At 42.4% G+C, this 144,179-nt stretch overlaps 6 protein-coding genes across 12 annotated transcripts; 5 read left to right on the top strand and 1 right to left on the bottom strand.

The window, feature by feature from the left end:
- Nucleotides 1-10,536: 10,536 nt before the first annotated feature.
- LOC118399101 (pre-B-cell leukemia transcription factor-interacting protein 1-like) lies at nucleotides 10,537-25,944 on the top strand. 4 transcript variants are annotated; one of them, XM_035794889.2, is made up of 10 exons: nucleotides 10,537-10,825; nucleotides 11,789-11,904; nucleotides 12,272-12,353; nucleotides 12,528-12,601; nucleotides 12,785-13,346; nucleotides 14,593-14,817; nucleotides 15,597-15,634; nucleotides 18,962-19,054; nucleotides 19,808-19,988; nucleotides 23,282-25,944. In XM_035794889.2, the coding sequence occupies exons 2-10, from the start codon at nucleotides 11,827-11,829 to the stop codon at nucleotides 24,316-24,318; spliced, it is 2,370 nt and encodes a 789-aa protein (XP_035650782.1). In that variant the 5' UTR covers nucleotides 10,537-10,825; nucleotides 11,789-11,826; the 3' UTR covers nucleotides 24,319-25,944. The 4 variants fall into 4 exon arrangements, with proteins under 4 accessions (XP_035650782.1, XP_035650783.1, XP_035650786.1 ...); XM_035794890.2 differs by lacking the exon at nucleotides 10,537-10,825 and adding an exon at nucleotides 11,142-11,287; XM_035794893.2 differs by lacking the exon at nucleotides 10,537-10,825 and adding an exon at nucleotides 12,090-12,153.
- Nucleotides 25,945-29,855: 3,911 nt separating this feature from the next.
- LOC118399100 (protein S100-A16-like) lies at nucleotides 29,856-50,332 on the top strand. The gene is made up of 4 exons (XM_035794887.2): nucleotides 29,856-30,023; nucleotides 40,860-40,990; nucleotides 46,264-49,848; nucleotides 50,281-50,332. The coding sequence occupies exons 2-3, from the start codon at nucleotides 40,871-40,873 to the stop codon at nucleotides 46,609-46,611; spliced, it is 468 nt and encodes a 155-aa protein (XP_035650780.1). The 5' UTR covers nucleotides 29,856-30,023; nucleotides 40,860-40,870; the 3' UTR covers nucleotides 46,612-49,848; nucleotides 50,281-50,332.
- Nucleotides 50,333-52,946: 2,614 nt separating this feature from the next.
- LOC118399099 (protein S100-A1-like) lies at nucleotides 52,947-57,666 on the top strand. 2 transcript variants are annotated; one of them, XM_035794884.2, is made up of 4 exons: nucleotides 55,045-55,226; nucleotides 56,334-56,382; nucleotides 56,725-56,878; nucleotides 56,967-57,666. In XM_035794884.2, the coding sequence occupies exons 2-4, from the start codon at nucleotides 56,369-56,371 to the stop codon at nucleotides 57,168-57,170; spliced, it is 372 nt and encodes a 123-aa protein (XP_035650777.1). In that variant the 5' UTR covers nucleotides 55,045-55,226; nucleotides 56,334-56,368; the 3' UTR covers nucleotides 57,171-57,666. The 2 variants fall into 2 exon arrangements, with proteins under 2 accessions (XP_035650779.1, XP_035650777.1); XM_035794886.2 differs by lacking the exon at nucleotides 56,334-56,382 and having other exon boundaries at nucleotides 52,947-55,226.
- Nucleotides 57,667-73,193: 15,527 nt separating this feature from the next.
- LOC118399098 (SH2 domain-containing adapter protein E-like) lies at nucleotides 73,194-86,301 on the bottom strand. Its single transcript, XM_035794883.2, has 6 exons — nucleotides 85,148-86,301; nucleotides 79,951-80,074; nucleotides 78,282-78,530; nucleotides 77,759-77,999; nucleotides 75,627-75,746; nucleotides 73,194-75,401 (listed from the first exon to the last, which is right to left on the bottom strand). Exons 1-6 carry the CDS (start codon nucleotides 85,634-85,636, stop codon nucleotides 75,218-75,220), a joined length of 1,407 nt encoding a protein of 468 aa, XP_035650776.1. The 5' UTR covers nucleotides 85,637-86,301; the 3' UTR covers nucleotides 73,194-75,217.
- A 1,515-nt stretch (nucleotides 86,302-87,816) lies between these two features.
- On the top strand, nucleotides 87,817-93,280 carry LOC118399097 (pygopus homolog 2-like). The gene is made up of 4 exons (XM_035794882.2): nucleotides 87,817-88,029; nucleotides 88,632-88,706; nucleotides 89,564-89,613; nucleotides 89,955-93,280. The coding sequence occupies exons 2-4, from the start codon at nucleotides 88,649-88,651 to the stop codon at nucleotides 91,575-91,577; spliced, it is 1,731 nt and encodes a 576-aa protein (XP_035650775.1). The 5' UTR covers nucleotides 87,817-88,029; nucleotides 88,632-88,648; the 3' UTR covers nucleotides 91,578-93,280.
- A 2,862-nt stretch (nucleotides 93,281-96,142) lies between these two features.
- Nucleotides 96,143-143,595, top strand: cgnb (cingulin b). 3 transcript variants are annotated; one of them, XM_035794881.2, is made up of 20 exons: nucleotides 96,143-96,269; nucleotides 117,493-118,630; nucleotides 118,713-118,807; nucleotides 119,333-119,402; nucleotides 129,979-130,103; nucleotides 130,436-130,574; nucleotides 130,971-131,183; nucleotides 133,391-133,539; nucleotides 135,746-135,866; nucleotides 137,358-137,570; nucleotides 137,673-137,759; nucleotides 138,008-138,256; nucleotides 138,418-138,588; nucleotides 139,049-139,210; nucleotides 139,453-139,542; nucleotides 139,663-139,746; nucleotides 139,862-139,980; nucleotides 140,156-140,264; nucleotides 141,194-141,354; nucleotides 141,887-143,595. In XM_035794881.2, the coding sequence occupies exons 2-20, from the start codon at nucleotides 117,521-117,523 to the stop codon at nucleotides 142,017-142,019; spliced, it is 3,600 nt and encodes a 1,199-aa protein (XP_035650774.1). In that variant the 5' UTR covers nucleotides 96,143-96,269; nucleotides 117,493-117,520; the 3' UTR covers nucleotides 142,020-143,595. The 3 variants fall into 3 exon arrangements, with proteins under 3 accessions (XP_035650774.1, XP_035650773.1, XP_035650771.1); XM_035794880.2 differs by having other exon boundaries at nucleotides 96,151-96,354; nucleotides 117,503-118,630; XM_035794878.2 differs by having other exon boundaries at nucleotides 96,151-96,354.
- The last annotated feature ends 584 nt before the right edge of the window (nucleotides 143,596-144,179 follow it).

Here is a 144,179-nt window from a genome sequence, read left to right as displayed (position 1 = left end):
GAGTGGCAGATAGGCTCGTGGTCAAGGCAGGCAGAATGGTCAGGCATGCGGGTACAAAGTCCAGAAACAGGCAAGAGTCAAAAGCGGGAGGACTAAAAAAAGGAGATTGCAAAAAGCAGGAGAAGAGGAAAAACGCTTGTTGACTTGGAAACATACAAGACAAACTGACACAGAGAGACAGGAAACACAGGGATAAATACACTGGGAAAACAAGATAAACTGACACAGAAAGACAGGAAACACAGGGATAAATACACTGGGGAAAACAAGTGACACCTGGAGGGGGTGGAGACAATAACAATGGCAGGTGAAACAGATCAGGGTGTGACAAAAAGGAATTCATGTTAGCAGGCAATATTAACTAGGGATATTGTGTCACTTCTCTTGCGTTCTGTGCAAGCAGTCAGGGTATATGCAGCAGTTTGGGCCGCCTGGCACATTGCGAACTGTGTAAAGACCATGTCTTCCTAACAAAGACCATAATTAATTTGCCAGAATTTTACATAATTGTGTCATAACATTGAAGGTTGTGCAATGTAACAGCAATATTTAGACTTATGGATGCCGGTTCCATATTTCACTGAAATAATAAACGTTTTGTTTCAAATTATAGTTTCCGAATTTGACCATATTAATGACCTATGGCTCGTATTTCTGTGTGTTTATTATATTATAATTAAGTCTATGATATGATAATTGATAGAACAGTCTGACTGAGCGGTAGGCAGCAACAGGCTCGTAAACATTCAGTCAAACAGCACTTTCCAGGAGCTCTTCGCAATGCTTGAAGCACAGCTCTGTTTATGACTTCAAGCCTGTCAACTCCCGAGATTAGGCTGGCAATACTATAGTGCCTATACGAACATCCAATAGTCAAAGGTATATGAAATACAAATGGTAAAGAGAGAAATAGTCCTATAATTACTATAATAACTACAACCTAAAACTTCTTAACTGGGAATATTGAAGACTCGTGTTAAAATGAACCACCAGCTTTCATATGTTCTCATGTTCTGAGCAAGGAATTTAAACGTTTTCTTTTTTTACATGGCACATAGTGCACTTTTACTTTCTTCTCCAACACATTTACTTTCTTCTCCAACACTGTGTTTTTGCATTATTTTAACCAAATTGAACATGTTTCATTATTTATTCGAGACTAAATGGATTTTTATTTATGTATTATAATAACTTATAATAAAAGAATAACAATTCATTCAGTACTGTAATTGTAATTATTACAAATATACAGTGGATGCTTATATTAGCAGCTGAAAAACATATTTAACCACATGGTAAATAGTTAAGTAATTAGCAACTAGTTTATAGATGCAAAGTGTCATGTTGATATAGGTTATGAGACATTAGTATACTGTCTTCCCTTTCCAGTTAATGCAGGAATGATTTACCAAGCTAGCTAATGTTAGCTAACAAAATTAGACTATCACCACCAGTATATCACTAACATTGACGTTAATTACTTTAAACCAAAAGATAGCTTGCACAAATGAAACTAACATTAATGTCTAATTGTCACCCATATTAAAAATCTTAGTTACATTAATCTTTGCTTGACTAGATACGGTCATTTAGCTTCGCCGTTTTTGGCGCCCTTTCTATTTATTTTCTATTGTCAACAGAAAGGGCGCCATAGACGGGGAAGCTAAATAATCGACGGTGTCAGTCATTAGGGCACATTTACACCTTAACACTATTTCTGACAATAAAGCATTGTCAATCTAACCAAAGTTCAAGTGTTTTCAACGAATGTCCATTCTTGCAGTTATTAACTGCTAACAGTCAATGTTTCCTAGTTAAAATCAGCATGCTAACTTGGTTTGCCAACATTCCAATGCAAATTAACGTTTACATTTTGTATTTATTTCACCTTTATTTAACCAGGTAGGCTAGTTGAGAACAAGTTCTCATTTGCAACTGCGACCTGGTCCAGATAAAACAAAGTACTTCGACACATACAACACAGTTACACATGGAATAAACTAACATACAATCAATAATACAGTAGAAAAATCTATATACAGCATGTGCAAATGAGGTAGGATAAGAGAGGTAAAGGCAATAAATAGGCCATGGTGGTTTGTAATTACAATATAGCAATAAAACACTGGAATGGTAGGATGTGCACAAGATGTGCAAGTTGAGATACTGGGGTGCAAATGAGCAAGATAAATAAATACAGTATGGGGATGAGGTAGATTGGATGGGCTATTTACAGATGAGCTATGTACAGGTGGAGTGATCTGTGAGCTGCTCTGACAGCTGGTACTTAAAGCTAGTGAGGGAGGTAAGAATGTCCAACTTCAGATATTTTTGCAGTTTGTTCCAGTCATTGGCAGCAGAGAACTGGAAGGAGAAGCGGCCAAAGAAAGAATTGGTTTTGGGGGTGACTAGAGAGATATACCTGCTGGAGCGTGTGCTACAGGTGGGAGATGCTATGGTGACCAGCGAGCTGAGATAAGGGGGGACTTTACCTAGCAGGGTCTTGTAGATGACATGGAGCCAGTGGGTTTGGCGACGAGTATGAAGCGAGGGCCAGCCAACGAGAGCGTACAGGTCGCAATGGTGGGTAGTATATGGGGCTTTGGTGACAAAACGGATTGCACTGTGATAGACTGCATCCAATTTGTTGAGTAGGGTATTGGAGGCTATTTTGTAAATGACATCGCCAAAGTCGAGGATTGGTAGGATGGTCAGTTTTACAAGGGTATGTTTGGCAGCATGAGTGAAGGATGCTTTGTTGCGAAATAGGAAGCCAATTCTAGATTTAACTTTGGATTGGAGATGTTTGATATGGGTCTGGAAGGAGAGTTTACAGTCTAACCAGACACCTAAGTATTTGGAGAGGAGATGTCCACGTATTCTAAGTCAGAGCCGTCCAGAGTAGTGATGTTGGACAGGCGGGTAGGTGCAGGTAGCGATCGGTTGAAGAGCATGCATTTAGTTTTACTTGTATTTAAGAGCAATTTGAGGCCACGGAAGGAGAGTTGTATGGCATTGAAGCTTGCCTGGAGGGTTGTTAACACAGTGTCCAAAGAAGGGCCGGAAGTATACAGAATGGTGTCATCTGCGTAGAGGTGGATCAGGGACTCACTAGCAGCAAGAGCGACCTCATTGATATATACAGAGAAGAGAGTCGGTCCAATAATTGAACCCTGTGGCACCCCCATAGAGACTGCCAGAGGTCCGGACAGCAGACCCTCCGATTTGACACACTGAACTCTATCAGAGAAGTAGTTGGTGAACCAGGCCAGGCAATCATTTGAGAAACCAAGGCTGTCGAGTCTGCCGATGAGGATGTGGTGGTTGACAGAGTCGAAAGCCTTGGCCAGATCAATGAATAAGGCTGCACAGTAATGTTTCTTATCGATGGCGGTTAAGATATCGTTTAGGACCTTGAGCGTGGCTGAGGTGCACCCATGACCAGCTCTGAAACCAGATTGCATAGCAGAGAAGTTATGGTGAGATTCGAAATGGTAGGTAATCTGTTTGTTGACTTGGCTTTCGAAGAAAGGCATGGTAGGATAGATATAGGTCTGTAGCAGTTTGGGTCAAGAGTGCCCCCCCCCCCCCTTTGAAGAGGGGGATGACCGCAGCTGCTTTCGAAACTTTGGGAATCTCAGACGACACGAAAGAGAGGTTGAACAGGCTAGTAATAGGGGTGGCAACAATTTCGGCAGATAATTTTAGAAAGAAAGGGTCCAGATTGTCTAGCCCGGCTTATTTGTAGGGGTCCAGATTTTTCAGCTCTTTCAGAACATCAGCTGAATGGATTTGGGAGAAGGAGAAATGGGGAAGGCTTGGGCGAGTTGCTGTTGGGGGTGCAGTGCTGTTGACCGGGGTAGGAGTAGCCAGGTGGAAAGCATGGCCAGCCGTAGAAAAATGCTTATTGAAATTCTCAATTATGGTGGATTTATCAGTGGTGACAGTGTTTCCTATCTTCAGTGCAGTGGGCAGCTGGGAGGAGGTGTTCTTATTCTCCATGGACTTTACAGTGTCCCAGAACTTTTTGAGTTAGTGTTGCAGGAAGCAAATTTCTGCTTGAAAAAGCTAGCCTTGGCTTTTCTAACTGCCTGTGTATAGGATAAGAGCTCTGGATAAGAGCGTCTGCTAAATGACTTAAATGTAAATGTAAATGTATAACGGTTTCTAGCTTCCCTGAACAGCTGCATATCACGGGGGCTGTTCGATGCTAATGCAGAACGCCATAGGATGTTTTTGTGTTGGTTAAGGTCAGGTCTGGGGAGAACCAAGGGCTGTATCTGTTCCTGGTTCTAAATTTCTTGAATGGGGCATGTTTATTTAAAACAAATATCCAGGCATCCTCTACTGACGGGATGAGATCAATATCCTTCCAGGATACCCCGGCCAGGTCGATTAGAAAGGCCTGCTCGCTGAAGTGTTTCAGGGAGCGTTTTACAGTGATGAGTGGAGGTCGTTTGACCGCTGACCCATTACGGATGCAGGCAATGAGGCAGTGATCGCTGAGATCTTGGTTGAAGACAGCAGAGGTGTATTTAGAGGGGAAGTTGGTTAGGATGATACCTGGTAGGTTCATTGATAATTTGTGTGAGATTGAGGGCATCAAGTTTAGATTGTAGGATAGCTGGGGTGTTAAGCATGTTCCAGTTTAGGTCGCCGAGTAGCACGAGCTCTGAAGATAGATGGGGGCAATCAGTTCACATATGGTGTCCAGAGCACAGCTGGGGGCAGAGGGTGGTCTATAGCAGGCGGCAACGGTGAGAGACTTGTTTTTAGAGAGGTGGATTTTTAAAAGTAGAAGTTCAAATTGTTTGGGTACAGACCTGGTTAGTAGGACAGAACTCTGCAGGCTATCTTTGCAGTAGATTGCAACACCGCCCCCTTTGGCAGTTCTATCTTGTCTGAAAATGTTGTAATTTGGAATTAAAATGTCAGAATTTTTGGTGGTCTTCCTAAGCCAGGATTCAGACACAGCTAGAACATCCGGGTTGGCAGAGTGTGCTAAAGCAGTGAATAGAACAAACTTAGGGAGGAGGCTTCTAACATGCATGAAACCAAGGCTATTACGGTTACAGAAGTCATCAAAAGATAGCGCCTGGGGAATAGGAGTGGAGCTAGGCACTGCAGGGCCTAGATTCACCTCTACATCGCCAGAGGAACATAGGAGGAGAAGAATAAGGGTACGGCTAAAAGCAATAAGAATTGGTTGTCTAGAACGTCTGGAACAGAGAGTAAAAGGAGGTTTCTGGGGACGATAAAATAGCATCAAGGTATAATGTACAGACAAAGGTATGGTAGGATGTGAATACAGTGGAGGTAAACCTAGGTATTGAGTGATGAAGAGAGAGAGATTGTCTCTAGAAACATCATTGAAACCAGGAGATGTCATTGCATGTGTGGGTGGTGGAACTAATAAATTGGATAAGGTATAGTGAGCAGGACTAGAGGCTCTACAGTGAAATAAGCCAATAAACACTAACCAGAACAGCAATGGACAAGACATATTGACATTAAGGAGAGGCATCCTTAGTCGAGTGATCAAAAGGGTCCAGTGAGTGGAGTGGTTGGTTTGGGGGTCACGGCGATTTAGACAGCTAGCCAGGACATCGGTAGCAAGCTAGCATAGGATGGAGGTCTGTTGTTAGCCACCTCTTGCGTTCCGTCAGTAGATTAGTGGGGTTCCGTGTGGTAAAGGGGATTAGTCCAAATCACACAACAACAACAAAAATAAAAACAATAGATATAGTTATAGAGGCCCAAGAAGAAACATAATAATAATAAAAATAAATAAATTGTCCGATTGTCTATTCTGAGAGCAGCCGGTAAGACAGCTAACGGTTAGCAGGCCGCAGATGGGCATTCAGGTAACGTCGCGACGGAGGAGCCAGCCGGATCTCCTTCGGGTAGATAACGTCGGCAGTCCAGTTGTGAAGGCCCGGTGGGGCTCCGCGTAGCCAGTAAAACGGGTCCGGATAGGTGACGGAGCTCAGGAGTGATGTTTGCTCCGGAATCGACGAGAGCAGATAGACACACGGATAGCAGCTAGCTAGCTGTGAGATCCGGGAATGAATGTCCAGAGAGCAGTTGAAATCCAAGGACATGGAGAGAAAAATTGGTCCGGTATGTTCCGTTCTGAGCCGCGCTGCGCCGTACAAAACTGGCGATAGATTTTTGAGCTAAAGGATAGCTGATGACCACAAACCGTGGTTAGCTGAATACTAACGATTTGCCAGTAAAGAAGCGAACTAGCTTCTGAACTAGCTTCTGAACTAGCTTCTGATTAGCTTCTGGCTAGCTCCTGGCTAGCTTCTGGTTAGTTTCTGGCTAGCTTCTTGGAGTTTCTCGCTAGCTTCTGGCTAGCTTCTATTAACGGAGAGAAAACGATATATCTCTCTCTCTGGAGACACCCTGAAACAACATGAACTAGCAGGGTTCAAAGAGGGTGTGAGCTTTGCATACAGTAATTGCAGACACTGTGAGTGTTCTTTTAGGGACATGAAGTCACACTTAAATGAGGATGCATATACTAAAAGGACATTGGAGAAGCATGTCAGACAGTGTCATGAAATAGAAAAAGCAAAGACGGACTTGCTTCGCAGTAATCTGAGAACAACCTATGGGATCAATAGAAGGAGCAAGTTAGTTTAATTCCCAGGCGTTGATATTATACAACAAACTGCGCAAGACATTGCATGTAATTCTGGAGGGCGTAACCCCATTGGAATCAAATGTGTTTTGAATCATCTTGTTGTGTCAGGACAGATTGATTTGGACTCAGTGAATTCTGTTATTCTTGGTTTCCCTTATTCCCCTCTAGATGTTAGAGATCGGCCACCCCCTATTTCTGTTAGTACATTAACATCAAGTGATGGTAAACTAAAACAATAATCTGGGCAAATGCTTGTCCTGCTAAGGATATTGCCATTTGTTTTGGAGAGTTTGGAAGTCAATGCATATACGGGTATACAACTGATAATTGAGCTAATAGAGATTGTACAGATAGTATTTGCACCTGTTCTTCCCATTGCGACTGGGTCTAGGTTGAAGTTACTAATTGAAAGTCATTTGAAGCATTGGAAGGTGCTTTTTTCCATACACCAAACAGCATTACATTACACATTATACATTATATGACACGAGAGGTCTGTGGCAGGGTCTACAGTCAATCACGGACTACAAAATAAAAACCAGCACCGTCACGGATCACGATGTCTTGCTCCTAGACAGACTAAACAACTTCTTTGCTCGCTTTGAGGACAATACAGTGCAACTGACACGGCCCGCTACCAAAACCTGCGAGCTCTCCTTCACCGCATCCAATGTGAGTAAAGCATTTAAACGTGTTAACCCTCGCAAGGCTGCCGGCCCAGACGGCATCCCTAGCCGCGACCTCAGAGCATGCGCAGACCAGCTGGCTGGTGTGTTAACGGACATATTCAATCAATCTTTATCTCAGTCTGCTGTTCCCACATGCTTCAAGAGGGCCACCATTGTTCCTGTTCCCAATAAACCTCCACCCTACCTGACACCCTAGACCCACTCCAATTTGCTTACCGCCCCAATAGGTCCACAGACGACGCAATCGCAATCACACTGCACACTGCCCTAACCCATCTGGATGAGAGGAATACCTATGTAAGAATGCTGTTCATCGACTACAGCTCAGCATTTCACACCATAGTACCTTCCAAACTGGTCATTAACTTCACTAGGGTAGGGGGCAGCATTCGGAATTTTGGATGAAAAGCGTGCCCAAATTAAACTGCCTGCTACTGAGGCCCAGAAGATAGGATATGCATATAATTAGTAGATTTGGATAGAAAACACTCTACATTTTCCAAAAATGTTAAAATGTCTGCATGTATAACAGAACTGATATGGCAGGCGAAAAACCGAGAAATCAAACCAGGAAGTACTATTATTTTGAAAGGCTGTTTTTCCATTGAAAGCCTATCCCCACCATACAAAGACTTAGGACCCAGTTCACAGTCTCTATGGCTTCCTCTGCATGTGGCCAGTCTTTAGGCATTGTTTCAGGCCTTTACTCTGAAAAATGAGGGAGATACAGCACTTTCAATCAGTGGCCAGTGGACATTTCCATCCATCAGCCATGCACCTGATCGGGAACGCGCCTTTCTTGTTTCTCCTTTCCTATTGACAAAGCTTTTGAACAGTTGAAATATTGATTATTTATGACAAAAACAACCGGAGGATTGATTTTAAACATAATTTGGCATGTTTCTACTAACTTTTATTGTACTTTAAAAAATTTGGATAACTGGACAAACCGTGCAAACAAAAAGGAGATATTTGGTCATGAAGAGGGACATTATCGAACAAAACAAACATTTATTGTCTAACATGGAGGCCTGGGAGTGCCACCAGATGAAGATCGTCAAAGGTAAGTGATTAATTTGAATGCTATTTCTGACTTTTGTGACACTCTCCTTGGCTGGAAAAATGGCTGTATGGTTTTCTGTGGTTAGGTGCTGACCTAACATAATCGCATGGTGTGCTTTCACAGTAAAGCCTTTTTGAAATCGGACACTGTGGATGGATTTACAAGAAGTGTATCTTTAAAATGGTGGATGATACTTGTATATTTGAGGAATTTTAATAATGGGATTTCTGTTGTTTTGAATTTGGTGCCCTGCAATTTCACTGGCTGTTGTCGAGGTGGGACGCTAGTGTCGAACCCCGCTCTGTGCAACTGGGCCCTGGAGTTCCTGACGGGCCGCCCCCAGGTGGTGAGGGTAGGTAACAACATCTCCACCCCGCTGATCCTCAACACTGGGGCCCCACAAGGGTGCATTCTCAGCCCTCTCCTATACTCCCTGTTCACCCACGACTGCGTGGCCATGCATGCCTCCATCCGATATGTCCTGTGCCTGCTCCTCACACTCGCCCTGAAGTGCGAGTCACCAGTCCGGTGCCACCTGTGCCGGCTCCACGCTCTAGGCCTCCAGTGCACCTTCCCAGTCCGGTACGTCCTGTGCCTGCTCCTCACACTCGCCCTGAAATGCGTGTCACCAGTCCGGTGCCACCTGTGCTGGCTCCACACTCTAGGCCTCCAGTGCGCCTTCCCAGTCCAGTACGTCCTGTGCCTGCTCCTCACACTCGCCCTGAAGTGCGTGTCACCAGTCCGGTGCCACCTGTGACGGCTCCATGCACCAGGCTTCCGGCAACGGTTCACAGTTCAGAGCTTCTGGCGACCGTCCCCAGTCCAGAGCTTCCAGTGACCGTCCCCAGTCCAGAGCTTCCGGTGACAGTCCCCAGTCCAGAGCTTCCAGTGACGGTTCACAGTCCAGAACCTCCTGCGACGGTCCACGGTCCGGAACCTCCCGCGACGGTCCACAGTCCGGAACCTCCTGCAACGGTCCACAGTCCGGAACCTCCTATGACGGTCCACAGTCCGGAGCTTCCAGGCAAGGCGTCCATTCCAGCTCCATGGCCGGGGCCATCCTCTGTGCCGAGGCCCAGTCCAGGCACGCCGTTCTACCCGGCTCCATGGCTGGACCCGTGGTCTGTTTTACTCCACTCAAAATCTGTCCACAAAAAATAAGCCCACGTAGTAATGCATTTTAGTATGGGTATGTCAAATTTGATCAACAAAAAATGTCATTACTCATTTCCTAAGAGAAGTTTCTTAATGGTTAGGTTGTTACGAATGCACTGGTAAAAGTGGACACACGTGGCATTTTGGCAACTTAAAAAAAACAACTTTACATTGGAGTTGTGCCTGTTGTCATAGAGATAGGACTCATCGTGGCTTATAACCTGTTTTAACATAGACATTGTCGTTGAGGGGATTCAATCATTTTAAAGTAGTCAACTTTAACACTTTATGTGTTGGGAGCAATCATCCAATGCAAAAAAAAGATAATTGACCACTTAAAAATGGAGATGTCCTCAATGACGCTGCCATGCTGTCATCCTCTATTTTTCTATATGGCTTGCTGTTAAAATTGTATCTGCCCTCTTATTGGCTAGAATGGTCCCACCTGGTCTCTCTTCCTCCCGCATGCCTTCCATCTTTAAGGACATGTATTTCCATTTTTAGAGCGCTCAATCGACTATCTTGTCAATATAATAGACAATCTTTGACTGTAGTAATGTATGGTATAAATTGATGCCATTTAGTGCCCCTTCAGAAAGTATCAGATGCATAACTTCTGTGTTAAAAAAAAGACAATTACATACTAGCATAATATAGGTTTTCTTACTTTTGTAAATGTGTATTCAATATTTAAGGTTTTATTAAAGTGGTCAAATGTGGTTCAGGATGAAGATTTAAGGGTTACAATAAATTACAATAGGCCTACAGGTGTCCAACACAGACAGAGACAAAACTGTACAGTTTATTTTAGAATCTGACGAAAGTGGGAAGCAATGGTGGAACAGATGGGCAATCCCCCGCAACAGGGTTGAAGTCAGGCGGGAAGTCCGGACAAATATAGCTTAGTACAGACGTGTCAATGTACGGCTGGTTGAAGATGCCTCCCCTCCGGTATATAATGTGCACATGCAAGCATCTTATCATCAGTGAAAGAAGGGGTCTGTATCCATTACCTGACACCAATTTCACCTGCGCGCGTCAATCAAGCCGTTTTCGTTACACAACACATCACTTTGGTTGGTTGTTCTTTTTAAGGGAGGTAACGCAAACGGCCATATTGACATCCCATTGGAAAACACTGTGCAGCATCGGAGTGACGCAGCTTGGAATTCCCAAATATCCGATTATCACGACCGGAATGCTGCCTGTAAAATAAAATTACGAGGACTATCGGAGCTAAAACGGTGAAATTGAAGTGAAATAAGCGGGGTAAGAATATGCTATTTACATGTATTTTATTATTTAGGGGAAAGTATTGTGTGTGGTCAACGCGTGGCTATTGTACGCGGAAGCGAGTGCTTAAATGTGGGAGTGATTGCAATGCAGCCTTCGTTTACCATTGGAAGTTGAACAAAGTAGGCTATATAGTGTCTACAAACATTTTGTTTCCAGTGAATTTGGCGTCATGACTTCTACTCTTACTTTACTTCTCACAGGAGCAAACTGATAATTCACACGACGGAAATGTAAGACTCGGGCAAAAAAAGATAACATGTAGCCTGGGTTTGTCAAAGATTAACCCACAGTTCTGAATTTGTCAGCTACCTTTAACAACTAGCCTCCAGCCTCATTACCATCTGGATCTGACATTTTTTGGTCGCATCTGAGCGGCACAGAAGTATAGAAACAATTGAGTCTACAGTGTGAGGCCCTAACCAAGCAATAATGAGGGTCCGTCTTTCTTTAAAATAGCCACTTACTCTATCGCGATTCCTTCAATGTTTGTCACTTATCAGTTGTCTCAATTTAAGTTGCAATAATGTAGTTTATCTTAATGTTAGGGTTTATATGCTGTTGCGTATGCTACAAATTACATTGATTGCAACTGGAGCTAGAATGTAGGCTATGCAGTATTTCTCAGTTGTTCTATTAATGTCAGATTCTTCACTGTAGGTGAACAATTTAGTGTAATATGATCTCTGATACAATGTTGGTTTGAAAAGCACTTTTCCAATACACTGGCATGATATTTTTTTTTTCCTCTTACTGATACTTTATTAGGCCTATATGAATTTAATTTGTGCAAATGCATGATGGGAACCCAGTGCAAGTAGATCACAGTCCTCCTGGCCTATATGTAGATACTGCAGACATTGTGAAACCACGGAGTTATTATTGGGTCATTCATAATTACATATTTGTTACAAGTGAGTGAATCTCTGTTCTCTGCAGAATACGTTGTAGTTTCTGTGCTGAGCCTCAAGGGGGCGATGTCTGACAACAGCAGCAGCACAGGTAGCAGCCGCAGCGGATCCTTGACCACCAGTTGGACCATGCTGTCCCCAGAGGTAAGATAGGTTGGTACAGGGTGTCTATGGTGTGCCAACCAGACCCATGTTTCAAATACTTAAATCAATTAAAATACTTTATGTGCCTGTTTGAGCTTGCCTGGCAAAAGTCCTAAAACTGCAAACACTGCCCATCTGGCACTCCAGGCAGATTCAAACAAATGCTGAAAGTAATTAAAATCCAGGTCTGGTGCCAACTGTAATGACAAGAGAATAGTCTGATCACCTCAACACAGTATTGGATGTCAGGTTAGTATTTTCAATGAGTTTTATATTACATTTCCATTAGACAAATAGATAACGGTTTAGTTGAGAATGATATGCCCTCTAATGAGATCATAATAACCTACTGCCTTCTACATTTCAGGAAGCTGCTGAAATTGTTGATCCTGTGGATGGTGGGACTGAGTGTCTTTGTGATGTCCCTAGTCTGTCAGAGGAGGTCACAGGTACCTGGGCTCTCACCAATACGGTTTCGTTATGCTTTCTGTGTGGAGTATTGTGTTATTGTCCTAATGTATGGCTGTTGCATAATGAAGTCGTGTGTGTGTGTGGATTGAATAATAAATTACATGTTATGTCAATGTTATTATCGTTTTAATATTATGTTAATTCTGTTCCAGGGGCCACTGAAGAGTCTAAGCCGAGTGACCAGGAGACTCCAATAGAAACAGTGTTGTCAGAGGAGGGCCAACAGGTCTGTACTGTGAATCCCTAATGAACACACTTCTTTCTGAGGGCATCATTCTCACCACATAATCTTTCATAATACAAAGTAAAAAATGGTGTCTTATGTTATATGCCATATGTCTATGGTTATAACTCATTATTACCAATGACTATTAAGGTTTGTGCTTTTATATTCTCCTCTGATTGCCAGGAAATGGCTCCTGATACCTGTGAGGGCCCTGTCCCCTCCAGACCTACCCTGTTAAGCCCATCCCCGACTAGCGGTGTGCCCCTTGACCATGACCTGGAGAGTCAACCTGAACCCCCCATCATCCATTCTATGGTAACCAGCTCCCCCACTGACAATGAGCAACTCGCTGCCATGCCCTTTGTCACTCATTTCGACCTGGTTGTACCATTGGATGCATCCTTCACAGAACCACCCCCCTCAGAGGTTGAGCCTGAGTTAAGCCCCATCCCTGAGAACTCTCCTCTTGATACCCACACTGATACAGGCCCTGTACCTGAGAGTATTGCCCTAGAGACTAGTGCCCCTAGTGCCAAACACGACCTAAGCATTCACACAGAGACTCCCACCCCAACGGGCCCCCCATCTGACACTGTCACTGATATTGGTCCTGCCTCAGAAAGCCCAGCCCCTGATAGTCCTCCTCCAGATACCATTGGTTCAGAGAATGCAGAACAAGAGCCATCACTGGAAACGGGGGAGACAGAATTACCTGAAAAAGTGACCGATATACCAAAGGAAAAAGGTATGGATGTGTACACTAGGTTGGAAATCAGGAAACATTTTCTGAGATGACATACAATTAACACTAGAACTGCTGGCTTTCTCAGCCTGCAAGTACCCGCTAGAGAACGCAGTCTGGAGTCCCTTTAAGCCTACACATCAGATTCACCTACTGTGCTGTAATCAACCTAAATATCTACCTTTGTATAAAAATATAATAATTTGTTTGATTGAATGTAGTCATGTCTTAAGAATATTTTATTTAGATTATTTGTATATTTTGAAGTACATAACATGTGCATACACATGTAAAGTACCAGTCAACAGTTTGGACACCTACTCATTCAAGGGTTTTTCTACATTGTAGAATAATAGTGAAGACCTCAACTATGAAATTACACATGATATCGTGTAGTAACCAAAAGTGTTAAACACTTTTTTTGGTTACTACATGATTCCATATGTGTTACTTCATGGTTTTGATGCCTTCACTATTATTCTACAATGTAGAAAATAGTAAAAAATAAAGAAAAACCCTTGAATGAGTAGGTGTGTCAACTTTGACTGGTACTGTATGTATTATTCTACAAAGGCCTACTTCAACACTTGCTTGCAATAAAAAAAGACTACAAATTGTATCCATTTTATTTGTACATTTGATGAGTAATGTTAGGTAATATAATCCAGTCAAATAAATTATAAAATATGAATTCTTACAAATGCATAATAATACATGAATTGCTTACAAGTGTTTAAAAAAAAAAAAAAAAAAAATTAAATTATAAAAGAAATGGAAAGGCATTTGTGTCGACTGGTTTCCACGTTAGGAGTAACGTGAAGCATTTTTTCTTCTTTTGGCTCTGTACTCCCAAGTTTGGATTTGAATTCACATCCAGTCAAAATAATTTGCCAACACTTGAAAAATGTTGCAAACAGAAATGTAAAAGAAAGCCAACATCAGATAAAGACCCCACATTGTCATCACCATAGTGGATTTCGGGCTCAATATCCGCCATCCGACTCCAGTTCATCCAAATTCAAATGTCAGTGACCGTTGGACTATGGCGGTTCTATTGTTAACGCACCTCAACGCACAGCTACAAAAACAACATTTGCGTTAGAATTCCTCAGACAAATCTACATTCAGAGCATTCTCTACAATCTAATACTTTTGCATAAATAGTTTCAATACCTTTTAGTGCATGATTAAAAAAATATTCTCTGCATATTATCAATATTTCTGCTCTTATTCTCTCTCCCTCTGCTAGAATCTCCCAGTAGCTTTGACTTTGGAAGAGCTGACACGAGTGCCGAGGAAGGAAATGGTCTGAGGAGGAGAAATGTGGCACCAACAATGACATCGGAGGAGGAAGATGGTGAGGAGGTGGAATTCAAACTGGCAGAGGGGAAAGGGGGGAAGAAGGGCTTCTCTATGAACACCTGCATTGTGGCAGCCCTGGTCCTGCTCTGTCTAGGGTCCCTCTTCCTCTCTGGTAAGTTCAGCCTGAACCAGATTGTTTAATTTTTCAAATGTAATTCCTTGTGGAATGGACAGTTGAATACACAGTGGCTCAAAAATGCTTCATTATTTTGATCTATAGAAAGTCTACAGCCCCCTTGGATTTCTTCACATTTTATTGTCTTACTAATTGGGATTAAAATAGATTTGTCATTTTTTTTGTCAACAAAATACTTGAAGGAAAAACGATATAATTATAAACTATATTTAAACGATTAATTGAAAAATAAAACTCTAATATACCTTGATTAGATAAGTATTCACCCCCTCCCCCCCTGAATCAATACATGTTAGAAATAACTTTTGGCAGTGATTACAGCTGTGAGTCTTGGGTAAGTAATAAGAGCTTTGCACACCTGTTTTGTGCAGTATTTGCCCATTTTAAGAAAAAAAAATGTAAAAATAATTCTTCAAGCTTTGTCAAGGTGTTGGGGATCATGCAAGTCTTGCCATAGATTTTCAAGCAAATTTAAGTCAAAACTGTTACTTGGGTGTAGTCTTTCTATTGGCTTTGTATCTAGTAATCATCAGCAGTCGTCATTGCAGCAGGGAGTTCTTGAGGTGTAACAAGTGTTAATGATTTGAAAACTGAAATTAGACCAGTTGAGAGAGCTAACAAATTACACTTCAAGGTCATTGATACAATGGACTGCAATGGCATCAGTGTTTTTATTTTGGAAATAAACTATTTAGTCATGTGCCTTTTTAATATATGTTACAAAAGTTTGGAAAATGTTTTTTCTTTTTTGACAGATGACTCGGATGAGCTGAGTGGGGCAGAACAAAACCAGGTCTGTTCCTCTATCCTACTTCCTACCTTTCAACAATGTTGTATTGGGGTGGAAGTTAAAGGAATTGGACAAACTTAGAGAAGAATGTGTAATAGAATGATATTAAAGGGGCAATCTGCTGTTCAAACAACGACGAAGCGACCACGCTGCCACTGTTTTGGTAAACGGCTGAGGGATGGGGCTGGAGAAATGTAACTTTTAAATTCATACACAAAGCTATGGACTCGAGGACTGACCATCCATGAGATCCAAATGATAGTTTTACCCATCTTTTAAGGCTATACAGTATTTACAATTTTACATGGGTGTATAACAAGCTTATATTTTGGGTTCTGATGGGTATTTGTTATATATATATATATATATTATTTATTTTTTTAAATCTAGGGGTGTATTTCATTTAAAAGTCAAGAAATTGATGTACCAATGGCAGATTGACCCTTTAAATCAGTAATTAACATCTTCCTTATTAGACTAAACTTTTATAAGATATTTATTGTTCCAATCTTTACTTTACGCTGTTTGGCCATACACAGTTGAGGTCGGAAGTTTACATACACCTTAGCCAAATACATTTTAAACTCAGTTTCACAATTCCTGACAATTAATCCTAGTAAAAATTCCCTGTTTTAGGTCAGTTAGGATCACCACTTTATTTTAAGAAGGTGATATGTCAGAATAATATATTTATTTGAGCTTTTATTTCTTTCATCACATTCCCAGTGGGTCAGAAGTTGACATACTAATTGAGTGTATTTGGTAGCATTGCTTTTCAATTGTTTAGCTTGGGTCAAATGTGTCAGGTAGCCTTCCACAAGCTTCCCTCATGATTCCATCTATTTTCTGAAGTGCCCCAGTCCCTCCTGCAGCAAAGCACCCCCACAGGGGCTGCCACCCCTGTGCTTCACTGTTGGGATGGTGTTCTTCGAGCTCGCCAGCCTCCCCCCTTTTCCTCCAAACATAAGGATGGTCATTATGGCCAAACAGTTCTATTTTTGTTTCATCAGACCAGAGGACATTTCTCCCATGTGAAGTTGCAAACTGCAGTCTAGCTTTTTTATGGAGGTTTTGGAGCAGTGACTTCTTCCTTGCTGAGCGGCCTTTCAGGTTATGTCGATATAGGACTCGTATTACTGTGGATATAGATAATTTTGTATCCGTTTCCTCCAGCATTTTCACAAGGTCCTTTGCTGTTGCTGAGCGATATGACATACTATTGTTTGTATAGATGAACATGGTACCTTCAGGCGTTTGGAAATTGCTCCCAAGGATGAACCAGACTTGTGGAGGTCTACAATTTTTTTTGATGTCTTCCCTGATTTACTTTAGATTTTTCCCATGATGCCAAGGAAAGAGGCACTGAATTTGAAGGTAGACCTTGAAATACATCCACAGGTACACCTCCAATTGACTCAAATGATGTCAATTAGTCTATCAGAAGCTTCTAAAGCCATGATATCATTTTCTTTAAAGACAGTCAACTTAGTGTATGTCAACTTCTGACCCACTGGAATTGTGATACAGTGAATTTATAAGTGAAATAATCTGTCTGTAAACAATTGTTGGAAAAATTACTTGTCATGCACAAAGTAGATGTCTGAACTGACTTTCCAAAACTAGTTTGTTAAGAAGAAATTTGTGGAGTGGTTGGAAAAACTAGTTTTAATGATTCAAGTGTATGTAAACTTCTGACTTCAACTGTACATAACTACTGTGTTGATTGTATATAATGCTGATTTATTGATTATATTGTGTTGTGGATTTACAAGATAGGTACAATGTAGGATACTTCCATTCCAAGGGTTTTTAATATTTTCTGCATTGTGGAGGAATAGTGAAGACATCAAAACTATGAAGTAACACATGGAATAATCTAGTAACCAAATAAGTGTTAAACAAATCAGTGTCCACCCTTTGCAGCAATGACAGCTTTGCACACTCTTGGCATTCTCTCAATCAGCTTCACCTGGAATGGTCTAACAGTGTTGAAGGAGTTCCCACATATGCTGAGCGCTTGTTGGCTGCTTTTCCTTCACTCTGCAGTGCAACTCATCCCGAACCATCTCAATTGGGTTGGTGGTTGTGGAGGCCAGGTCATCTGCCTTGAATTCTAAATAAATCACACATGCAAAACCTTACATGCATCATCTGTTCACCTACTCTGCGTCTCACAAAGACATGGAGGTTGGAACCCAACTCTCAAATTTGGAGTCATCAGACCAAAGGACAGATTTCCACTGGTCTAGTGTCCATTGCCCATTTTTCTTAGCCTAAACAAAGTCTTCTTATTGGTGTCCTTTAGTAGTGGTTTCTTTGCAGCAATCTGAACTGTTGATGTCTGTTATTTGAACTCTGAAGCAATTTCTGAGGCTGGTAACTAAACTTCTCCTCTGCAGCATAGGTAACTCTGGGGCTTCCTTTCCTGTGGCGGTCCTCATGAGAGCCAGTTTCATCATAGCACATGATGGTTTTTGCGACTGCACTTGAAGAAACTTTCAAAGCGTAGCCTAGTGGTAGCCTAGTGGTTAGAGCGTTGGACTAGTAACCGGAAGGTTGCGAGTTCAAACCCCCGAGCTGACAAGGTACAAATCTGTCGTTCTGCCCCTGAACAGGCAGTTAACCCACTGTTCCCAGGCTGTCATTGAAAATAAGAATGTGTTCTTAACTGACTTGCCTGGTTAAATAAAGGTAAAATAAAAATAAAATAAATACATTTTCCGAATTCCCTGAACTTCATGTCTTGAAGTAATGGACTGTCGTTTCTCTTTGCTTATTTGAGCTGTTCTTGCCATAACATTTTTCATTTTACCTTTATTTAACCAGGCAAGTCAGTTAAGAACAAATTCTTATTTTCAATGACTGCCTGGGAACAGTGGGTTAACTGCCTGTTCAGGGGCAGAATATGGACATGGACGTTTGACCAAATAGAGCTTTCTGCTGTATACCACCCCTACCTTGTCACAACTGATTGGCTCAAATGCATTAAGAAGGAAAGAAATTCCTCAAATGAACTTTTAACAAGGCACACCTGTTAATTGAAATGCATTCCGGGTGACTACCTCATGAAGCTGGTTGAGAGAATGTCAAGCTATCAAGGCAAAGGGTGGCTACTTTGAAGAATATCAAATATATTTAGACTAGTTTAACACTTTTTTTTTGGTTACTATATGATTTCGTAGTTTTGATGTCGTCACTATTATTCTACAATTTAGAAAATAGTAAAAATAAAGAGAAACCCATGAATGAATAGGTGTGTCCAAACTTTTGACTGGTACTGTATATAGTGCTGTGTTGTTGATTGTCTGTGATTTGTATTCTGCTGGACAGGACTGGCTAAACGATCCTCAGAAGATGAAGGAGCTTTTGGACAAACTGACACAAGAAAATCATCAAATCTCCCAGTTAGAAACACAGCTCCAGGTCAGACCATGAACCATATTATTATTTTGGAGTGGCTGCGGATCCAACTTTATCGTGATCTTCAGTCAACTGGACTAAAAGATCCATTGCTTCCCGACGCCTCTGCGTATGTGTGGATCACAATCTGAGCATGTGTATATTCTCTACTGTAAGCACCGAGAACGGGCTACTCAAGCGAATGTTGCTTGTTTAATGAAGTTAGATCAAAGCTGAATTAATGTCTGCAATATCACAATGATCACAGTATTCTACGTTTCATAATTTATATTTGGTTCTGTTATGTACTTCCTATGATCATTATGTGATCTTGTAGACAATAATTCAGTTTTGATCTAACTTTTATTAAACAAGCACCATTCGCCTGAGTACTCTGTTTTCTGCGCGTAAAGGAGAGAATATACATGTGCAGAACTTTGAGCCGCACAAATCAAATTTTATTGGTCACATTCACATATTTAGCAGATGTTATTGCAGGTGTAGGAACACAAGCATTTTGCTAGCTCCAACAGTGCAGTAGTAGCTAACAATTCACATCAATACGCTTAAATCTAAAAGTAAAAGAATTGGAATAAAGAAATATATAAATATTAGGACGAGCAATGTCTGAGTGGCACGAGCATACTCAGAAGCTACGGATCTTTGGACTTAAAGATCCCAAAGAAGTCGGAGCCACGGCCTAATTATTTTTAAGAAATATTTTTAGAATCATTATGTCCTACCTGTCTAAGAACGTTTTTCCCCTCTCTGTTATAGGCCCATAAAGAAGAACTTGACTCAGCACTAAATGCAGGATCAGCAACGGGTAATGAAAACAGAAAAGGAGATCTGGAGCAAGAAAATACTATGAAAGAAGAGCTGTCATCCCTGCCTGGCCTGAAGGAGGAGCTGGAGTCGCTGAGGGCCAGAGTGACCGAACTGTCCCAACTCACTGCAGGTACAGTATTTTCATCTCACTGTGAATTCCTTAATGAATCATTAGTGCCTTTCTTCCACTGCTCATATTCATTTGTTTGGTAATGTACAGTCGTGGCCAAAAGTTGGGAATGACACATTATTTTTCAGTCTTCTGCCTCAATTTGTATGATGGCAATTTGCATTATACTCCAGAATATTATGAAGAGTGATCAGATTAATTGCGAAGTCCCTTTTTGCCAAATGAACTGAATCTCCAAAAAACAATTCCACTGCATTTCAGCCCTGCCACAAAAGGACCAGCTGACATGTCAGTGATCCTCTCGTTAACACAGGTGTGAGTGTTGAGGAGGACAAGGCTGGAGATTACTCCGTCATGCTGATTTGAGTTTGAATAACAGACTGGAAGCTTCAAAAGGATGGTGGTGCTTGGAATCATTGTTCTTCCTCTGTCAACCATGGTTACCTGCAAGGAAACACGTGCCGTTATTATTGCTTTGCACAAAAATGGCTTCACGGGCAAGGTTATTGCTGCCAGTAAGATTGCACCTAAATCAACCATTTGTTGGCTCATCAAGAACTTCAAGGAGAGCGGTTCAATTGTTGCCAAGAAGGCTCCAGGGCGCCCAAGAAAGTCCAGCAAGCACCAGGACCATCTCCTAAAGTTGATTCACCTGCGGGATCGGCAGGTGTGAATGCATCTGCACGCACAGTAAGGCGAAGACTTTGGAGGATGGCCTGGTGTCAAGAAGGGCAGCAAAGAAGCCACTTCTCTTCAGGAAAAACATCAGGGACAGACTGATATTCTGCAAAAGGTATAGGGATCGGACTGCTGAGGACTGGGGTTAGGTTTTCTCTGATTCCCCTTTCAGATTGTTTGGGGCATCCGGAAAAAAGCTTGTCCGGAGAAGACAAGGTGAGCGCTACAATCAGTCCTGTGTCGTGCCAATGCATCCTGAGACCATTCATGTGTGGGATTGCTTCACAGCCAAGGGAGTGGGCTCACTCACAATTTTGCCTAAGAACACAGCCATGAATAAAGAATGGTACCAACACATCCTGAGAGCAACTTCTCCCAACCATCCAGGAACAGTTTGGTGATGAACATTGCTTTTTCCAGCATGATGGAGCACCTTGCCATAAGACAAAAGTGATAACTAAGTGGCTCGGGAACAAAACATCGATATTTTGGGTCCATGGCCAGGAAACTCCCCAGAACTTAATCCCAATGAGAACTTGTGGTCAATCCTCAAGAGACCGGTGGACAAACAAAAACCCACAAATTGTGACAAACTCCAAGCTTTGATTATGCAAGAATGGGCTGCCATCAGTCAGGATGTGACAGCATGCCAGGGTGGATTGCAGAGGTCTTGAAAAAGAAGAGTCAACACTGCAAATGATGACTCTGCATCAACTTCATGTAATTGTCAATAAAAGCCTTTGACACCTTATGAAATGCTTGTAATTATACCTCAGTATTCTGTAGTAACATCTGCTGCTTCAATGTCTTTAGATATTTTTGTCAAACTTTGAAATTTATATTTGTGTCATTCTCAACTTTTGGCATTGACATTCATAAGTCAATTTTGGTAAATTTGAATAATAAATCACCCGGAGCTCCTGAGTGGCGCTGTGGTCTAAGGCACTGCGTCTCGGTGCTAGCGTCGTCACTACAGACCCTGGTTCAATTCCAGGCTGTATCACAACCGGACGTGATTGGGAGTCCCATAGGCCGGCGCACAATTGGCCCCGCACCGTTAGGGTTTGGCTGGGGTGGGCGTCATTGTAAATAAGAGTTTGTTCTTAACTGACTTGCCTTGTTAAAAGTTAAATGTAAGGAAGAAAACAACTGAAATTCCAATAACTTCTCAATAAGCTAAAAACTCGAAGCTTTTTATTTCAAGTTGTTCCTTTTTATTTTTTTTATTCAAATCAAATAATTAATTGAATGCCTTCAATTTGAGTTTACCCTCACCCTGATCAAAGTGAACTGTATGGTTCAGTGGAGGTTTTATTACTGCTGTAAGTCTCTGCTTCAACATGCATGTGACAATCATACAATAATACTCCATACTAACTGTACTATTTGTGACTTGAGTGTATATAGTATGGATGTAGTTAGTATGCCGAAAGTTTGGATGTCGTACTAAATTTGCCAAAATATGAAGTATACACGCAGTGTACTTTACGGCCCATAATGCAATTCTTCAGGAAATGGGCATGCTTCACATCGTTTTCAGATTTGAATAGAATGGCGGAAAATATGCAGCCGAAGTACAACGAGAGCGGATAGAAATTCATTGCTTTAACTAATTATGACATGTTGATCAATGTAATGACTTTTCAAATAAGTTACGTTTCACATTATGTTGGCTGACAATTTGTTAGCTATGCTGTCCTTACGAACCACATAGCATACCATTACACTATGTATCGGTATGTTACCTAGCTAACGTTACCTAACATTAGTTTGCTACTTATACATCAAACTTGCCAGTATATTAACTATATGCTATCTAACTACCCAACGTTTATTGCCTTGATTATTCCCGTCATTCTTCGCTTAGCTAAATGGTATTGTCGGTGTGCGTTCTCAATGGGCATTCATTCGGATGCTTTTGTAAGTTCGCTTTGGATATCTACTCAGATTTGAGCACTCGTCTGTGTGTACCAGAGCACAGAATAATGCATTTACGAGAGCTCAACACCCGTTGAATATGGCCAGTGTCAGTAACCGTTGGCAACAATTTAATTACGCTTTTTTGCCAACAGCACAGTTAGTCTCCAATGCTCTGGATAACATAAACGGCCAAACCAGCTCTGTTAGGGAGAGTAAAATGGTCCTAGTGGTCTCATTTTGTCTGGAAGTAGCTGGCAAGCTAGCCAATGTTCGCTTAGGTGCTTGACAGTTGTAAGGTCAGAACGGCTCACATCAACCCTACTCCTCAGCCCGAGCGTCCAGTGTGCGCTCCGAGAGCGACACGCTCTGGGTCTACGAGCAGACTTTAGCACTCCAGATTGAATTTAAGGACAGTAGTTCAAATGTCTAACAAGTAATTTGTTATGCTAACTAGCTAGCAGGAGGTTACATTGCAACAGCATTAACTTCCGGTAGCCAGGCGAAGAGCTAGTACACTCAACTGAAAGGTTACCGTTTGTTTACAGTATACTAAAAGTATACTGTAAACAAAGTAGTGTGTGTGTATATGCTCATTAAGTATACAGTATGTTAGTATGGGTATTCAATCACAGCTCTGGTTTGGTAGCTGAATGTCCATGCACTCACTGATTTTGTTCTGATAATGTCTACCTCAGCCAACCAGGATACAGCCCCACTGCCCTCAAGCCCAACTCCACCACCTACTGGCCAACCTGGAATTAGCAACCAGAGTAGCACCACAGTAGTGCCCGAAAGGAGGAGTGACCTGAGAGAGGGTGCCAGGGTGAAGGAAGAGCTTCAGAGGCAGAAGGTGCTGTTGGAGGAAAGCAGGAAGAGACTGGAGGGGAGGAAGAAGGATGAAGGATACCAGAAGAGGGTAAGGGAGAGCCTGGCTGATATCCAGAGGAGGCTCAGTGAGCAGGTGGAGAAGATGGGGAGGAGTGAGGGCAAGAAAAAGCCATGGGAAAGCAGGAACAAGGATGGGAAAAAAGGCAAGGACCACAGCAAAGGCCACTGGAAAAAGGAAGAGAAGGAGTGGAAGGGAGAGAAGTACTGGAAGCACTGCATGGAGGGCAGATGGAAGGAGAAAGATGAGAGGGACTGGAAGACTAACAAAGATAACTCTCATAAAGAGGCCTGCAAGAAATCCCAGGATAAATGGGAGAGGGAGAAGAACGAGCGCAGGCTGGACAGGGATAAAAGAAAGCAGGAGAGGCTCTTGCAGTCCAGGAAAGACTACAAGAAAGAGTCCAATCACCATCAACAAGACTCCAACTATCAGGAGCAACATCAGCCCCACCAATATGAACACACCAGCTTCTGGAAGCACCAGGAAGAGAAACTTGGACGCAACGTACGCCCCCTGGCGGGCTGCAGCAGTGTTGAGGACTGCGCTAGCCAGGAAGGGCTCGTTCCCGTGGAACTGTCTGAATTTGAGGAGTTGTTAGATGGCTACCTGAGCAAGCTGGAGGGGGCTACGTCGGACAGCAAGGCCGAGATCCAGAAGCTGGCCGCCATGTTTTTCCGAGACGGTGTGTTCGTCCATGACAAAGTTCTCTTCAGTGACTTCGTTGAAGATGTGGCGGACATTTTAGAGGACATGGTGGACATTTTGGAGGATGATGACTCCCTGGAGGAGGCGATGGAGGAGTTTGAGCGAGAAGCTTTGTGGAAGTTTGCAGCCACTACATAGATAGAAATAAACCAGAAGAAGATGCAACATCAAAATACAGCACTGGTATTCCATGGTGGTATACAGCAGGTGTTTTAAAGCTTCCGAAACAAGGAGTGATCTTGCATTTCGTAAACATGTCCCTATCTCTGCATCTATAATTAGCTGAAATCGTTCTTGTCTTTTGGGACTCGGTCGTTACCTCCTTATGTCAGTTCATGTCATGTTTTCAATTCCAAGCCCTACATGTTGACAGTTGTGTGGAGTTGATTTGCATAAAGTGTTTGGCACTTGTAATGTCGCAGTTCAAGATTAGAACAGGATAAGATTCACAGCAATGTGAACTCGATGTTCCCACAACAACCGATTGCCAATCAGTCTCTCATCTGTTGTCATCGTCAGGATCAGATCTAGTTGAACCGGTTCTGTATCAGCTCTGATAGCTTCTGTTGTATCAGCTCTATACAGTGCTGTGTAGGCGCTAGGCCCTTAGTGGCTGGTTTCTGTTTTTTGCTAATTGTCTTACCATTTGAGTATAATGGTCGGTGAAAGCAGAACATTCTGGAACATTTTAATGAAAGCAGAAGGTGCCCTGCCAAGCCAGGACGGGGGCCCAGCTCTGCTGCCTCAATCGCTTTGGCACAAGCAGGAGTTCTTACTACTTATTCACACTGAGCTCATGTGGTGTCCTAACGTGGCAGGAATCAATTCTAATATAGCTCAGTGTACTATGCTGAGTTAGACATTGATAAAGGAGTGCAAAACCACATTTGCAATTTGACACATCTGAACTATTGTTTTTGACACATTTTGATCAGTCAATGGTATTTTCAATAAGCACTCTTATTGGTTGCATTTTCCTTTTTATAGTTATTTTGATTACGGTGATATAACCTGGAAAATATGTCTATGAGATCGGTTTAACTGATGTTTTGTCACGTAATGCCATTTACCTTGAGTTCATGCAAGATTTCAGTCAAACTAAGTACAAGGTTATGACATTAGTACATATTAAAAGAAATGGATGGTACTTTACAAGAGTTGAACCTGTATACATTTCTAGATGACTGTTTTTATTTTTATCTGTTGTCACACTCACTGTATCAATTACATTAGGCTTTCAGGTTTTAATAGCTTTTTTTTTTTTAAGTACGATAAGACTCGTCCCTAATTTAACTTAGCATTTTAACATCAAACCAACACTAGCTGTTCAAATGTCATGTCCTTTAAAGTATATAATGTGAAAGAAATTGCTTAAGTTTTATTTTGAAGATTTTGTTCCTTCCAACGATGTGCCTTTATTTATTTATAAGTCAATTTTCACACTTGGATTGACAGTGTTTGACAGACAACTAAATTGGTTTGCTTCTGTAAGCTGAAGAATTCAAACTATTTGTTAACTTGATTGGTTATGGTCTGGTTATTTTTTTTGGTCTTTTGTGAAGAGAAAAAATGTAGGAGGTTACTCCTTTTTGTGAATTTAATAAGATATAGTAAGTAATATTTGAATGTTTTTGGTTGAATTTAAAACCTGTAAATGTAAATTCATTGTTCAAGCTTTTTGACCAAAGAAGTGTAGCGATGATGTGGATAAATACTTAAAATAATAAGCAACTTGAGTGATTATAAACAAACTGCATAAAATGAGGGAATTTCTTATTCTTTTTTAACTCTCCAAAATGCACATGATTACATGTGGAACAATGTTATTTTACAATGGACATATCCTTTAGATAACTTAGGAGTCAGGGCAGTCCCAGTTTAGCATTTAATAAAATTGAGTTAAGTTGAATGAGTAGTCTAGTCTCGGCAGCCGTCTCTTAGTGGGTTTGTGTTGGACTTTTAAATTAAGATTACAATAAAAATCTTCATCTTGAAAGATAATGTATTTTTATTTGTTTTACAAATATATATTTCCCTCTGTCTAAAGGCTTGTTCACACTTGCAGTTTGTAGCTTGCTACATAACTTTTGAGTGACAGGTATCACGAGCACCACCGCCAATCAGCCTGCACCAATGTGCTCACACCTGTCGTTACTATGACAAATAGCCATATCAGCAAATAACTGCTGTCTGAACACGCATATATACAATTTGGTCACTTAACTTGCTGTTTGGACAATCAGTATTCTAAAATGAATTTGATTAACAACTGATTTGAGAATTTAGGCAGTGTGAACAAGGCTTAGCTGTACGTCACTTACGCTACTGGCGGAGGAGGGGGAAGTACATAAATGTGTGGAATTAATCTTTTGTCTCCACATTACTAGACGTTTATGATGCAGACTAATCCCTTGTAAGTAATAATGAAACTAAGAACCTCAAAGAAACATGCACGTGACGACACGTTCATGTCCACACGTAACACACCCCCTTAGCACTCTATGTGCGTCCCAAATGACACCCTATTCCCTTTATAGTCCACTACTTTTGACCAGGGTCCTATACAAATGGCCTAAACGGGGAATAGGGTGCCGTTGGGGACGTAACCTATGAGTGACTGGACAGATCCTGACCAGATGAACTGATTAGTAAAACAGTCAGTAATGATGGATGTTTTCTGTCCAACACTTTAAACCCGCAGAAGCTGTCATACCTATCATTCTACATCCCACAAACACCTGGTCAGGCAGAGGCTCTAATACTGGGCCTCCGCACTAGGCCGAGCTACATAGTGAACAGGATGGAGAGAAAAAGGGAAAGAGTGGAGAGACGATTCTCCACACCTGCTGGCTGCTGCAACCAGACCATACTTCACGAGGTGGGATGAAATATGACTGGTTTTCATTTAGTCTTTCCTCTCTCAATCTGATTTTATGTTGTTTTCTGGATTACCATGATTTAGTTGCTGGCTTTATTTCAGTATCTCTACAATGGATATAAATGTAACATGTATAGACTTTATAAGCAGACTTGTTTATTTCTCGTGTATTTGCAGTCACTCCATGTTGAATCAATACAATGGACTTTGTCATCAACGTAGTTGTCTCCCAGTTCAAGACCTTTGTCCTCGGAATGATGGATCCTCAAACACCCTGAACAAAGAGGAGTTCAACATCCTGGTGGCCTCTCAACTACCTGCTTTTGTTAAGGTAAATGGTCATAAGTAGTGCACTACATCGGGCATAGTGTACCATTTGGGATGTAGGCTTAGGGCATCGGGCATAGTGTACCATTTGGGATGTAGGCTTAGCCCTCTTTAGCACCCACTTAATACTTGGCATCCATTTCGCAGTACATTATTATCTAGAGCAGTGAGTGAGTGGCTGAATGACAGCCTGATAACAAGCATCCTATATGTGGGTGATTGCAGGTCTAATCCTTGTCTGTGCAATTTCTATTGCTCTCGGATGAGCTTGCATACCCAAACACACACTCATGCACCCAAAGTAGTGCACTATATAGGGAATAGGATGCTTTTTGGGATGCAGTCACTGATATTTGCTCTGGCATAAACCTTCCATTTTATTCTGCAAAATTACACTAACCAAAGTTTGTCGAACTCCGACTCAGTGCCATATGATCTGTAGTATTCTTGACGATTAGATGGCAGAGTAGCCTTTCCATGCAGCTCATTGCTAATCCAGTCTGGGCCTGAATGGGTCACTGTCCCCTCTTTCCTCTCTGATTGCCTGCAGAATACCAGCGATACAGGCGTCATCGAGCAGCTCATAGGTTCGTTGGATGAAAACAACGCAGCAGCTGATTGGAAAACTTACCAACAAGCAAGTGGGCTTTTAGCCAATAAAAACAATGTGTTGGATTCCGTTGGATGTGTATCAATGTGCAATTAAATGATCCTCTATGTAGCTGTGTGGCAAGCTTTTAATCTGAATTGACATGCACAATTATTCAGTTGATCATTTTCTAAAGCAGGAGACTTTCAACAAAAGGATCCATTGTCTTAACTCTCCTTCTGTCTATTTTTGGTTCATTGACATCTATTACTCAGAGATGCACTGGCCATAGGGCAATTCTGGAAAATGCCAGATTAGCTGGTCCATCTTTAGCTCAATGGGCCTGTCTAAATGGTGGATTGGAGGCCTAGAGGGGAGAAAATGGGCCTGCTCATTGGAAATGCCGGGGGGGAGATTTCTGGACTGTCCACCACCCTTTTGTACATCCTCTCATTTAGTGTGGGTGTATCACAACCTTTATTTAATAGCATAATTGGATAGTAACACTATACTGCTCCCACAATTACATGAGTTACAGTGATCCTATAGGGGTTCATAATGCCTGTACAAAGCAGCCTTTCCAATTGTTACAGTGATGTAAGTGCAGTCTACATCCCTGCTGCTAACTACCATCTGTGTCTCCATTACCAGTCTACATTTTATCCTAGGTCAACAACAATACATTGGATACAGGAAAGTTGCTTGCCTGTCCATGTACTCTATTGTTTAATTACATGTACATTTTGCTTGTTTAGTGAATGGTCAAAAATAGTGCACTATATGGGGAAGTAGATGTTTCCATTGCAATTTTGATACTGGGCATCAGACTTTGGACTTTATATCCTAATTAAACACAAGGTGCCAGTGTGGGCGTGATGGCTGACAAATCATTGTCAGCAATGAGAAACAGCGTGACACCCCCCCGGGGCGGGAGATTGGGCAGGACTAGACTTCTAAGTGGGATCAAAAGTTGTGTGTGTGTGAGAGAGAGCACATGCATTTCACTGCAGTAGTCCTGGAGTGGTCTGGACATCCTCCTAAGGCAGTTACCACTTGATTGGCTTGAGTCTGGGTGTATGAGAGGGGTAAAGATCACTACTGTCCACAAATTGGCCTAATGCCTCAATCACAACCACAGTACATTTAATTTCCAATGGAACGCTGCATTTGCCTTGCAGCATTTCGTTGCAGAGAATTTCAGTGCGTTCTGTGTGGTGCATATGTAGGATTTATCGAAAGTATGCATCAAACTGTATGCATCGAAGGTGTAACAGAAATGGTAGTAGAGGATGAATGTTGAACTTTTGCTGCACACATATCCAGATGTCGCGTACCATTTTATGGAATGACAGTGTTGGTGTGATCTAGGTGTAAGTCTAAACTTGTGTTAATTTCATAAAATGAAACTGCCAGTTAATTTAGGATATAAAGGGTTGTGCAATTAAATGGGTAGCCTAGTGGTTAGAGCGTTGGACTAGTAACCGGAAGGTTGCAAGTTCAAACCCCTTAGCTGACAAGGTACAAATCTGTCGTTCTGCCCCTGAACAGGCAGTTAACCCACTGTTCCTAGGCCGTCATTGAAAATAAGAATTTGTTCTTAACTGACTTGCCTAGTTAAATAAAGGTAAAATAAAAAAATAAAAAAGCAACTCAACACTCAAATCTCTCCCCGTATCATCTATTAATCTGAATATCCTACTCAAATTATTGGCCTGGAACAAAGCAAATCAGACGACATAAAGAAGCACCACATGCCAAAGATAATAGAATAGAGAGAAAATATGTTCCAAGGTTGATATACATTTTACCCACTCATATAAAAGTTGTTTTACGTCTCTTACACATTCCCCACTTTCGCACTCTCCCAGGTACACGCCCTTTGACTTGTCAGGGGAAAAAAGTTTAAGAAAAAACTAAATCAAGGAAGAGATTCTGCAGCTCTAGTTTGGCACGTTTTGGGGGGGGTTCTCAAACCGAGGACATAGACGGGAAAATAAACACAAAATTGGGCACACGTGAACTGTTTGCTTGCCCTGTAGGAAGTATATGGTGAGTTACATATTTTGTTCATGCTTTATTGAAAAAGTTTTGCACTGTAAACGTGCTTAAATCATAACGCTTATGCCACGTTTTAGATACACCCTTGCAGGAACTGTCTCGTGAAACGTATACGCTCTAAGAGACAGTGCCAATGACGAAGCTGTTAGAGACTTCAAGAAAGACTGGGTTTTTTTAAAGTAGCAAATAACGTTCGATTTTAAAGGGCAAAAAACGATTTAACTATATGTCAGTAGTGCATTATTTATCATAAACGCATAGCCCTTCTTGATCATTATTGATCAGTCATAGCGAGTGCACTCTCAACCCAAAAATAGCCGATAAGTGTGCCTCTTTTGTAAAACGGATCGATCATCTTGCCTACCATGAGCAATATGAGCCTGTTTGGTTTGTACAACTGGCCTAAAATGTATTGACTATTTAAATAACATATTAAACCTACACTGTAAAGATGTTACCTGTATTTCATATTACAGTACAGTACACCTACTGTAATATGGTATCAAAGCAAGCACTTTAATGACGCACAGTACATGACTGTATTCAACTGTAAAAGTAAATGCTACCATAATCGGAATGAATTAATGGATTAATTAAATTAGTTGAGGGGAAGGATTTGTATTTCACAGTATTTTACTGTAATTAAAGGTTTAATACTTGCTGCCACTCCAACCAACCTGGCCTCAGAGCATTTCGTATTGTTCTGTACATAAATGCGAGACACTTCATTTAGTATGACATGTTACGGTGGTATCTATTAATTGTGGATGTACATCACCCATTTTGTATGATTTGTATTATATGTTGCGAATTTGCAAAACCTATCAAATGTTACGAATGTTGCTAGGTGGCCAACGTTAATTAGCTTTCTAATGTTAGCTAGACTATGGGTTAGGGTTAAGTTTAGGAGTTAGGTTAAAGGGTTATTAAGGTAAGGTTTAGGGGAAGGGTTAAGGTTAGGGGAAGGGTTAGTTAAAAGGGTTAAGATTAGAGTTAGGGGAATGGTTATCTAACATGCTAAGTAGTTGCAAAGTATCTAAAAAGTAGTAAGTAATTGAAAGTTGCTAAAATGCTAAAGTTGTCTGTGACCTTTGGGTTGCTAGACGTTTGCGTTATACGCCCACTCAACCCACCCTTGCGAGTTCGAATCTCATCACAGACAACTTTTTGCATTATAGCTAAAGTATATAGCCACAACCTAACTTGTTCCTCTCTTAATATTTCATGCCACACAAGCGGTAGTATTGTCATTACTCAGAGCACGTACTGTATCACATTCGCCCATTTGGAAAGGCAACACTCAATCTACTTTGGGCTCTGGAGTGAAACGGAAAACCTCTGGGTGTCTATATTTAATTATTTGCTGAGTTGTTTTTTGGCCTTTGCTCGACATAATAGTTGGTGTGTGTCGGAACTGAGGTGGGGTCAGAGCTGTCCTTGTGACGTCGGCTAAGTAATAGAAGCCCCGTGTTCATTAGTTTGGAGATGAGGTTGACTGTCACTGACCTTGACTGTGAGAAGGCATAGCCAGGTTGCAGCCAGTCCACCAAGTAAATAATACATGTAAGAATAGGACAGAAATGGCAGTGCAAGAATAGTGACTGTGGGTTTTGTTGTAAAGAGTTTGAGGATTACCAGGGAATGACGGGTCATTGTGGTTCATGTAGGCCAACATCCGCGAAGGTGTGAACTCTGGTGCGCATGGATCCGTTAGGCCTACTTATCAATGTTTCTCCTTGGGCTTCACCTCTTCGTTGGGGCCATATTTAGATTTTGCATGTCAATTCATAGTGCAATTAAAAACAATCTAACTGTACAACTTTTTACATTTCAATAATCAGAAAGAATATATGTTTATCCAAACAGCCTACTCTAATGCCTCAAGTCTATAAAAATCCAGAGAGTAGCTACTACACTCTCATTGGACTTTACCCTTATCAGTTGCCTCTTTTCAATCACATATATGGTAGGTCTATATATAACCACATAATAACACATGTCTCTTCGGTAATTGGTATCAATCAATGTATGGTGTTAATGTAGATGTAGCAACAGTAAAGAGTGTTAGAACCACAGGGTCAGACTTAGTACCGGTTGCGGTTGACAGTATTTCTTGGAGCTTGTCAGAGTGGACAATGAAAGTGTAGCTTTTAATATGCTGCCCTCACTCTTTCTCAGCATAATTAGGCTAATATCCATGTTTCCTAATTGCCTGTGGATGTGGAGATTGCACTAGGAGAAGGAGGGTTTGGAAGAGAGGGGAGAAGAAGGTGATGAGGAGGTGCTGAAGTGTGACATGTTTCTTTACAATGGCAGATTTATTTACCTTCTCAAAAGCCCCCTCGGATTTCCAAAAACAGATTTAACAAGTGAAAGTCTATTGTAAAAAGCTATAAGGTACACTGTAACAAGAAGCACATGGCTGAGCACTTTAATCACCACTTCATTAAGTCAGGATTCCTATTTTACTCAGCCATGCCTCCTGGCCCAACATTTCCTCATCTCTCACCCCTTCTAATGTGACTAGCCCCGACGCTTCTCCATCTTATTCCCCAGCCCCGCTACAAAGTTTCTCCCTGCAGGCGGTCACTGAGTCCGAGGTGCTGAAGCAGCTCCTTAAACTTGACCCCATTAAAACATCTTGGTCAGATGGCTTAGACCTTTCTTTAAGACCTCTAGAAGTGCAAGTGAAATTAAACACCAAATATTCAGTAATATACTGTACTGTAATGTGTAAACACTTAGGATCTAATCTACTTGCACCAATCCCTAGTATTTACAGTAAAAAACATTTAATTCATCCATTAATTCATTCCGATTATGGTAGCATTTACTTTTTTACAGTATAATACAGTGAATATTACTTTATTGTACTGTGTATAATTACAAAGGACTTTCTTTGATACCGTATCTATATTACAGTAGGTGTACTGTAATATGAAATACAGATTTTTACGTGCCACCGAGCTGCCTGTAAACTACTGTCAAATTCACAGTAACCCCTTTACAGTGTATGCTTTTTCTTGGCAGATGTGTGTGTGTACTTTGTGTGCTACATTTAAATAAGTTGACAAACGAGTGAGGTTGGCCAACTTAACATCTCCGTTCACTAGTTTGGTGCAGAGTTGGCCTGTAAATTCCTATCATGTTTAACTGATCTCCACTGACAAAAATTTGTATTTTTTTGCTCAGTGTGAGGGCAATCTTACACATACAGCTGTCTATTGTGAGTAATAGGACACATATTACGCATATCTCGTGCAATCAGTCCTACACTCATGGCCTATATTACATGCAGTACCAGGCAACAGTTTGGAAACACCTACTCATTCCAGGGGTTTTCTTTATTTGGACTATTTTCTACATTGTAGAATAATAGTGAATACATCAAAACTATGAAATTAAACATATGGAATCATGTAGTAACAAAAAATGTGTTAAACAAATCTAAATATATTTTAGATTCTTCAAAATAGCCACCCTTTGCCTTGATGACAGCTTTGCACACTCTTGGCGTTCTCTCAACCAGCTTCATTAGGTAGTCACCTGGAATGTATTTCAATTAACAGGTGTGCTTAATTAAAAGTTCATTTGTGGAATTTCTTTCCTTCTTAATGCGTTTGAGCCAATCAGTTGTATTGTGGCAAGGTAGGGGTGGTATACAGAAGATAACCCTATTTGGTAAAAGACCAAGTCCATATTATGGCAAGAACAGCTCAAAAAAGCTAAGAGCAACGACAGTCCATCATTGCTTTAAGACATGACGGTCAGTCAATCTGGAAAATTTCAAGAACTTTGAACGTTTCTTCAAGTGCAGTCGCAAAAACCATCAAGCTATATGATGAAACTGGCTCTCATGAGGACCGCCACAGGAAAGGAAGCCCCATAGTTACCTCTGCTGCAGAGGATAAGTTTATTAGAGTTAACTGCACCCCCCGATTGCAGCCCAAATAAATGCTTCACAAAGTTCAAGTAACAGACACATCTCAACAACTGTTCAGGCCTTCATGGTCGAATTGCTGCAAAGAAACCACTACTAAAGGACACCAATAAAAAGTGATTTGCTTGGACCACGAAACACGAGCAATTTACATTAGACCGGTGGAAATCTGCCCTTTGGTCTGATGAGTTCAAATTTGAAATATTTTCTTCTAACCGCTGTGTCTTTGTGAGACTCCGAGTAGGTGAACTGATGATCGGCGCATGTGTGGTTCCCACCCTGAAGCATGGAGGAGGAGGTGTGATGGTGCGGGGGTTCTTTGCTGGTGACACTGTCTGTAATTTATTTTGAATTCAAGGCAAACTTAGCCAGCATGGTTACCACAGCATTCTGCAGTGATACGTCATCCCATCTGGTTTGTGCTTAGTGGACTATCATTTGTTTTTCAACAGGACAATGACCCAACACTCCTCCAGGATGTGTAAGGGCTACTTGACCAAGAAGGTGAGTGATGTAGTGCTGCATCAGGTGACCAGGCCTCCACAATCACCCGACCTCAACTCAATTGAGATAGTTCGGGATGAGTTGGACTGTAGAGTGAAGGAAAAGCACCCAAAAAGTGCTCAGCATATGTAGGAAGTCCTTCAAGACTGTTGGAAAAGCATTCCAGGTGAAGCTGGTTGAGAGAATGCCAAGCGTGTGCAAAGCTGTTGTCAAGGCAAAGGGTGGCCACTTTGAAGAATATTAAATATAAAATATATTTAGATTAGTTTAACACTTTTTTGGTTACTACATGATTCCATATGTGTTATTTAATAGTTTTGATGCCTTCGCTATTATTCTACAATGTAGAAAATAGTAAAGATAAAGAAAAATCCTTGAATGAGTAGGTGTGTCCAAAATTTTGACATACTGTACATACAACCGTATTACTCATATATAAACTCAGGGGCATAAAGCACACACAAACACGGATCCACGCACACACACACATACACACACACACTAACATATTCACTATGTAAAATGTCTGTCCCTCACAAAATCTAGAAATGCCTTTTGAAATCGCATGAGAGTGTTCTGTGCATAAGGGTGTGAGTAAGGCAAGAGAGATAAAAGAGACAGAGCGAGACAGATAAAGAATGAAAAAGAGAGATAGAGGAAGCGAGAGAGTAACATAAAGAAAGAGAGAGAGATCGCAAGAGAGAGCTAGAAAAAGGTTGAGAGCAGGCAGGTAATCCCTGAGGTAATCTGAAGCCCTGGCTGTGTGGTGGCTTCAGTAGATCAGATGACCTATCAAAGATCAGAACTTCCATTGTGCATCGGCGCTTGTCTCTCAGTCAGACTCTCTATCACCTTCTTAGTTTATCGCTCATCGCCTGTCTGTCGCCTACCTACCCTATCCTACCAAGAAGTTCCAGACACAACACCTGAAACGACAAGCCTTTATATATCTCAGGGAGATTCACTGTTTATTTTTCCACTGTGGTGCCTATCTTTGTCTCCTTAAATTAGATTTTCACAAAAATAATTACAGTGCATTCAGTAAGTATTCAGACCCCTCTACCCTTTTTCCACATTTAGATACGTTACAGCCTTATTCTAAAATAGAAATAAAAATGTTCCTCATCAATCTGCACACAATGCCCCATAATGGCAAAGTGAAAACAGGTTTTTAGAAATGTTTGCCATGTATTAAAAATAAAAATTCGAAATTGAGATCAGGTGCATCTCGTTTCCATTGATCATCCGTGAGATGTTTCAACTAGAGGTCGACCGATTAATCAGAATGGCCGATTAATTAGGGCCGATTTCAAGTTTTTAGAACAAAAAAATGTACACGCCTTTATTTAATATTTTATTTAACTAGGCAAGCCAGTTAAGAACACATTCTTATTTTCAATGACGGCCTAGGAACGGTGGTGGGTTAACTGCCTCGTTTAGGGGCAGAACAACAGATTTTCACCTTGTCAGCTCGGGGGATTCAAACTTGCAACCTGTTAACTAGTCCAACGCTCTAACCACCTGCCTCTCATTGCACTCCACGAGGAGACTGCCTGTTACGCGAATGCAGTAAGCCAAGATAAGTTGCTAGCTAGCATTAACCTTATTTTATAAAAATCAATCCATCAATCATAATCACTAGTTAACTACACATGGTTGATGATATTACTAGTTTATCTAGCGTGTCCCGCGTTACATATAATCGATGCGGTGCGTATCGTTGCTCCATTGTGTACCTAACCATGAACATCAATGCCTTTCTTAAAATCAATACACAGAAGTATATATTTTTAAACCTGCATATTTATCTAAAACAAATCCAGGTTAGCAGGCAATATTAACCAGGTGAAATTGTGTCACTTCTCTTGCGTTTATTGCACGCAGAGTCAGTGTATATGCAACAGTTTGGGCCGCCTAATTTGCCAGGATGTTAGGTAATTATGACATAACATTGAAGGTTGTGGAATGTAACAGGAATATTTAGACTAATGGATGCCACCCCTTCGATAAAATACAAACGGTTCCGTATTTCACTGAAAGAATAAATTGTTTTCGAGATGATAGTTTCCGGATTCGACCATATTAATGATCTATGGCTTGTATTTCTGTGTGTTATTATGTTATATATATAAATAAAGGTAAAATAAAAATAATTAAGTCTATTATTTGATAGAGCAGTCTGACTGAGCGGTGGTAGGCAGCAGCAGGCTCGTAAGCATTCATTCAAACTGCACTTTCGTGCATTTTTCCAGCAGCTCTTCGTTGTGCGTCAAACATTGCGCTGTTTATGACTTCAAGCCTATCAACTCCCGAGATTAGGTTTGTGTAACCGATGTGAAATGGCTAGCTAGTTAGCAGGGTGCGCGCTAATAGCCTTTCAAACGTCACTTGCTCTCAGACTTGGAGTTGTTGTTCCCCTTGCTCTGCATGAGTAACGCTGCTTCGAGAGTGGCTGTTGTCGTTGTGTTCCTGGTTCGAGCCCAGGGAGGAGCGAGGATAGGGACGGAAGCTATACTGTTACACTGGCAATACTAAAGTGCCTATAAGAACATACAATAGTCAAAGGTATATGAAATACAAATGGCATAGAGAGAAATAGTCCTATAATTCCTATAATAACTACAACCTAAAACTTCTTACCTGGGAATATTGAAGATTCATGTTAAAAGGAACCACCAGCTTTCATATGTTCTCATGTTCTGAGCAAGGAACTTAAACGTTAGCTTTCTTACATGGCACATTGGCACACATGGCACACGCTTTTACTTTCTTCTCCAACACTTTGTTTTTGCATTATTTAACCAAATTGAACATGTTTTATTATTTATTTGAGGCCAAATTGATTTTATTGATTTATTGATATTAAGTTAAAATAAGTGTTCATTCAGTATTGTTGTAATTGTCATTATTACAATAAATGTCAAAAAATCGTCCAATTAATTGGTATCGGCTTTTTCTTGGTCCTCCAATAACCGCTATCGGTATCGGCATTGAGAAATCATAATTGTTCGACCTCTAGTTTCTACAACTTGATTGGAGAAATTCTACAAGTTGTTGATTCTAAAACTTGATCTCACCTGTGGTAAATTCAATTGAGTCCACCTGTGGTAAATTCAATTGATTGGACATGATTTGGTCTATATAAAGTCCCACAATTGACAGTACATGTCAGAGCAAAAACCAAACCATGATGTCGAAGGAATTGTCCGTAGAGCTCCGAGACATGATTGTGTCGAGGCACAGATCTTGGGAAGGGTACCAAAAAATGTCTGCAGCGTTGAAGGTCCGCAAGATCACAGTGGCCTCCATCATTCTTAAATGGAAGAAGTTTGGAACCTCCAAGCCTCTTCCTAGAGCTGGCCGCCCGGCCAAACTGAGCAATTGCGGGAGAAGGGCCTTGGTCAGGGAGGTGAACAAGAACCCAATGGTCACTCTGACAGAACTCCAGAGTTCCTCTGTGGATATGGGAGAACCTTCCAGAAGGACAACCATCTCTGCAGCACTCCACCAATCAGGCCTTTATGGTAGAGTGGACAAACGGAAGCCAATCCTCAGTAAAAGGCACATTACAGCCCGCTTGGAGTTTGTCAAAAAAGCACCTATAGGACTCTCAGACCATGAGAAACAAGATTCTCTGGTCTGAAAAAAACAAGATTGAACTCTTTGGCCTGAATGTCAAGGGTCAAATCTGGCAGCATCATGCTGTAGGGTTGTTTTTCAGTGGCAGAGACTGGGAGACTAGTCAGGATCGAAGGAAAGATGAACGGAGTAATGTACAGAGAGATCCTTGATAAAAACCTGCTCCATATTGCTCAGGACCTCGGACTGGGGCGAAGGTTTACCTTCCATCAGGACAACGACCTTAAGCACACAGCCAAGACAATGCAGGAGTGGCTTCGGGAGAAGTCTCTGAATGTCCTTGAGTGGCCCAGCCAGAGCCCGGAATTGAACCCGATCAAACATTTCTGGAGACACCAGAAAATAGCTGTGCCGCAACGCTCCCATCCAACCTGACAGAACTTGAGAGGATCTGGAGAGACGTGTACAAAGCTCTCCCTCGCCCCCCATTTGGCAAATTTGACCATAATTCCATCCTCCTGATTCCTGCTCAACAAGCAAAACAGACAACAGGAAGCACCAGTGACTTTCAGACTGGAATATGTTCTTCCGATGGCATTGAGGAGTACACCACATCAGTCACTGGCTTCATCAATAATTGCATCGATGACGTCGACCCTACAGTGACATACCCCAACAGGAAGCCATGGATTACAGGCAACATCCGCACTGAGCTAAAGGGTGGAGCTGCCGCTTTCAAGGAGCGAGACTCTAACCCGGACGCTTTTAAGAAATCCCGCTATGCCCTCCGATGAACCATCAAACAGTCAAAGCGTCATCTAAGATCGAATCGTGCTACAACGGCTCCGACGCTCATCGGATGTGGAAGGGCTTGCAAACTATTACAGACTACAAAGAGATGCACAGCCGAGAGCTGCCCAGTGACATGAGCCAACCAGACGAGCTAAATTACTTCTATGCTTGCTTCATGGCGAGTAACACTGAAACATGCATGAGAGCATCAGCTGTTCCGGATGACTGTGTGATCACGCTCTCCGCAGCCAATGTGAGTAAGACCTTTAAACAGGTCAACATTCACAAGGCCGCAGGACCAGATGGATTACCAGGACGTGTACTCTGAGCATGCTCTGACCAACTGGTAAGTGTCTTCACTGACATTTTCAACCTCTCCCTGTCTGAATCTGTAATACCAACATGTTTCAAGCAGACCAACATAGTCCCTGTGCACAAGAACACTAAGGTAACCTGCCTAAATGACTACCGACCCGTAGCACTCACGTCTGTAGCCATGAAATGCTTTGAAAGGCTGGTCATGGCTCACATCAACACCATTATCCCAGAAACCCTAGACCCTCTCCAATTTGCATACCGCCCCAACAGGACCACAGATGATGCAATCTCTATTGCACTCCACACTGCTCCTTCACACCTGGACAAAGGAATCACCTATGTGAGAATGCTAATCATTAACTACAGCTCAGCGTTCAACACCATAGTGCCCTCAAAACTCATTACTAACCTAAGGACCCTGTGACTAAACATCTCCCTCTGCAACTGGATCCTGAACTTCCTGACGGGCCACCCCCAGGTGGTAAGGGTAGGTAATAACACATCCGCCACACTGATCTTCAACACAGGGGCCCATTAGGGGTGCATGCTCAGTCCCCTCCTGTACTCCCTGTTCACTCATGACTGCACTGCCAGGCACAACTCCAACACCATCGTTAAGTTTGCAGATGAAACAACAGTGGTAGGCCTGATCACCGACAACGACTTGACAGCCTATAGGGAGGAGATCTGAGACACGGCCGTGTGGTGCCAGATCAATAAACCCTCCATCAACATGATCAAGATAAAGGAGATGATTGTGGACTACAGGAAAATGAGGACCGTGCATGCCCCCATTCTCATCGAAGGGGCTCTGTAGTGGGGCAGGTTGAGATCTTCAAGTTCCTTAGTGTCCACATCACTAGCAAAAAAAAACATGTTCCAAACACACCAAGACAGTTGTGAAGAGGGCACAACAAAACCTATTCCCCCTCAGGAGACTGAAAAGATTTGTCATGGGTCATCAGATCCTCAAAAGGTTATACAGCTGCACCATCGAGAGCATCCTGACGGGTTGCATCACTGCCTGGTATGGCAACTGCTCGGTCTCTGACCGCAAGTATTTCACTGGGGCCAAGCTTCCTGCCATCCAGGACCTCTATACCAGGCTGTGTCAGAGGAAGGCCATAAAAATTGTCATAGACTCCAGCCACCCTAGTCGTAGGCTGCTCTCTCTGCTACCGCACGGCAAGTGGTACCAGAGCGCCAAGTCTAGGTCCAAGAGGCTTCTAAAACAGCTTCTACCCCCAAGCCATAAGACTCCTGAACATCTAATCAATATGCATTGCCCCCCTTCTTTTACGCTGTTGCTACTCTCTGTTATTATCTATGCATAGTCACTTTAATAACTCTACCTACATGTACATATTACCTCGATTACCACGACTAACCGGTGCCCCCGCACATTGACTCTGTACTGGTACCCCCTGTATATAGCCTCGCTATTGTTATTTTACTGCTGCTCTTTAATTATTTGTTACATTTATTTCTTACAACTGTTTTTTTGGTTAAGGGCTTGTAAGTAAGCATTTCACTAAGGCATTCGGCACGTGACAAATACAATTATCTCTCTCTCACTCTCTCTCTCTCTCTCTCTCTCTCTCTCTCTCTCTCTCTCTCTCTCTCTCTCTCTCTCTCTCTCTCAACCACCTTGTCAAAAAAAACTTACCACACCCTACCCTTCTTTCTCTGGGCAGAGAGAGCAGTCATGGAGTCGGCCATTCAGACTATAGTTGGTGTCTTCCTGAAGTCAGCCAAGGGAAAGGAGAGTTTGGGAGGGAATGACTTCCAGAAGCTGGTGAAGAGCCAACTCCACAACATCATGATGGTCAGTTAGACAGCAGCCTCCACACTCACCAGCTATAAATACTACACCTTTCTGAACTCTTTGACTGAGCTATATTTGTTAAGCTAAATATCACTTTATTCGTCAATTGTATGTCTGCTTTATCCTAACCCCTCCGAAATACACACATACAGTGGTGGTCCAAAATGATTGTCACCCTTGATAAAGAGGATCAATAATGACTATATAAAATAAGTCATTCAAATGCTGAGCTATATTCTTTTTTGCTGAGCTATATTATTTATACTAATTAAATTGCTCAGAGAAAGAGATTTTGTTTAGCAAGTAATAAAATGTTTTCTCAAAAAAGTAGGGGTCAAAATTATTGACACCTAAAGATTCTTGTGGATAAAGTAGTCAAATGTTTAGTATTTGGTCCCTTATTCCAATGACCATATCAACCTTGTGACTCTTCTTGCAACCAATAAAATGTTATATACACTACCGTTCAAAAGTTTGGGGTCACTTAGAAATGTCCTTGTTTTCCATGAAAACATAAATGAAATTAGTTGCAAAATGAATAGGAAATATAGTCAAGACGTTGACAAGGTTATAAATAATGATTTTTAATTGAAATAATAATGGTGTCCTTCAAACTTTGCTTTCATCAAAGAATCCTCCATTTACAGCAATACAGCTTTGTAGACCTTTGGCTTTCCAGTTTGTTGAGGTAATCTGAAGATATTTCACCCCATGCTTCCTGACGCACCTTCCACAAGTTGGGTTGGCTTGATGGGCATTTCTTACGTACCATACGGTCAAGCTGCTCCCATAACAGCTCAATAGGATTGAGATCCGGTGACTGTGCTGGGCACTCCATTATAGACAGAATACAGAATGTTCTTTAACTGACTTGCCAAGTTACATAAAGGTTAAAAATAGTTTGGAGCTGTGCTTTGGGTCATTGTCCTGTTGTAGGATGAATTTGGCTCCAATTAAGCGCTGTCCACAGGATATATCATGGTGTTGCAAAATGGAGTGATAGCCTTCCTTCTTCAACTTCCCTTTTACCCTGTACAAATCTCCCACTTTACCACTACCAAAGCACCCCCAGAACATCACATTGCCTCCACCATGCTTGACAGATGGCGGCAAGCACTCCTCCAGCATCTTTTCATTTTTTCTGCGTCCTCATGAATGTTCTTCTTTGTGATCCGAACACCTCAAACTTAGATTCGTCTGTCCATAACACGTTTTTCCCTATCTTCCTCTGTCCAGTGTCTGTGTTCTTTTGCCCATTTTAATCTTTTATTTTTATTGGCCAGTCTGATATATGGCTTTTTCTTTGCAACTGCGCCAAGAACAGGTCCTCACTGTTGACGTTGAGACTGGTGTTTTGCGGGTTCTATTTAACCTGTTGAATCTAGGGGGCACTATTTTCAGTTTTGGAAAAATAACGTTCCCAAAGTAAACAGGCTATTTTATCAGGACAAGATGCTAGAATAATGCATATAATTGACAGCTTAGGATAGAAAACACTCTAAAGTTTCCAAAACTGTAACAATATTGTCTGTGAGTATAACAGAACTGATATTGCAGGCAAAAGTCAGAGAAAAATCCAATCAGGAAGGGACTCTTATTTAGAAAGCTCTGCGTTCCTATGCGTCCCTATTGAGCAGCGAATGAGATATCAACCAGATTCCTTTTTCTATGGCTTCCCTAATGTTTCTAGTGTCACAATACATAGATGCAGGCTTTTATTTTGAAAAATGAGCCTGAACATTGCGTCAGTGGTCAGCTGGAGTCTCTCAGAGTGTTTTGTGCGTAAAAGACAAATGCAGCCATTGTTTCTCTCTTTCCTACTAAGAAGCCACCTGTCCCGGTTGATATATTATCGAATAGATATTTGAAAAACACCTTGAGGATTGATTATAAACAACGTTTGCCATGTTTCTGTCGATATTATGGAGCTAATTTGGAATATTTTTTGGCGTTGTCGTGACCGAATTCTCAGCCAAACGTGAAGAACTAACGGAGTTATTTCGGCTACAAAAATAATATTTTTAGAAAAAAGGAACATTTGCTATCTAACTGGGAGTCTTGTGAGTGAAAACATCCGAAGCTCATCAAAGGGAAATGATTTAATTTGATTGCTTTTCTGATTTTCGTGACCAGGTTGCCTGCTGCTAGCGAGGCATAATGCTATGCTAGGCTATCGATAAATTTACACAAATGCTTGTCTTGCTTTGGCTGTAAAGCATATTTTCACAATCTGAGATGACAGGGTGATTAACAAAAGGCTAAGCTGTGTTTCAATATATTTCACTTGTGATTTCATGAATATGAATATTTTCTAGTGATATTTATGTCCGTTGCGTCATGCTAATTAGTGTCAGTTGATGACAACACTCCCGGATCCGGGATGCTTAGTTACAATTAATAAAGCTGCCAGTTGAGGACTTGTGAGCTGTCTGTTTCTCAAACCAGACACCCTAATGTACTTGTCTTCTTGCTCATTTGTGCACCGGGGCCTCCCACACCTCTTCCTATTCTGGTTAGAGCCAGTTTGCGCTGTTCTGTGAAGGGAGTAGTACACAGCGTTTTACGAGATCTTCAGTTTCATGGCAATTTCTTGCATGGAATAGACTTCATTTCTCAGAACAAGAATAGTCTGACGAGTTTCAGAAGAAGGATCTTTGTTTCTGGCCATTTTGAGCCTGTAATCGAACCCACAAATGCTGATGCTCCTGATACTCAACTAGTCTAAAGAAGGCCAGTTTTATTGCTTCTTTAAACAGGACAACCGTTTTCAGCTGTGCTATCATAATTGTAAAAGCGTTTTCTAATGAACAATTAGCCTTTTAAAATTATAATCTTGGATTAGCTAACAAAACGTGCCATTGGAACATAGGAGTGTGGTTGCTGATAATGGGCCTCTGTACGCCTATGTAGATATTCCATTAAAAAATCTGCAGTTTCCTGCTACAATAGTCATTTACAACATTTACAATGTCTACATCGTATTTCTGATCAATTTGATGTTATTTTAATGGACAGAAAATGTGCTTTTCTTTCTTTTTTTCTTTATTCAAAAATAAGGACATTTCTAAGTGACATCAAACTTTTGAACAGTAGTGTGTGTGTATATATATATATAGTTGAAGTCGTAAGTTTACATACACTTAGGTTGCTGTCATTAAACCTAGTTTTTCAACCACTCCACAAATTTCTTGTTAGCACATAATTTTTCCAAGAATTGTTTACAGACAGATTATCTCACTTACAATTCACTGTATCACATTTTCACTGGGTCAGAAGTTTACATACACTAAGGTGACTGTGTCTTTAAACAGCTTGGAGAATTCCAGAAAATGATGTCATGGCTTTAGAAGCTTCTGATAGACTAATTGACATCATTTGAGTCAATTGGAGGTGTACCTGTGGATGTATTTCAAGGTCAACCTTCAAACTCATTGCCTCTTTGCTTGACATCATGGGAAAATCAAAAGAAATCAGCCAAGACCTCCACAAGTCTGGTTCATCCTTGGGAACAATTTCTAAATGCCGGAAGGTACCGAATCTTTACTAGGTTAAATGTCAGGAATTGTGAGTTAGGATCACCACTTTATTTTAAGAATTTGAAATGTCAGAATAATAGTAGAGAGAATGATTCATTTCAGCTTTTATTTCTTTCATCACATTGCCAGTGGGTCAGAAGTTTACAAGTTTACTCAATTAGTATTTGGTAGCATTGCCTTTAAATCGTTTAACTTGGGTCAAACATTTCGGGTAGACTTCCACAAGCTTCCCACAATAAGTTTGATGAATTTTGGCCCATTCCTCCTGACAGAGCTGGTGTAATTGAGTCAGGTTTGTAAGGTCTCCTTGCTCGCACACGCTTTTTCAGTTCTGCCCACAAATTTTCTATAGAATTGAGGTCAGGGCTTTGTTATGGCCACTCCAATACCTTGACTTTGTTGTCCTTAAGCCATTTTGCTCTGGAAGTATGCTTGGAGTCATTGTCCATTTGGAAGACCGATTTGCGACCAAGCTTTAACCTCCTGACTGTTGCCTTGAGATGTTGCTTCAATATATGCACATAATTTTCCTGCCTCATGATGCCATATATTTTGTGAAGTGCACCAGTCCCTCCTGCAGCAAAGCACCCCCACAACATGATGTACCCGCACTGGAATTGTGATACAGTGAAATAATCTGCATGTAAACAATTGTTGGGAAAATGACTTGTGTCATGCACAAGGTAGATATCCTAACCGACTTGCCAAAACTATAGTTTGTTAACAAGAAATGTGTGGAGTGGTTGAACAACGAGTTTTAATGACTCCAACCTAAGTGTATGTAAACTTCCGACTTCAACTGTACATATAAGTAAATAATATATAATAATAATATATTCCATTTAGCAGACGCTTTTATCCAAAGCGACTTACAGTCATGTGTGCATACATTCTACGTATGGGTGGTCCCGGGAATCGAACCCACTACCCTGGCATTACAAGTGCCATGCTCTACCAACTGTGCTACAGAACGACCACATAAAGAATGGATTAAGAATATATATATATACATATATGTCAGAGCAGCATTGGACTAAGATACAGTGGCATAGTATAGAGTACAGTATATACATATGAAATGGGTGATGCAATTTTTACACACAATTAAAGTGACTAAGATACCGTAGAATAGTATTTAGCACGGTTCAATTTATACATATGAGATCGGTAAATGCAAGATACGGAGACATTATTAAAGTGGCTAGGGTTTCATTTCCTTAAAGTGGCCAGTGATTCCTAATCTATGTCTGTAGGCAGCAGCCTCTGATGTGCTGGAGATGGCTGTTTAACAGTCAGTGGTGTAGTATAGAATACAATGCAGTATATACATTTGAAATGCGTGATGCAATATGTAAACACATTTTAAAAGTGACTAAGATACCGTAGAATAGTGTGCATTTTATACATATGAGACTGAAACCTTTTTAAAGTGGCTAGTGATCCATTTCTAAAAGTGGCCAGTGATTCCTAATCTATGTCTATAGGCAGCTGCCTTTGATGCGCTGGAGATGGCTGTTTAGCAGTCTGATGACCTTGAGACTAACATATAAAATGGGTGGGTTGCACCTAAAATGAATACATTCTTAAACTGGGTTGAATCAAGGTATGTCTATTAATCATGCTGCACAAAACAATACTGCACCTTGTGATGTAAGGGGTCAGTTACTACTGAGGCCACCTCTGCTGGTGTCGCCTCTGAGTCATGTCTGCCCGTCTCTGTATCTACCCTGCACCCAGGACACGGACAGCTCCGAGGCGGTGAAGAAAATGCGACAGGGCCTGGACTCCAACCAGGACGGTAAAGTCAACTTCGAGGAGTACATGGACCTGGTGGGCTACCTGGCAACCTCCCTGAGTGTGCAATGTACTGCCGCCGTGGAGACGCCAGCCGAGAGCGCTGCCACCGCACCGGAGATCGGGAATACGCCAGCAGACGTAGAGGAAAAGAAGACAGAAGCGGAGGCACAGCCAGAGGCAGCCACAGCTGTAGAGGAAGAGAAGGTTGAAGTGGTAGAAAAGGTGGAAGAGGCGGAAAATGTGGAGGAGCCAGCAGCAGCTGGGGAGAAGATAGAGGAGGCGTCATAGGAGTTTACTACCGGTCCTTTCCGGACATTACAATTACACACCAACACCAAACTGATATACACCACACTACCCTAATACACACTACAGTACACTATTACAGCCCACCCTTGAAACAGGTGTGCTGCAATAATACCACGACATTACAGTATATGTTGGAACCCCACAATAACACATTTATTTTCATACACACATACATACACCCAGTATTTGGTCCTAAAATACACTAGTACACACTGCAACATACTATAAACATCAATCCATACTTTCTTGATATACAGTATACTTAGTATTACTAACATACATTACACTATAATTACTTACATTACAGCAGTACATGCCATTATATGTTGATATACTTCCCACTATATAGCACACTATAGCTCATTATATGGATATTTAATACATTCTGCCATTGATTGACATGTGACATTTTGACACACCCTCTGAAATGTTGGCACATTTCCACACATGGAGAACTCAATGACCTTGACATACACTGACACACATGCTACTATGTGTGTCATTGTATGATGCAATACTAAATTGAGTTATATTTGGATTCCTTCGCTCTCCCTTTGCATATCTACAATGACGTAATGCAAAACTATACTACAGTACATTCCACAATGTACAGTCAAGTCAGGCCATCTCAACTCGTTCTTCTGAGAAGGATGCTTGGCTTAATGGCTTTGCATGATGCAAGTAAGCACAGATGCGTGGATGCATGCCATATTCTACACAGCAAATTCTCTAGTGTTAAATCAACACTGACAGTGTTACATTTAACACGGGTCCAGTGTCTATACGGTCCACACTGTCAGTGTTCAATTAACACACTGCTTAGTGTAAAGCCTTATTTGCGTATTTCCCAGAGTGCCTTGCCTTTCAAGTGAAGTGCAGAGTTACCACCCATGACAGTATTTGTTCCTGACAGAAACATGGTTGTTGCATTCATCAGTTTTAAGTCCTGTGGCCTTCACCAAGTGAAGTCCTAAGTGAATATGTTCTCATTAAAATGTAATTATTTAACACAATACAACATGTATTTCACAAGGCCTTAGTTTTACCATAATACAGTAACCTGAAACTCATGGTTTACAGGCCACATCAGGCCTGCAAGCAACATCATACTTGCTTGGGGATATCAAACATCAACCACAACTTTTATTCAGATTGACTGCCGGGTTGAGAAGATTAAGATATATATATATATATATGCCATTTAGCAGACGCTTTTATCCAAAGCGACTTACAGTCAGTCATGTGTGCATACATTCTACGTATGGGTGGTCCCGAGAATCGAACCCACTACCCTGGCGTTACAAGCGCCATGCTCTACCAACTGAGCTACAGAAGGACCAAGATAAGAGACTACCTAAACCATCTTTTTTTATTCCCTTTTCTCCCCAATTTCGTGGTATACAATTGGTAGTTACAATCTTGTCCCATCGCTGCAACTCCCATACGGACTCGGGAGAGGCGAAGGTCGAGAGCCGTGTGTCCTCCAAAGCACAACCCAGCCAAGCCGCACTGCTTCTTGACACAATGCCCGCTCAACCCAGAAGCCAGCCACACCAATGTGTAAGAGGAAATGCCATACACCTGGCAACTGTGTCAGTGTACACTGCGCCCAGCCCACCACAGGAGTCGCTAGTGCACAATGGGACAAATGGGACAAACGGCTAATTGTGCACCACCCCATGGGTCTCCCGGTCACAGCCAGAGCCTGGTCTCGAACCAGGATCTCTAGTGGCAGTGCCTTAGACCACTGTGCCACTCGGGAGGCCCGACCTAAACCATCTTAACTGGAACAACCATTTCAGTAACAGATACGAGAGTCCCAAGTAACAGATTGGATTACATGCAAAAAACATATACAGTACCAGTCAAAAGTTTGAACACACCTACTCATTCAAGGGTTTTTCTTGATTTGTACTATTTTCTACATTGTTGAATAATAGTGAATACATCAAAACTATGAAATAACACATATGGAATCATGTAGTAACCAAAAAAAGTGTCAAACAAATCTAAATGTATGTTATATTTTAAATTCTTCAAAGTAGCCACCCTTGGCCTCGATGACAGTTTTAGACACTCTTGACATTCTCTCAGCCAGCTTCATGAGGTAGTCACCTGGAATGCTTTCCCAATGGTCTTGAAGGAGTCCCAACATATGCTGAACACTTGTTGGCTGCTTCACTCTGCGGTCCAACTCATCCCAAACCATCTCAATTGGGTTGATGTCAGGGGATTGTGGAGGCCGGGTCATCTGATGCAGCACTGCATCACTCTCCTTCTTGGTATATAGCCCTTACACAGCCTGTTGAAAAACAAATGATAGTCCCACTAAGCACATACTAGATGGGATGGCGTATCGTTGCAGAATGCTGTTGTAGCCATGCTGGTTCAGTATGCCTTGAATTCTAAATAAATCACTGGCAGTGTCACCAGAAAAGCACCATCACACCTCCTCCTCCATGCTTCACGGTGGGAACTACACATACAGAGATCATCAATTCACCTACTCGGCGTCTTACAAAGACACGGTGGTTGGAACCAAAAGTCTCACATTTTGACTAATCCGACCAAAGGACAGATTTCCACAGATCTAATGTCCATTGCTCATGTTTCTTGGCCCAAGCAAGTCTCTTCTTATTATTGGTGTCCTTTAGTAGTGGTTTCTTTGCAGCAATTTGGCCATGAAGGCCTGATTCACAGTCTCCTCTGAACAGTTGATTTTGAGACGTGTCTATTACTTGAACTCTGTGAAGCATTTATTTGAGCTGCAATCTGAGGTGCAGTTAACTCTAATGCATGTATCCTCTGCAGCAGAGGTAACTCTGGGTCTTCCTTTCCTGTGGTAGTCCTCATGAGAGCCAGTTTCATCATAGCGCTTGATGGTTTTGCAATTGCACTTGAATAAACTCAAAGTTCTTGACATTTTCTGGATTGATTGACCTTCATGTCTTAAAGTAATGATGGACTGATTTCTCTTTGCTTATTTCTGCTGTTTTTGCCATTATATAGATTGGTCTTTTACCAAATAGGGCTATCTTCTGTATACCTCCCCTACCTTGTCACAACACAAATTATTGGCTGAAACGTATTAAGAAAGAAAGAAATTCCACATATTGACTTTTAACAAGGCACACCTGTTCATTGAAATGCATTCCAGGAGACTACCTCATGAAGCTGACTGAGAGAATACCAAGACTGTGAAAAGCTGTCATCAAGGTAAAGGGTTGCTACTTTGAAGAATCTCACATATAAAATATATTTTGATTTGTTTAAAACTTTTTTGCTTACTACGTGATTCCATATGTGTTATTTCAAATTCAAAATAGTGAAAATCTAGAAAAACCCTTGAATGAGTAGGTGTTTCCAAACTTTTTACTGGTACTGTTTATTGAAACAATTCTAAAACTCTACCTGCAATAGAGCATGCTGGGAAATATGATAATGATGTGCTTGGTTTCAGTTTAACACTGGTTATTAAAACCAACACTGGGATTCTTGTACACCAATGAGTGTTGCTGTAACACTTACAGAGTGAATTTGTAAGTTCTCTCTCTCTCTCTCTCTCTCTCTCTCTCTCTCTCTCTCTCTCTCTCTCTCTCTCTCTCTCTGTGTGTTCTCTTCCATTGCAACTCTGTCATTGAAATGAAGCTCTGGCATGTCATGACAATAAACAAATTGTGTTGCTGGGGTTCTTACTTAGTTCAGACTAGTCTTTCTCTCTTTCTCTGTCTTTGCTTTGTCTATCTCATTTTCTGGAAGATCCAAGCAGGGCAGCATCCACAGTTTATGGACTCCGCTCCGCTACTAGCTAGCCAATAGCTATGGATTTGGAGCTGGAAGATCAGGTGTGGTGTGTCCTAATAATGGCCTTCTAGTAAATAATTAAGGGGCCCAGGATGGAATTAACACCAGGGGACCCTTGTGGCCCCAAGGGAGCCCGAAATAGCCCTCAAGCAGCAAGCCACTGACCCTGGAAGGCCCCTAGGGGCCCTTGAGATTGGGCCCAAGCCGTTTCTCCATGCAACCCAATCCACCGGAACCAGAACCAGGAAGAAAGGAAGGAAAAAACTCGCCCAAACGTTAAGAAAAGAGGCTCTTATAGCCTATTGGAGACATCACATCTGACAAAAGAAACTTGACCCTTGTTTAGGTATTGTGCAGGTATTTTTTTCTACACTCTTAGAATTTATTTTGCTATGTATAACCTAAAAGGGTTCTTCAGTTGTCCCTATTGACGGTTGTCCATGTAGAACCCTTTCCACAGAGGGCCAAAAGGGTTCGACCTGGAACCAATAAGGATACTACTATGGGGGCAGCTGAAGTACCCTTTTGGAATCTTTTTTTGTTGTTGTATATTTTTGTTGTTTTTGTTTTCTTCCTGTTTCTGCTACCATCAGGTTTGCTGCGTTACCTGGTCACACCCCTGTTCTCTGTGTTGAGAAACCCTGTTTGACCTGCAACTATTTTCCCAGTGCTTAAAACCATTGACTTAGCCATGGCTTAATACCGTTGCCTTAACCATAGTGGCCACATCCTTGGACAAAAACCAACACAAGAGTTACTTGATTACTGATAGCTATCTGTGACTCATCTGAAGATCCTGAGTTCCAATGAAACTGTCAGACCTGGGTTCAAATACTATTTGAAATCTTTTAAATACTTTCAGTGTTTGCTCTAGTCTGCCTGGGGTGCCAGATGGGCAGGTTTTGCCGTTTTTTTGACTATTCTATTGGTCCATTAAGCAAGGAAATCTTGGCCAAATGATTTCAAATAGTATTTGAACCCAGGTCTGTAAACTGCATTACCCCTTAGCCCAGTAGTGTTACACAGCATGTGACTATTGTTTGCTATATATTATTTTGTTAATATTACTAACTTTTATTGATTAAACAGCTACTATTATTTGATAATATAACTATTATTACTCCAGCCATTCTAATGGCTTGAATTGTATACCTTGCATGTAATATGGTACAATTGTATTATGTATGTTTGGATTTGGACCACTAACAAATTTTGGAAGCCTTAAAATAACTGTCCAGTGAAAATCTCCCTTTTAAAAACTCTGTGGCGGCAGGGTAGCCTAGTGGTTAGAGCGGTGGACTAGCAACCGGAAGGTTGCAAGTTCAAATCGCTGAGCTGACACGTTACAAATCTGTCATTTTACCCCTGAACAGGCAGAACGACAGATTAACCCACTGTTCCTAGGCCGTCATTGAAAATAAGATTTTGTTCGTTAAATAAAGGTAAAAAATATATATAAAAAATGTTGTTGACTCATCCTATTCTTGTTTTGTGGCCAAAGCATGAATTAGTATTTGTAGCCAAAGCATATATTTCCTCATTTAACATGAGTAACATTGGCTCAATGGCTGAGCTGGTCAATTAGCTTCAGCTGACTGACTAAACTAACCAGAAGGGAGTGGTAAGAAAGCTGTTTTTGCATTACTTTTTAAGATATTTTTAACGATCAGTAATATGCCCACACCACTCAAACACAGAGAAGCCATTTCTGGGAAAGAATACTATTACACTGATATTGTAATTAATTATAGGTCATATTTCAGAGAAATCTGGAAACCCTGAACACTTACTTTAAGGGAACTCGGGGGTTGTACTGTACAGCCCAACACACAGGTTATTTACACACTAGCAATTATTTGTCAGATGTACACAGACAATTTCTTAATTGTAGTTTAATGATTTGTAAATTGTCGCATCATTAATAATACAACCATCAGAAAAAGCTCATGTTGCATCATTACGTGCAACCACATAGCACCACCGACCAGGACATGGAGCTATACAGTGCCTTCAGAAACTTGTTTCACATTTTGTTGTGTTACAGCCTGAATTCAAAAACACCCGTCTACACACAAATGCCCCATAATGACAAAGGGAAAACATGTTTTTAGAAATGTTTGCAAACGTATTCAAAATGAAATACAGAAATCTCATTTATATAAGTATTCACACCCCTTAGTCAATACATGTTAGAATCACCTTTGGCAGCGATTACAGCTGTGAGTCTTTCTGGGTAAGTCTCCTTTGCCCACCTGGATTAATTCATTAGTAAAAATGTGTCAAAACATAATTCCACTTTAACATTATGTGGTATTGTGTGTTTGCCAGTGACGCAAAATATACATTTAATCCATTTTAAATTCAGGCTGTAGCACAACAAAATGTGGAAAATGTCAAGTGGTGTGACTACTTTCTGAAGTCACTGTACATAGTTTGTTTATTATGACAAGTTGAGCTTCAAACCTTCAGTGAAATAGAGATTATGTAAAAATCTACGAGTGATAATGACCTGTAATGAGGTCAAAATGTCACACTTTGACACGTAAATTGTCTTCCCTTTACTTATCCATGCATTTTACTACACTCTTGCGCTCTGCTCGTACTATGCTGCATTGCTTCCATGATTCATTTAGACTTAGAAAAGCAAAGGCTCATCTGTCATTCTTTACTCATCAGAACATGCTTTTTTTTTTTACTAAACCTAGTTAAAGAGCATATTCTGTACTGTAATATTCTAAACCAATGTATTTTACAGTGACACACAACGACATTACTTTACGTTTGTCCGTCTCGACTATGTAAAAAACAATGGAGGCTGCTGAGGGGAGGAAGGCTCATAATAATGTCTGGAATAGAGCGATTGGAAACCATGTATTTGATGTATATGATACCATTCCACTTATTCGGCTCCAGCCATTACCATGAGCCTGTTCTCCACAATTAAGGTGCCATCAACCTGTGGTGAAAAACCATGCCACTCACTAGCACCCTCTGCAATTAGCATCATGCTAACTTCTCCTGGTAGTGCTGCAGTGTGTGCATAGACATAGCCGCAGGCATTAGGGGTGCTGAGGGTGCTGCAACATCCCCAGAAAAATCTGAATTGAAAAATATATAATATAATAATTGTATTTATTTATTTTGTAACAAAAATAGTGCACTGGGCCTTTACTGGTATTAGTGGACCAATATATACCTGTGTCGTGCAGGCAACAACAAAACAATCAGCATCTCTGCTTTGGCAAAAAAGGTTTCATTAAGAACAGTATCTTGCAGGATTCAATAGCTGGAATTGTCAGAGTTGTTTCCCTGTCCCTTCTTCTGTGATTATCATTTAATGGAATCTAGAAAGAACAAAACCCTGTCCTCAAACATTGACATCAAAAGGTGCAAAGTTATGGGTAAAGACACAACGCATCCTCATCAAATTAAATATTTTTCTTGAAATAACACTTTTTAATCCGTGTTAATTTACCATCCTTACAAACCACTTAATGTAAATGTAGATTACTGCATTGTACATAGGCTGGTCATCTAGGTTTGTACCTGTAGACTTTCCATCACCATGAAGATAAACAATGTACAATAATTGAGTACATTGAGTCATCAAGTGGATTGTGAGGATGTAATTTGATCATGTGGCTCAGTTAGTAGAGCATGGCCCTTGCAATGCTAGGGTTGTGGGTTTGTTTTCCATGGGGGACAGGTACGATAAAGTTAGAAAATGTATGCACTCACTATTGTAATTTGCTCTGGATAAGAGCGTCTACTAAAAGGGAAGAGGAATAAATAGACCATTTCAGTTTTCACATAGAAATAAGTTGCATTTGTATTTCAAGAAACTGGAAAACATATATTAAGCAAGTTACAAATGCTGGTACAATCAAATACATTTAGTTTCATTTTTTTCACAAAAGTAACTGGGCCTTTACTAGTCCTGTACTAGTGGACCAATAGCCTATAGACTTGTTCAGCGCAGACACATTTTTTTTTTCTTGCAATAATTTGCTGCCCCCCCCCACCCCTAAACTTCCCACGGCTATATGCATAGGTTTCATCTACTAGCACGTTGTACTGTATTCATGAGCTAGCTGTGTTGGGTTGGGGTCTATTCCAACAAAATGATAACCAAAAGTAAACAGCAATTTTGTCAATTGGCTAAATTAAAAATCAAATTGACCACAAATCTGATATGTACAGGATACACAGGTACACATGATCTTTTCTGTTTCCAGGAGATGGTCTCTTTTCCAGTTGTATACTATATTACATAGATAGAAGTAGAGTGTTTACAGGTCGATCATCCCACCACAACACAATTAGCTTTTGCACACAAGTTCTCCACAGAGCCACTGCCATGCTCACCAAAAGCCATAGTAATGAACCAATGTTACACCTTCACCCGCAATTCCGTATCATTTTCACTAAGCTACGCTAATAGTATTTATGTAACCACTGTGTAAAGACCCATAATAAAATAAAATACATTGATGCTAACACGCAAGCCTGTTGTCTAATCTGTCCTGATGATATGTTGTTGATGATATGTTGTGTGCTGAGGTTAAGCACCCTATCTGCATGTGTTGAGCACCTGAGAAGAGAGGGAGGGAAGGGAGTGGGGAGAGGAAATAGACGCAGGGATGGTGGTGCGTACGTGGGAGAGGGGAGGAGGAGGGGACAGGTGATATTTAAGCCGCTGTCCGACTCTCTCCCTCATCCTTCTTTCCTTGTCTCTCTCTCTCTCCCTCTTCACCAAAGACAAAGGAGGCCCTCCATCAGCACTCCCTCAGGTAAGATGGATAGATTAGAGGACTGTTGTGCCCTTCTCCATTCTCCTTCTCCGTAACTGATAAATGTTTTCTGGGATCAGTTTAACAATGTTTTTATATGTGCTTTGTGAATAGTGTAACACTGGTATTTTTCACGGTAAGATACCCAGGGCTGAGGGGCACCTTGGTATCCAGAGCAATAAGACTTATGGGGCAATAAGTTGAGCTCATCACCTCAAACTACAATTGGTTTGCCTGTTGTAAAGGAGGTTTAAAAAGTTTAGTTGGTTCTAACTTTTTATATCTGAAATATCTTAATTTTAAGATAAAATAGTCAACTGTCTATATGGGAAATTGTTAAAAGGGTGAAAATAAATGTACTTTAAGAGGAATCTGTTGGAGAAGCATTTTTCTGCAATAATTCCAGAGCTCAGTAATATTTTACTGTCTACAGTTGGGTCGCCATGGTTTCCCATTGTCTTCTGTCCGTCAATGGGGCAGCTGACCCCTATAGACTTTCCAGTCAGCTGTGGTATCTCTTCTCTACTGACCTATTTTCTTCTCTTCTGTCCTCTTCACTGACCTTACCTCTCTTTCTTTACTACGCAAGTGAGTGATTTTATAGCCGGACTCTTCTATGCTGCAGTTATTTGATTAGAATTAGAACTCCTCAGTAGAGGATCTCCGATTCAAATTATATTGAGCACTTCTGTATTATTGATCACTCAGTGAACATCTGCAAAGGAATATTTGTCATTTTTCAGAATGGATAGAGCCTGTCCTGAGCTCCTGATTGTGATTGCCAGGTGGTTTATTTGCATTATACTTGCGGTTCCGTTCTGTCATTGTTACATGATCGATATGATTGTGAAACCCTGAGACCTCTATCTCAAGTTACCTCAATGACGTTACATTTACTTAGCAAGCAGCTAACAAGTCTGTCAACTGAGAATTGTTTTATTTAAATGGACCCTCTCACAATGTTCGAATTTGAAAATGATGTACAGTATAATGTTGTAAAAAGTGACAGAATTCTTGGTGTGTTCACGCTAACCATGTTGAAGGCTTTTCACCCTAACTATTATGTGAGTCAGTGTCATTGACAAATCTGTGTCTGTGTGTGCACAGTCTTTCCAACGAAATCAACTCAAGAAGATTCCAAGATGCCGGACACAATGTGTGTAAGACTGTTGCTTTTCAAAAGCCGTCTCTTCGTCTCATATCCCTCACATCTTTCACATGTCAACCAATTAAGGTTACAAAACACTGTCCAATAGCCACTGTATGTTGAGAAGGAATAGCTCATGTGTGGCCTGCAATTTAAACTTTGCATATAGTAACCTAGGCATATAATTGGGACACCTCTAGTTTGCTGATATTCTTCTGCCCGGTGTGTGTGTTTCACTCTGTCTCAGTGGAGGCTTCACACCCATGTTCGTCATGTGACCGCACATGCGGCTGGGATGGAGCGTGCAAACTGTCATAGTGTCTGACCTGTGCCCTCTGCCCTTCCCTCCAGTATGTCCAAGGAACCCTCTTCCAACCTGGAGAATGCCATGCAGATGCTGATCAAAACCTTCCACAAGTACTCAGGGAAGGAGGGTGACAAGTATACTCTGAGCCGGGGAGAGCTGAGAGAGCTGTTGACAGAGGAGCTGGGGAGTTACCTAGGGGTAAGAGGAGTGTACACCACGAGAGACTGGCGCACACACACACACACAATCTTTAACCTCCCATCCCCTCCTCCCTCTTCTAATCCAGAACGCCCGGGATGGAGAAGGGGTTGAGAAGGTGATGAACGACCTGGACGCCAACAGCGACGGTGAGGTGGACTTCACAGAGTTCATCATCCTGATGGGGGCCCTGACAGTGGCTTGCAACGACTTCTTCATGGAATACAAGCCCGAGAAACTTGTCCACACACCCTTTGAGAAAAAGGAGGCAACATCGGAGGTGAAAGAGTGAAGGAAAAAAGGGAGGTGTGGGGAGGGACTGGGAGGAGGGAAGGGGGAGAAGGACGGAAAGGGGCAATGAACTGTGGAGCAACAGTAAAAGGGTACAATTGATGGTTGTGTGGTCATGTTATGCAAATTTCTAAACCGTGCAAATGAACTGTGTGAAAAGAGGCTGAGGGAACTTCACTTCACTAAGTAAGGTTTCACTGATGGAAGAACAGTGTGTTCCATCTGCAACTATCCAAATACTTATCATACCATAGTTAAGTCACAGATCCGGAGTCAGTTACTCTGTGTCCTCAAATGAACGAGTGGCACTGTATACCGTAGGGGTCAGCAACAGGCGTCCTGTGGCATGCGAGTGATTTTCTTTGCCACCCCCTAAACTTTTTGGTAAAAAATATTTTCTGGTGATTTTACTTCTTTACTGTAAAATCACCAGGAATTCAGCAAAAATGTGTTTCGTTTAGGAAATCTGTTCAAGTATTCACACAAAGTTTTTTTTTTTTAAATATGTGATCGTGTCTCAATGTAATCAATGTATGAAATTATTCAAATTACAATCTCTTTTTGGGCTTAGTTGTGGTACATTTGCAGTGTACAGATTATTTTAATTATGTTCCCAGCCCTCTGACCATCCTCTCCAACAAAAATCAACCCCCGGCTGAATCTAGTTGCCTACCCCTGGTCTACAGGGTAGTATGTGTGAGATCAGTTGTGTTCTCTATTCAGTCTCAACTTCCAAATCAACTGTTTAAATGATTTGGATGCATATTCAGGATGGATTTAATTGAAAATATGAATTATTTCAGTGGATGTTATTGTAACACACAATAGAGTCAGATCGGGGCCTAAAGCACAACAGGGTGATACTGTCATGAATATAAAGATGATATCGTAGATAATAAATATCTTAAATATTTAGAATAGGTTATGTACTCAGAGTTGAACATTTTAATATAATTTACATTTCTTTGCACATATTTTGTAATCTGTTTTTGAATTACCAATGTGTTCTTCCAAACATTAAACATGACATTTAATCAGCTATGAATATTGCTTGGTCTTTTCTGTGTCAAAAACTGTGATCCTTCCTAGCACGATAGTGATTACACACCAATTAAGTGTGAAATGGTTGATGGATTTGGGTTAACTACAAATCAGATGTAAGCCTTCACCATCCCAGAGCTGCAGAGTGCAAACAGAAAGCATACAAGGAAGCAAGGAGTGATGTGTAAGATGATCCACAGGATGGAGTGGGTCAGCACTGCTTTATACACAGCAGGGTAGACCGGGGTTTGTTGTCACACTTTTCCCTGCAAACAGTGGTTGTGCTGCACCTGGGTCATCCTCAGGTGAGGTCCACTGTTCAGTAGGTGTTTCGGCACTGCTCACTACTCCTTCTGAAGGGTGCGACGAACGTGTTGATCAGGCCCGATCTCAACCAGGTTGGCTTAACCACTGCTCCTCCCTCCACAGCCATTGTGATGCCCTCTCTGTCTTCTGCCCAGCTGTGTGACAGATCTTTCTTTGAGATCCCTTTACTCCAAGGATACTTAGTGCGCTCTACAGAGACTGGCCTGGGATGCCTCTTGCCCCAACCTCCACTGGTATAGACACTTGGCCTTCCATCCCTTGTCAGTACATTCTTCGTCCACAAGTGCATGGTTCTTTAACAGCTTCCTAGTTGGCTTCCTCAATCATCTCCTCCCATGGAACAGTCAGCTCAAACATGACAGTACAATTTACTGTATTGTACTGAAATCTACTGAACTCTATTCTACTGTGCTCTATTGTCCTGTCCAAACCTGTGAAACAGAGACGTCTATGATTGGTACAGATTTGGTCCGGTCCAACCAAAATTGGTCTTGAATGGAACAGAGCTCATTAGAATAATAGCCAATGTGTAGAATGATACAAACATGCAAAGGATAATTCTACATTTCTGTTTTGCATACCTATTCAGGATACATCACTATAAAAATAATCACATTCATAATTATGCACTTCTGTATATTTACAGATCAGGGACCAATGATGTAGTTCTGTTACCATGAAACGTCACACAACCAGCCCCCAACATTTTTATAATTGAGTTGATTGTGAAAACCAACCCCACATTCTGTGAAAACGACCCAACATGTTTCTGATAAGAATTTTGTTTCAGCTTGGATGCATTTTTTTGTGGTTTTCACAAGTTAAAGGACCAGACACGAAACAAACTTAAAATATTTGAGGAAATGGAATGGATGTGAGAATGAGTTTCCAGGAGGAGAACGGACCGGATGAAGCCAAGGGTTGCAGATGGAGCCGGAGGGGTTGACTCTGTAGGGTTTGGCTTGGCATCTCAGGTAGACATCACCGTCAGGCCATGGTAGCTAGGTGGAGAAGGGATGTGACAGAGGAATGACTGTTTGGTCAGGTTTAAATAGGTTGGAAGTGGTGATTAAGGAGAGTGAGAACAGGTGTGGAGGCTGATTAACAGTTAGTAGCAACTGGAGCTTGTTTGAGGAGAAGCGGTCAAGGCAACTAATTAAGTGTTGCAAACCGTACCGGAGACTGATTGGCAATGGTTAGCAGCTAGTGCTTGTTGAGTTTAGAGAGCTGTGTTCAAGGCAACTAGTTACGTGTTGCATTCAAGTCTGGTCCTCGCTGCTGAATGTTTGACCATTCTTAACACCATTTCACGAGTTTAGGGACCAGACATGAAATTTGGAATATTTAAGGAAAATGGATGTGAGAATGAGGATCCAGGAGAAGAATGTAAATGGACCGGATGAAGCCAAGGGCTGCAGATGAAGGATCCGGAAGGGTTGACTGTAGGGTTTGGCGTCTCAGGTAAGTATCCCTGTCATGGTGTGGTAGTTAGGCTGCTGTGATGAAGGAAATCCCCAAAAAGAGAACTCCAAGTTAGTTGGACCCTGGAGAGGAAGTGAGCTGTCCTGGACTGCAGGTACTGAATAGTTGATATACGATATAGTGGAGGTAGTACAGGCATACGGACGAGATGCCCACAGAGTGAACCAACCTTAAACCCCAGGAGAGCACGCAGAAGCGATGGAAAGAAAAAAAACTCCCTTGAAGGAAGAAAACCTTGAGGAACCAGGCTCAGCTGGGGAGCCAATCCTCTTATGGCTGGTTGGGTAGGATACAATGTGAGAGGTAGATGGTGTCTGTAAATGAGGCAGAGACTGGTCTGTGCTTGTGTTAATGCAGGTTCTGAGAGACAAGCATGATGTGGGCTGTCGTGATGTTGTCAGAGCGGATGTAGGAATGATAGGCTTGAGAGGACCAGGGGCCAAGGAGTTGCATAGTGTGGTCTGGATTCCATGGAGGGAAACGGAACCATTGGCAAGAGGCGATGGAACCAGAATCATAGAAGAATAGTGGATCGGATGGTGAGGCTTGTTGAGATTCTGAGCTGCAGGAAGTAGGTAAGTGGTTCGTAAGGGCTGAGGGTAGAAGGTAGCCGGAACAGGTAGACTGGTGTGGTTCTGCCAAACTGATCGGTTTTGCTGTATTTGATGGTAAAGATGAGGATATATTTGTAGAGGATGGTGACATCTGACACATTGGGATGACAAGAATGTTGTAGATGAGGATGTAAACTCTGAACATCTCAGGAATCCCCCAAAAATAACATTGATTGTAGTGAGGAAGAGAATGCAATGGATATGTAACCAGACCAGAGTGGGAGGGCCCAATCATAAACCGTTTGGATGCAGGCAGACAGGATGTCAAGTGTGATTGGCTGGCGGACTTGTGCGTTGGAGGCACTTGAGGAAAAGGGAGAGTTGCAGGTGAGAGGAGTAACATGGAGACCCAGTAAGTAACTTTAGATAGGAACCGATCTCGGCCAGGTAAGTCTGAATGGAGGATGTCTGCTTGGAGAGAGATGACCTGATATGGGTGATGAAGGCAGACATGATGACCAAGTCATCAGAGGGAAAAGGCAGGTGATAGAAGGTATACATCTGGAAGCATCTCCAGGTCGTCCAGTAAGAGTACTAGGTACTTGGTGCAACAACTAATAGGATGCAGTTTCATGACTGGGAGATGAGGCGAAGGAGTGGATGGTTGCCTGGAAGGTTACCATGGAATGAGGAGGGGCCGCGTCATCTGGGACCAAACACCTGATTCTCTGAAATTGGAGACGGGACAAAAAATCAGTGATTGAGTTACATTGGCCAGCTACTGTACATGTGCAGCTCTGAGAAGGAACTGATGGGTGCCGGATAGCCAGAGAACATTTGAGGAAAATCAATAATAGGGAGTCAGAATAGCCCTTGTTAATGATGTGTACCACAGAAAGGTTGTAGATGAGAATGTCCCTTCTGGACATGTCGTGGCCCCAGGAAAAGGCAGCTACGACGATGGGGTACAACTCGAACAGGGCATAGGAGGCCACAAAGAGGCAAGTTGGGGGCCATGCGGCAGCAAACCAACAACCGTTGCAGAACCCCCCCCGTACCCGATGGAACAGCTGTACGTATTCAGGAGAAGAGACAGTCATCATAGAAAAAAAGGTGATACAGTTCCAATGACTGAGGTACCAAAACCTGAGCGACACGAGGTTGAAGACCACAGTGTGAAGCAGCGACAGCATGGAGACGGCCTGGGAGAGAAGGTGGGACAGGAGGGAGCAGCCTTGAGTGATGATCCTGATGGAATCATTTGGGTGGCCAGCAGTGAAAGCAGCTGATGTTTAGTGCAGTTTAGTGCAGTCCAAGTAATTGGACAGGAGGGAAATGCGCTAAAGTAAACTCCTCGGAGATAGGTACACTAAGGTGGCTGAAAGTGGAGAATGGTGGGGAAGGGAAGGAGCAAATAGCAGGTAAAATAGCCAGGAGGCCAGAGCGGGCAACTGGAAGACCAGTTGCGATGCAAGCGTAGACAGTGAGAGGTGGGGAATAAAGGAAGCATTATGCTGAGAGCAAGAGGGCAGAGAGAGTGGGTCATGGAGCCAGCGAGGCCAGAGAGAAAAGTAGGAGCAAGAGGAAAGTAGAGGTGTACAATGTGGGGAGGCCACTGCTGGCAGAGGAGGAGACAAGGGCAGGGAGGGCAGGATGGAGTGTGGGAAAAGCTGAAGATAAAGTAGACAAGAGGTTGGGGGGGACGGGAGGACACATAGAGAGGTGGAAGGCCCTTGGCAGGGGGCAGAGACATAGCGTCCGGGATGTTTACCCCCCAGGGAGCCCACGTACAGGCAGAATAGCTCAACGTTGTCATTGTGATGGAAACGGATACCACTTTCCCAGAGTTTCTTCTGTAGCCTGGAAACAGTCCAGTCTGACAGCACTGGATGCCTGGATTTGGGTGCCTCAGAGGTGGAAGCGGGTAAAGAGGGGAGATGTTCTGAAAACATCTCTTATTCCGAGGCGATGAAATCAATTGCCATTGTAAAATAAGCAAGTTATCTTATTAAGTAACTAACTAAAGTTTGAGTTGACCTTTGGTAAATCAAGGCTCGTCTCGCATGCGAAGCAAAACCAAGAGGAGGAATGAGTATTTGGTTGGGTTTAAATAGGGTGGTAGTGGTGATTAAGGAGAGTGAGAACCAATGTGGAGGCTGATTAACAGTTAATAGCACCTGTAGATTGTTTGAGGAGCTACATTCATGACAACTAGTTAAGTGTTGCAAACAGTAGTAGAAGCTGATTGGCAATGGTTAGCAGCTGGTGCTTGTTGAGATTTTAGGGAGCTGTGTTCAAGGCATCTAGTTAAGTATTGCGTTCAAGTCTGGTCCTCTCACCTGAATTTAAAAAATTCTTAACACCATGAAATAGGTCTAATATCATCTATTATGATGCTGATAAAGAATGCACCTTTACAGATGTTCTCTAAGCGCCCATTCACATTCTCTCAAGATGAAATCATATTTCTCCACTCCTGTTCCAGAGTCAAAATGTACATGTATAATTTTACTGCAAAAACTGCTTAAAACTTCTTGGTGACAGGGGGCAGTATTTTCACATCCGGATGAAATGCATGCCCAAATTTAACTGCCTGCTACTCATCCCCAGAAGATAAGATATGCATAGTATTAGTAGATTTGGATAGAAAACACTCTGAAGTTTCTAAAACTGTTTGAATCATGTCTGTGAGTATAATAGGACTTATTTAGCAGGCGAAACCCCGAGGACAAACCATTCAGATGTTTTTTTTGAGGTCACTCTCTTTTCAATGGGATTTCATTGGGAATCCAGATTTCTAAGGGACCTTCTTGCAGTTCCTACTGCTTCCACTGGATGTCACCAGTCTTTAGAAATTGGTTGAGGTTTTTCCTTTGTGTAATGAAGAAGTAGCCCTGTTCAGAACGAGGGTCACTTCAAGTGTACTGTTAGATAGAGGCTCATGACCAGAAAGCTAGCTACAATTTGTTTTCTTCTTGTATTGAACACAGATCATCCCGTCTTCAATTTTATCGATTATTTACGTAAAAAATATCTAAAGTTGTATTACAAAAGTAGTCTGAAATGTTTTGGCAAGATTACAGGTAACTTTTGAGATATTTCGTAGTCACGTTGCGCAAGTTGGAACCGGTGGGTTTCTGAATCAAACGCACCAAATAAATGGACATTTTGGATATATCGACAGAATTAATCGAACAAAAGTACCATTTGTGATGTTTATGGGACATATTGGGGTGACAACAAAAGAAGCTTGTCAAAGGTAAGGCATTAATTATATTTTTATTTCTGCGTTTTGTGTCGCGCCTGCAGGGTTAAAATATCTCTTTGTTTACGGAGGTGCTATCCTCAGATAATAGCATTGTTTGCTTCCGCCAAAAAGCCTTTCTGAAATCTGACATGTCGGCTCGATTCACAACAAGTTTAGCTTTAATTTGGTGTCTTACATGTGTGATTTCATGAAAGTTAGATTTTTACAGTCATTTATTTGAATTTGGCGCTCTGCATTTTCACTGGCTTTTGGCCAGGTGGGACACATATCACAGAGAGGTTCATTCTTCAGGAGTTAATATAATATTAGGCTATGTTAGAGGTTATAGGCCTACAGTCAGTGTCCAGATTCCAGTTACTATTTCATTTAACCCATCTGAACAGTACATTTCCCTTGACGGGCCATATTTGAACACCCTGTGTCAAATTTGTATAGTGCAGGGTTCCTCAACCATGTTCTTGGAGAGCTACCATCCAGTACGTTTTCGCTCCAACTGTAATCTAGCGCACCTGATTCTAATAATTAGTTTGTTGATAATCTGAATCAGGTTAGTTACAACTGGGATTGAAGCAAAAACCTAGAGGAGGGTAGCTCTCCAGGAACATCGTTGGAGAGCCCTGGTATAGCGCCTCACATTTATCACACGTAACATCTTTTGCAAACATTAGGGTACTGTTCTTGCTCTCCCTTCTCTTTATTTTCAACTCTCCAGGCTCTATTTTTGGAGGCGCAGGTGTCAAACGCACCTATCTTGTTATGTAAAACCTGGTGCACTGGTATTTTCCAGCCCTAACGCCAGGTACGGCAATTTACCTGTCTAACATCAGCTCATTTGAGGTGTGTCCTGAAAAACATGCACAAAAGTGATAATTTCATGCAGCGCTATGTTGTAAGACCCACAAAAATCTGGCCTTAACAGTAGTTGCAGTGGCATGTATTTATAGTATGTATCTTTCGTCTGTCTATGATTCATAATTTTCCTTCAATTCACACCAATCACATCACATCAAAATTGACAGAAAAAACATGATTTTTTTCATCTCATTGTGTTGTTGTCCTCTGGTTGCTCGTAAGCTAGCTAACATTGGCCATTTCATAAATTATCTATGGGTGGAGATAGGGATTTGGACTGGTTTTACTTAATTCTCTGTACAGGCTAATGATTATAAAAGCGATTCTGATCCAACCAGAAATGCATATGTTGTGCCCCTGGCCTGAGAGGATGGAAATTCAATATGAAGCTAGATGTAGTAGGCTAATGTTAACTAGCTGAATCATCGTTGGCCATGTAAGGAAGTTAGACTAGCGAGCAAGTATTTTAGCCAGGTAGCCTGATAAAACTAAAACTAAAAGCGTGTACTCTATTACAGTCACAAACCGTTGGCATTGGGGTGAGCCAGCATGTTTTTTCTACTTGCATGAACACACTCACACACACACACACACACACACACACACACACACACACACACACACACACACACACACACACACACACACACACACACACACACACACACACACACACACACAGAGAAATCAGAACCACATATTTCTTAAATAAATTCACTGCCCATGCGTTTCTGGTCAGAACGTAGGCTACATGCAATGCAATTTCTGCAGCTAGAAGTGCAAATATGATCTGTAAGATGGTTCCATGATGTTTATAAACATTACATTTGTGAGCAGTATAATGGTGAGTGGACATTCACCCTTTCTCTTTATAATGGATCTTTATCCAGCTCCTGTGAAAAGATTGGATGTGTGTAAAACCCTCCATAGTTGCCTTGTCTGTATTATATGCCCACTGGGAGCAATTATGATGCCTGTAACTGTATTTAGACAGAGCCTATTTAAAACCTCTTAGATGTAAAGTCCTCTGTTAAGGGGACCTGCGTGGTTCTGGTACCGGTTCCAATTTACATTTTAGCTTATAAATTTGATCTGTGGACACCGAAATGGCTTGCATTGAGCAATAGCCCTGGTTCCCACAGACACAGTTATATATTTTCTGAGCCTGTGTGAGGTAGGATGTGAAATCTCAAACCACTTTAAGCTGGGATGCCCCTCCTACCATTTCATTCGCTCTTCCGACTTTCCATCAACTCCTGGCTGAACCCTAATTCACAGCCACTGACACGTGCCTGTAATCCTTACACCATAGCCCAGAAGGAGAGAGTGGTTTTATCACTGTGGCACATTCAGAGATAGCCAGCCATTAAAAAAAAACGGTCTGTTTGTCATAGACAGACCAGATTCGTATGAGATGAAAGGTGAGTTCCTAAGGACTTCAGGAAGCCATTCACAGCGAAGGGGGAAGACATTTTTACAGTTATAAGGAAGGTGAAATCTTATAGTTAGTCATTTTATAATTTGATTAAAATAAATTTAAAAAGCATTTACATGCTTAATGGTAATGATTGAAATATTCCATCCTGAAACCATATAATTGTATGAAATATATTAGAATCATAAACTATAATCTGATGATGTGTGTAGTTTTAGTCAGAATTTGAACAAGGACCTTTTGTTCCTTTTTAGTATGTAAGCAGGGTGCAAGTGGGAAACAAATGATAAGAGGAGCTATCGACAGACGAGTTGTACTACTGTGTTCCTTACAGGACATTCTGACATTCTGGAGGGGAGAAACTATTAGGCTTGCAGAAAATTATGAAACATGTTGCAGATTAAACAATGTATCTGTGTAGTGGAAAAACACTGACTGTCTGAGCAAGGCATAGTTTAAGCTTTGAACTTGTATGTGTGTGCCTAAGAAAATACAGAGAACAATTAAACTGTGTTTGACTCGACCTGGCTAGAACTCTGAGAAACTTATGATAGGACAGGGAGTCCTTCTCAAGGTGTTGGCTGGGTAGTGATACACAGTGGCGAGAACTCTGGAGAAGGATACAACTCACCTACTGTTCGTGTGTATGTATGTGCGTAGGATAGCTACTGTTTGTGTGGAAGTATGTGTGTAAGTAAGGAGAGCAAGGTATAAAATGGATGCCTTTGTATAATGGACTTCGGAGTGCTCTCATGAATTTTGACTATTGTAAGCTGGGAAATCTGTCTGTTCCATTTAAACCAAAACCTTACAAACTCTGGGTTGCAGACTGAGTAGATTAATTGAAGTTTATGGACATTGATAACACAATTCTCATAACAATATTGTAGCTGGAAACTGCAGATTTTGAATTAAATATCTACATAGGAGTACAGAGGCCCATTACCATCACTCCTGTGTTCCAATGGCACGTTGTGCAAGCTTATCCAAGTTTATCATTTTGAAAGGCAAATTGATCATTAGAAAACCCTTTTGCAATTATGTTAGCACAGTTGAAAACTGTTGTTCTGATTAAAGAAGCAATAAAACTGGCCTTCTTTAGACTAGTTGAGTATCTGGAGCGTCAGCATTTGTGGGTTCGATTACAGGCTCAAAATGGCCAAACACTAAGACCTTTCTTCTGAAACTCATCAGTCTATTCTTGTTCAGAGAAATTAAGGCTAAGGCTATTCCATGCAAGAAATTGCCAAGAAACTGAAGATCTCATACAATGCTGTGTACTACTCCCTTCACAGAACTGGCTCTAACCAGAATAGAAAGAGGAGTGGGAGGCCCCGGTGCACAACTGAGCAAGAGGACAAGTACATTAGAGTGTCTAGTTTGAGAAACAGACGTTTCATATGTCCTCAACTGGCCTCAAATGTCTAAAATATGTTTTCACTTTGTAATTATGGTATGTAGATGGGTGAGATTTTTTTATTTTATACATTTTTAATACAGCCTGTAACACAACTAAATGTGGATTAAGTCAAGGGGTATGAATAAATCCAACGAATGCACCACACAGAACGCACTGCCACTGCCTCTGCAACGCAATGCAAATGCACCGTTCCATTGGAAATTAATGTAGGGCTTACTTCTGGTGTACCAAAACGCAATGACCGAGGCGAGCTTAGGCTCACACACTAATGGCATACAAAAATAATGAAAGAAAAACCTCAATGTAGCCTATAGATATGAATTGCAACAGAATGATACATTCCTGGATTTTTAATACATTGTTTTCTCTTTATTCAACCCGTCCGCCACCTATATGTCCTTCTTTCACACAACTTCTCATGACCCGAAACATGTTTAGTCAATTAAGAACAAATTCTTAATTACAATGACAGCCTAGGAACAGTGTGTTAACTGTGTTGACCTTGTTCAGCAACAGAATGACAGATTTTTTTTTTTTACCTTGTCAGCTTGGAGATTTGATCTAGCAACCTTTCAATTACTGGCCCAATGCTCTAACCACTAGGCTACCTGCCACCCCATGTGTGTGTGCGCGCGGAGCGGGGATTCACTCAGAGTAAACTGCTCCAGCGCACACATCCTGCCAACTGTATCCTGCAAGTCCTGCTCGACCAGATATACTGTAAGTTAACCCAGATGTTTGACTTGGACCTGCGGCGGATAAACTGCCTCAGAAGATCGTGTGTGTGTGTGTTGGGTAATAACAAAAAGCTATAAATGTAGGCGTGAAAACTTCAGCCGATCAGTGAACTATATTGTCTGGAAATCTATTGTATAATTGCCTAATGGATGCTTTCATATTATAGTCTACATCTAAATTACAATCAGCATATCCCTCATTGGCTTGCATAGCTGTCTGTAAATCTGATCAAATCTAATTTTATTTGTCACAAACTTCAGTTAGTACTAAACACGGCTGCTAGAATCTTGACTAGAACCCAAAAATTTGATCATATTACTCCAGGGCTAGCCTCTCTACACTGACTTCCTGTTAAGGAAAGGGCTGATTTCAAGGTTTTACTGCTAACCTACAAAGCATTACATGGGCTTCCTCCTACCTATCGTTCCGATTTGGTCCTGACATACATACCTACACATATGCAACGGTCACAAGATGCAGGCCTCCTTTTTGCCCCTAGAATTTCTAAGCAATCAGCTGGAGGCAGGGCTTTCTCCTATAGAGCTCCATTTTTATGGGATGGTCTGCCTATCCATGTGAGAGACGCAGACTTGGTCTCAACCTTTAAGTCTTTACTTATGATTGAGTGTAGTCTGGCCCGGGAGTGTGAAGGTGAACAGAAAGGCACTGGAGCAACAGACCGCCCTTACTGTCTCTGCCTGGCCGGTCCCCCCCTCTCCACTGGGATTTTCTGCCTCAAACCCTATTACAGGGGCTAAGTCACTGGCTTACTGGTGCTCTTCCATCCATCCCTAGGAGGGGTGCGTCACTTGAGTGGGTTGAGTCACTGATGTGATCTTCCTGTCCGAGTTGGCGCCCCCCGAGTTGGTGGTTGGAGATATCCCTCTCGTGGTGTGGGGGCTGTGCTTTGGCACAGTGGGTAGGGTTATATTCTGCCTGTTTGGCCCTGTCCGGGGGTATCATCGGACGGGGCCACAGTGTCTCCCGACCCCTCCTGTCTCAGCCTCCAGTATTTATGCTGCAGTAGTTCATGTGTCGGGGGGCTAGGGTCAGTCTATTATATCTGAAGTATTTCTCCTGTCTTATCTAGTGTCCTGTGTGAATCTAAGTATGCTCTCTCTAATTCTCTCTCTCTTTTTCTCTCTCTCTTTTTCTCTCTCTCTCTCTCTCTCTCTCTCTCTCTCTCTCTCACTCTCTCTTTCTCTCTTTCTTGCTTTCTCTCTCTCGGAGGACCTGACTGAGCTCTTGGACCATGCCTCAGGACTACCTGGCCTGATGACTCCTTGCTGTCCCCAGTCCATCTGGCCGTGCTGCTGCTCCAGTTTCAACTGTTCTGCCTGCGGTTATGGAACCCTGACCTGTTCACTGGACGTGCTACCTGTCCCAGACCTGCTGTTTTCAACTCTCTGGAGTGGTAGAGTCTCTACCAGGAGTGGTAGAGATACTCTGGATGATCGGCTATGAAAAGCCAACTGACATTTACTCCTGAGGTGCTGACCTGTTGCACCCTCTACAACCACTGTGATTATTATTATTTGACCCTGCTGGTCATCTATGAACATTTGAACATCTTGGCCATGTTCTGTTATAATCTCCACCCGGCACAGCCAGAAAAGGATTGGCCACCCCTCATAGCCTGGTTCCTCTCTAGATTTCTTCCTAGGTTCTGGCCTTTCTAGGGAGTTTTTCCCAGTCACCATGCTTCTACACCTGCATTTCTTGCTGTTTGGGGTTTTAGGCTGGGTTTCTGTACTTTGTGACATCAGCTGATTTTAGATGGGCCTTATAAATACATTTAGATTGATTGATAGTGATGAGCTATGAGGGCACTATGGTGTTGAACGCTGAGCTGTAGTCAATGAATAGCATTCTCACATAGGTGTTCCTTTTGTCCAGGTGTGTATGTGAAAGGAATGGTGTGAAGTGAAAACATGTTTTGACCACAGAGACACAGACCCTCCCCTTCCTGCTTGAGTATCTCAATATCATTCCACTTGGTCACAGGAGTGTTCAGAGGTCTTAAGTCATTGGATGATTCAAATACATCAGACTGTGTTTTGCTCAGTGAAAACGATAGGGGACATTCATTCCTTCAAAAGCAAATATTTAGCCTCAAAGGTATGACATCACTATAGGTGAAGCATAGCATTACACTCAAATGCAGGCTCTGGAGAATGTAGCTTCAAGTTATTGTCTGTTCGGTGAGGATGACACAGAATTGACAGATTTACTTTGATCATAGTATACCTTAGGCAACCACTTTGATATAAGGAGACACTGTAATTGGGTGTAGGACAAATATGTCTTAATCTACAAGTGATAAATTGAGTAATATTGTAAAACTTCAATTAAATGCCGAGTCTAAATAGCCGCCTGTCCCCTTTAATAGCCGGGCATCGGCAGACAGTTTAGCAAATAAATAATTTGTTTCAAATAAACATTGGGTCTAAATGAATTGTTTATCAGTGAACTTCAGTGAGTATGGTAAAGATTGCGCAAAATAAGATACAGATCACTGGGCACAGACGTCAATTCAATGTCAATTTCACGTTGGTTCAGCATGATTTCATTGCGATGACATGTAAAACAATGTTGATTCAAACAGTGTGTGCCCAGTGAGAGGAGACCAATGTCATTGCCATGGATGAGACAGCAGTGTGGCTTGACATGGTCACCGCAACTTCGGTGTATACAAGAAGCGCAATGAGTGAGAGAATGGTGCTGAAGCTAAAGTCGGGGTGTATGATGGGCATCCTAGTCATTGCAAGTCTGTGATGAATTTGTTATTATAATGTTTATACTGGTCATACTGGTAACAATTAACAGTGTGGTAGTCTTTCACAATTTTATTCTGCAAAAGCTGTGTGCATTAAGGAAATAGAATCCTGTCTCAGCCTGTCTCTAATGAGCACCTGTTGTTCAGTGATTGAAGCAAATGGGCTATTAATTGAAGTTTTAGAGTACATCTCTTGGACATACAGAACAACTGAACCAGCACCTCATACAAAATACTTGTATCAAATACACATTTGACCTTGGCCTGGACCTTTCACTCAGCCTGTATGAGACACACATGGCTGGGCCAGCCTGGGTAAGGTAAGGAGATGTGGGACACAGAGCCTGATCCTGTCACTGGGGAAGCAGACAGCACAACCAGATAAGGATGATAGGGACACTTCGGTTACCGGCGGGCCAGGTCAAGCGACAACAAGATGACAAACTGCCCCGTCCATCAGTCACAGTCAGACGGTCCTGTCTGTCACGCAAGCCTAAGGAGCCGGAGGGGCTGAGATAGCATGAGGGAAAGATGGTATCAAACACAAAGAAAATAGATATTCTGCATCCTGTATATTCATCCAACTGTAGCCCAACTACCGCTCTAGACTAGGACCCCATCCTAATATATATCTAGCACTTATCTTACTGTATCACTCAAGTAGAATTTAAAAAGGCACACCTTGATCATGTAGAAGTAGTCCATCTTGATAGAACATGTTGATGTCTCTTTTGGCCATTTGAGTTGTGCACTATAATGGTGTGTCAAAGGACTCAATGACCAGGACAATTTAGGACCATAACTGCTGTATTTCATTTTTTTTAAATGTTGCTTTGGTTGCCTTACCTTCTTTTTTAAGTTAACCTGAACTAACTAGCTAGATGTAGGATTTTCTAAGAAGTGTTCCTCTGTAGTTCAGTTGGTAGAGCATGACTCTTGCAACGACAGGATAGTGGGTTTGATTCCTGGGACCACCCATATGTAAAAAAAAAAAATGGATGCACGCATAACTGTGTGTTGCTTTGGATCAAAGCATCTGCTAAATGGCATGTATTATAAGAATGCAGACAATTGAGGTACCAGACAACTGAGGTACAAAAATGTTGTCCTTAGTTTGTGTTTCTTTCAGGAATAGTACACCCAAACTTAGGTCCCAGGACTTGCATTCACAAGTGGACTTGAAACTCTAACCATCTCAATGTTCACGTTAACCTGACTCAGGACCAACACATATGGAATGTCCTCTCAATAAGACAAGGTGATTCTGTTGATAGATCATCAGACTCAGATATCACAGTGATATAGTGGCAAAGGAGTGGGTGAGCAACAGACAGTCAAGGACGGAGAGAGGGATGGTGTTCATCCTTCCTTCTCGTTAAGTATCCCTAATACCACTGGGTGTAATGATGTTACACTTATGCATTTTTTTGTGATGCATTTACCTCAATTGTACCTGGGTGCAAAGTGGCCTGGGTGCCCCTGCTCTTAACGTCTACCTTAACTGTTTGTCCCAGGCCCAACCCTACACCCGATCCTCACTCTGCTGCGTCCACGCTACACCCAATCTATCCCCAGACTCTTTCCCTTTACACTCTGAACTACACATTTCAATACGGCAATCGAAGCTGCTTGAAAGCTGACCAATTGAATGCACTCTGCAGCACACCCGATACTGACAAAGTTCTACATTTTTCAACAACATAGACGTTGAAAAATGGGTTTACAAAAGCCTACAGAGAATTGGTGTGGGAAATATAGTTAGTTAGTGGGCGACGTCTAAATATCTGTATTCTTTAAATTAAGTAGATTATATTACAATATGCCTATGATCTTTGAAATGTTTACAGACAAAACTGTAGTCACTAACGAACCGCGTGCATTTGGATTCACAGATGTGTATGGAGGTGCCTGTACTGACCTTGATCATCCCATAGCACGCCTCCATATGGCGGCATACACTACTATCACAACATCTTGATCCCATACAGTATGACTTTCTTCACATATTATCTGCTTTTAAGGCAGTACAATCCAAACACAGACCACTCCATCCAAAAACATTCCTTTACCCCAAGGACACTTCAACAGAAGTAAAGTAGGGAAGTAAAGAAAAAGGAGCACTCTTTTTCTGCATAGATCTGACTGGTTTATTAACTGGACAAACAAACAGGCGTACGTTTCGGTGGAGTTTGCCTTCATCAGAGCCTTGAGTTGGGAGGAACCTATTTCACCCCACAGGGGAACGTCACATCAGCCATGTCAATTGAACATGTCGATCAGAGCTGTCAATTATAGCAACTAGACATTGGCTATTTAACCAAGTGTATAATAATCATTGGAGATTCCTACGTGTATGCTCCACTTGAATAATAATAAAAGAGAGACTACAAATGTCCACAGGATATAGGTAAACAACCATGGACTATGTAAGGACATTTTATTTCAATCAGTAACATCAGTAACTCATTCTTTCATAACGAGTCATTATCTAGGGTTACATGGTATCTAACCTCGTCCCCAGGCTCGAATTGAAGAGAGAGCCAGCAGGTGAGCGAGATAACGTAGTATCAAATCAAAGCACTCATTGCCACTTTTTATTTGTTAGCACCAGGTGGTGCAATGTGACAGGGAAGGTAAGAAACAGATCAAATGTCCGATTTCCCCCCCACCAAATATCTCACCAATTTACATTGGAAATTAACAATGGGTCTGTTGACACATTTTCAGTCATATTCCATAGCGCTGTGCATCTAAATCAAGTATTTTGTTTCTTGGTTTGTTTCAGTCAGTAGTTAACACATAGAACAACTCCATCAGCTTTCCAACAACATCTTAACTAGTTGTTGATGCTCAGTTTTACAGTCACATACTACAGGCAAATTGGCCGTGGTCTTGGATTTACAGTGACAGACCACAACAATCGAACCAGTCATATCAACAATTCTATTAATGATGCAGAGATCATATGAGGTGAAAACCAGCATACATGCGGGTACTTGAAGATCAGGATTAGGATCCTGTGGTTTAATGTAATTATCAAGGGATATTTAATCCCATAGGGTGACGCTAGGCTAACACATGGCACATTACATTAGGGTGATTCACTTAATGGTTCACAGTGCAGGTGGTACAGATAGTCACACAACTGTCACTGTTCACTGATGATGGAAATTGGGTGATGGGAGGATATCTCTCCTTTATATAAAAAAAGAAGGCTAAGAACATAACTTAAATGTTTGCTGTGAGCGTAGATGTGAAGTAGTCTTTGTACAGTGTTGTATAGCGTTGGGCCAGTAACCGAAATGTTGCTGGATCGAATCCCAGAGCAGACAAGGTAAAAATCTGTCGTTTTGCCCCCGAGCAAGGCAGTTAACCCACTGTTCCCCGGGTGCCGATGATGTGGATGTTGATTAAGGCAGCCCCCAGCACCTCTTTGATTCAGAGGGGTTGGGTTAAATACAGAAGACACATTTCAGTTGAATGCATTCAGTTGTACAACTGACTAGGTATCACCCTTTCCCTATAGTAGTCTTTGTCAGGTACAGTAGTTGTTGTTCTCCACAGGGTTGTGTACAGTTGGTGCAGTGAGCCAGCACATCCACCAGAGGGTGAGAGAGTCACTTTACTGTTTTTCTTCGAACAAATCCCTTTGCAGCTTAAACCATCTTAAACCAAAATTATGATTAATGATACTGTATTCTCTACACATCTTTGAATTGAGAGTAGAAATTCTGACTAAATTCTAACTGGCAGGGCTCTGACTCATTTGATCATTCATTTCTGCCCCGTTTGTACAATCAAGGCGTGGGTTGAGTTTCTCCCAAATTCACATGCAAAACAGAAGCCTCTGTGTTTTGCATTAGCTGCATATGACAGGTGAGAGAATGATTGTACAGCAAGAGCAATACCCAGGTCTCTGAGCTTGCTGTCTTCTGTATATCCAGGAGAAAATAAGACTGAAAAAAAACGTGTTGATATGGATTAAATCACATTAAAGAGAGAGGGACTGAAAAGTGAATGATAATAGATAAAGATATATATGTATTGAGGCTGTTGGGGGCCAGCATTAGATTGGATATGTTCGTTGAGTATGATTTCATGCAGATGCAGAGGCATGGGGCTGTTGGGGTGCACCTGAGTGTGGTGAGGGTGGAGTCAGTAAGGGCGTGGCACGGGGTACAGCAGGGTCATGTGCTCGGCCCCATTGAAAGGCAGCCGCTGAGTGCCGTAGTGGTGCACCACCTCTGGAATGCTGGGAAACACACAGCTACTCTGGTCCAGCGTGTAGCCATTCTCCTTTGTCTGGGCAACAATGATGTGAACACAGCCCTGGCTTGTCCTGAGAGAGAGGGAGTAAAAAAGGGTACAGAGGTAAAAAGGATTGATTACTTAATTGAAATCTCAAATTCAAACACGGGCTCGCTATTCCACACAATTCATAATATGTAGCCTTAAATTAGTATTAAGGGATCCAATGCATCAACTGCAATTATTTTTGGACATATTGTGTATGGTATCAGCTCTGAAGAGAATAAACAGATGTACTAGTGACTAGTATACTCACTTTAACGCAATGGAGTATTTGCTGGTTCCTGATTCACTGTTCCTCACCAGGAAACTGGCCTCTTTGCAGGACTGGAGTTGAGACTCTGCCTCCTGGCGTGTTACACAGCCATGGTACCAGCTAGAGCAACCGAAGGACAGAGGGAACGGAAGGCACAGGGGTCAGAAATGAGAGGAGGATTTTCATATTGAACCTTTATTGAACTAGGCAAGTCAGTTAAGAACAAATTCTTATTCACAATGGCAGCCTACCCCGGCTAAACCCGGATGCCGCCCTATGGGACTCCCGATCACGGCCGGTTGGGATACAGCCTGGATTCAAACCAGGGTGTCTGTAGTGACACCTCTAGCACTGAGATGCAGTGCCTTAGACTGCTGCGCCCCTCCTGAGCACATGAAGCTAACAAAGTACAAAGGGCTTACAAAATAGTAGATGAGTCCTCTTTTGAAGTGGTTCACTAATATCAACAATAGAATATCTGAACAACATAAGGTAACTCTGCAAGGTATAGGGGAGAGTGGGGTAGGTTGAGCTAAAGGGTTCGTTGACATTGACGTCGTTGACGTTGATATGAATGGACGAAACCATCGGTCACGTGACACCATTCATTCCTATGTGAAGACTCAATAGTGTATTGAAGCCAAATGAAGTCGGTTAAGATGGCGTCTCATGGAAAGATAACGTCCACAGTTTGACCTACTCCAGGAAGTGCCATTGCAGGCTATCTCAGTACTGCGTCTTCTAATTGAGTACCTCAAGTTGAAGGCCGACCGGGGAACTGCAGGCTGACATTACCAACTAAATTATCCCTATATGTGTGCAATTTTAAATAGTCTGTTCAATTACATAACTCTGCTGTATTAGAATAAATTATTGGTACCATGATTGTCTTTATAAAAAACAATTTACTCAAAGATTGCCATTTTTCTATTCACTATATTTGGGGAGTCGTGTTTTCTGCCAACAATGCCTGCAGTACCGCAGTTGGCCTTTAACTTCCGTGGCTTCAATCAGAGGGGTCCGTCGTTCTCCCCTGGATGTGCCACCACTTGTTCGTAGGAAACCAACACTAAACACTCAATTAATAATGTGACCAAAGATTTAGGAAGAGATCATAATTCCATGTCATTTGTGACAGAAAAAAAACAAATTTTAAAAAATGGGTAAATAAGTTAGGTCCAATAAAACCCAGATTTTCCCAAAGTCAAATGAATTCGTGTTATAGATTTCATGATGCTTGTATTTAAACCAAAGTAGATCGTTTTAAGATTGTTTTATACATCACTTGGGGTCTCTACAAGTTACAATATGAGGTCCTGAAAATAGCATTAAAGTGCACCCTTGTAGCTGTGTGGGCTAATATAGTCAAAATGTTGAGTCAATGGGGGATTACATTTTGTCCAGTGTATGCATAATATGTATAGTATTTTTGCAATGTGTCAGGCTTATGAACTCAAAATATTTATTGTTACAGAGCAGACTTCATCATGCCCTGTGTATACAAACATAAAACAAAGCAGGGGTCCCTTGAGTTTCTTGAGAGAGCAGCCAAGGAAATGAGAGAAGGAAAGAAAGTCAATTTGAGCAGCAGCAAGGGATGAAAGAAATTGACTGAATGACACTGAAGAGTTACATTGACAGGGAAGAAGAAAAAAAACATCTGTCTGTCGAAAGAGAGACTATGATAGAGTAGCAGAGGCACAAGGATAACTAACCCAAGTCAGCTCAACCTACCCTTTCCCTATGCTCAACTTACTCAATACCCGTGGTAAGTTGTGCCAAGAGAACACTTTTTTTTGGACAAGATATGTTTTCAAAACTGTTATGTTCACATGAATTCTGATTATTTCTAGAGATACACAACATTCTGAAATATATGTAGGTACCTTTGTTAGATAAAAACACTACATTTCCCTTGACATAGTGATGCTGAATGTAAAAATGACTCAACTTACCCCACTCTCCCATACCTGTACATGGAGAGAGTGACAGGTACATATCTACATATCTAATGTATTGTTATGGACTGCAGAAAAAAACTGAAGATACATTTTTTTTTTAAAGCAACAATCTATTGCATCTGCCCCTGCCGTTGACCTATAAACCGTGTCTCCCTTGTCTCCCCTCCTCACCTCTGTTTCTCCAGGGGCAGGGTGGGGTCCACCCGGCACACCTCAGCCTCAGGGCTGATGCTGGGCGGGGACGAGAGGGAGGGCAAGAAAGTAGGAGAGGACTTCAGGATCTTCTGGCTCCAACTCTTTTGTCGCAGATGCTGCTGCTGCTGTTGGGACTGCTGCTGGGGCTGCCGTGTGAGGGTGAGTGCGGGGGGGTCCTCTTTGGTTGGGGTGGGGTGCTCAGGGCTGTCAAACTGGGCTGGGGACGAGGAGGGGTCAGAGCAGAGGGAGAAAATATGTAAAAGGGGTGGTCAACTTCTGTGTAGCAAATACGGTATATTGATATTGATCTGGTGTACTGGTTTAGACGGTCTAATTACATTATAGACCTTAGAGCTTGAGGGGTCAGCCACTTAATAGATGCATCATTGCATCAGCAGATAGTTGTGATAGGGGTTGCATAGCTGCATAGCCAGTGGTAGTGTTCTAGAATTGTGTATGATTGTGCAGTAGGTCTTGTCTTTTGTCTAGACTATAGTACCAGGCAGAGCCTTGACAATCTGTTCCTTCTTCCACTCCCAGGGCAGCTGGTACTCAGCAGGGAGCCGGGGATCTAACTCTGGCCTGGTGACCGGGGTCTTCACGCTCCCTCTGTCACCCTCCACACCACCCTCATAGGTCATGTCGTAGATCTGGGGAGGCACGGGTCGCCCCTCCTCCACCTCCCCCTCAACCCCCTCCAGCAGGACACACATCTTCAGCATGTCCTTGGAACCCCTCCGTCTGATCTCTGTTCAAAAAAAGCAGAGACTCTTGTTAGAGAGGAAACACACCAGAGTGCCTCTGACCAGAGTATTGGCCGCCATTTTCTGTTCATTTTCAGATTATTCTACACGTTGAATTAGTATCAAGGAGCCAACGTTCGCCGGCACCCAGCTTTTAGCTGTTCGTGGTCACGGTGTGTCCGACCCAACATTACAGGAAACAGCTAGAGTTACCATTCCCAGACAACTGATCCCAGGCTAGTATTTTGCCTCACACGTCCATATCAGTATCTGATAAATGTCGGTTAACTGATCCTAGAACAGAACTACCAATTATGGTCAGTGCAACAATGAGGAATAGAGAAAACATGATGTGTTTAGAGAAAACATGATGTGTTTATAAAATGGAGTAAATAATAATATAATAAGCGTAAATGGGCTTTGAACAGTTGAGCCATTGAGTTATTCACTTGACATAGCATGCAGCTGATGAGTGATGTCAGCTGTTGTATGATGTCAATGCCAAAACATTATGTGCTGAGCTTGGACTGTCACAAAATACTTAACCACTGTTTAATACTGTATGTCACAATGCACTGGTCACATGTGTTCCTGCACCACTTCAATATGAGATTGTACTTAAGTATGACACGCTACTAAAATGTTGTTATCTGCGGTCGGCCATATTCCCCAGGGCAATATAAACGGGCTTTCCCAAATTAGCCAGGTAGTAAGATATGCATTGGTAAAGACTTGATGATTAGTGTGTAACAGGCCATTTTCAGTGTCACAGCAGTGTATTGTACCATTTTGGGTAAAACAATGAAGTGACAGAATCAAAGGAGGTCAAGAGAGTAAGTGATTGGTCGACTGATCAGTTGTCTTCCTGGATGTTTTGAGAAATGGTCAGAGCCTGCCCATATAGGGGGCCATGCAGGGGCTCTGTCTGAGGATAGCGGATGGGGGGGAGGAGGGGGGAGTCACTGAGGGCCAACTTCCTTTCAGGAGAAAAGTACAAGGAAACAGAGACAGGAAAAAGGAAGCAGAGACAGGAAACTTCACCCATTGTCCTAGCACAACACAGCTGCCATAGCAACCTCCAGTGCTAGGCGATCGAGTTCACGTTCTTCAACATTTCTAATCGCTCTTTTCTGGCTAGACTGAAAATGGCAGTCCAATCATTCACCCATGAAAGACACACATACATCGAATTCAGCCAATGAGGCCTGGCGCACACATGCCTGCACAAACCAACACACATAGGCCTAAAACAAAAAAGATGCATACGAACAACAATAGAAAAAACTGCCAAAACTCTGCTCTTTCCTGGCCACTGATATCAGATCAGATTACCAACGGCCTCATCTTCAAAGCTGGGACCTGATCCAAAATCAATGCTTGTTATCCAAATTTTAGTAGGCCAAAATACTGAATAGTATGTGTCACCTGTGATCATCTGCTGCGCATCGTAAGGCTCCATGTATCCATCATTCTCCCCGTCTCTCTCCGCATCCCTCTGCTCCCGAGTCTTGTGGGCGTCAAAGGGATCTGCATAGTCCTGAATGATCACCTGAAGCAAAGGAGCACAGCAAAATGAATACGCATGAAAACAACTCAAAGACTGGTTTCCCAGACACAAATTAAGGCTAGTCCTGGATTTCAAAACTATTCCAATTGAGATTATCCATTGAGCATGGTTTTTAGTCCAAGACTAGTCTTAATCTGTGCCCACAGAGTAGAAGTATGATTCACTAGAGGGAAAGGAAGAGATAACAACAAAGAGACGTCAAGGGGTTTTCGGTGACATTATCTTATATATTATCTAAATTGTCCTGCTTCCCAAAGAGATCAAACATACATATATCATCAGTCATACAAAGTAGTACCCAATCAGGCCCATCTATTGTCAATGTGCAAAGAGAGTACCGCGGTATCATTGTTTCATCTTCTTTGTCCCAGAACCATTATCCTAACAACACCACCTACAGTATCTGGTAAATTCCACCATTGCAAAAGGAATTCATTCACACTTGACTGCTCTGCTCTGTCTTTTTATCAGTGCCAAGGCCTTTCAAGTTTCTCACTGCCTGATATTAGATACCAGGTCAGTGTCTGTACAGGGGGTCGTTTTGCTGTAATACATGTTCTTGTTCTGTCATCCCTAACCTGGGCTCCCATGTGGTCTAAGGGACTGCATCTCAGTGCAAGAGGCGTCACTACAGTCCCTGGTTTGAATCCAGGCTGTTTCATATCCGGCTGTGATTGGGAGTCCCATAGGGCGGCGCACAATTGGCCCAGCATCATCTGGGTTTGACAGGTGTAGGCTGTCATTGTAAATCAGAATTTGTTCTTAACTGACTTGCCTAGTTAAATAAAGGTTATTTAAAAAAAATATATATATATATAGCGAGCCGGCTGGTGAACAAGATAAAGGTATATGACAATGACTGATACAGATGTAGGATATTAAATTGAGACAGTTTTCTACAGCAGGAAAACATTCCTATAGCAACAGGAAATTTGAATAATTATGTGGATCATAATTCATGGACATTTTTTGTAGGGAATTAAACATTTTACGATAGGGCAAATCAAGTCTGAAATGTTAAAGTGGAAATTACAAACTTTAAAAAACTTGAATACACTATACGTTTGCATTTCCTGCTGTGCAAGGAAAATTCTCATCAACAAAAGACTGATCAAATTAGGATCCTACATCTGTAGGCCCCAATGCGTCCATCCATCCTTCTACCAGGATCTAATAGCACAGAGTATGCCAAATCTGATTCAACTGGTGATGGCTTTAGCACTTTTAGGGACAACTCCAACAACACACACAGACACAATCTCTGTCTCTCTCTTGCTCACACACACATGCTTTAGCACTTCCTGTGACCTGACCACAATATGGTGTGTAGGATAAGCTAAATTATATATAGGCTACAACTTATCACACCCTGAGTTACTCAGCCCCATGTCAGGTTTGGTCTTTTTAGGGCCAGGTATACTTTTTTGGGCCAGGCCTCATAGGTGGAAACACAAAAGTCTATGTCTTTAAGCCAAACACTGGGATAAAGTCTTATAATGGAAATGCTGAAAAACTGTAGCTTCCTCTGAGGCCCCTGAGAGATATTCCCCTTTCAAAGCCAAACAAAGACAGGCAGATTGACAACCCCAGCGACTGGGGCACTCAGGAGTCAGGGAAGGGATTTACCCCTCAAAACATAAAACTCTCTATTTCTCCTCCCTCTTTTATGTTTTTTTTTCTTCACACCATCTCACTACATCGTTTTCACTCGCTTTTTTATTTTCAAAGCCAAGCCAGAGGGGACCTGGATTAGCACACAATGCTTTTTTACAACATGATAGCCTTCACCTGGGGCTTGAATGAGAGAAAAGAGAAGGATGGGGTGGAGGGGTGAGAGAGGGGGAACACCGTGCCAGGAACAGAGGGGATTGGAGGGATAACTTTCAATAGGGGTGAAAATATGAAATGTCTTTATTCCATTGGAACTTTTGTGAGTGTAATGTTTACTGTTCATTTTGTATTGTTTATTTCACTTTTGTGTATTATCTATTTCACTTGTAAACATATGTTTCCCATGCCAATAAAGACCTTTGAATTTAATTGAATTTAATTGAATTTAGAGGGAGATGGAAAGGAAGGGAAAGATAGGCAGACAAGGAGGAGTGGATACAATGAGATTCAGAGACAAAGGGGAGGGAGGAAAACTGAAACAATGATATCAACTTTCACAGCTTCGACTGTTCCTTTGCTTTTCAGTGTCAACAGTATTAATGACACCACATGTTATGTTTGAGTAGGATTCCTGTTGCAGCCTACTATAGCTTATGATAATCATGGCTGTTAATATAATATAATAGTTATGCTTCATTGATTGATTGATAGTCATCCAAGTTCAAGTTTATACTTTGAATTTGTAGTCATTATACACCCCTCATACAATTACTGCTATATAGGCCTATACCCCCATAATAAAACGTATTGCAAGCTAAACAAACAAACAAATAAAGACTAATTATCAAATGTATTATTAGAATGTATCATTAGCATCACACTGGGGCCGAGCTCCCTGGCATCCAGGACCTCTATACCAGGCGATGTCAGAAGAAGGCCCTAAAAATGGTCAAAGACTCCAGCCACCCAAGTCATAGACTGTTCTCTTTGCTACCGCACCAAGTTTAGAAATAACAGGACCCTGAACAGCTTCTACCCCCAAGCAATAAGACTACTAAATAGTTAGTTAAAATAGCTACTGTCTGCATTGACCCTTTTTGCACTAACTCTCTTGACCCATCGCATATGCTGCTGTTACTGTTTATTATATATCCTGTTGCCTAGTCACTTTTTTACATTTTATTTCACCTTTAACCAGGTAGGCCAGTTGAGAACAAGTTCTCATGTACAACTGTGACCTGGCCAAGATAAAGCAAAGCAGTGAGACAAAAACAACAGCACAGAGTTACACATGGAATAAACAAACGTACAGTCACTAACACAATAGAAAAATCTATGTCCAGTGTGTGCAAATGTAGTAAGATTGGGGAGGTAAATGCAATAAATAGGACATAGTGGTGAAATAATTACAATTTAGCATTAACCCTGGAGTGATAGATGTGAAGATGATGATGTGCAAGTAGAGATACTGGGGTGCAAAAGAGCAAAACTAAATAACAATTTGGGGAATGAGGTAGACGGTTGGGCTATTTACAGGTGTACAGGTTCAGTGATCGGTAAGCTGCTCTGACAGCTGATGCTTCAAGTTAGTGAGGGAGATATATAAGTCTCTTTGCTGCAAGAGGGACTGGTGCACTTCACAAAATAGATGGCATCATGAGGAGGACAATTATGTGGATATATTGAAGCAACATCTCTAGACATCTGTCAGGAAGTTAAAGTTTGGTCGCAAATGGGTCTTCCAAATGGACAATACTTCCAAAGTTGTGGCAAAATGGCTTAGGGACAACAAAGTCAAGGTCTTGGAGTGGCCATCACAAAGCCCTGACCTCAATCATATAGAAAATTTGTGGGCAGAACTGAAAAAGCGTGTGCGCGCAATGACTTACAAACCTGACTCAGTTACACCAGCTCTGTCAGGAGGAATGGGCCAAAATTCACCCAACTTATTGTGGGAAGCTTGTGGAAGGCTACCTGAAACGTTTGAGCCAAGAGAAACAATTTAAAGGCAATGGTAATTGAGTGTATGTAAAATTCTGGCCCACTGGGAATGTGATGAAAGAAATAAAAGCTGAAATAAATTATTCTCTCTACTATTATTCTGACATTTCACATTCTTAAAATAAAGTGGTGATCGTAACTGACCTAAGACAAGGAATTTTTACTATGATGAAATGTCAGGAATTGTGAAAAACTGTCACACCAAGACAGTCGTGAAAAGGGCACGACAATGCCTATTCCCCCTCAGGAGACTGGAAAGATTTGGCATGGGTCCTCAGATCCTGAAAACGTTCTGACTGGCTGCATTACCACCTGGTATGGCAACTGCTCGGCCTCCGACCGCAAGACACTAGTGGGTAGTACATACAGGTAGTGCGTACGGCCCAGTACATCACTGGGGCCAAGCTTCCTGCCATCCAGGATCTTTGTACCAGGCAGTGTCAGAGGAAGGCCCTAAAAATTGCCAAAGGCTCCAGCCACCCTGGTCATAGACTGTTCTTTCTGCTACCAAGTCTAGGTCCAAAAGGCTTCTTAACAGCTTCAACCCCCAAGCCATAAGACTCCTGAACAGCTAATCAAATAGCTACACAAACTATTTGCATTGACATCCCCCACCCCCATTTCTACCCTGCTGCTACTCTGTTTATTATCAATGCATAGTCACTTTACCTCTACCTAAATGTATATATTACCTCAATTACCTCAACTAAACTGTGCCCCAGCACATTGACCGGTACCCCCTGTATATAGCCTCGCTACTGTTATTTTATTGTTGCTCTTTACTATTATTATTATTAATTTTTTTTAAATTTCAGTTTATTTTAGTAAATACTTTCTTAAGACTTATTTTTCTTAAACCTGCATTGTTGGTTAAGGGCTAAGGGCTTGTACAGTAAGTAAGCATTTCACTGTAAAGTCTACTACACCTGTTGTATTCGATGCATGTGACAAATAAACTTTGATTTGATTTGGTGATTTGACAGACCTTACAGATTATTGTATGTGTGGAGTACAGAGATGGGGCAGTTATTCAAAAATCATGTTAAGCACATTTTTACTCTTGAACTTAGTTAGGCTTGCCATAACAAAGGGGTTGAATACTTATAGACTCAAGACATTTCAGTTTTTCATTTTGTATTAATTTCTCAAATGTTCTACAAACTAAATTCCACTTCAACACTATGTCGTATTGTGTGTTGCTCAGTGACACAAAAGCTCAATTTAGTCCATTTTCAATTCAGGCTGTAACACAACAAAATGTGGAAAAGGTAATGGGTGAATACTTTCTGAAGGCATTGTACATACCATACGAAACGTAACATATCATACTAAATGTAGGGAGACAGATTTACATTTACAATGTTAGGTCTACCCCCCGAGTCCAGCATCACAGTTGAAAATAGAAATAGTCTACAATTTCTAAAGTGCTTCAACATTTCTTACCGTCTCTGTTTTGCACAGTGGCTGTGATTTCTCTGTATCGAGTACCACTGGGCTGCTGTTGAAGTTTGGGCTCTTGTCCTTCTTATCGACTTTAATCAGACGACTGATGTAGGCATTCGCAGATCTGGAACTTTTCAGTGGCTGGTGCTCATCAAACACTGGCATCTCTGCTTTGGAATTTTTGCGACTTTTACCTATAAGGCTATCCCAAACTTTTCCATCCTTTATCAAACGTGTGCCATTCCTTCCCAGTTCGGCAGAATTTTTTCTATTTCTTCCAGACAGTAGAGCACCAACGCCTCCACCACCAACACTACTATCCGTTCCCGAGTTTTTGCTCAAACTCACTTTGGAGCTGGTTACTTTGGTGCCAATGCCAGCTACCAGTCCAAGTTTACCCCTGGATTGGGAACCTGATTCTGAAGCTGAGCGGATCCTATCAGTACCATTCTTCAAATTGGTGGGGAATTCTTTGAACCACTTTGCCATGGTCTCTGTATAAAGCTAATACTCTCTTTGGTCCAACACCTTTATGCGCCATGCACTGTGCCAGCCCCAAAGACGCACCTTTAGAAATCAGAGTAGGCTATTCTGACACAAAAGACTTGCGTTGCTTCAACACAAGGCTGTTTTTTGAGATGTTCTGCATGTAGTCCAAAGTCCTCACTGGTTATCTTTTACTTTGAGAAAGAAAAAAGCGGATATTGTAATAATTTGTCAAATTGTCTAATTCTGGGCTATAAGAAATTCCAAATGAAATAGAATATGATTCTTTTCATTTGATAATCCGATGAAACATTGATTAGGCTAACTTAATAGGCATGTTACATTTCGTTTTCTAATAAAGGCCACAAGATTAAACCAAAATTAATTAAATAACAAACAGCCTACATGTGATAGCTTATAACAAAATAAAAACCTGCTGTAGCCTATATTGGAAGATTTCTTCCTACTTTTATCTCATTTGTGATTTTCTTTCAAATCAGGTCGTATCCCTCTTCCATTTAGCTGCATGTAGAGTTATTCCCTTTGGATGAAGAGAAGTCTTTGGAGTGGGAAAACTCTAAAGAATCTAAAGTTTTTCTTGGTTCTTATTAGTGATCCCATTCCCAGAGTGTCAAATCTTGTGGCTGTCTATTCTTACAACGTAGCCCACTGACTGTGGCCAGAAGTTGAGAGGGGTGGGAAAGAGGGGTGGGGTAACATAGCAGGAACACAGACTAGCCTACAGTGGGAGGTGATTATTTCTAGAGTGGTCTACTATCCTGGCTGCCTGTGTCATGGATGCAAGATGAGGAAAGTATTTTTATATGTTTTTGTCCATGATGTTAATAGCTTGGACCAAAGGATTGGCTAGACTACTTCATCCTTCCCAACAACCTTGTTTTGCAGTGTTGTCTTCACTAGGGCAACCTGGACTCAGGGGTAGACAAAACATAGTAAATGTAAGTCCAGGACAGTACAATTACATGGTATGGTATGTTTTAATTTGTGGATGTCCATCATCCATTTTGTATGATATATTATTATTTACAATTTGTATGATATGTTACAAATTGCAATTTGTACAATATGTTACCACCCATCAACCCTAATGTAACCTTCTGACTTATGTAACCATACCAAACATCAAGCACACCAAGACAGTCGTGAAGAGGGCTTGACAAAACCTATTCCCCCTCAGGAGATTTAGCATGGGTCCTCAGATCCTCAAAGGGATCTACAGCTGCACCATCGAGAGCATCCTGAATGGTTGCATCACTGCCTAGTATGGCAATTGCTCGGCCTCCGACCACAAGGCACTACAGAGGGTGCCTCACTGGGGCCAAGCTTCCTGCCATCCAGAATCTCTATACCAGGCGGTGTCAGAGGAAGGCCCTAAAAATTGTCAAAGACTCCAGCCATCCTAGACATAGACTGTTCTCTCTGCAACCGCACGGCAAGCGGTACCGGAGCGTCAAGTCCAAGAGGCTTCTAAACAGCTTCTACACCCAAGCCATAATACTCCTGAACGTTTAATCAAATGTATATATGGTGTATATATATATATATATATATATATATATATATATATATATACACCATTTTAAGTGTTCATAATTATTTCTCTGTTTTGATAGATTCTCTTTACTTTCCTTTTTTCATATATATATATATTATACGTTTCATTCAATGTATGGACAATAGAGTAGACTCAGTACAAGTCGCTGGAGCCACTTGATACCATGCCCTATGATTGATAGCCACCCCCATTGTCCTTGCTATCCGGGACCCTTGGGACGTCCCTGCCCCATTAAAGTTCAAATGTTAATGGTAAGGTGATAGGTAATAGCTACTTTTAAGGTTTGCGTTGGGGTTTAGTTTAGGGACGTCCCAAGGATTCCATATTGCATTGCAAAACGGAACGCCTATGTGTGTCCATCCCTACCTCAGCGTTGAAAGTGGTCCGTTCTAGACTGCTCCATAACCTGAAATTAAAGGGGTGCTAAATTCAGAAATGAACAAATTAATTATATCATGTGTGCTATTTACTACACAAAATAAATCAGTTAAACTACACTTAAAATTATTGATAAGTGTGATTACGTCTATTGTTAATCTAGATGCAGAAAGTGACTTTAATTAAGAAAACTCGTTTTAGGACAACCCTACTTTCCCTCTGAGTTGTAATGTTCCCGGATGCGCGTCTCTCTTGCCAGGCCCTCTTTGTCCGGCGGCGATAGTAGGCCGTGATTAATATGGCAAAATGTGCGTGTTTGTTTCAATTATTATTTTAAGCTGTACCACAAAAGAAAGCATATACCGTGTGAGGACTGGTATATCGGCAATGACACACTGGAGAGGTTCATATTAACGACTACAGAGCAAGCAACGGAGAAAGGGTATAGTTTGCTTCCCAATAATGCTAACAGGCTAGCTAGCTAAAGTTAATCAACATTTTATTAACTAGAGACCGGTTATTTTGCGCCGCTGGCTATCATAGAGGGGAATGTGTAAATTAACCAAATTGAATGTAGGTTATTCATTGTTATAAACCATAATCTACATGTAATCTATAAAAAAAAACATAGCTCACTAACGACTAATGTTACCCAAATGTGATAGCCAACGTTGCTATACAGCTAGCTAGCTTAATTGCTAACGTTACACATCTGTAAGTGATCATTTTTAGAGGGGGGTGTTAAGTTTCATTCAGCCCGGCTCTTCATTTTGTACAAGCTGGCTGCTGAAAGTAACCCTGGCTAGCCACAGTTTTTGAGCATGTGTGTTGGCCAGCAAACCCCGTGACAGTTAAAGTGTGGGGAACAAGATATCGAGTTGTAAATTGCAAGGGAAGACGCACATTACTTATCTATCTATAGAAACTGTCCTCAAATCCAAAGACTGTTTGACTCCACATGCTAATATTGCTCGGGTCCAAATTCTCAAGACTATTCGTCATTTTACATTTTTCTTACATGATATGAACGGTGACATTGCACAGCACCAACAGTCATATTAATGGCTGCCGAATCGGGGAGACTCCTGGCGGGACAAGGCCAAGGAAAGCGAGGCAAAGGTAGGATTTTGATCATTATCCATCCATCCCGTCTGTCTCAGATCAGAACTAACCATTAGTTACCACTGCTGCAAATCCACGTTCTACAGGACTGCAGTCAGTTGTTCTGTCTCATCGTTTTTGTCCTGCTACTCGCATGTCTTGCATGCTGGTAAATGGCCTGGTATTAACTTAATTTCTACATTCTCATGATGTCCATTATTTTCCTCTCTGTGTCTCATACTCAGCCAAACCTGGCATCTCTGCTTGGCTGTTCAACACTGAAATCAAATGAGTGTATTGGTTGCGAGTGATGCGATATACTTCTGTTTCGAGCAATCTATACATATTTACCCAGGATAAATTTACACAAGACACTAAGAAGGGTATGTTCAGCAATATGAGTTGTTTATATATATATATATATTTGTGGGTGTGCATCACATGGTAGATGGCTAGTAATGGCTGTTCAACAGTCTGATGGCCTGGTAATAGAAGCTGTTTTTATTCTGTCTTTGCTCTGATGCACCTGTCTGAAGGTAGCTGAGTGAACAGTCTGTGGCTTGGGTGACTGTGGTCCTCACCTCCACACACTGTCCTCATGCCAGTCAGTCAGGAATGTTGTCTCTGTCCACTCCTGGTTCTGGACTTTGATCTTTACATCTGGGTTCTGTGTTACAAATGTAAAGTCTTGCGTTGTATTTATTGCAATGTCAACATGGTTAATCTTCCCACTACTTACTCCAAACCCACCCTCACAAAAAGCATTTCTTAGGGAATGAGGGAAAAATAGACCATGTGTATGTTAATCTGTAAACCGGAAAGATATTGCTAGAATGTCCCTCTTATCTCTCCTGTTCTCCTCTTCCCCTCTTTAGGTGGACAAATGAAGAGCCCAGAGAAGAAGAAGAGGAAATCCAATGCTCAGGTAACGACTGCCTTGGCAATTCTGATCTGAAGACATTCTTCCTTAATGTAAACATGTTCGCCGTGTTTGACTGGTGGCCTTGTCTGGGAGAAGGTTTTACTTGTTGTGTTCACTTTTTCTTGTGCTGGTCTTGTGATTTGTTGCACATTTAATCATGATCTAAACTCGTCAAGTTAATTTTTGTGGTAACATAGTTGACAACTTGTTACATCAATCAGTGGTTTCACTAGTTTACTATTCAACCATTCTACACTATGTGTAGCTTCTCTGCTCTTACCAAACTGACCTCGTTCAATCTCAATAATCCTTTCTCTCTTGTCTCTACTCATTGTGTGTTTCAGGGGCCTGGTGGCGCATTCTCCCACCTCTCTGAGTTTGCGCCCCCTCCCACCCCCATGGTGGACCACCTGGTTGCCTCCAACCCTTTTGACGATGACTTTGGCCCCCCGTCACTGCCGTCCCGACCCGGTGGCGCTGGAGGTCCAGGAGGGGGTCCCTTCCTCCCCAGCCCTGGGGCAGGTGGAGGAGGGGGGCCGTATGGGGGTGGAGGCAGGATGGGCCCTGGGGGCATGGGCTTCATGGGGGGCCCCGGAGGACCCGTAGGAGGCCCTGGAGGTCCAGGTCGGAGACCGCCTTTCGGCCCAGGACCACCCAACGCAGGACCGCACCACCAGCTGGGCTTTGGCGGGATGCCTGGCTTCGGGGGTGGTGGGGGAGGTTTCCCAGGGCCTGGGGGTCCGTCTCAATTTAACATGCCCCCCAATTTCAGTCCCCCCATGCACCCTGGACCGGCGTTCAACCCCATGCTGTCCCCTGGTGGTATGGGGGGTCCTGGAGGAGGGGGGCCACCGCACCCTCGGTTTGGGATGCCCCCGCAGCAACAGCACGGACAGGGTGGGCACCCCTTCAACAGCCCCCCTTTAACAGGTGGCGGAGGCCCCAGGGGACCCCCCCATGGCCCCATGAACCCCATGGGGGGCATGCCAGGAGGGATGAACATGATGGGGGCCATGGGAGGTGGCCCAGGAGGAAACATGGGAGGGATGCCAAGTCTACCCCCTCAAGGACAGTTCCCTCCTTCACAAGATGGGCCCTACCCAGGCCCCAGCCCCCCGGGTCCAGGAAATGAGGAGGGGAAGAACTTTGGTGGAGGTGGGCCCCAGTCTGGGCCTCCTCAGCAGCCTAACTTAAACTCCTCTGGTCCCCCAGGTCCCAACAACACTCCCCCCGGGCCTCCCAACTCTGGCCCTCCCCAGCCTGGAGGAGGCTTCCCTGGACACCCTGACCAGCATCCCAACCCCAACACAACCGGTCAGCCCCCCTCAGCACCGCCCCAGCCCAACCCTAACTCCTCCCCCACCGGCCCCCTCAACGGATCCCAGCCTCAGCAGGTGCCGCCAAATCAGCTGCAGGGGCCCAACTCTACCAACACCCCCTCTTCCAATAACCCGCCCCAGCAGCAGTCGACTCTGCCCAATTCTGCCCCTGGTTCCACCCCTTACAACCAGCAGAACAACACTACTGGTGGATGCCCCATGCCCAATGCTCCCCCCAACTCTGCCCAGAACAACTTGACCAACAGCGGGGGCAACACCCCCGCCAGCAACCCTAACCCCCCTTCCAACTCCACTCCCAACACCCAGTCTCCGCTGCCCCCCGGCCCCGCCAACACTTCCACGGGCCCAGGCGCCGGTCCAGGAAAGCTGGGGGGCCCGGGAATGGTGTTCCCCTGTGGCTTCTGTCTGTCAGAGGTGCACGACGACCAGGATGCCATCTTGTGCGAGGCTTCGTGCCAGCGCTGGTTCCACCGTGACTGCACAGGCCTGACTGAGCCGGCCTACGGGCTGCTGACCCGGGAGAGCTCTGCCGTCTGGGCCTGCGACTTCTGCCTCAAAACCAAGGAGATCCAGGCTGTGTACGTCCGCCAGGGCCTGGGCCAGCTGGTGGCTGCCAATGAAGGCTGAGGAACAGGAGGCGGAGGAGGAGAGACTGGGAGGGCTGCAGGGGAAGAGACAATGACTGCTCTGATCTCTCTCGCCCAACCTTATCTGATAAGCCGTTTACAATGCCCAAATCTCTCTTTTACATACATAAAAACACTTACACCCACTGGACAGTTTATTGGGTACAGCGCCTCTTTCACGAAAACTGATCGCTCCTATAGACAATGAGTCATGTGGCCGTGGCTTGCTTTGTAAAGCAGGCAGACCGGCATCGAGTCATTCAGTTACTGTTCAATTGAATGTTAGAATGGGCAACACAAGTGACCTAAGCAAGTGACTTTGAGCGTAGTATGATTGTCGGTGCCAGGCGCACCGGATCCAGGATCACAGACTCCCTCCTGGGCTTTTCACGCACAACAGTGTCTAGGGTTTACCAAGAATGATGTGACAAACAAAACATCCAGAATTGTGCAAGCTATCAGGTGGGCCCCAAACAAACAAATAACGGTGCAGTACAACAGTGAAGTGCAGAATGGCATCTCGGAACCCACAACTCATCAATCCTTGTCGAGGATGGGCTGCTGCAGCAGATGACCACACCGGGTTCCACTCCTATCAGCTAAAAACAAAAAGAAGTGGCTTCAGTGGGCAAGTGATCACCAACATTGGAAAATTGAGTGGAAAAACATTGCATGGAACATTCAGGCTGTTCTGGAAGTAAAGCTGTGTCCGACCCGGTACTAGATGTGTGTACCTAATAAACTGGCTAGTGAGTACATGAAGCACTTTTAGTGACTCTTTTGGACTGAACAACTGATTTCCCCGTACATGACAATGCCCTGTCCACATTATCCCCCCCCCAGACATTTGGCCTGGCGACAAGCAAAGCACTGACACCAACACACTACCTCATACTTTGTGACTGACCAACACAGACCCCTCACTGACAGACTGACTGACCCCTGGTGGGAGCGTGGTCATCTTACACACACATACATACCTGGTTTTGACCCAGAGCTGATGAATCCAAAGGAGACCCAGGCCACTCCTCAATGTACTAGACTGTCCTCCTACCCACACCTCCAGAGAGAAAAGAATGGCGCCACAGAAAAATGTGTAGATATGCAGCCTGAACGTTTGCCCAAAACACGCCTCTGTCCATCTTGGAATGCAGGAGAATCAACCAATGAACAAAAAAATGTAATTATATAATGTCTTGGTTATGTCAATGGACTTTTTGTTTTTATACATTGAATCAACCATTTTTATATCTCCTTCACTGGACACAGAAGTTGTGATATCAGTGCTGTTGGATGGTGTTGGCATAGCTACAAGTAGTGACATCATGGTCATATCCAATGTGTGTACTAGTTTTTTGGGAATGCATGTGAACAAATGCAGTAACTTTGTCCAATCTGTTTTTATTTGTAATTTGGTCTCTGCTAGAGGCCTCGAAGTAGACCAAATAACAGAGCAAATAATATCAATGTTCATATTATTGTCATGTCAGGTGTTTGTAATTTTCCTTCTTAAAAAAACAAAAAAACATTCTGTCCAAGTTGCCTTTTTGTCACCCCATTCATTTTTTTTGTACTGCTATCTTGCTGTATAATAATGTGCTCTACTCAGGCGCCCTCTGGTGGGAACCTGAGGGACTGACCAGCAGCCCACACAGTGTGGGAAAGATACTGAACTCTGAAGAAGTAAAGAAAATTGTTTTTGTACTCGCCCTTGTCAAATCTTTTTATTTGTGGCTTTTGTTGTATTAAACATGGGGATACACTAAACCTGCTAAAACAGATATGCTTCTACTCTAGTCTAGTTACTTCAAATTGTCTAATGGCAGTACCAGGGTTGAGTCATTTCCCTTTCAAATCAGTCAATTCAGGTAGTAAACTGAAATATACATTTTTCTCAATTTTTTTTCCCCTATACGATGACATCTATCCGTGGGAATACTTTGGAACAGATTCCCAAAATTAAATGTTTTCCTTATTCTTATGTCCAACAATTGTTTTTAAAGTATGTTTTTTTGCTCAGAGAACTTGTGGGGCCAAATAAAACCACCTGCAGGCCGCCAGTACGAGAACCCAGCCCTAGGCAGATGGGTTGCCTCCCACAATGTTACGACATATAGTGCTGTTGCCCTAGGTCTGGGATTTCTGAGAGTGATTTGAGTGAATATATATATTTTTACCCAAACCCTGAACGTTACTGACCAACCCTCGCATGAGCATTGATAACCATTATGCCATTTCCATCCTTCAGTGTCTATCATGGGGATTATATCCATCTAAATGCACTCTCTTATTAACAATCCAATGGAACTTATTTTTGGTGATAGGCGAGCTATGAAGAAATGTCATCATGTTAAAGAGATTTGTTTATTAAGTAGTCTGTCTATGGGCCAGGAGAAACTGCACTCCAACAACTATATTACCAGTCATGACCAAAAACTAAATGAACCCTTAGTTGCATTCACGCAAATATCACCTCAAATCCATACCTGATATGGTCACAGGGGAACTGCAACCGTATCAAATCAGATTGTATTTGTCACATGCGCCGAATACAACAGTATATACCTTGCTGACAAGCCCTTAACCAACAATGCTTTGAGAAAGAAAAAATAGACAAAGAATATAAATAATAAACAGCAGCAGTAAAATAACAATAGCGAGGCTATATACAGGAGGTACCAGTACAGAGTCGATTTGTGGGGGCACGGGTTAGTCAAGGTAGTTGAGGTAATATGTACACATAGAGTTAAAGTGACCATGCATAGATAAACAGAGTAGCAGCAGTGTAAAACAGGTGTCTGGGTAGCCCTTTGATTAGCTGTTCAGGAGTCTTATGGCTTGGGTGTAGAAGCTGTTATGAAGCCATTTGGACCTGGACGTGGTGCTCCGGTACTGTTTGCCGTGCGGTAGCAGATAGAACAGTATGATTAGGGTGGCTGGAGTCTTTTAACAATTTTTAGGGCCTTCCTCTGACACCGCCTGGTATGGAGGTCCTGGATGGCAGGAAGCTTGACCCCAGTGAGGTACTGGGCCATACGCACTACCCTCTGTGGTGCCTTGCGGTCGGAGGCCGAGCAGTTGCCATACCAGGCAGTTATGCAACCAGTGCTCTCGATGGTGCAGCTGTAGAACCTTTTGAGGATCTGAGGACCCATGCCAAATCTTTTCAGTCTCCTGAGGGGGAATAGGTTTTGTCGTGCCCTCTTCACGACTGTCTTGGTGTGTTTGGACCATGATAGTTTGTTGGTGATGTGGACACCAATGAACTTGAAGCTCTCAACCTGCTCCACTGCAGTCCCGTCGATGAGAAAGGTCCTCCTTTTCCTGTAGTTCACAATCATCTCCTTTGTCTTGATCACGTTGAGGGAGAGGTTGTTGTCCTGGCACCACATGGCCAGGTCTCTGACCTCCCCATAGGCTGTCTCATCGTTGTTGGTGATCAGGCCTACCACTGTTGTGTCATCAGCAAACTTGACAATGGTGTTGGAAGTCATGCCTGGCCAATCAGTCATGAGTGAATAGGGACAGGGCCCCCGTGTTGAGCATCAGTGTGGCAGATGTGTTGTTACCTACCCTTACCACCTGGGGGCAGCCTTTCAGGAAGTCCAGGATCCAGTAGCAGTGGGAGGTGTTTAGTCCCAGGGTCCTTAGCTTTGTGATGAGCTTTGAGGGCACTATGGTGTTGAACGCTGTGCTGTAGTCAATGAATAGCATTCTCATATAGGTGTTCCTTTTGTCCAGGTGGGAAAGGGCAGTGTTGAGTGCAATAGAGATTGCGTCATCTGTGGGGTTGGTATGCAAATTGGAGTGGGTCTAGGGTTTCGGGGATAATGGTGTTGATGTGAGCATTGACCAGCCTTTCAAAGCACTTCATGGCTACAGGCAGGTTACCTTAGTGTTCTTGGGTACAGGGTTGATGGTGGTCTGCTTGAAACATGTTGTTATAACCGACTCAGTCAGGGACAAGTAGAAAATGTTAGTGAAGACACTTTTATGTTTAACTAGGCAAGTCAGTTAAGAACAAATTCTTATTTACAATGACGGCCTAGGAACAGTGGGTTAACTGCCTTGTTCAGGGGCAGAACAACAGGTTTTTACCTTGTTAGCTCAGTGATTCGATCTATTAACTTTTCGGTTACTGGCCCAATGCGCTAACCACTAGGCTACCTGCCGCCCCAATTTACCAGATGGTCAGCGCATGCTCGGAGTACAGGACACTTTATATCATTTTGTAGCGTAAACACGCATGTTAAGCTCCTGCCAGATTTCTCCTGTAGTATTCAACTGTGATATTTAATTACAATATTAATTGTGATCATTGGTGATCAATAAATGATCATATATCTCTAGACTATCTGAGAATAGCCCTACAACATTCTTTAGTCTAATGCAAATGAACCGCATTAATGTACTCATGTAGCCTATAGCAAATTGAGCCATGGAGCGCAAATAAGCGTGAAATATTCGTAATAGATAGACCCTTGATTGGCAGCACTGTCCCGCCGATATAGAAAAGACCTTACATTTAATATGCGCCGAGCCAATCGGCTTGTTTCGAGGGCGGGGTGATATTATCTGACGTAGCCTACTGGCAAACAGGTTGCTTTAGCGGCGGCAGCAGCAGCCGGAGCAGGAGGAGTTTGTTCATGTCTGCAGTGTATTGTGAAACATATTCTGGGATGCAACACGGCAAGTGAGCACACGCATCTCTTGATAATCGAAGGGTACTTTAGACGTCGCTTCTGATATCTCGCCTGGACCTTCCTCCATTCTAGCAGGTAGGCGACAGTAAGAGTATAACAACGCGCCTGCATTCAGCGACGCTACTTATTTTCTCCAGTATCTGCGTTAGAGACGTCAACGATAGCCTACCCATCGCCGACATTTATAACGCGCATATACTGGGGTAGCCTACTTATTATTTGCTTAGGTTATTGTCTATTTGTTATTTGCGTCGGTCGGGGCCAGTAAAGGAACGTCAAAGGGAATTGTTGAATCGTTCGTATTAAATAGCCTCTCTGCATTTCGCTGATCAGCGTTTTGGAGAGCGAGCGTTAATTTGGGATAAGCACAGAGAGGGGGACACCTGTGGCTTTGTGGTGCGTTGGCAGCAGTCTTACTTATACTCCGCTTTTCCTGGCCACAACTACAGAGTGGTGATAGAAATCGTATTATCGCGCTGTAATTGTATGCATATTGACACGTAGACTATAAGCTGCATATCGGGGTCGATAGGCAATAGCAGCCTACCCTGAGCATTTTGTAGATAGAATAGTGAACACATATCGTTAGATAGAGTAGGTCGCAAGTGTTACGTGATACAGGCTGATATCTGGTCATATTCGAGTATCTTTGCGCTTCTCTTGTGGTCATCGTGGCACACGCATCCCTAGTTTCGTTCACACAGATACTGGGTGGGTGTGACGCAATTAATTCGAAGAGGTCAGGTGACAGTCTTTAGGCCCTCAATAATGCTTATATTATTTGTCATAGGCCTATAATATAAACATCATTTTTCTATATATCTAAAAGCAACTCTGCTAAATAATAAGCTACGTGATGATGTTCTGAGGAAATTTGAGAAAATATTTCAGTTTTCCTAATTACCAGAGTTTGCGTGTATTTATTCCTGTCACCTTATAAAGATTTTGAACATGAAAATAATTCAGGTCAAATTAAGTTAGGCCTACTCTGTATGTTAACAATTACTCCTCTGAAGTTTACCTTTTTAATATGGCACCAGAGAACAAGGCTGACATTTTACATATTCCCAACCAATAGTGTTTTTAGTTTGTTTCTTTGCGTTGAACGTTTTAAAAACTTATTTGATTACATAACGTCGCTGCTACCATCTCTTATGACCGAAAATAACTTCTGGGCATCAGAACTGTGATTACTCCCCAGGACTGGCAGAATCCTTATTTTCCTTTATTGAGTGGACAAGCCCGACGTGAATGATATACTGCTTCCCCGGGAACAGGCCCAGACCAGATCCTGTCATTTGCGTGAAGAGAAATCGGAGAAAAAGGGGCCAGGGGGCGAGAGCTGCCTTCTGAGAATTCGTAGGCGATCGAATAAACCCCCACTTCCTTCCATTCTGCTAGCTAATGTGCAATCTTTGGAAAATAAAATTGATGACCTACGCAGAAAATTAAACAACGACTGGAACATTCAAAACTGTAATATCTGATGCTTCATGGAGTCGTGGCTGAACGACGAAATTATCAACATGGCTGGCTGGTTATACTCTGTATTGGCAGGACAGAACAGTGCCGTCTGGTAAGACGAGGGGCGGCTGACTATACATTTTTAAATAACAGCTGATGGATGACATCTAAGGAAGTCTCAAGGTTTTGCTCGTCTGAGGTAGAGTATCTCATTATAAGCTGTAAAACTCTAGGTAGATAGTGTGGTCCTCTGTATTTTTTTTGTAGCTGTCTACATACCACCACAGACTGATGCTGGCACTAAGACCGCACTGAATGATCTGTATTCTGTGTGGTGCCAGGACATCTCCCTCAACTTGATCAAGACAAAGGAGATGATTTTGGACTACAGGAAAAAGGGGACAGAGCACGCCCCCATTCACATCGATGAAGCTGCAGTGGAGCAGGTTGAGAGCTTCAAGTTCCTTGGTGTCCACATCACCAACAAACTAGAATGGTCCGAGCACACCAAGACAGTCGTGAAGAATCTATTCCCCCTCAGGAGATTGAAAAGATTTGTCACGAGTCCTCAGATCCTCAAAAGGTTCTTACAGCTGCACCATCGAGAGTATCCTGCCTGGTATGGCAACTTTTTTGCCTCCGACCGCAAGGCACTACAGAAGGTAGTGCGTACGGCCCAATACGTCACTGGGGCTAAGCTTTCTGCCGTCCAGGACCTCTACACCAGGAGATGTCAAAGGAAGGCCCTAAAAATTGTCAGACTCCAGCCATCCTAGACACAGACTGTTCTCTCTGCTACCCCACGGCGGTACCTGAGCGCCAAGTCTAGGTCCAAGATGCTTCTAAACAGTTTCAAACCCCAAGCCATAAGACTCCTGAACATCTAATCAAATGGCTACCCAGACTATTTGCATTACCCCCCTTACATGGCTGCTACTCTGTTGTGATTATCTATGCGATGTCACTTTAATAACTCTACCTACATGTACATATTACCTCAACTAACCGGTGTCCCCGCACATTGACTCTACCGGTACCCCCCTGGGTATAGTCTAACTATTGTTATTTTACTGCTGCTCTTTAATTACTTGTTACCTTTATTTCTTATTCTTACTCGTGTATATATATTTTTAAACTGCATTGTTGGGTAAGGTTAGGGGTCCCGCTACAACTTCCTGTGAAACTGGAGGGTGCGCAATTCAAATAAATAATCATAAATGTTATGGATTTTAAACATTTATGTCTTATATCGGCTGAAAGCTTAAATTCACGTTAATCTAACTGCTAAATCCGATTTTACAGTAGCTGTGTCCCTCTACCAAAAAGTGTATTCCTTATTCGTTTATGAAGTTACAAGCCTGAAACCTTGAACATAGACTGCTGACACCCTGTGGAAGCCATATGAATTGAATCCAGGGAGTGTTATGTGTTACATTATTTTAACACTTCTTCAAACTTATTCAAAGTGTTTTCTTTCCAATGGTACCAATTATATGCATATCCTGAGCTACAAGCAGTTTACTTTGGGCACATCATTCAGGCAGGAAGTGGAGAAAAAGGGACCTAGCCCTAAGAAGTTTAAGTAAGTAATAATTTCACTGTACGGTCTACACTGGTTGTATTCGGCGCATGTGACAAAGATTTTGATTTGTTGGTGTAGCCTGTATTATAACATAGTTTCCCTGTGAACATTCACCACAAGACTTCACTATCACCTGGACATGATGATACCTGTGTCCTCTTCTAATCTTCCTTTCGTATATCTTCCAATCTGATTGGAGAATAGGTGGCTAGGGTGAAGGGTTGCTACCAATTCTAAGCAAATTGTGTTAATAGAGCAGAACGTGGCCTAAAACCTGTGCTTAAGGGCTGACATTCATAGCTCAATAGAAAGTGTATTGTTTAACAGATATGTAGAGCTACAATGAGAAACTGGTTAAACCGATACGTAGAGCTACAATGTGAAACTTTCACTGCAATGTTGTTGTTACGCAACCCAGCCTGCCCATCCCACTTTGTCCAAACTCATTCTCTCCCAGTACTGAAGTAGTGTGAACAGTATTGATTGACAATATGGTTGTCATGGTTGAAGAACACTGCTAGATCAATATGTTCAATTGTGCTAAAGTGGTTCCAGAGTGAAACCAAAAGGCATATTTCGAGGACATCTGAATATAAGTAGTGATTAGATCATTGCTTCCTGGGTCGAATCTAGATTTGTTTTGTCTTACCTGGCTTCATAGTAACATTTTAATTAATATGATTGATTGTTCCTGGATACAAATGTTTTAAAGAGAGAGAGAACCACTGGGAGAGGGGGGTTGACGTACATAAAGGACTCCATTAAGTGTGAAGAAGTGAGCCGCCTATGGAATGTCTTGGTGTAAATGTGTTCCTGTCAACACAAATGCATTTCTATATTCTAGTTGTGTTTAATCCCCCTGAATGTGATGTACAATATTATGCCAAATTAGAAGAACTACTTAAATATCTTAAATCCAAGTCTGCATGGCTGGTTTTTGGTGACTTCAATATCACCTGGATGGATAACCCTGGCAAAAATAGGCTTAAAGCAGTCATCATAACAACTAAATTCCTGTCAAATGGTTCATGGGCCCACCAGAAATAGCCAGGCAAATATCTGATATTCACAAACTGAGGGCATCGAATAACAAAAACAAATTGGTGCATCTTTCACTGGGGAAGGGGGGACAGCACCCCCCCCACTCACACACACACACACTTTTTATCATTGGAATATGATCCATAACGTGGCAACTGTGTGCTTTAGGACCATGTGGATGCCTCCGAGCGGTTGTCTTTAAACATGTCAATGTGATGTAATAGCTTTAGAAGCTTCTGATATCAGTTGAGTCAATTGGAGGGGTAGCTGTGGATGTATTTCAAGGCCTGACTTCAAACTCAGTGCCTCTTTGCTTGACATCCTGGGAAAATCAAAAGAAATCGGCCAATAACTCAGAAAATAATTGTAGACCTCCACAAGTCTGGTTCATCCTTGGTACCTTCAGGCGTGTGGAAATTGCTCCCATGTTCATCTGTACAAACAATAGTACGCAAGTATAAACACCATGGGACCACGCAGCTGTCATACCGCTCAGGAAGGAGACACGTTCTGTCTCCTAGAGTACTTTGGTGCGAAAAGTGCAACTCAATCCCAGAACAACAGCAAAGGACCTTGTGAAGATACGTTTGTACATGTTTTTTCTTCCAGTATCTATATCCACAGTAAAACGAGTCCTATATCGACATAACCTGAAAGGCCGCTCAGCAAGGAAGGAGCCACTGCTCCAAAACCACCGTTTAAAAAAAAGCTACTGTTTGCAACTGCACATGGGGACAAAGATGGTACTTTTGGAGAAATGTCCTCTGGTTTAATGAAACAAAAATAGAACTGTTTGGCTGTAATGACCATCATGTTTGGAGGAAAAAGGGGAGGCTCGCAAGCTGAAGAACACCATCCCAACCGTGAAGAATGGGGGTGGCAGCATCATGTTGTGGGGGTGCTTTGCTGCAGGAGGGACTGGTGCACTTTACAAAATAGATGGCTTCATGAGGAAAGAAAATTATGTGGCGATATTGATGCAACATCTCAAGACATCAGTCAGGAAGTTAAAGCTTGGTTGCAAATGAGGGGAACGGCACCTCAGTACCTCCAGGCTCTGATCAGGCCCTACACCCAAACAAGGGCACTGCGTTCATCCACCTCTGGCCTGCTCGCCTCCCTACCACTGAGGAAGTACAGTTCCCGCTCAGCCCAGTCAAAACTGTTCGCTGCTCTGGCCCCCCAATGGTGGAACAAACTCCCCCACGACGCCAGGACAGCGGAGTCAATCACCACCTTCCGGAGACACCTGAAACCCCACCTCTTTAAGGAATACCTAGGATAAAGTAATCCTTCTCACCCCCCTTAAAAGATTTAGATGCACTATTGTAAAGTGGCCGTTCCACTGGATGTCATAAGGTGAATGCACCAATTTGTAAGTCGCTCTGGATAAGAGCGTCTGCTAAATGATTTAAATGTAAATGTAAAATGGGTCCTCCAAATGGACAATAGCCCCAAGCATACTTCCAAAGTTGTGGTAAAATGGCTTAAGGACAACAAAGTCAAGGTATTGGAGTGGCCATCACAAAGCCCTGACCTCAATCCTATAGAAAATCTGTGGACAGGAAAAACCATGTGCGAGCAAGAAGGCCTACTACAAACTTGATTCGGTTACACCAGCTCTGTCATGAGGAATGGGCCAAAATCCACCCAACTTATTGTGGGAAGCTTGTGGAAGGCTACCCAAAATGTTTGACCTAAGTTAAACAATTTAAAGGCAATGCTACCAAATACTAATTGAGTGTATGTAAACTTCTGACCCACTGGGAATATGATGAAATAAATAAAAGCTGAAATCATTCTCTCCTATTATTCGGACATTTCACATTCTTAAAATAAATTGGTGATCCTATCTGACCTAAGACATGGAATTTTTACTAGGATTAAATGTAAGGAATTGTGAAACTGAGTTTAAATGTATTTGGCTAAGGTGTATGTAAACTTCTGACTTCAACTGTATGTTGTGGTCTTGTGAAGGCTGGCTGAATTCTGGCAAAGAGTATGTTCTTTGCTCAGCATGTCCACCGGTTCTCCCTTCTCCCTGTTTTTGTTTTCTGGGAAATGCTGATACTGCAGATCCGAACTGTCTTCGGTCAGTTAGGATCACCACTTTATTTTAAGAATGTGAAATGTCAGAATAATAGTGGAGTGATTTATTTATGCAATTATCAGAATAAACTGTACAACCTAGCATTTATGTTGGCTATCAAATGAATTGCCATTGATTGGAAGGTTGGTTATCCTCCCACAATGCATGGAAGAAATAGAAAGTTATGTACAGTATCACTAGATTTGTTTTTAAGATTAAGGGTATACTGTACAACTTTCATAAGGTCTGGCTGGATTCCTTATATGGAATACTGTGCAACAAAAGGAGTCTGTATTGAAGACATGCCCACGTCAGTGGTGATACCTATTTACGCAGTCCCTAGCTACTGGGCTGCTCAGTCCTGGCCCTGGGAGTCTGCTGTACTGTTGTCACTCTCTGGCCTTGGCCTAACACACCTGAAACCAATGAACGTTTCACTAAGATCCTAAAGCTGATTGGGGTGTGTTAGGTTGGGGCAGGACGGGGTGACCCAGCTATAGTGTGTGTGCAAGTAAAAATAACTGTTAGGCCTATGTTATGAATTATATGGAGGATGTACTGTTAATGGGGGTGTGTTTTTTTCACTCATCAGAAGACTACAATGTCTTCAATTAAAATGTTTTTACCTAAATCGGGGATTGTGCATGGCACAATCATCCTCCAGATGGTAGTCAATCACATCCTTTTCCCACTGAGCTTTGTCGATTAGCGCCTGATAAATTCAGGGCAGCAATGTTATTGAGAGCAGTAAGCAACATATTTGCACATTCTCCATGGCTAATGTTATATTTTTTGAAAAACTGCACTAGAAAGGATTATGTACGCATAACGAGCAGCTCATTTTATAGACCCGATGCTACACCGCAGACCAATCTGAAACTCATCTCTCGGCATGTCCAGCCCACTCTTGATCTCAGCCAATCATGGAAGGTCCCTTTTTCTTTGGCTAAACCAACTAGGCTCTGAATTCTTTTTTTTTTTCACCCATTTATTTCTCTCCCCAATTTCGTGGTATCCAATTGGTAGTAGTTAGTCTTGTACAGATGGCATAAAACTGTAATAAGGCACATGAAAGTTAACATGTTCAAAGGCATTTCTGCCAAAAAACGCATTTTGATAACTATTTTACGTTCAAATGGCTCCTGTGAATTTGTGACTTGAGACATATGCCTAGTTTCCTGAAACAGGTCACATATCAATTGATGTTGTAATGAAATGATTACCTCCTATATGACAAATTGTCAATAAGTATCAAGAAGGTGGAAAGGTACTCATGGGAAAGCACAACTGCCCTGGGCCCGGTTTCCCAAATGCATCTTAAAGCTAATTTCATTGTTAGAACCATAGGATCCTTAAATTGCTTCACTCCGAGATCAGTGTAGGTAGTGTAGAAAATGATGCTTCAAGATTAGAAGTAGGTCATGCAGAGTTCTTGAAAAATTCAATTAGGCACAGGATTTTTGAAGTCATTTTTGTGACATTGGTCAGGCCTCTCACCAACCTGATAAATCTGTCAATAAGAACTACAGTTTCCAGAGGGGTGGAGAAGGGCGCTCTGACGGTCATGGAATTTTGGCCTGCCAAATGACAATGGTCACCGTAATAACCATTTTTGAATAGCAAAAAGGCACACACTTTATCCTCTCCTCTGCTCCTGACTGCATATGCTGCCATATGACTAGAACGGGCGTCCCCATTCAGGCCGATGGCTTAATGGGTGGACTGGCGGCCATTGTGAGTGTACCCATTGGAGCAAAGAAGGAAGTAAAATATGTGCTGTGATTCAGAGCTACCAACTCTCACACATTGGCCATGAGACACGCATTTGACTCTTCCTGCTCCCACTCCACACCTCTTCTATCTCACACATTTGAAAGTACTGCTTTGAGTTAGTCCATTGTAAATGCGTACATTTTTCAACCTGCAAGTGTAATCATATTTGAAATCTGATTTGCATACTTTGTAAATTAATTGCGGCTGTATTTTTCCAGCCATTCATCATGGACAGTTAAATGTATCATACAAATAATAATTGGATATTAAATGCTCCAGGCCTCCATTGTGCACAACTCAAACACATATTTTATTTATGTAGAGTAAGAAAATGGCAAGGTATTTTCAACTAGTAGGCACAAACTATGAATATTGAAATTCATTAGATTTTTCTTGAAGGTTGGGAGATTTATTGTTTTTTTGTTGGGAGAAATTGTGAAAACAAGAATTGCTTTCAAACACCCAGCACTTGGGAAACGTAGGTCAGGGTTCCCAAAATGTTTGAACAAGACGAATGCAATCTGTGATTTGGTTACCCACTGCCATCAACCATTTAAAATTATAATTTCCTGTGCAGAGCCTTGGTGTAGTGCTAACAATCTCCGGCACATGTCACATACAACTTCCCACCTGAGGACAGGGAACAATCCCTACTTCCAACCACTGTTTCTCCCATTTGCCTGTCTCCCCATCTCATGTGAACGACCATCTCAATCTGGTTTTAAATTGTTTAAAAAAAATGTTTTACTTTGAATTAAAGTAGAAACTTGTGTGTCGGTTCATCTAGATAGCTATAATGAACCGGCATAATCCCAACTCGTACTACTACCAATGCAAACATTGTCATAGCTGTTGTATGCATGTGCATGTAGCTAAAGGGCTAACCAACTAGGTTCAACGTTAGCTGGCTAACTAGGCTATAACTAGCCATGCAAATGGTTTCTGATTTGAATAATATTACTACACAGATCATATAAGTAGCTAGTCAGCAAGCTAACTTTTGCTAGCTAACAGTCATTTTCATTGCAAATTCAAGTGCACTGTCTGACAAAATTAGAAATGTAATCTGACAATGTAGCTAGCCAGACTGGAACCATTTTGTTGTAGCCAGTGATGTCCAGTCACTCCGGTTGTATTTATAATGGATCCCCATTAGTTGCTACCGAGACAGGGTACAGAAAAATTAAGGCAGTTATAAAATTTAAAAAAACATTAAATTAAATTCATAACATTTCACAGCACACTATGTGCCCTCAGGCCCTACTCCACTATCCCATATCTACAACACAAAATTCAAGCTTCCCACAATAAGGTGGTTGAATTTTGGCCCAATCCTCCTGACAGAGCTAGTGTAACTGAGTCAGGTTTGTAAAGGCCTCCTTGCTCGTACACGCTTTTTCTGTTCTGCCCACAAATATTCTACAGGATTGAGGTCAGGGCTTTGTGATGGCCACTCCAATACCTTGACTTTTGTCCTTAAGCCATTTTGCCACAACTTTGGAAGTATGCTTGGGGTCATTGTCCATTTGGAAGACTCATTTGCGATCAAGCTTTAACTTCCCGACTGTCTTGAGATGCTGCTTCAATATATCCACATACTTCACTTTGTGAAGTGCACCAGTCCGTCCTGCAGCAAAGCACCTCCACAACATGATGCTGCCACCCCTGTGCTTCACGGTTGGGATGGTGTTCTTTGGCTTGCAAGCCTCACCCTTTTTCCTCCAAACATAATGATGGTCATTACAGCCAAACAGTTCTATTTTTGTTTCATCATACCAGAGCACCGAAAAGTACCATCTTTGTCCCCATGTGCAGTTGCAAACCGTAGTCTGGCTTTATTATGGCGGTTTTGGAGCAGTGGCTTCTTCCTTTCATTCTTCCTTTTACTGTGGATATAAATACTTTTGTAACGGTTCCCTCCAGCATCTTCACAAGGTCCTTTGCTGCTGTTCTGTGATTGATTTGCACTTTTTGCACCAAAATGCGTTAATCTCTAGGAGACGAACGCGTCTCCTGCCTGAGTGGTATGATGGCTGCGTGGTCCAATGGTGTTTATACTTACGTACTATTGTTTGTACAGATGAACATGGTACCTTCAGGTGTTTGGAAATTCCTCCCAAGGATGAACCAGACCTGTGGAGGTCTACAATTATTTTCTCAGTTATTGGCTGATTTCTTTTGATTTTCCCATGATGTCAAGGAAAGAGGCACTGAGTTTGAAGGTAGGCCTTGAAATACATCCACAGGTACACCTCCAATTGACTGAATTGATTAGCCTGTCAAGCTTCTAAAGCCATGACTTCATTTGTTGGAATTTTCCAAGCTGTTTAAAGACACAGTAAATTTAGTGTGTGAACTTCTGACCCACTGGAATTGTGATACGGTGAATTATAAGTGAAATAATCTGTCAACAATTGTTGGAAAAATTACTTGTCATGCGCAAAGTAGAAGTCCAAACTGACTTGCCAAAACTACAGTTTGTTAATTTAAGAAGAAGTTTGGAGTGGTTGAAAAACTAGTTTTAATGACTCCAACCTAAGTGTATGTTGACTTCAACTGTACATTTTTCCAGCAGCAGACTGATCAATATCGTCAAAAGCCGCACTGAAGTCAAACAAAACAGCCCCCGCAATCTTTATCATTAATTTCTCTCAGGCAAACATCAGTTATTTGTGTGCTGTGCTTGTTGAATGTCCTTCACCTATAAGCATGCTGAACGTTTGTCAATTTCTCTTTGCTGTAAAATAGCATTGCATCTGGTCAAACACAATTTTTTTTCAAGTTTGCAAAGGGTTGGTAACAGGCTGATTGGTCGGCTATTTGAGCCAGTAAAGGGGGCTTTACTATTCTTGGATAATTGAATTACTTTTGCTTTTCTCCAGGCCTGAGAGGAGGCTGAAATTGTAGATATGGCAAATAAGACTGGCAATATGGTCTGCTATTATCCTTAGTCATTTTCCATCCAAGTTGTCAGTTGATACACAATAATTGTTTCACCTCATCCACACTCACTTTACAGAATTCAAAATTCTGTCAGATATACTTGGATGTGTAGTGTCAGCATTTGTTGCTGGCATGTCATGCTTCATTATGCTGATCTTGCCAATGAAAATGTAATTAAAGTAGCAATATCAGTTGGTTTTGTGACGAATGAGCCTTCTGATTCAATGAATCCGGTCACTAGTCCAACGCTCTAACCACTAGGCTACGCTGCTGCCCCAATATGTTATTGCGGGTGTAGTAAAACGCTTGAGTTTCTAGCTCCAACAGTGCAGTAATATCTAACAATGCACACAAACCTAAGTAAAATAATGGAATTAAAGAATATATAAATATTAGAATTAGCAATGTCAGTGGCATAGACTAAAGTACAGTAGAATAGTGTGTGTATATATACATATGAGTAAGGCAAAAATATGTCAGCATTATTAGTGACTAGTGTTCCTTTATTAGAGTGGCCAGTGATTTCATGTCTATGTATGTAGTGCAGCAGCCTCTAAGCTGCAGGGTTACGTAACCAGGTGGAAGCTGCCTAGTAATGGCTGTTTAACGTTCTAATGGCCTTGAGATGGAAGCTGTTTTTCAGTCTCTCGGTCCAAGCTTTGATGCACCTGTACTGACCTCGTATTCTGGATAATAGCGAGGTGAAGAGGCAGTGGCTCAGGTGGTTGTTGTCCTTGATGATCTTTTTGGCCTTCCTGTGACATTGGATGCTGTAGGTGTCCTGGAGGGCAGGTAGTTTGTCGTTGGGCAGACCGCACCACCCTCTGGGAGAACCGTACCAGGCGGTGATACAGCCCGGCAGGAAGCTACATATCTTCAGCCTCCTGAGGTTGAAGAGGCGCTGTTGTACTGGGGGGGGGGGATGGTTGGCTATAGACTAATTTAGTTTTTATTCATGTCAGCTTGAGGATGTGAGAACACTGAGATACAGGGAGAGACAAAATGCTGATCCTGAGAGGAGAGAGGAAGTCATTATGCAAATCTAAATTGTTGTCCTAATTGGATATTAGGCTTACTTTTGAGATTGTAATAAACATTTTGGGGGGGTTAACCAGAGCAGAAATCGAGTTGAAAAATGTAAAGGGAAGCTTTGGGAGAAATGGAGAAACTCAAAGAAGAGGTGTAGTGAAAAGAGAACCTTCATGAACTAATTAATCTAAGAGCAGGAATTCCAGGGAGACCCAGCCCTTGTACAATGCAGCACACCAGAGCATTCACCTATCCTACCAAGGAACAGACAAAGATCAACACTAGGCCCTGGCAGAGCGAGTGAAACTCAAAGGGGAGATGGAAAAACCTTAGAGCAAAAATAAGATGCTGATTAGATGAATTAAAGATGAGAGATGAAAGGCTGAAGTACAGAGGTTTTTGTTCTGTTGTCCTAACGTCAACGTTCAGTGAGGAATACCATTGCCCATCATGCAACAGAAAAATAAATCTACCAGTGAAAAGCAAAAAAACATTCTGCTCCCAGGGAAGAATGGAAAGAAGAAAGATAGGAGAATACTGCACAAGGACAAGCAGCACCGCTTGTCCTACAAACAGTTCAGAAGATACAGGACATTCTATGTTCGAGACTAAGCATAGTGACCGCAATACATGTGCATGCCATTCACATAAGTACCAGAATCTTCTCATTGACAGTTTGGCAAACGGAGACATGGTTCCTACTAAAAGTCTGTCCCCACTCCTGTCAAGTATAACATGTAGTAAAGAGGACAAAAGATGCATGCGCCGTGAATGCACTGAATGTTGCTTCGATGAAGTACAGTTTGCTGTTCACAACCCTAATGGAAAGGCCACATGGGAGCACTGGCAGAGAGAATATGTCGCAGTTGGTGATAACTATAAAAACTGTGTAAAGAACCAAAAATAGGAATCATAGGGGAGTTGATTTTAAAGAGTTCAACAGAGAGCTGGAGGAGAATGGCAGTCAACACAACTGGATTCACCAGGTCAGTTCAGATAAATCAAAGAGAATATTTAGCACAATTAGATGGTCCTCCACATTTAACTTCTCAGATAATTATGTGTGCAAGTTGAACAATGAGACTCAGGCTTTCCACTTAGGTGGAAACGGGCAACAAGTGACAATCCCATACAGGGGTGACACATTCAAGTAATGACTCCCAGTGCTATGCCATTTCCTATTGATTGTGAAATGAACGGGCAGTGTGGGTGCACATCAAGCTGCAAGGTCCCTCTGAAATACACTGTTCGAGTAACACAGAATCAACCACAAAACCAGGGAGGTTTTCCAATGCCTCGCAAAGAAGGGCACCTATCGGTAGATGTCACTACAAATATACAGGGGTCCTTCCTAACTGTTGCCAGAGAGGAAAGAAAGTGCTCAAGAATTTCACCATGAGGCTAATACTGACTTTTAAACAGTTTTTCTTTTCTTTATTATAGCAATTAAACTGAGGATGGATCAACATTGTCGTTAACAATGGATTGGAAATAAGGAGGCCTCTACAGAATGTTTTATTCCAAAACATGTGTCCTGTTGCACTAAAGTAAAACTGCAAGAAATGTGGCAAAGAAACTAACTTTATGTTCTGAATACAAAGTGTTATGTTTGAGGCAAATCCAACACATTACTGAGTACCGCTTTCATATTTTCAAGCATGGCGGTGACTGCATCATGGGTATGCTTGTCATCGGCAAGGACTTCGGGAGTTTAAAAAAATAAAATAATAATGATTAAAAAGTAACAATACAGCTAAACACAGGCAAAATCCTAAAGAAAAGCCTGGTTCTGTTTTTCAATAGATACTGGGTAACAAATTCACCTTTCCAGCAGGACGATGACCTACAACACAAGGCCAAATATACTCGAGTTGATTACCAAGATGACATTGAATGTTCCTGAGTGGCCTAGTTACAGTTTGGACCTAAATCGGCTTGAAAATCTGTCAACACTTGAAAATGGCTGTCTAGTAATGAATAGCAACGAACTTGAGAGCTTGTGCAAATATTGTACAATCCAGGTGTTCTTTTGAATAAAAAAAAAATCAATTTGTCACCTTTTTTAGGCTTTAGGGTTGTGTAGATTTGAATTAGTTTACAGTACTCCCTTGTGTTGCAAGGGTGGCTTTAGTTGTGATATAAAAAAATGTAATTTAGTCATTCAAACCCCCATACTTAAAAAAAACATCCATTCATACTATATTTTGACTCCAGTGGTGGTGCTTTCTCACCCTTTGTGTGTGTGTGTCACTTATAGGGCAAACGGCATGGGTGAGAAAGTGGGGCAGAGAGGGCGAGTGGAAGGGGTGTGGGGAGAGGGAAGTATGCTGGCTGGCTGGCTGGCTGGCTGGCTGGCTGGCAAATAGTCCTGTTCGGTGACATTCCACTCTCTGTTGACATAGTAATGCATTGTGACGTGGCCTTGTCTGAGAGTGTGGGATAGAGTGAAACCAATGGCGCAAAACCCTGGCCTGCTACTGGGTTGTAACGGCGTAGCCTCCCAATACGTTCACCAAACATTGCCATCCGGGCTTATGTCTCCGATTGGAAAATCCTGTCATTTCTCTAATGGCAAAGTACCACAACACAGTTGATTCATTCATGTTTTGACAAGGAGTCTCCCTTGTAATATTTGCCAGTTAACTTAATATAGATATGTTTACTTTCTGTCCTATTGTACACTATGTACAAAAGTATGTGGACACCCTTTCAAATTAGTGGATTTGTATAAAATCGAGCACAAAGCCATGCAAACTCCATAGATTAACATTGTCAGTAAAATAGCCTTACTGAAGAGATCTGTAATTTTCAACATGGCACTGTCATAGGATGCCACCTTTCCAACAAGTCAGTTCATCAAATTTCTGCCCTGCAAGAGCTACCCCAGTCAACTGTAAGTACTGTTATCGTTAAGTGGAAACGTCTAGGAGCAACAACGGCTCAGCCGCAAAGTGGTAGGCCACACAAGCTCACAGAATGGGAGTGCTGAAGCGCTTAGCGTGCAAAAATCATCTGTCCTCGTTTGCAACACTCACTACTGAGGCTGTTTATAGAAGCAAAGGGGGACCAACTCCATATTGCTACTCATGATTTTGGAATGAGATGGCAGTTAGCCTTACTTACCCCTTCGATCAACTCTATTTAAACCCTCAAACTAAAACCTCCCTACTCATACATTAGATGCCTCAATTCTCCAATTGTACAGCTTCCTCATAATCCGCTTCTTAAACCAATGGAAACTCACGCAGAACATTTAGTATAGAGAGAATGTCTGGAATCCTGAGAATTTTTTGAAAAAGGCTGACTTTGACTTGTTAATCTCACCTAATGCCTAATGGTCAAGGCATGGGCTGTTACTGTGTAAACCAATAGCTAATTACCTCTGGTTATTGATTCATTACCCTCAGGTTACCAATTAATCGGCCCTCACTCAACTGCTGTGGGATAAACTTGAGTAGTTTGGCAGCATCTGTAACCCGAAACTCGCAAGAGAATTTAAGGAAAGAAGAGTGAGGCAGCTTCTGTGTTGAGACCGATGGGTGGGGGGTGTGCACACTGCAGGTGTGCCCATTGCAAACACACTCTGACTGATGGGTCTATGAAGTCTGTGGGAGATGGCTCTGTGGTAGCTGAGAGGAGAAAGGCCCATTCCTAGCATAGCCACTGGTGGCTCATGCTCCAAGGAGTTGGGACAATGGGAGTATCCTGTCCACCCCCCGCTCCCAGCGTTTTTGGGTGAGAGGTTGACATTTAACCCCTGTATTGGTAGGTTATACTGAAGGCTACATGGTTGATGGGCCACATGTAACTGAAACTGTGTCATAAAGCTTGTACAACGGCAATTTAACCATAGCATGATACCTGTCGTAGGCAATAAGCATTCACAACAGTTTATAACAGCCAATGCATACTCCAGTCCAATGTGCTATCTGAAACAATCTACTACTAATCCAAATCATTACATGATTGATACATTGACATCAATTAATTGTCATTAGGGGTTATTGTAAGTGTGCATTGTGTATGTATTATATACACTGAACAAAAATATAAAAGCAACAATTTCTATGATTTTTACTGAGTTAGAAAATCTGAGAAAAATCCATTTACATAAATTCATTAGGCCCTAATCTATGGATTTCACATGACTGGGAATAGAGATGGCTTTAAAAAAAGTTAGGGGCATGGATCAGAAAAACCAGTCGGTATCTGGTGTAACCACCATTTGCCTCATGCAGCGCAACACATCTCCTTCGCATAGAGTTAATCAAGCTGTTGATTGTGGCCTGTGGACTGTTGTCTCACTCCTATTCATTGGCTATGCGAAGTTGCTGGATATTTGAGAGATTGGCTTTTTGTGGATATGGAACATTTCTGGGATCTTTTATTTCAGCTCATAAAACATGGGACGAACACTACATGTTGTGTTTTTATATTTTTGTTCAGTATAAGGTCATGTTCATGTTGAGTACTACTGATTTTCACTTTCCAGGTGAGGTGGAATAATGGTATGTTTATTAGGTTCCCCATTAGCTGTAGCAAAAGCAGCAGCTACTCTTCCTGGGATCCACACAACTTGAAACATTACATAATACAGAACATTAATAGACAAGAACAACTCAAGGCACATGTAGCCTATATATCTATACCAATACAAACACAAACTATCGCGGTCAAATAGGGGAGAGGCGTTATGCCGTGAGGTACAGCTTGGAATCAAACCAGGGCCTGTAGTGACGCCTCTAGCACCGAGATGCAGTGCCTTAAACCACTGTGCCACTCGGCAGGTTATGGTCAATAATATCAAGATGGTGTATAGATACTGAGAAGGAACAATGTAGCTGTGTTTGAATAGTAATACTAACTGTACTTGAGTATGTAGTATGCTTTTAGTTAGTAGAGGTCGACCGATTAATCGGAATGGCCGATTTAAAAAAAAAAAAAAAAAAAGTTTATTTTTTAAATATTTTTTTAAACAAAATTTAAAATTATTATTTTATTATTATTTTTTTTAAATTAGGGCCGATTTCAAGTTTTCATAACAATCGGTAATCTGCATTTTTGGACACCGATTATGGCCGATGACATTGCACTCCACGAGGAGACTGCGTGGCAGGCTGACTGCCTGTTATGAGTGCAGCAAGGAGGTAAGGTGCTAGCTAGCATTAAACTGATTGTTTTTTTTATTCAATAAATATTTTTCTTTTACCCCCTTTCTCCCCAATTTCGTTGTATCCAATAGTAACTACTAACAATCTTGTCTCATCGCTACAACTCCCGTACGGGCTCAGGAGAGACTAAGGTCGAGGGCCATGCGTCCTCCGAAACCCAACCAAGCTTGCACTGCTTCTTAACACAGAGCGCATCCAACCCGGAAGCCAGCCGCACCAATGGGTCAGAGGAAACACTGTGCACCTAGCGACCTAGTCAGCGTGCACTGCGCCCGGCCCGCCACAGGAGTCGCTAGTGCACGATGAGACAAGGATATCCCTACTGGCCAAACCCTCCCTAACCCGGACAATTGTGCGGCAGCTGGCTGCGACAGGGCCTGGGCTCGAACCCAGAGTCTCTGGTGGCACAGTTAGCACTGCGCCACCCAGGAGGCCTAAAACAATCAATCTTAACATGATCATTAGTTAACTACACATGGTTGACGATATTACTAGTTTATCTAGCTTGTCCTGCGTTGCATATAATCGATGCGGTGCCTGTTAATTTGTCATTGAATCACAACCTACTTCACCAAACGGGTGATTTAACAAGCGCATTCACGAAAAAAGCACTGTCGTTGCACCAAAGTGTACCTAACCATAAACATCAATGTTTTTCTTAAAATCAATACACAAGTATATATTTTTAAACCTGCATCTTTAGTTAATATTGCCTGCTAACATGAATTTCTTTTAAGTAGGGAAAATGTCGCTTTTCTTGCGTTCTGTGCAAGCAGAGTCAGGGTATATGCAGCAGTTTAGTCCGCCTGGCTCTTTGCAAGCTGTGTGAACCATTTCTTCCTAACATAACGTAATTAATTTGCCTGAATTTTACATAATTATGACACAACATTGAAGGTTGTGCAATGTAACAGCAATATTTAGACTTATGGATGCCACCCGTTAGATAAAAAGCGTAACGATTCCATATTTCACTGAAAGAATAAACATTTGTTTTCGAAATGATCGTTTCTGGATTTGAGCATATTAATGACCTACGGCTTGTATTTCTGTATCATTAAATTATAACTAAGTCTGATTTGATAGAGCAGTTTGACTGAGTGGTGGTAGGCAGCAGCAGGCTCGTAACTATTCATTCAAACAGCACTTTCATGCATTTGCCAGTGTAACAGTATAGCTTCCGTCCCTCTCCTCGCCCCTACCTTGGCTCGAACCAGGAACCCTCTGCACACATCGACAACAGCCACCCTCGAAGCATCGTTACCCATCGCACCACAAAAGCCGCGGCCCTTGCAGAGCAAGGGGAACAACTACTTCAAGGTCTCAGCGAGTGACGTCGCCGATTGAAATGCTATTAGCGCGCACCACCGCTAACTAGCTAGCCATTTCACATCGGTTACACCAGCAGCTCTTCACTGTGCTTCAAACATTGCGCTGTTTATGACTTCAAGCCTATCAACTCCCGAGATAAGGCTGGAAATACTATAGTGCCTATAAGAACATCCAATAGTCAAAGGTATATGAAATACAAATGGTATAGGGAGAAATGGTCCTATAATAACTGCAACCTAAAACTTCTTAACTGGGAATATTGAAGACTCATGTTAAAAGGAACCACCAGCTTTCATATGTTCTGAGCAAGGAACTTAAATGTTAGCTTTTTTACATGCCACTTTTACTTTCTTTGACACTTTTTTTGTTTTTGCATAAATTGAACATATTGAACATTCATTTAGAGACTAAATAGATTTTTTATTTATGTATTATTATATTAAGTTAAAATAAAAGTTCATTCAGTATTGTTGTAATTGTCTGAAAATCGACCGATTTTTTTTTAAAAATTTATTTATTTTTTATTTTTTATTTTTTAATCGGTATCAGACTTTTTTGGTCCTCCAGTAATCGGTATCCGTGTTGAAAAATCATAATCTGTCGACCTCTAATAGTTAGTATGCCAAAGGTTCCCAGATGTCGTACTAAATTCGCCAAAATATGAAGTATACAAGTAGTGAACACTTTCCGTTCTTTTAAGGCCCATAATGAAATTCTTCAGAGAATGGGCATGGCATCACAACATTTTCAGATTTTAAGTAAATGGCAGAAAATATGCAGCCGAAGTCCGATGAGGGTGGATGAAAATGTATTGCTCAACATTTGTCATAATTAATTAAAGCAATGTGATGACTTTTCAAATAAGTTACGTTTCACGCTATGTTGGCTGACAATTTGTTAGCTATCTTACAAAACGCATAGCATATTATTACAGCAGAATGTACCGGTATGTTAGCTAGCTACCTAACGTTAGTTGGCTACAAATACATCGGATTTGCCAGTATATTAACACACCTGAAGTCGTATATCTAGCTAGTAATTTATGCTACGCACAATCAAGTACCCACTTAGAGGTCTGCGCGGCACTGATTTCTTCATCTCACCCACACCTGCACCTTTTCATAGCTATCTGACTGCTTTTATTTTTCTGTATGCAAGAACTGGTCCCGAAACCAACCTCAGTCCTTCAATGTTATTTCAGACATATGTGATGCAACTCGGAACTCTGGCTTCTATATAGAGCTCTGACTTTCCGACCAAAAGTTCACTGACTTCATGATTTGACGCTGTGTATTTTTCCCAACTTCCCAGTTGATTTCAAAGCACCACATGGTAGCTTATCTGGATTCAGTGCTCTGTGTCGACCACGCCCCCTGACTTTGAGAATCTCAAGCGACGTGCATCAAGCAGACCCATCTTATTAGTGATGGTGAGATGAGACCTTATGTCAGACTAATTTGCAATTGACTGTCAAAGCCCCACATTTGAAAAGTATTTGATGGTGAGTGGAGGAGACAATCAGAAATTTTAGAAAAACATTCTAACAGTGACTGCCATAGACTCAAATAAAAAAAGTTAACATTGGCTGTTAAATTAGGTTGTTTTTTTTCTTCACATTGTTGTGAAATTTCAGATATCAAAATGGGATCGTGGACATAAAACAAAGTTGGAGAGAAAGCGGACACTTTCTCTTGAACTATGTTTTGCGTATAGCCTACCTTTTTTAGGAGGGATTTTCAGATGGAGACAAATATGGGTGATCAACATTTATTTCTAGGCAATGTAGTTAACCTATTTAGAAAGATAACTGTGTGCTTCTCCGCCAATGCATATTATTCTATTTAATGGAGACTACATGCACACCTGATCTCGGACGCAGGGGTAGGCTATGGCTATTGAACTTGAAGCACCAAGAATGATGAGCGTGGACACTTGCACATTCTCTTGAGCTACGTTTTGCATATAGGATATAGCTTATCTTTTTAGGAGCGGACAGCATGAAAAATTCCGACCACGCCACAATGATCGCTATCAGACCCGCAGGCCCTCAAAACCCACTCTCTTCAGTCATTCTCTTTCTCCTCCTCTCTCACGCATTACACCCACACAGAAAGGACCACACCAGCACAAAGAAATGCTCAGTGGTCTAGTGGCATAATTGTCTCAATGAATACTTTACATCCTGTGAGAAAAGCTATTGTAAAAAGGGTATCATGAAGATATGGGATATCTCATACTATACCAGTTGCATCGTACTTTTTGTCCTTATGCAACAGTGGGTCATACACTATGCAAGTATAAAGAAAGGTCTGGTAATTGAAGTAGGAGAAATATGAAGAAGATCCAAGCGGATGTCAATCTGTATAATGGAGGTCATATGCAAACCCCATCAATGGCCGTACTGTGGTGGCAGGCAGCAGTGACTAAGAGGAAACTAAACAGCCCCAGGCAAATTCTAGACTAGTAGAGAAACAGTGAGACACCAGACTGAGATGTGTATTTCTTGTGGACAGTATGTCTTTGTGAGAATGAAAGCGGTGCACTAAGTGGATGATTAACTGTGTGATGCGAGTCAGTTTCAGTGAATGCATTGTGCCAGTAACCTGCTCATTGTCAGGTGTAGAACCTGAAACACAATAGCTTTGATAGAAATGCAGAGACTTGTTAGGATGAAGAGAACAAATATTATTTTGACTTCTGTACAACTGTTCTTTAAAAAATTACTTGTGAAGCTGGCTGTCAACTGCAGTGTGTGTGTGGACTGATTAGAATTTCACCCTCTGCCCAAGTATCCTCTAGGCCACCCAGGAAGTCAAAATGGCCCTCTCCACAGACAGGAAGCCTCCACTTGACTACGGCGTCCAGATCCGCTTCATCAAGGACCTCCATGACACTGGCGGGGGCTACCCCGAGAAGACCAGAGGGGGCAGCGGCGCCATGCCCCCCTCCAACAAGTACGGGGTGGCCGTCCGGGTACAGGGCATCTCCGGCCAGCCCTACGTGGTGCTGAAGGATGGGGAGAAGGGCGACTCGTATGGGGTGCAGCTGAAGACCCAGCAGGCCCAGTCACAGAACCCCAACTTGGGCCTCTCCTCGCCCTACAACAGTCTGCCCCAGAGGAAGGAAGGGGGGGGGATCCAGAACCCTTACACCCCTACTGGACAAACACTCAGCTTTCCGGTCTCTCCAAAGTCCACACCAGAGGGCGAGGGCAGGGAGGACTTTGGGAGTCCTTTCAAGAGACCTCCTGGGGATGGCCAGGCTGGGAGCCAGAGAGAGGGTGAGGGTGGGCCCCGGAGGGAAGGACAGATGAAGGTAAAGGTCAAGGAAGAACCCAGTCCCACAGCAGCAGAACCCTACAGAGTGGATATGAAGGAGAGAGGTTGGGTCAATGGGGAGGAATTTAATGAGGCAGGGCTCAAACCGGTTAGTCCCAGAGGGGCCAGACAGAATGGGGTGGGGCTCGGTGGTTTGCTGGGCAGAAATGGACTTGATTCGTCCATCCCAGAACCCCCTCCTCCAGCGTCGTTCAATGAGGCGATTGTTCCTGCCATCGACAAGACCTCCCTGGCGCCTATCAACAAGCTGATCAGCAAGTTCAACATTGGCACTCCTACTGGACAGAGTAGGGGGCGCTCCGGAACAAGGCTGCGGCTCAAGTTCGATGAACGCAGACGCTCCAGAAGTCTGGATGCTTGCAAAGACGTTCATCGTGAGGTCTCCCCTCCTTCGCCAACTCCCAACACTACCTCCTTGCTCTTCTCCACCTCCTCATCCACGTCATCCACACCTCCGTACAGTAGCCTAGGAATGAGCCCTGTCTCAGTTGCCAAGGCGACAGCCCTCCCTGGCCCCAAAATGAGCTTCATAAAGTCACCTGGGAAGTTAGTCAAGGATACCCCTCCTGCCATCCCACCAAAGAAGACAGTAAGTAACAAGTTTAGTTTTTTTTTGTGTTTGAGCAGTATAATGCATCTGTTCTGACCCTCAATGTCTTTTACCATTGAAGGGGATGCCGGCCCCTCGGAGGAATCCGAGTGTAGAGGTCATCAGTGGAGAGGAACCACAAACCAAACAAGCTGTCTACACCATCCTGAAAGAGGGGTAAAGACATTTACAAACATGTGACCTGGAACGCTGTTGCTTCCGAGTCTCTGCTGTTACATTGTGATAGACGTTACCGTGGTAGTGGTAAAAACCAAGAGATCCTACACTCAAGCTTGAATTGGGCAATGTTTCACTGTAAATTATAATTTATTTTGTTACTCCTGTACCAAAAATGTCCTGTACTCTCAGAAAACAATTGCTCATATCAGTAATGTATAATATAATGTGTGTGTGTATGGGTGGTTTGAATGCTGATTGGCTGATAGCCTTGGTACATCAGACCGTATACCACGGTATGACAACCATTTGTTTTTCCTGCTCTAATTATGTTGGTAAACAGTTTATAGTAGCAATAAGGCTAATATACCTTTGCGTCGTGCCTAAGAACAGCCCTTAGCCGTGGTATGTTGGCCATACCCCCTCGGGCCTTACTGCTTAATTATAATGTTTACCACTTGCATTCATAGGTATCCTTATCTTACTAAAGCTCAACTTCATGTAATTTTCTGCCCTCTGCATTAGGACCAGTGAGAGTGATTTATCCATCAAACGTAAAGGCAACCTAGTCTACGAGATGACCACTGGTGCTAAGGTAAGAATGAAAGTTTTTTTTTTTTAAAGAAAATTATGGCCTCCCGAGTTGTGCAACAGTCTAAGGTATTGAGGCGTCACTACAGACCTGGGTTCGTTCCCAGGTTGTGTCACAGCTGGCTGTGACTGGGAGACCATAAGGCGCTGCACAATTGGGCCTAATGTCATGAGGGTTTGGCTGGCCTGGGATTTCCTTGTCTCATTACGCTCTTGCGACTCCTTGTGGTGGGCTTGGCGCCTACAAGCTGACTTCGGTCGCCAGTTGGCCGGTTTTTCCTCCGACACATTGGTACAGCTGGCTTCCAGGTTAAGCGAACAGTGTGTCAAGAAGCAGTGCAGCTTGGCAGGGTCGTGTTTCGGGGGACGCATTGGCTCTCGACCTTCGCCTCTCCCAAGACCATAAGGGAGTTGCAGCGATGGGACTTTACCTACCAATTAGATAATCACGAAAAAGGGGGGAAAGTGTTTGTACTGCTGTGTGCTTATTCAGCCGAGATTGACCCATTTTAGGGTGCTCATATCAAAGAAAAAGTGTTTTTGTTTATAAATGTATGTGTTTGAGCTTTGTATGTAAGAGTAACAGCTTGAGGATGTGTGTGTTCTCTGTACATATAAGAGGGAGTTTGTATAACCTTTATAGTAATATTCTGTGTCTCCAAGAGCTCCGTTTTGACACCCCAAAAATGTGGAGATTAGATCAAGCTGCTCGCAGGGTATTTAAAATGATACGGTCAGTTTTGGCAACAGTCAGCATTTTTGCACTGTCAAAATTGTATTCTCCTCTGTACAGTTTGTTCCTTTTGTCAGTAGCCTATATTTGTGTGCAGCAGTCTTATTTTCTTTCTTTATGCATATGATATTTACAGAGTGGCTGTGGATCCAAGTTTTTCTGAACCCCTCTTCCTGACAGCTAAAAGTCTATTTTCTACTTCATGCACAGTTTCTGTTCTACTCGTAGAGAACAGGCTAGTCTGGCAAATGGTGCTCGTTTTAATAAAGTTAGATCAAAGCTGAATCAATGTCTGCAAGATCACGAAGCTGGTATTCTACATAACTGAATATAATAGTATAACGTTACTGTAATACAGAACATCACTTCATTTGTGATGAGATTTTTAGGATGATTGTGCAAATGGTAAAATTTCTCACATGTTGCCAAAACTTTGCAGCGCGCACCACTAGAAAAAAAAAGATGCTGAAAAGAAAGCAACAATTTCAACAATTTTACTGAGTTATGGTTCAGATAAGGAAATCAGTCAATTGAAATAAATGCATTAGGCCCTAATAAATGGATTTCACAAGACTGGGAATACAGATATGCGTCTTGGTCAGATACTACTTAGTAGGCCTCAGGATCTCGTCCACGGTATCTCTGTGCATTCAAATTGCACGTCGATAAAATGCAGTTGTGTTCGTTGTCTGTGGCTTATACCTGCCCATACCATAACCCCACCTTCACCATCGGGCACTCTGTTCACAATGTTGACATCAGCAAACGCTAGCAAAAAACAACGCCATACACGTGGTCTGCGGTTGAGAGGCCGGTTGGACGTACTGCCAAACAAAGTTTAAGGCAGAATATGGTAGAGAAATGAACATTCAATTATCTGGTAACATCTCTGGTGGACATTCCTGCAGTCAGCATGCCAATTGCGCGCTCAACTCAACTTGAGAGATATGTGGCAATATGTTGTGTGACAACTGAAAAGAAGAAATGCTCACTAACAGTGATGTAAACAAATTTGGGTGCAATAAGCTTTTTGTGCATATGGAGCATTGCTGGGATCTTTTAGTTCAGCTCATGAAACATGGGACTTTACATGTTGCGTTTATAGTTTTGTTCAGTCTGTTCTTTGATTTGAAACTCAACACAGGTATTTCTACAGGTTAAGGTCCAACGCAGCCATTTTGATCTCAATATGACATTTTCAGGGAACAATTAAGTAGCTTACTGTGATTGTTTAAAATTAAAACTGTTTTTTTTATATATATATATATATATATATGGCTTCTTAGTGAAGAGTTAGAATTGTGGAAGTGGTCCGAGTGGGGAAGGGAAAAATAGATGTTATTGGCAGAGAGGTTTGGAACTCTCTTATTGGTCTATTAACAAATGCACCTTCTAGTGATGTCACCAGGCAGACCAAACTCCATCCCATAGGCTGAAATTTCAGGTGTTTTTTTTCCCCCAACAGCTCTCATATGAAAATAATATTACCATACTTTTCACAATTTCATAGTATTATTCCAACCTCGTAGGGTGGAAATGTATATAAAACACAGACAAATCACGTTTTTGGCTGCACTGGGCCTTTAACACCATCTGCTCTAAACTTTGCACACTGTACATAATTCAAAACAACACTACTTTGAAACAACACTGTATAACTCAAGGTCTAAAATCATATCCCCATGAAACTGATTGAGATCAAGTGGTTGGTATGCAGATGCTGCATGGATATTTCACCTGTAAAACGTATTGTTCATGATTGACAGTGAGAAATGTGAAGGGAGGGTGACCAACATGTTTTGTGTTAAATTAGAGGTAAAGAAACATGCACAGAACTTGATTTGGAATTTAGCTGTAGGGGAAAGGGATACAGGCGTGCAGGACAGGGCGGCTACCTACAGATCCACAGCCTAGGCCTAGTATTAATTCTATGCAGACATTCATTTTATGTGTGCACATGGCAACCTCCAGGTATGACCACTTGTGTATGTATATGAGCTGTCATTTTATCTCATTATATAGCCTTTTGTGTGATTGTAGCTACTAACCATGTAAATCATCTGTGGGGCATCTTGACAAGAGCATCTGAAGAGAAAAGCTGATTTGGATGGGCCCAGTCAGTGTTTTAAGAGCTCTGTCATTGGGATCTATCAATAATTGTGTGGGGCGCAGTGTTATGGTGGTATCCATGGTGATGCTGTGAAGGGTGGCCATCTTAACTCATCACCATAAGTGGTGGCTCTTGAGACATTTTGGCCTGAGGGGGGTGGTAAATGGACTGGCACCGTTATAGGACTGCTCTAATAATGAGATGCCATTTTCTAACACCACTGTTCCCCAAGGCTAGTTCTGGTTCAAGACTTAATATATATTTATATATATATTTATATATATATATAGATACCATTAGTTCATTTTAGTATACTGTAAACGAACTGTATCCTTTCAGTTGAGTGTACTAGCGCTTTGCATGTTTACCGGAAGTTGATGCTGTTGCTATGCAACTTCTTCCAAGCTTGTTACCATAACAAATACAAGCTAGACATCTTAGCAGCTGGACACTGTGCTATCAAACCTCCAAACGAGCTTCAATGCCATACAGCACTCCTTCCGTGGCCTCCAACTGCTCTTAAACGCGAGTAAAACCAAATGCATGCTTTTCAACCGATCGCTGCCTGCACCCGCATGCCCGACTAGCATCACCACCCTGGATGGTTCCGACCTTGAATATGTGGACATCTATAAGTACCTAGGTGTCTGGCTAGACTGCAAACTCTCCTTCCAGACTCACATCAAACATCTCCAATCGAAAATCAAATCAAGAGTCGGCTTTCTATTCCGCAACAAAGCCTCCTTCACTCACGCTGCCAAGCTTACCCTAGTAAAACTGACTATCCTACAGATCCTCGACTTCGGCGATGTCATCTACAAAATGGCTTCCAACACTCTACTCAGCAAACTGGATGCAGTCTATCACAGTGCCATCCGTTTTGTCACTAAAGCACCTTATACCACCCACCACTGCGACTTGTATGCTCTAGTCGGCTGGCCCTCACTACATATTCGTCGCCAGACCCACTGGCTCCAGGTCATCTACAAGTCCATGCTAGGTAAAGCTCCGCCTTATCTCAGTTCACTGGTCACGATGGCAACACCCATCCGTAGCACGCGCTCCAGCAGGTGTATCTCACTGATCATCCCTAAAGCCAACACCTCATTTGGCCGCCTTTCGTTCCAGTACTCTGCTGCCTGTGACTGGAACGAATTGCAAAAATCGCTGAAGTTGGAGACTTTTATCTCCCTCACCAACTTCAAACATCAGCTAACCGATCGCTGCAGCTGTACATAGTCTATAGGTAAATAGCTCACCCTTTTTCACCTACCTCATTCCCATACTGTTTTTATACTGTTTTTATTTATTTACTTTTCTGCTCTTTTGCACACCAATATCTCTACCTGTACATGCCCATCTGATCATTTATCACTCCAGTGTTAATCTGCAAAATTGTATTATTCGCCTACCTCCTCATGCCTTTTGCACACATTGTATATAGACTGCCCATTTTTTTCTACTGTGTTATTGACTTGCTAATTGTTTACTCAATGTGTTGTCTGTTCACACTGCTATGCTTTATCTTGGCCAGGTCGCAGTTGCAAATGAGAACTTGTTCTCAACTAGCCTACCTGGTTAAATAAAGGTGAAATAAAATAAATAAAAAAATAAATAAAATTACGACTTCATTAACAATGTCCATTGAGAAAGCACAACTATACCACTTAGCTCAGCTAAGAATGACATGAATAATCAAGTTAATAAACGTTTGGTAGTTAGTTAGCATCACGTTAATATACTGCCAATTTTCATGTCTTAGTAGCCAACTATCGTTAGGTAGCTCGCTAACATTACAGCAGTTGCTTGTATGTACTGTTATGATATGCCGTTATGATATGCCAACATAACTTATTGAAAAGTCATTACTTTATTACATAGCTTAACATTTGTCATAATTAGTTAAAGTAAGAATTTGTAGCCGCTCTTGTCAGATTTAGGCTGCATATTTTCCAAAATGTTCTTCAAATCTGAAAATCTTATGAAGCCTGCCCATTTTCTGAAGAATTTCATTATGGGCCCTAAATCAATCAATCAATCAATCAAATTTTATTTGTCACATACACATGGTTAGCAGATGTTAATGCGAGTGTAGCGAAATGCTTGTGCTTCTAGTTCCGACAATGCAGTAATAACCAACAAGTAATCTAACTAACAATTCCAAAACTACTGTCTTATTTATACACAAGTGTAAGGGGATAAAGAATATGTACATAAAGATATATGAATGAGTGATGGTACAGAGCGGCATAGGCAAGATACAGTAGATGGTATCGAGTACAGTATATACATATGAGATGAGTATGTAAACAAAGTGGCATAGTTAAAGTGGCTAGTGATACATGTATTACATAAAGATGCAGTAGATGATATAGAGTACAGTATATATTTATACATATGAGATGAATAATGTAGGGTATGTAAACATTATATTAGGTAGCATTGTTTAAAGTGGCTAGTGATATATTTTACATTTCCCATCAATTCCCATTATTAAAGTGGCTGGGGTTGAGTCAGTGTGTTGGCAGCAGCCACTCAATGTTAATGGTGGTTGTTTAACACTCTGATGGCCTTGAGATAGAAGCTGTTTTTCAGTCTCTCGGTCCCTGCTTTGATGCACCTGTACTGACCTCGCCTTCTGGATGATAGCGGGGTGAACAGGCAGTGGCTCGGGTGGTTGTTGTCCTTGATGATCTTTATGGCCTTTCTGTAACATCGGGTGGTGTAGGTGTCCTGGAGGGCAGGTAGTTTGCCCCCGGTGATGCGTTGTGCAGACCTCACTACCCTCTGGAGAGCCTTACGGTTGTGGGCGGAGCAGTTGCCGTATCAGGCGGTGATACAGCCCGCCAGGATGCTCTCGATTGTGCATCTGTAGAAGTTTGAGTGCTTTTGGTGACAAGCCAAATTTCTTCAGCCTCCTGAGGTTGAAGAGGCGCTGCTGCGCCTTCTTCACGATGCTGTCTGTGTGGGTGGACCAATTCAGTTTGTCTGTGATGTGTATGCCGAGGAACTTAACTTGCTACCCTCTCCACTACTGTTCCATCGATGTGGATAGGGGGGTGTTCCCTCTGCTGTTTCCTGAAGTCCACAATCATCTCCTTAGTTTTGTTGATGTTGAGTGTGAGGTTATTTTCCTGACACCACACTCCGAGGGCCCTCACCCCCTCCCTGTAGGCCGTCTCGTCGTTGTTGGTAAGCGAGCCTACCACTGTTATGTCGTCCGCAAACTTGATTGAGTTGGAGGCGTGCGTGGCCACGCAGTCGTGGGTGAACAGGGAGTACAGGAGAGGGCTCAGAACACACCCTTGTGGGGCCCCAGTGTTGATGATCAGCGGGGTGGAGATGTTGCCTACCCTCACCACTTGGGGGCGGCCCGTCAGGAAGTCCAGTACCCAGTTGCACAGGGCGGGGTCGAGACCCAGGGCCTCGAGCTTGATGACGAGCTTGGAGGGTACTATGGTGTTAAATGCCGAGCTGTAGTCAATGAACAGCATTCTCACATAGGTATTCCTCTTGTCCAGATGGGTTAGGGCAGTGTGCAGAGTGGTTGAGATTGCATCGTCTGTGGACCTATTTGGGCGGTAAGCAAATTGGAGTGGGTCTAGGGTGTCAGGTAGGGTGGAGGTGATATGATCCTTGACTAGTCTCAAAGCACTTCATGATGACTTGAAGTGAGTGCTACGGGGCGGCGGTAGTCATTTAGCTCAGTTACCTTAGCTTCCTTGGGAACAGGAACAATGGTGGCCCTCTTGAAGCATGTGGGAACAGCAGACTGGGATAGGGATTGATTGAATATGTCCGTAATCACACCAGCCAGCTGGTCTGCGCATGCTCTGAGGACGTGGTTGGGGATGCCGTCTGGGCCTGCAGCCCTGCGAGGGTTAACACGTTTAAATGTTTTACTCACCTCTGCTGCAGTGAAGGAGAGGCTGCATGTTTTGGTTGCAGGCTCTGTCAGTGGCACTGTATTGTCCTCAAAGCGGGCAAAAAAGTTATTTAGTCTGCCTGGGAGAAAGACATCCTGGTCCGTGACGGGGCTGGTTTTCTTTTTGTAATCCGTGATTGACTGTAGACCCTGCCACATAACTCTTGTGTCTGAGCCGTTGAATTGAGATTATACTTTGTCTCTATACTGACGCTTAGCTTGTTTGATTGCCTTGTGGAGGGAATAGTTACACTGTTTGTATTCGGTCATGTTTCCGGTCACCTTCCCCTGATTTAAAAGCAGTGGTTCGCACTTTGTTTCACGCGAATGCTGCCATCAATCCACGGTTTCTGATTTGGGAATGTTTTAATCATTGCTATGGGAACGACATCTTCAACGCACGTTCTAATGAACTCGCACACCGAATCAGCGTATTCGTCAATGTTGTTGTCTGACTCAATACGAAGCATATCCCAGTCCACGTGATGGAAGCAGTCTTGGAGTGTGGAATCAGATTGGTCGGACCAGCGTTGAACAGACCTCAGCGTGGGAGCTTCTTGTTTTAGTTTCTGTCTGTAGGCAGGGATCAACAAAATGGAGTCGTGGTCAGCTTTTCTGAAAGGAGGGCGGGGCAGAATAGCAGTGATCCAAGGTTTTCAGATTAGCCTTGTTAAAATCCCCAGCTACAATGAATGCAGCCTCAGGATGTATGGATTCCAGTTTGCAAAGAGTCAAATAAAGTTTGTTCAGAGCCATCGATGTGTCTGCTTGGGGGGGAATATATACGGCTGTGATTATAATCGAAGAGAATTCCCTTGGTAGATAGTATTTCCATGCTGTCTACTGCTTGTATACTCTGTATTTTGGTGAATGTAGTACGACATCCGTGAACTTTTGGAATACTAACTATATTGGGGTGGCAGGTAGCCTGGTAGGAGTGTTGGGCAAGTAACCGAAAGGTTGCTGGATCGAATCCCCGAACTGACAAGGTAAAAATCTGTTGTTCTGCCCCTAAGCAAGGCAGTTAACCCACTGTTACCCAAATGCCGATGATGTGGATTTAGTTTTAAGGCAGCCTCCTGCACCTCTCTGATTCAGAGGGGTTGGGTTAAATGCGGAAGACTCACAACAATGCATTCAACTGAGTGTAACTGACTAGGTATCCCCCTCTCCCTTTTTATATCCATACTATGACCAATAAGCATAGTACACAATTTATGTCTTAAATAATGCGGTTAGTATGAGTTTTCGAACACAGTTTAGGTCTAAATACTACACCTATACACTTTATGTACAAAGTATATGGACACCACTTCAAATTAGTGGATTTTGCTATTTAAGCCATACCCCTTGTTGACAGGTGTATAAAATCGAGCACACCATCACGCAATCTAATTTGACAAACATTGTCAGTAGAATGGCCTTACTGAAGAGCTCAGTGGCTTTCAACTTGGTACCTTCATAGGATGCCACCTTTCCAACAAGTCAGTTTGTCAAATTTCTGCCCTGTTAGAGCTGCCCCGGTCAACTGCAAGTGCTGTTATTGTGAAGGGGAAATGTCTAGGAGCAACACTTCGCGGCTCAGCCAAGCTCATAGAACGGGACCGCAGGGTGCTGAAGTGCGTAAAATCGTCTGTCCTCAATTGCAACACTCACTATCGAGTTCCAAACTGCCTCCGGAAGCAACGTCAGCAGAAGAACTGTTCGTCAGGAGCCTCGTTAAATGGGTATTCATGGCCGAGCAGCCGCACGCACACAAGTCTAAGATCAACATCTGAATGCCAAGTGTCGGCTGGAGTGGTGTAAAGCTTGCTGGCATTAGACTCTGGAGCAGTGGAAACGCGTTCTGTGGAGTGGTGAATCAAGTTTCACCAGTCCGACGGACTAACCTGGGTTTGGCGGATGACAGGAGAACGCTACCTGCCCCACTGCAAAGTTTGGAGGATGAATAATAGTCTGGGGTTGTTTCTTCATGGTTTGGGCTAGGCCCCTAAATTCCAGTGAGGGGAAATCTTAATCCTACAGCATACAATAACATTCTAGACGATTCTGTGCTTCCAACCTTGGCAATAGTTTTTGGAAGGCCCTTTCCTGTTTCAGCATGACAATGCCCCGTGCACAAAGCAAGGTCCATACAAAAATGTTTGTTGAGACCGGTGTAGAAGAACTTGACTGGCCTGCACAGATTCCTGACCTCAACTCCATTGTACACCTTTGGGATGATTTGGAACGCCGACTGCGAGCCAGGGCTAATTGCCCAACATTGGTGCACAACCTCACTAATGCTCTTGTGGCTGAATGGAAGCAATCCCCCCTCCCCTTACCCCCGCAGGATTGTTCCAACATCTAGTGGAAGTCTTCCCAGAAGAGTGGAGGCTTTTTCTAGCAGCAAAGGGGGAACCAACTCCATAGTAATGCCCATGATTTTGGAATGAGATGTTCGATGGAGCAGGTCTCCACATACTTTTGATCAAGTAGCGTATCACCATTTCTTAATAGCTTGGATACCATTAGTAATAGTTTAATTCTGCTTAAGCATACAGTATAGGCAGCCAGAGATTTGACAATCCTAGTACAAATATAGTATAACGTGTTCTCTTCACTCTACTAGATATGATTGTTGGTTCAACTCCGTGTTTAAGTGCTCTCTGAACATCAGTGGATTGTTTTGGCTGGCTCTAGGGCAGTGTTAAATGGTATACTGGTATCAGTGAAATAGCAGACATATATAGAGTTTCTCTGCTACCTGTGTGGTGGAACACAAGCTGGTGTGTTGGGTTACTTGAAGCAGGTGGTGTGCGTGCGTGCCTCCTACGGCCAGAAGGAACACCTGTCATCTAATTTGTATGATATTCAGTATTGAATGTACTATTTATTTATAGATTTCCCTCAAGGATATAGCCAGCAGCTAACTGGCCTGTCCATTGGCTAAATTATATTATTTCTACTGTCCAGTTCATAGTCAATTCAACTCTACATTACCCCTCTTTACAAACAGATAAAACCAAAACAAAGTGATTTGCCAGTTGCCTTGAGGAGAGCATAATCTCTGCAGCACAGACCATAATCTATCACTGATAATATGTGAGAGGAAATTGTCAGAGGAATGTTAGTTCCGCAGGGCAAAACTTTACCGTCATCCGTATTGTCACTGAGCAACATCCAGTCTGTTCCAAATGCCAACCTATTCCCTACATGGTACCCTACTGTGGGCCCTGGTCAAGAGTAGTGCACTTTATAGGGTGCTATTTGGGACGCAGAGCCATTATACAGTTTCACGTGACTGTGCCATGCATGAAATGCATAGAAACCATGTTTGATACCATTCCACTTATTCCGCTCCAGCCATTACCACAAGCACGGGCTCACCAATTAAGGTGCCACCAACCTGTGAATGACACCCCCTAGCACTATTTGATGGTGTATATTGTAGATACTGCGCTTTGGCGGTAACGTTGATGCCAATCTGTAATAATTTATTTGTTGCCAACAATGTAGTGTTGAATGCAGGTTTCTATGCATTTCTGATGGGGTAGTGAATTGTAGATTGAAAGGGGGATACCTAGTCAGTATCTGAATCAGGGGTACAGAGGGCTGCCTTAATCGACATCCACGTCTTCGGCGGGAACAGTGGGTTAACTGCCTTGCTCAGAGACAGAACGACAGATTTTTACCTTGTTGGATCAAATCCCCTGAGCTGACAACTGTTACTGGCCTAATGCGCTAACCACTGGGCTACCCGAGTACACCGCTGAATGCTGTACAATATATAGTAGGTGCAGTTGTATGTACATTGACTTGTCTCCTCACAGGTTCCTCCTAAACAAGGGTCTCATGAGAATCTGAAGAAGGAGTTGGAGCAGCGTCTGAATGAGAACCACCAGCTTCAGGAACAACTGGACCGCAACAAAACCGAACTACAGATGGCCCAAGAAGAGTAAGCTAGGCTTCACACACCTATGGCCGGTTTTGCTTGTCACAGATTAGGCCTAGCCCTGGACTAAAATGCACTTTTAAATAGACTAGGTTTAATCTGTGTCTGGAATCTGTGTGCATTTGCAGTGCACGTGTGTTAAGACCCCCAAAAGTCACCGTATGTATTTATTCTACATTTTGTTGTCAGAATATAGACAACCTATGGATTGCACCTTTAAGCAGCCCATTAATCTCCTGCTTCTTTAATTGTTTGGTTGATGGATTGATTGTCTAATTGACTGACATGTTAATGAGTATATTGATTGGGGTATCGATTTCTGTCTTCCCTATCAGGTTGACCCAGCTGCGGATGGCCAGAGAGGGGGCAGAGTCTCGGGTGCGTCAACAGGAAGACCAGCTGGCTGAGCTTCAGGAGGAGCTGAGGGGAATGCCAGAGAACACACCACAAACCGACTCCATGTCACTGCAGACGGTACGGCAAGGATGATTTTTATTTATTTTTTTAATTCAAAATATATATAGATCATTTTTTTTAACCTTTATTTAACTTTCCAGTTAACAACATTCTTATTTACAATGATGGCCTAGAAACAGTGGGTTAACTGCCTTGTTCAGGGGCAGAACGACAGATTTGTACCTTGTCAGCTCGGGGATTCGATCTAGCAACCTTTGGGTTACTGGCCCTTTCGGTTACTAACCATTAGGCTACCTGCCGCCCCAATGATGATGATGTCTTGCATTTATGTTGCACTCTTCAAAGTGCTTTACATTGTTTGGGGGCATTTTATGAACTCCAAGGTGATGAACGGCAGCCATTCAGTACTATTTACACACTCTCTCTCTCTCTCTCTCTCTCTCTCCCTTGCAGGATGTGATGTCGTTGCAGGCGGACCTGGCGGAGGCGGCAATGTTGCGCCAGCGTCAGGAGGAGGTACTGCGTCAGAGGGAGAGAGCGCTGACGGCCCTGAAGGGGGCGCTGAAGGAAGAGGTCGGGAGCCACGACCAGGAGATGGAGGCCCTCAGGGAGCAGTACAGCCAGGACATGGAAACCCTGAGAAGCACCATGGAACAGGTGTCACAGGTGGATACGTTGGTTTGTGTTTGTGTGGAAGTTTCATTCCAAAATGCTATATATCCATTTTCAGAAATCTTGGTAAATTAGCTTTTATTGTTTGAAGCTGTTGAGAGATTAGTTAGTGGAAAAAACTATCTAATCATGGCATGGGGTTTGTTCAATGACAGACATGTATTTGTTTAAAATCTATCACTTGACATATCCACCTCGCTCTCAGAGAAATAAGTAGTACGCTAGTTTTTACACGGTCAAATATAACAAGGAAATTAATGAACTGTACAAAGTATACATTTGTGACATCACTATTTATAAAAAATAATAAAAAATAATAAATATTCAATACAGTAATATGAGATCTGTATGTAAAACATTTACATTTGAAATGTTAGTCATTAGCAGATGTTCTTATCCAGAGCAATAAACATGAAGTGCATTCATCTTAAGATGGCTAGGTGAGACAACCACATATCACTGTGAATATACAGGATACAAACATCACATTCCAGCTAAACAACGGATATATAACGTTTTGCCCCAAAAAAAACGTATGGATAAAAAAAAACTGAAAAGTAATAATTTACACACACATGAAGGTACCCATAAGAAATCATTTCTGATGAAAAAACACATGAGAAATTGGTGGATATAGCGTTTTGGAAATTAACTCTTCATGTGTCAAATGTTCAGTGTTTCGCCATCCAATCCTAATTTACCCCTTCATTAGTTAAATCCGGTATGGTAGTGCTGAAATGGAACAACACAGTATATGCATTGGTTGGAGGTCCCTGAGAAACGGGGACTGGTTTATTTATGTCCGTCCGTCTGTATGTATCAGGGGAGGAAGGCTCATAATAATTGCTGGAACGGAGCAAATGGAATGGCATCACAAACACATGAAACCATGTTTGATGTATTTTATACTATTCCATTGGCTGCTCCAGACATTCCCACGAGCCCGTCCTCCCCGATGAAGGTGCCACCAACATCCTGTGGTATGTGCAGTGCATTCGGAAAGTAGTCGGACCCCTTGACCTTTTTCCCAAACAAACTGAAACTGAATTTAAATTTTTTTAAATCCTCATCAATCTACACAGAATGACCCATAATGACATTTTTCAAATGTATTACAAATAAAAAAACGAAACCTTACTTGCATAAGTATTCAGACCTTTTGCTGTGAAACTTAAATTGAGCTCAGGCGCATCCTGATTCCATTGACAATCCTTGAGGTGTTTATTCAACTTGGAGTTCACCTGTGGTTAATTCAATTGCTTGGACATGATTTGGAAAGAGACTGTCAGAGCAAAAACCAAGCCATGAGGTCGAAGAAATTGTTCGTAGAGCTCCGAGAGAGTATTTAAAACAGTTTAATCCATTTTAGGCTGTAACGTAAAAACATGTGGAAAAGGTCAAGGGGTCTGAATGCTTTCCGAATGCACTGTATGTACAGTGGAAGTCAGAAGGATGAGGCTTGCAAGCTGAAGAACACCATCCCAACCGTGAAGCATGGGGGTGGCAGCATCATGTTGTGGGGTTGCTTTGCTGCAGGAGGGACTGGTGCACTTCACAAAATAGATAGCATCTTGAGGGAGGAAAATTGTGGATATATTGAAGCAACATCTCAAGACATCAAATGGGTCTTTCCAAATGTACAATGACCCCAAGCATACTTCCAAAGTTGTGGCAAAATGGCTTAAAGACAACAAATTAAAGGTATTGGAGTGGCCATCACAAAGCCCTGACTTCAATCCAATAGAAAATATGTGGGCAGAACGGAAAGCGTGTGCGAGCAAGGCCTACAAACCTAATTCAGTTACACCAGCTCTGTCAGGAGGAATGGGCCAAAATTCATCCAACTTATTGTGGGAAGCTTGTTGAAGTCTACCCAAAACATTTGACCCAAGTTAAACAATTTATAGGCAATGCTACCAAATACTAATTGAGTGTTATGTAATATTCTGACCCACTGGGAATGTGATAAAATAAATAAAAGCTGAAATAAGTCATTCTCTCTACTATTATTCTGACATTTCACATTCTTAAAATAAAGTGGTGATCGTAACTGACCAAAGAACGGGAATTTTGACTAGGATTAAATGTCAGAGGTTGTGGGAAACTGAGTTTAAATGTATTTGGATAAGGTGTATGTAAACTTCTGACTTCAGCTGCATGTATGTGTACCATATGTCTGATCTCTCCCTGCTATGTGTTAGTCCCAGCAGCAGATTGAGGAGGAGAGGCAGAGGGTGAATGATGCCATGCTCTGCCTGGAGGAGGAGCTAGAGAGCTGCAGGGACCAGGGAGGCCAGTGGAGGAAGCAGCTGGAAACCACCACAGAGGAGCTTCACAGCAACAAGCAGGAGTGAGTGCCTCAATATATTTATTTAATTGGCTGTAGTATATCAATGGTGCGTAATACACGTCTCTACACCTACGAAGTCGTCTTCATATTAGCTTTAAACTAGTAGTCTTTGTCAGGTCAGTTTTCTATTGTCTTGACCTATGATCCAAAATACCAGATAGATTGTGGCACCTTATCAGTGGCAGCCCCTTACCTGGTATTCTAAGGCAGTGTTTACCAACCCTGGTCCTCAAATACCCCCAACATTACGTAGTTTCATTGTAGCCCTTGACAAACACACCTCATTGAACTCATTGAGAACTTCATGATTAGTTGAGAAGTTGAATCACGTGTGCTTGTCCAGAGTTACAATACAAATGTGTAATGTTGGGGGTACTTGAGGACCAGGGTTGGGAAACACTGTTCTAAGGCAAACTTACACATATGATTGCTAAAGAGTACTGATTTTGGTGGTGCCTGCCCTGTCCTCCCTAAATGACTACCATGTCTGTAGCCAGGAAGTGCTTAGAAAGGCTGGTCATGGCTCACATCAACACCATTATCCCAGAAACCCTAAACCCACTCCAATTTGCATACCGTCCCAACAGAGCCACAGATGATACAATCTCTATTGCACTCCACACTGCACTTTCACACCTGGACAAAAGGAACACCTATGTGAGAATGCAATTCATTGACTACAGCTCAGCGGGCCCTCAACACCATTGTGCCCTCAAAGCTCAACACCATTGTGCCCTCAAAGCTCATCACTAAGCTAAGGACCCTGGGACTAAACACCTGCTACTGGATCTTGGACTTCCTGACAGGCTGCCCCCAGGTGGTAAGGGTACGTAACAACACATCCGCCACACAGATCCTTATCACGGGGGCTCCTCGGGTGCGTGCTCAGCCCCCTCCTCTACTCCCTGTTCACTCATGACTGCACGGCCAGGCACGACTCTAACACCATCATTAAGTTTGCTGATGACACAACAGTGGTAGGTTTGATCACCTACAACGATGAGACTGCATATGAGGAAGTCAAAGACCTGGCCGTGTAGTGCCAGGACAACAACCTCTCCTTCAACGTGATTAATACAAAGGAGAGGATTGTGGACTACAGGGAAAAAAGGGACCGAGCACGCCCCATTCTCATCGACGGGGCTGCAGTTGAAGCAGGTTGAGAGCTTCATGTTCCTTGGTGTCCACATCCCCAACAAACTAACATGGTCCGAGCACACCAAGGCACCAAGGTGAAGAGGGCACGACAACACCTGTTCCCCCTCAGGAGACTAAAAAGATTTGGCATGGGTCCTCAGATCCTCAAAAGGTTCTGCAGCTGCACCATCGAGAGCATCCTGACGGATTGCATCACTGCCTGGTATGGCAAATGCTCGGCCTCAGACCGCAAGGCACTACAGAGGGTAGTGCATACAGCCCAGTACATCACTGGGGCCAAGCTTCCTGCCATCCAGGACCTCTATGCCAGGCGGTGTCAGAGGAAGGCCCTAAAAATGGTCAGACTCCAGCCACCCTAGTCATAGACTTTTCTCTCCACTACCGCACTGCAAGTGGTACCAGAGGGCAAGTCCAGGTCCAAGAGGCTTCTAAACAGCTTCTACCCCCAAGCCATAAGACTACTGAACATCTAATCAAATGGCTACCCAGACTACTTGCATATTGCCCCCCCCCTCCCCCCTTAGTAACTCTACCCACGTATATATTACCTCGACTAACCGGTGCCCCCGCACATTGACTCTGTACCAGTACCCCCTGTATATAGCCTCGCTATTGTTATTTTACTGCTGCTCTTTAATGATTTGTTTTTCTTAATTGCATTGCTGGTTAAGGCCTTGTAAACATTTCACTGTAAGGTGAATACCTTTTTTGTATTCGGTGCATGTGACAAATAAAATTTGATTTGAAAGTATCTTTTCAGCTTGCGCTAGTCTGCTGCACCTGCTCCAAAACACCTGTAATAGACTCAAATGAATCTCAAGCTATTTTTATTAATCAAGCCATCTTGACAAATCATATCAACTATGTTAGAAACAGACATATGATCTAAACTATTGAAGTGAACGATGATACAATTTGTATTGAGATTTGTTCAGATTCCTAGAAGGCAACAGGTTTGTGACGGTGTGAAGATTCAAAGTGTTCATTGTTTGTTGTGCATTTGCTGTTGTGTTCACATGGTTATCGTACATGCTCTGTGTTTGTGTAGGCTCATGAGAGCACGTTTGGAGAAGGAAGAGTTTGAGGGGGAGCTGAAGGAGCTTCAGGATTCACTGATGTCCATGAAGAAGCAGATGCCCGGCTTTGACGAGGCAGACTCTTATGCAGAGGTAAGCTTCTTCATGGTCACAAAGTCACAGATCAAGCATACACACATTCTTACACACAGTGCCTTCCCGAAAGTATTCACACCCCGCTTGACTTTTTCCACGTTTTGTTGTGTTGCCACTGGAATTTAAAATGGATTCAATTTAGATTTTTTTTGTTTGTTATTGGCCTACACACCCTACCCCATAATGTCAAAGTAGAATGCTTTTTATAGCAAGCCTAAATAAGTTCAGGAGTAAAAAAATGGCTTACGGCACATAATGACTTTTTTGGCAATCTGTGTGGTAGATGAGTAAAACTAAAAACAGCAGACATTGAATACAACTTTGACCATGGGGAAGTTATTAATTACACTTTGAATGGTGTATGAATACACCCAGGCACTACAAAGATACAGGTGTCCTTCCTAACTCCGTTGCCGTAGAGGAAGGAAACCACTCGGGGATTTCACCATGAGGCCAATGGTGACTTTAAAAGTTAGAGTTTAATGGCTGTGATGGGAGGAAATTTGAGGATGGATCAAGAACATTGTAGTTACTCCACTATAATAACCTAATTGACAGTGAAAATATGTTTTTATTTTTTTAAATGACAAAACATGCGTCCTGTTTGCAACAAGGCACTACTACAGTTGCAATGCAAATACATTTTTGTCCTAAATACAAAGTGTTATGTTTGGTGCAAATACAACACATTACTGAGTACCACTCTCCATATTTTCAAGCATAGTGGTGGCTGTATTATGTTATGGATATGCTTGTAATCGTAATGGACTGGAGTTTCAGGATTAAACATTTACTGAATGGAGCTAAGCACAGGCAAAATCCTAGAGGAAAACCTGGTTCAGTCTGCTTCCCATAAGACATTGGGAGATTAATTCACCTTTCAGCAGGACAATAACCTGAAACACAAGGACAAATCTACACTGGAGTTGCTTACCAAGAACAAAGTGAATGTTCCTGAGTGGGCAAGTTAAAAAAAAATGTGACTTAATGGTTGTCTAGCAATGATCAACATCGAATTTGACCTCGCTTGAAGACTTTTGAAAGGAATAATAGGCAAATGTTGCACAATCCAGGTGTGTAAAGCTCTTCGAGACTTACCCAGAAATTGCTACCAAAGGTGCTAATAAAAAGTATTTACTCTAGGGTGTGAATACATATGTAAAATACATTTCTGTATTTCAGTTTCCATACATTTGCTGAAATGTTTAACATGTTTTAATTTTGTCACTATGTGGTATTGTGTGTAGATGGGTGAGAAACATGGATTAAATGGATTATATATATATTTAATCCAATTTGAATTCAGGCTTTAACACAACAAAATGTGGATTAAGTCGAGGGGTATGAATACTTTCTGAAGGCACTTTACACAATTAATACACCCACATTCTAACTCATTCTCTCCCACACACTCACACACAAGGCAGTTTCACACATCCTGTTCCTCATCCTCTTTATTCATCTTGGTCACGATATGCTTTTTCCAAGGATCTTCAGCGTTGTAATGATGATATCAAGCAGGCTCGCACGGAGGTCGACAGACAAAAGGTTGAGCTAAATGAGAAGGAGGCGGAGCTTCAAGCCCTGAGGAGGGCTAGCCAAGTACGGGAGTCTGAATTGAGGTCAGAAAATGACCGACTGAAGAACCAATTACGGCAGGGGAAAGATGAGCTCGAAATGGCACTTGAGAAGGCAAAGCAGGTGAGGTGACGTCAGCTTGATTACAACTAAACTTTGACTGAGTGTGGGATGGATCATGAATGTGAGGTTGAACTCTTTTTACCTCTCTCTCACGGTCTCTAGTCGTCAGGTGGGTCCTCACCATTGGATCAGGGGAGTCTGGAGCTTCAGGAAGCCAACACAAGACTGAGAGAGAGACTGACTCTCATGGTAAAATACACTTACCAAAACCGCAGCATGTGTATATAGCTATGGAAAAACACACAGGAGTAACACTCGGCAAACATAAGCTACACCTCTAGGCACAAATGCAAGTGTGAGACTTTTATATCTTAGAAAAGGACACATAATTACTACACAGTAAGGCATGGATTCATAAACTCTCTGATCTGTTATTACGTTAAGATATACCTAAATACACACACCCATTTATTTAGGAGTATTTTTCTGTTCCACAGACGAGGCTTCACTCCAGCGTGCCCCAGAGCTCGGAGGCTGAGCAGGCACTGGAAGATGAGAACCGCTCCCTGAGGTCCCAACTGGAGGAAGCCAGGCGAGGAGCCTCCCGTCTGGGCAAGGACAGGGATGAGTTGGGCCAACGGCTGGAGGAGAGAGATCTGGAGAGAGATGCGCTGCGCAAGGGCAAGAGTGACCTGGAGGAGCAGAAGAGACTGTTAGACCGGGCCCTGGAGAAGATTAGCAAGGAGGTGCGGCATTGCGTGTGTGTGCGCGCATCTGCTTTTTTATGCATTTATTTTCTATTGCCCTGGTATGGATTTTGGGTTGCTTTAAAACTGAATTGACAAAGATCACCCTATCCTTCTTACCCATCCATGCCCTTTCCACCCACCCTTTCTCTACCCGTCAGATGGAGGTGATGCTGGGGGACTCCCGTCAGTCGGTGCAGGCCCTGCAGAGCCAGATGGATGAATACAGGGAGCGCTCCAGGAGAGACCTACAGGATGCCCAGCGGCAGGGCAAAGATCGACTGGCTGAACTGCAGAGGGCCCAGGCCAACTTGAAAACACTGCAGGAAGAGGTGAGAGCGAGAGAGAGGGAGAGAGAAAGGAAAGACTGGCTGGACTGCAGAGGGCCCAGGCCAACTTGAAGACACTGGTGAGAGAGGGAGAGAGCGAGGGGGAGGAAGAGACAGAGTAGGAAGAGGGAAAGGACAGATTGGCTGAACTGCAGAGGCCCCAGGCCAACCTAAAGACACTTCAGGATGAGGGAGAGCAGAGCAAAGGAAAGGACAGGAAGATGGTGTTCAGGTACAGAGAAAGGAGTAAACAGTGGAGAGTTTGCAGGTATATTTTATAGAGAAAGGAGAATAAAAGGATTTGAGGGAAGAGAAGAAAGAAAATATAAAGATACGGTATGAAGGGAGTTAGTTGATGAGACAAACCTGAGGTGATCCGTACGTGGCTTATCAATATATTGGGAATATTATGTCCCCTTTCCAAATGTTGAACCACTGACTCCATCCCCGTTCCGTGGTCCAGGTTTCTCGTTTGAAGAAAGAGCTGCTGGTGTGTGGAGAGGAGAGGGACAGCGCCCAGCTGGAGAGAGACCTGCTCAGCAGCCGCCTCAAACATCTGGAAAGCGAACTGGATTCTGAGAGGAGCTCTCAGACGGACCGCAACAGGGAACTCAGAGGCCTGGAGGTGAGGGGTCAAAGGTCATTACCTTTAAATGTCAGATTTTGGGGTGAATTATAGGTGTGGAAATACTGTATGTCTGAGAAATGGAGGTTAGAGGTCAAGGGTTCTTCTGAGAGCTTTGGGAATTGTATGTGAAAGACTTCTAGCCTTGGACTATCAGCATGGAGTATATGATGTTGGGAAGGGGAGGAGAGCTTGAAAGGACATGGTCAAACTAATTTGTTTACAACTTGGATGTGTGTCAGGACAAAGTGAAGACGATGGAAATTGAATTGGATGAGGAGAAGAGCAGCGTGGAGCTTCTCAATGATCGTGTTGCACGCAGTCGAGAACAGGTACTGTACTTCAATACACACACACACACACATACTTGAATACACACAAGCAGGTACTGATTTCCGTACAGACTAAGTCACTCAGAATGTTTGCTTATTCTCTTTCTTCCATTCTCTCAGATTGACCAGCTGCGTGGAGACCTGATGAAGGAGCGCTCAACCGTACACGACCTGGAGATGGACAAGAGTGTCCTAGAGAGACAGGTATAGATTTCACTTTTCATATCCAACATTTTATGTAACAGAAAATGCCTAATTCTAAGTTTCATCACCCTCAAAAACATTTTTGCTCAAACACATCTTGATATGCCATCCTCAGGTGAAGGAGTTGAGGTCCCGTGTGGCAGACATGGAGACACAGTTCCGTCCCTCCACTGGAATGACTTTGTTAGAGGGTAAAGTGCAGGAGCTGGAGGAGAGGCTACACAGTGAAGAGAGGTGTGTACATGCTATACTTAGCCATGATGTGTAACTGCTCAAGTACTATGGATACTACATTGAAGTACTAACATGACACGTACCATTTTAACTAGCAGTCGTCCTGGCTTTGTGGATACTATAGTTGATCTGAATAGAATGAATATTGTGTGTAATGATATGTTTCTGTGTTCAGAGAGAAGCTGAGTATCCAGGCCTCCCAGAGGAGAGTAGAGAGAAAGCTGAAGGAAATAATCGTCACTCTGGACCAGGAGAGGAACCAGCACGCTGAGCAACGAGACCAGGTACATGTTAATGGATACTGGTGGTACAGTGGCTTCAGGTGGTAGATGCAGGTGCTCACATTCACCTTCCTTTGGTTTTGGTATTCTTTGTGGTTATTTTTACTTTTAACTGAACTGTAAACAAAGGGTTATATACTTTTCTGGGGCTTACACTTTCCTACTCTTCCTGCTGTATACATCAGATATTTGTGACAATCCACTTCATGCACAACGGTTTGAGAGGAACCAGCATGCTGAGCAACTAGAACAGGTACATGTTAATGGATACTGTTGGTCCTCTGTAGCTCAGTTGGCAGAGTATGGCGGTTGCAATGCCGGGATAGTGGGTTCGATTCCCGGGACCACCATTATGACTAAGTCGCTTTGGATAAAAGTGTCTGCTAAATGGCATTTATTTTTATTATTATTCCATACATTGTTGAATACTAGTTTTTGCTTGGCTTGAAGGGCATTCTTGAACGTTCATTATTTCCCTATAACACACGGTAGAATTCAATGGCTATAGTTCTTACATGTTCTACTGTATGTTTGAGTTGCTTTTGAAAGCTAGCGCGTCATGGAGCACACCTTCCATGTTCATTGATTTCCAGGGAACGCATAGCCCCTCATTGATTATCACTTAGTACATTCACGTCTATGTACATACAGTATGTATACTATAACATGAAAATGAATGTAATGACAGAGAACTAGGTGGTTTTTGGTGGAGATTCCTATTGTCTCCTCACTCTACAACTACATACCATGAATACTTCAAGTCAAGCAAGCACACGTTTTCTTCAGGACGTTGTCTTTTCTATGCATTTAATATAGTGGACTTGCTGTGTCCTGCTGACCGTGCACCTTTCCTTGGTCCCTTGTGCTGTGTGACCGTATCCTAAACTCTAGGTGCTACAGTATCCTAACCACCTGTCCACCTCTGTCCCCAGCTGTCCCTGCGTGTGAAGGCCCTGAAGCGTCAGCTGGACGAGAGCGAAGGCGAGGTGGAACGACTAGAGGGGGTCCGCAGGAAGGCTCTTAGGGACCTGGAGGAGCAGCAGGAGCTGCAGGAAGCACTGCAGGCCAAAGTCACAGCACTGGAGTCTGAGAAGTGAGTTCCCTGATATATATATATATATATATATATCTCACACAAACAAATTCCTTAGTATCTGCAGGCAAAAGCCACAGCACTGGAGAGTGAGCTAAAGTGAGTTCCCTCTCTGACATATCTATCTACAGTACATACTAGCAGTATACACCAAATGTATTCTCTAGTATCCCATACCCTCTGTATGACTGTTCTGTACAGCGTTGCATCTTGTCATACCAGTTATTATACCAGTTATGCCAGATATGATTGTTTTATAATCCACACTCCTGTACAGACACCTTCACCAGTGTTGTCAAACCCCTCGGGGGCCAGCAGGTGGTGCTTCAATGTCACTCAGCCCGCTGCTCAAACCTGCTCAAATTGAGAAATGCCTATTTCTTGTTTTAGTCCTCTTTTGAAATGCATTAGACATTGGAATGGTTCAGGGAACAACAAAAAATACTCAAATCCCAGTACATTCAGTAGGAACTGTGTCCCTTTTTAGTAACAACTACAGTCAATGACAACCGTGTCTTGTTCACTCTCTCAGGCGGAAGGTGTATCAAACGCGTCGACCTGTCCTGGGAGCCTCCAACCTCAGTTCTGAGGACGAGGACGGTTTTTACGACAACAGCATCGCCTCCATCCTCACTGAGGGACAATTACATACCACCAACTGCTAGGGAGAGATTTTTTCATATATTAAATTAATAGATTCAAATATAACTGGTTATAGAGGGAGGTACTCAGGACTCTACATGAAGTAGCTAACATGCCAAGCACTACGAAATTGACTTGCAGTTATTTTTCTGGTTTTATGAGAACTAGATTGCTGTGTCAGAGGTTGGTTGCCAGTACAATCAACTGTCATCCTGGCACCATAATTTCCTTTTCTTTTGTCAGTTAAAATATGAGCTATTTTGTAGATTGACTAAGCCAAGGGCCCAAAGAACTCTGGTCAAAAGTAGTGCACTGTATAGGGAATAGGGTGCCATTTGGGACACACACATGAACTTGGAATCACAGGGTTTTGCTGTGCCTCAACTTGACTTTGATGTTTTATAAGAATACTTACTTGAGTGTTTTACAGCACCTTTACACTGACTTGTGGTGGGATATTAACACAGCAGAAAAAGTTTCAATGCAGTACGTAGTTTAAATTCTTGGCAAGCCTTTTCACATGCACATGCGTGTTCACACGCAATCTCTCTTCTGATACTTTTTTATTTTATTTAACTAGGAAAGTGCGTTAAGAACAAAGTCTTACTTACAATGACGGCCTACCAAATGGCAAAAGGCCTCCTGTGGAGTCGGTGGCTGGGATTGAAAATAAAATAAAAAATCTAGGACAAAACACGCATGAATAGAGAGACAACACAGAGCGACCAAAGAGATACATGCTACTCTCAAACCAAAAGGTGGCAAACATATTGGTCACTTATGACAGTTGAGTTATTTTCGGTACAATGTTGTTGTATTTACATGGGCATGTTAAGCTGTACTTTATCGTACAGTGGCTTCAAGTGGTCGATGCAGGTGCTCACATTCACCTTCCTTTGGTTTTGGTATTCTTTGTGGTTATTTTGACTTTTGACTGTACTGTGAGGGCTGTGTACTTTTCTGGGGCTTACACTTTCCTACTCTTCCTGCTGTATACATCAGATATTTATGACAATCCGCTACATGCACAATGGTTTGAATCGTGGGTGAATCCCACTCCATCTCTATTCTTTCCATTACCTCTCACCCTTCTTTAATAGCCTTTCTCTATCCTGTTCCTTATTTTATGTTTAAGTATTTATCTCGTTGGTCTGTGCAAATGTTTTCACTCGAATGCCTTAAAATTATTTCTGTAATTGTAGTGGTTATTTATTAATACTGATGCTGTAGTTGCTACTATTGTCGTTTGTACCGTTTGTATGTTTCCTTCAGATGCAGCTACAAGTTATTTCAAGAGTAACTTGTCAGTGCTTGAATCTGCTTTCCTACCAACAGAGTAATCATATGATTGGAAGTGCAATAGTACATTTCTTCTCATTATGCCTGCCTTTTAATGAATGTACAATGAACTTTTCTCCCTTAAGTACATTTGCTGAGATTTTTACTTTGAATGTGGTAGTTCTCAGTTGTCTTTCTGGGGCAACTTTGCCCAGGTTATGAAGTTTTTACTGTTTATTGTAACATTTGATGTGGTAGAAATCTGCTTGTGTTTTACCAGTATTTTGACACTTTGGTATTTCAAATAAATGTTGGACTTTGTGTGGATGTGATCATAAGTTATTTGTCCATAAAGTGTAATTAATTTAATAGAGATGGCTGCACTGCTACACCAAGATAGCCGCGAGCCAGGCACATCTCCCGGCTAGCAAACGAAAATTACTACAACCGCAATACCTCTTTCGTCAAATGGCCTGGACCCTTTTGTCAACACGAGGCTCCGCTGTTCCACCATGACTGGTCTGCAGACGTAATGACATCCGCTGTGCCTCCAACCGGTCATTGCCGGACATCGGAGCAGGCGCTTCTACTAGCCTCAGCCTGCTAACTTTAAACGCTGCGTCTCCCGCTTGCTAAGTAGTAACGAATACCCAGCGGCTTCCCTGTTTCATCTATTGCTGTTCTCTGGACCCTATGATCACTTTGCTACATAGCTGATGCCTGCTGGACTGTTCATTGATCACAGTACTCTATTTTGTTAATTCTTTGTTTATCTGTTGGCCCCAGCCTCGAACTCGGTCCCTGTGTGTAGTTAACTGACCCTCTCTGCCCATTCATCGTCATTTTTATCTGTTGTCTTAGCTGTTGTCTTAGCTAGCTCTCCCAATCAACACCTGTGATTGCTT

This window comes from Oncorhynchus keta, chromosome 20, assembly GCF_023373465.1.
Source record: "Oncorhynchus keta strain PuntledgeMale-10-30-2019 chromosome 20, Oket_V2, whole genome shotgun sequence".
Taxonomy (NCBI): Eukaryota; Metazoa; Chordata; class Actinopteri; order Salmoniformes; family Salmonidae; genus Oncorhynchus; species Oncorhynchus keta.
This window is presented reverse-complemented; position numbering and strand designations above follow the sequence as displayed.

What these genes read in the sequence shown, in the direction of transcription:
- LOC118399101 (XM_035794889.2), top strand. Translation starts at nt 11,827, where the DNA reads ATGTCTGACAACAGCAGCAGCACAGGTAGCAGCCGCAGCGGATCCTTG. An exon ending in TGTCAGAGGAGGGCCAACAG is followed by an intron (nt 12,602 to 12,784) that starts GTCTGTACTGTG and finishes TCTGATTGCCAG; the next exon opens with GAAATGGCTCCTGATACCTG. An exon ending in AGGGTCCCTCTTCCTCTCTG is followed by an intron (nt 14,818 to 15,596) that starts GTAAGTTCAGCC and finishes CTTTTTTGACAG; the next exon opens with ATGACTCGGATGAGCTGAGT.
- LOC118399100 (XM_035794887.2), top strand. Translation starts at nt 40,871, where the DNA reads ATGGAGTCGGCCATTCAGACTATAGTTGGTGTCTTCCTGAAGTCAGCC. An exon ending in AACTCCACAACATCATGATG is followed by an intron (nt 40,991 to 46,263) that starts GTCAGTTAGACA and finishes CCCTGCACCCAG; the next exon opens with GACACGGACAGCTCCGAGGC.
- LOC118399099 (XM_035794884.2), top strand. An exon ending in AGCTGGGGAGTTACCTAGGG is followed by an intron (nt 56,879 to 56,966) that starts GTAAGAGGAGTG and finishes CTTCTAATCCAG; the next exon opens with AACGCCCGGGATGGAGAAGG.
- LOC118399098 (XM_035794883.2), bottom strand. Translation starts at nt 85,636, where the DNA reads ATGGCAAAGTGGTTCAAAGAATTCCCCACCAATTTGAAGAATGGTACT. An exon ending in CACTGTGCAAAACAGAGACG is followed by an intron (nt 80,075 to 85,147) that starts GTAAGAAATGTT and finishes CCTTTGCTTCAG; the next exon opens with GTGATCATTCAGGACTATGC. An exon ending in AAATACTCCATTGCGTTAAA is followed by an intron (nt 75,402 to 75,626) that starts GTGAGTATACTA and finishes CCTCTCTCTCAG; the next exon opens with GACAAGCCAGGGCTGTGTTC.
- LOC118399097 (XM_035794882.2), top strand. Translation starts at nt 88,649, where the DNA reads ATGGCTGCCGAATCGGGGAGACTCCTGGCGGGACAAGGCCAAGGAAAG. An exon ending in CCAAGGAAAGCGAGGCAAAG is followed by an intron (nt 88,707 to 89,563) that starts GTAGGATTTTGA and finishes TCCCCTCTTTAG; the next exon opens with GTGGACAAATGAAGAGCCCA. An exon ending in AGAGGAAATCCAATGCTCAG is followed by an intron (nt 89,614 to 89,954) that starts GTAACGACTGCC and finishes TGTGTGTTTCAG; the next exon opens with GGGCCTGGTGGCGCATTCTC.
- cgnb (XM_035794881.2), top strand. Translation starts at nt 117,521, where the DNA reads ATGGCCCTCTCCACAGACAGGAAGCCTCCACTTGACTACGGCGTCCAG. An exon ending in TGAAAACACTGCAGGAAGAG is followed by an intron (nt 138,589 to 139,048) that starts GTGAGAGCGAGA and finishes TCCGTGGTCCAG; the next exon opens with GTTTCTCGTTTGAAGAAAGA. An exon ending in AGGCTACACAGTGAAGAGAG is followed by an intron (nt 139,981 to 140,155) that starts GTGTGTACATGC and finishes TTCTGTGTTCAG; the next exon opens with AGAGAAGCTGAGTATCCAGG.